This window comes from Mesoplodon mirus (genome assembly GCF_964341445.2).
Source record: "Mesoplodon mirus genome assembly, chromosome: 19".
NCBI lineage: Eukaryota > Metazoa > Chordata > Mammalia > Artiodactyla > Ziphiidae > Mesoplodon > Mesoplodon mirus.
The window spans coordinates 58,334,772-58,458,765 of record NC_138995.1 but is presented as its reverse complement, the minus strand read 5'-3'; the positions used below and the strand labels follow the sequence as shown (position 1 = coordinate 58,458,765).

Here is a 123,994-nt window from a genome sequence, read left to right as displayed (position 1 = left end):
CACTGTGCCATCAGGGAAGTCTGCAGCTGACTTTTGTATGTTGATTTTGTATCCTGCAACTTTACTGAATTCATTTGTTAGTCAGGTTTTTGGTGTGTCTTTAGGGTTTTCTACATAAGATCACGTTGTCTGCAAACAGATAATTTTCTTCCTCTTGATTTGGATAAGTTTTATTTCTTTTTCTTGCCTAATTGTTGTGGCTAGGACTTCCAGTACTATGTTGAATAGAAATGATGAGAGTAGGCATTTTTGTATTGTTCCTGATCTTAGAGGAAAGGCTTTTAACTTTTCACCATTGAGTGTGATGTTAGCTGTGAGCTTGTCATATAGGGCCTTCATTATGTGGAGGTACATTCCTTCTATACCTAATTTGTTGAGAATTTTTATCATGAAAGGATGTTGAATTTTGTCAAGTGCTTTTCTGCATCTAATGAAGTGATCATATGCTTTTTATCCTTCATTCTGTTAATGTGGCATATCACATGTGTTGACTGCCATGTGTTGAACCATGCTTGCATCCCAGGGATACATCCCACTAAATCATGGTGTATGATCCTTGTGATGTGCTGTTGAATTCAATTTGCTAGTATTTTATTGAGGATTTTTTTTTTGCATCTACGTTCATCAAGGATATTGGCCTATAATATTCTTTTCTTGCAGTGTCCTTGTCTGGCTTTGATATTACGGTAATGCTGGTCTCATAAAATGAGTTTGGAAGTGTTCCTTCCTCCTCAACTTTTGGGAAGAGTCTGAGAATGATTGGTATTGATTCTTCTTTAAATGTTTTATAGAATTCACCCATAAAGTTATCTGGTCCTGGGCTTCTATTTGTTGGGAGAATTTTGATTATTGACCCAATCTCCTTGCTCATTATTGGTCTGTTCAGATTTACTTTATGGTTCAGTCTTGGTAAGTTGTATGTTTCTAGTAATTTATTCATTTTTTCTAAATTATCTAATCTGTTGGTGTATAATTGCTCATAGTAGTCTCTTATGATCCTTTGTATTTCTGTAGTATCATTTGTTATGTCTCCTCTTTCATTTATAATTTTATTAATTGAGCCATTTATCTTTTTTCTTAGTCTGGCTAAAGGTTTTTCAATTTTTGCTCATCTTGTCAAAAACCCCACTCTTAGTTTCATTCATCTATTTTGTTTCTTTCTAGTCTCTATTTCATTTGTTTCTGGTCTAATCATAATTATTTCCTTCCTTCTGCTACCTGTGGGCTTATTTGTTCTTTTTCTAGTTCCTTGAGGTGTAAGTTTAGAACATAGATGCAACAATCCTCAACAAAATGTAAACAAGCCGAATTCTCTCTTTTCCATTCTTATTTTTTTCTCCTCTGACTGGATAATGTCAAAATATCTGTCTTCAAGTTCACAGATTCTTTATTCCTTGGTGGACCAACCCCTGGGTGATGTCCTCATTTCCTCTCTCCCTCTTTCTCATATGGCCCATCAGTCCCTAAGCCAATCCCTTCTTCCCCCTGATTCTCTACTCTGTCCCCTCCTCTCTGTCCCTTTGGCTCGGGCTGACTCAGGACTTTTGTTCTCCCACCTGGACCCAGACCTCAGGCCCTTCCCTGGCCTTATTCTCTCCCCTCCAGTCGATTCCCTACGTGGCTCCAAAAGAGACTTTTTGAAACTCATACCTAGGTTACACAGCCCTATGTTCAAATCTCAGTTAGGACACTGACTCACCACCCCTTCCCCTGAGTGCCCACTTCTAAACCACCATGAAGTCCTTTATGCTCCACTACTAAAATACATTTCAAATCCATCCACTCGTGTTGAACTCCATGGCTACCATCCTAATCCAGGCTCTTATTATTTTCCACACAAATAATTGTAATTGCCTCTGAAATGATTGTCATGTGTTGAATGGTGACCCCCCCCCAAAAAAAAAGATATGTCCATGGCCTGGAATGTGATCCTATTTGGAAAAGCTTTTTTTTAACAGATGTAGTTAAGTTAAAGATATCAAAATGAGATCAACCTTGATTATTCAGGCCCTAAATCTAATGACAAGTGTCCTATATTATAAGAGATACATAGGAAGACACAGAGAGAAGAGGAGAATGCCAGGTGAAGAGAGAGGCAGAGATTGGAGTTATGTAGCCACAAGCCAAAAAACTCCTGGAGCTATCATAAGTTGGAAGAGGCAATTATCTGATTCTCCCCGAGAGCCTCCAGAGGGAGTGCAGCCTTGTCAACACCTTGACTTTGGACTTTTGGGCTCCAGAATAGTGTGAGAGTAAAATTCTGTTGTTTTAACCTACCAAGTTTGTGATAATTCGTTCTTGCAGTCACAGGAAACGAATACACCAATCTTCCACTTTTCTACCCACTGTTCCCTTCCTCAGAGATGAGTACGCGAGTACCTGGAGATCCAAAGGAAGGTGGCAGAGGTTTGCTAGATGCTCACCAATTTGGTTTCCTCTTTCTTAGGCACACAGGAAGACTACATTTCCCATGCCTCCTTGCAGTGATGTTGAGGCCATGTGACTGGTCTTGGGCCAGTGAAGTGGGTGCAGAGTGATATAGGGCACTTGTGGACCCGGCTATAAAATGTCCTGTACAATTTTTACCTTGTCTCTCTTCATTCATTCATTGGCTGTCTGTAAGCTGAGAATTTATTGGAGGACTTAAGGATGGGAGAGCTGAGAGATAAAAGAGCTTAGGTCCCTGGTTTCTCCTTGGAAGCGAGCCTTTTGGACTTTATGTATGTAAGAATTTATTGCATTAATCTATATAATATTTTATTAGTATATAAAGTTTGTTTGTTAGTATTAGTAAATAGGGTTGTGTGTTAAAGCAACTAGCTTTAATAATCCTGACGGCTACAGGTAAAATACCTGTCACTGCATTTTAGCCAGCATCAAAATTCAGATCTGTGATAAACTCCCATGCTTTCAAATTTTCTTTTAGTAGTTTTGAGTGCATAATGTTATTTTTTTACCTCTTTCTTATGGTGAAGAATGACACATATAATAATGTTCACAAAACACAATGTACAGCTCAATGAACTATCACAATGTTAATACCCATGTAACAAAGATCAACATCATCATCGACCCAGAAACCACTTTCTCCCTTGCAAATCACTATCCCACTCCTCTTGACTTATAATGCTATATTTTGCTTTGGCCTGTTTTTCATGATATAAATGGAATCATACAGTATCTATTCTTTTGTGTTTAACTTAATTTTGTTCAACATTATATTTATGAGATTCATCAATGGAATATGTAGCAATAGTTCTTATATCCTCACCACTTTCAAGTATTTTATTGTCTGAATATCCCACAATTTATTTATGCATTCAACTATTGATGGACATCTCGGTTGTTTCCTGTTTTTTGATTATTACAGATCACACCAGTACAAACATTAAAAAAAAGGATGAAATTAGTTGTTTTTTTTTTTTTTTTTTTGCGGTACGCGGGCCTCTCACTGTTGTGGCCTCTCCCTTTGCGGAGCACAGGCTCCGGACGCACAGGCTCAGCGGCCATGGCTCACGGGCCCAGCCGCTCCGCGGCATGCGGGATCTTCCCGGACCGGGGCACGAACCCGTGTCCCCTGCATCGGCAGGCCGACTCTCAACCACTGCGCCACCAGGGAAGCCCTGAAATTAGTTTTAATAATATATTTTATTTAACCCAACATATCCAAAATATTAGCTTATAATCCGCTCTTCCAAGTCTTCCTTGAATCTACTCCAATAAGGCTTTCATTCTGACTCGTTCACCAAAACCACTTTTGTCAAAGTCACCAATGACACCCATGTGGTCAGTTCTTGGTCCCCATATTACTTGACTTCTCTGCATCACTGGTTGTGGTCCCCACACAGGCAGCATCAGTGTCAGCTGGGAATTTGTTAACCTATTCTAAGTCCTCATCCCAGACCTACTGTAGTAGTCCCCCGAAATATATATCCTTGTCCAAACTGCTGGAGCCTGTGAATGTGACCCTATTTTTTTTTTACCCTATTTGGAAAAAGGGTCTTTGAAGATGTAATTAAGGATTTCAAAATGAGATTATCCTGGATTATCTGAGTGGGACCTAAATCTAAAGACAAATGTTCTTAGAAGAGACACCCAGAGGAAAGGCACTCCTAGAGGAGAAGGAGAAGACAGAGGTGGAGATTGGAGTTATGCAGATACAAGCCAAGGAATGCCTTGAGCCACCGGAAGCTACCCTTAGCCCACACATCCTATTGTCCGCCCAGAAGCCAAAGGGATCCTCCTGTTAAAACATGAGTCACTTCTTGACTCAGAACCCTCTAATAGCTTCTTATCTGACTCAGGAAAAAACCCCAACTTCCCATCATGACCTCTGAGGGCCTCCATACAATACTCTGGCCCCTGCCACTTCTCTCATTCCACCTACTACCACCCTTCCCTCAGTCACTGGGATCCAGCCATACTGGCTTCCTTGCTGTTTCACGAACCTGTCAAGTATACTTCTGCCTCCAGACTTTTGTCATTGCTGTTCTCTCTGCCTGGAATGCTCTTCCTCATGCTGTTCCTAGCTCCTTTCCTCATCTCCTTCAAGGCTCTGCCAAATGTCACTTCCTCAGAGAGGTCTTACTTGACTACTGTCTACAGCTCTCTGCCTTGTCCCCTCATAATACTCTGTTTTGCTTTCTTAACAGCACTCCCAGTCTCGGAAATTCTTACTTGTTTACATGTTTCCTGCTTTTGCATCTAGAATGTAAAATCTTTTTCATACAGTATCCCTAGGGTCTAGGGCAGTGTGGGGCACATATCATTCAATAAATATTTACTGACTGGCATTTTTCCTGGTGTCTTGAGTTCACAGATTTTCCTGCCCCAGGGCTTTGCATAGCCTCAGGGGCTGAGATGTTCATATTCCATTTTTCACCTAGTAAATCAACCTTCAAGTCTCAGTTTCAGTGTTACTTCCTCAGGGAACTCCTCTTGTAACAGAGAAGAACAAGCCTGACTCCATATTGGATCTATTCCCTTAGTTCTAACCCTTGTGCTCTGTTGCCTGTGCTTAGTCATGCTGGCTCTGCATCTTTGTAAAAGAATGTTGCCAAAGCCTGAAACACACATGATAGCCCATTCTCAAGGCTCTGACCTTTAAATGTATAATGCTCTTCCATTCATATAAAGATAAAAAATTGGAAAACAGAAAATACGTTGTCTTTTTGTAGGCCTATAGGAACATTGTGACCAGACCTATAGGTCACATAGGTATAAAAGAAGCCTGTATAAAAGAAGCCTGAATTTTAACTCCGGTAAGATTGTCCTTTTGGACACTAGTCCAGCATCTTCTTGGTATGCTGGCTTTCCAAATAAAGTTGCTATTCCTTGCCCCAGCAAGGATTTATTGGCCTGTTGTGTGATGAGCAGTATGAGCTTGGGCTCAGAAACACTCTCCAAATTAGGTCTCTGTGTTAAGGATTGATTGATTTCCCTAGATTGTAATGTATTCTTGCAGCACCTAGACATTTTCCTTTACATCTGTTTTGCTCAGTCATAATGATCTAAGCCTAGGGACCACTGGTGGTTCTCAAAGTGTGGCCTAGGGACTGCTGGTGGTTCCTGAGACACTTTCAGGGGCTCATGAGGTGAAAATTATTTTCATAATACTATTAGGATGTTATTTGCCTTTTCACTCTCACTTTCTCTTGAGTATACAGTGATGTTTTCCAGAAGCTACAGCACATGAGCTATTTTGACAAACCCTGTGCAGAAGCAGATTTGAGAATCCAATTGTCTTCTAGTAAGCCAGGCGTTAAAAGGGATCTGCAAAAATGTAAAATACTCTTCTCACTAAATTATTTTTGGTGTGGAAATTAGTTATTAAAAATGTTATGCTTGGGCTTCCCTGGTGGCGCAGTGGTTGAGAGTCCGCCTGCCGATGCAGGGGACACGGGTTCATGCCCCGGTCCGGGAACATCCCACATGCCGTGGAGCAGCTGGGCCCGTGAGCCATGGCCGCTGAGCCTGCGCGTCCGGAGCCTGTGCTCCACAACGGGAGAGGCCACAACAGTGAGAGGCCCGCGTACCGAAAAAAAAAAAAAAAAAAAAAAAAAAAAGTTATGCCTACACAATGAGTTTTTGATAATACATATTTCAGAAATTTCTCAGTTTTAATATTGATAGATATAACTCACATAAACACAATGCACATAAATACAACCCACATAAATTACTGGGGTCCTTCATTTTTAAGGGTATAAAAGCAGTCCTGAGACCAAGAACTTCTAGTAAATCTTTAGGTTTTTTATTCTTGTCTGCGAGCCCAGCAGATTTCGGAATTCTCTGAAGGCAAGGCCCCCGTCTGTCTTATTGGACACATACTTAAGGTTTGGCTAGTAGTATGGGGAGACTTAAGTGTTACTGTCAAAGATCTGAAGGCAAAAAGAAATGAATGGGAAGACCAATCCTCCCACCTCATCCTCACCTCCACATTACTCGGGGGACTGGAAGTGAAGCTCATGCTCCAGACGAGGGACTCGGCTTAGAGCCTGGACTGAGCAGTGCCGGGGGATGGAAAGGGAAGGTTGGGCACGTGGTCTAAACTGCACGAGAGGAAAGGAAGGAAGGAGGGACGCATGCGCCTGTGTGCACGTGCGCGCGCGTGTAGGGAGTGAGGTGGGTGTTGGAGGGGGCGGAGCCGCGGAATCTTTCCTTCCGTCAGGAGAGGTGAGCGGAGAGGTGAGCGAAAGGAGCGGCGGCGCATGCGCAGAGGAACGCGGGAAAGTTGGTGCCTGAGGTAGAGCGAGGAGCGTCGCGCGGTAAGGCCTGAGGCTTGAAGGGTCTCGAGGTGGTCGCTAGGCTCCTCAGTTGAGCCTTCTACACCCTTATTTTCGGCTGATTGACCAGACTGAAGGGTCCAGGCCTCGAGGGTGAGGGGAATTGACTCCCACAGGATTCCGGAAACGTTCATAAATCTGGGGTGTGTGAGGTTGGGCGTCACCCCCTGGGGTCACTGGACTTCGCCAAGGGATAACAGGCCACCTGACGGAGTCTCCCAGACCCTGGGTTCTGTGGAGCTGAGAGGTCCAACGGCCCGAGAGGGCCCTCCTTTTTTCTCCCCGAGGACCCGGGAAATTGGCGTCAGCCCCTTCGCTCACCAGATCTGACTTTGAGCCAAGCCCAAGGCCCGACCTTCACGGCGAGCGGCCGTGGGTCCCTGCCCAATTGGGGAAGCCCGTTGGTTCAGGCTCCCAGGCGGCAGAGACCGGGTCTAGCCTCCTCACACGCCTGTTAAGGACGAAGTTATTGCCTGCTCCTTGAGGAAGCTGGACGCCAGCTCCCTCCTTTCATCTTTGGGGTTTATAGTTCCAGGGGAGGAGGTAAAGGGAGAGGACCGGGCATTTCCGGGAGGCCCGAGCGCTCTCCGGAAGGCATGGGCCTAGGAGGGCAGTTGCCGGGAAGGGTGATGTAGAGCCTCACACGTTGGGCCACCATCAGGGCCTCTCCAGGCTGCGAGGAAGGGTTTGCCAGGGAACCAAGGGGCTTTCTAGGTGTCACAGTGGCCGGTTTGCAGAATCTGTTTGCTGAAACGTAGTTCTCTCAGGAAGTCAAATTTACCAATTTACCAGAAAACTTGTAAATTCTGGTAAATGTACCAATTTACCAGAATACACTTTCTGAATGTGTTCAAGAAAGGTGGATATATTTTTCATGGATACAGTTTTCCTTTGTTTAGTGGAACTCAGTGTCAGGGTCAGTGTTAACGTGCATTATGGGAATCAGAAGTACTCCTTGTAATTTTGAGTTATGGTTCATTTCAGCTGCTGGCAAACCATCTAGGGAGTGAGGTGGGTGTTGGAGGGAGGGGGAAACTGGGGTCACCAGATTGGATACTCAGTTTGCCAACATCCCTGGCAAACTGAGTATCCAATCTGGTGACCCCAGTTTCCCCCTGCCTTTGAGACCCCTCCATGTCCTGGAGCTGAGCCAAACTGCCGGGGGACTTTGCAGCAATCAGTATCACGCAATCTAGAAAGTGTGTTAATCCCTAAAGCTAACTTGGTAATCGGTGACCATACTAAATCTATCTCATAACTCATCTCACTACTCCTACCAGGAGGGTAGCTCGCCTAGAACATTTAGGTCCTCACTAGCTGGCTGTTATGCTTCGTTCTTACTTGGGATAAGGTCCCTCACCCACTTGGGCCCTGGGAAGTAGGTCACCTGGTTTCCGTGGGCTCAGGACCAGGGAGTCGTGGAGGACTTGGACCTTTTTAGGGTTGTCTGTGGGAATAGGTAACACCACCCTGCTTATCTGAATGTCAAATGGAGTTAAGGGAACTCAGGGGGTAGAGAACTGAGGCCCCTTCTAGAAGCCACACCCCTTAGTGACTTCCTGGGCAAAAACCTTTCTCTCCCATTGCCTACTCCCAAAGGTCATGACCTTGAGAATCAAAGCTAGCTTCCATTACCACCCACTCTGGTTCCCAATCACTTCTCAAATCTTCACCTGCTCTTTCACACCTTTTAGTTACCGCAAATGTCTCTAAACATCTTTTATCACACTCCCCTATCAGTGACAGCTTTTTGAAAAAATATCCCCAACCTATGTAGAAAATTTACGTGTGAATTCCTGTCATTCTGTCAATACATACTTGATATCAGTAAAGTTTCATTTGTTTTGCTCATTGATTTTTAAAAAATAGATGTGAGTAGAAATCCTAAATTTTTCTTCCTGCATTCCCAATGTAATGGCTTCTCCTTCCCAATTTGGAGAGCCCTGGAAAGGTCAGAGGCAGAGGCCCCCGGGCCCTTCCAGCCCCTGAGATTCATCTCGGGGCCTCCTGCCTCCTCCGTTGCTCTCCATGCACCCTGGGTCTGGGATGACCCAGCTCCTGGAGCTGGAGGTGAGTGGAGTGGGCCTGATCCCCCTTCCTCCACCCTCACCCTCACCTCTGTGTCTCTCCTCCCCTCTCAGAGTCAGGGTGGGCCACCATGAGCCATTACTGCCAAGTGTCTGGTGGGGTAAGAGAAAGGCCAGTGTAGACGATGAGTCCTGCAATTGGAGTGGTAGTGGTAAGCTTGCTTTTTGTGAGGTTGTGGGGTGAGAAGTCCTGGCATGGAGGACAACTTCCCAGGTGCTGTGAGAAGCCCCGCGCCCTTGTTAATACCTGGACAGTGTATTAACGGACAGGCCCTTGGCTGGTCTCCCTCTCCACCTCTCCTTTCATGAAGTGGATATTGCAGGAGGCTCAGAGAAGAGAAAGGACAGTCCTGCAGTCAAACACCCAGTCAGTGACAGGTGGAGAGAGAATCAAGGTTTTCTGGCTCCTAGTCTGGGATCCTTTCGTTTTTCATTTCCCCACCAGGTTAAATGCTTCTTGACCCTTGCGGCTGGGGTACCAGCATGCAACCTACATTCCCAAGTCTGAGGTGCTCCCACAAGCTTGGAGGGAGAATCGAGGACGTGTGAGGTGGCCTCTGCCTAAGGGGAGATTGGTGGTCTTGGTGAATGTTGGGTGGAAGCCTCCGGCCCCTCTGCAATGGGCTGCGGAGGAAGAGGTACCTCGGCTAGGACAGTCTTGCAGCGTGGGTGGGTGAGTTTTGTTCTTAACCGTGATTTAGATGACCATGACATTGGCTGGGGGAAGCCACATGAGGAGCTTTAGCAAGTAGTTGCAGCTAAGACAGGAGTCTGCAAACTTTTCCTACAAAGGGCCAGATGATGTTTTTGGCTTTTCAGGACGTGGTCTCTCTGGCATACAGTTGTCCCTCAGGATTGCTTCCAGGACCCCCCACAGATACCAAAATCTTCAGATCCTCAAGCTCCTTATATAAAATGATGTAGTATTTGCATATAACCTACACACATCCTCCTGTATACTTTAAATCATCTCTAGATTACTTAATACAATGTAAATGCTATGTAAAAAACAGCCAGTGTGGCAAATTCAAGTTTTGCTTCCTGAAATTATTTTTGGAATATTTTCGATCCACATTTGGTTGAATCCATGGATGTGGAACATGTGCCTACAAAGGGGGCTGACTGTGCAACTAGAACTGTGATCAGAAAGAAATTTTGTACTTTTGTATAACTTGATTGCCCTTTTATATAACAGGTCCTGTTTTACAAATAAATTTTGATTTACTAGAAACAAAAACAAAGGGGGCTGACTGTATTCTCTTTGTTGTTTGATTTTTACAACTCTTTAAAAATGTAAAAACCATTCTTAGCTCACAGGCCAGATTTATCCCACACACAACACCCATAGTTTGCCAACCCCTGGTCTAGGGCTATGTGATACCTACAAGAGAATGCTGGTGACTAAACCAGGATTTACTTTGAACTCCCTAGTTGGCCCACTTTGTGCCAGGCAGCCACCCAGAGGGTATAACCATCAGGCTGTCCAGCAGAAAGGAAGGTGACCCAAGAGTGGTCAGGGGGGCAGAATCCTAAATTTTCAAAATGGTCTATATAACTCCCCTTAGATCTCAAGAGATTGATCATCCAGGAGGCAGCCAAGAAGAGACGAAGCCTCTCTGGGAGCACCCACATTCAGTGACCAAACTGCCCGACTAAGCTGTGTGGACCAGGAGGAGAGGAAGAAGGTAAAGTCAGAAATCTTTCTGAGCTGATTTTTTAGGAGATGGGTCCAACAACCATTAATACCAGATACATGTGGATGGGAGGGAAAATAGTCCTACCCAATACCTTAACCTTGACTGCAGTCTGTCTTCCAAGGTGGGCTCTGGGGTTGGATGGATGGACACCACCAGCTTTTAACTCAGCCCAACCAGCAGTGAACCAGGCCTAGTCACTTACAAGGATCTGTGTAAATCGAGGGCCCCACTGAGCCAGCAGCTTTGCTTCAGGCGGTAGACGGTGGGGGGGGTGGGGTGGATAAAGTTTTCTCCAAAGGGGAAGCTGCTACTTTTCCACTGCAAAACTGAGATGACCAAGGACCAGCCCAGCTGTGCCCTTGAACATACCATTTACATTTAACCATTTCAGACCTTACTAGTTGTCAAGTTCAAGTTGACCTACCCTAAAATGGAGGAGTCAAGCCAGGAAGTCACAAGGCCTCTGTGGGTTAGTGGGTCCCTTTCAACAGCACTTAATAGCAATTAATAGAGGCCTTTCCTAAAAGGGGTGTATGTAGTGGCTCTGTCGGCAGGTGGCGCTGTTGTACCGGGAAATGACTTCTGAGTACCTCCACAGCCATTAGGTCATTAAAGCTATGATTTCCCTTTCTTCCGGGGTTCTACGTTGTTTCTTCTGTAGTCGGCCATGGAGAGGACCACACATGCTACAGTCCCTGGATGGGAGAATCCCCGGACACTTATGGGACAATCACAGTATGAACACATAAAACATCAATACCAATTATATATTAAATAGGGGAAGCCACGACAGCACACTGAATTGGCCCAAATGCCCCTACCCTGCAAGGTCACTTGAGCTTCCCTGTCCCCATAATGAGCCTTATCAGTTGCATTCAGGTGCTTTTTCCTCCTCGAGGAACATGAATGAGTCAGGGACTACAGCATCAGCTTTACTGAAATTTCTACCTGTGGGATATACTGTCTCCAAAATCCACAAAGGCTGATCCTTGTTGAACATCCTTTGTAGCAGGACCAACAGTTTGTCTTTTCTAAGCTATGAAATGTCTGTCTGAGCCTAGATAGTCCTCAAGATGATGACTTGGATAGCAGGGTCTTCTCTTTCGTTTGTTCATTTGTTTGTTTAATATTTATTTATTTTGGTTGTGCTGGGTCTTAGTTGCGGCACACAGGATCTTCATTGCAGCATGTGGGATCTTTTAGTTGCAGCACGCGGACTTCTTAGTTGAGGCATGCATACGGGATCTAGTTCCCACCAGGGATCGAACCCAGACGCCCTGCATTGGGAGCATGGAGTCTTACCCACTGGACCACCAGGGAAGTCCCAGGGCCTTCGTTTTTGTCTTCTTTCAAGATCCATCCATCCTTAGTTAACTGTGATTGGGTGGCAGGCAATGCAATACAAGCAGTGAAGGTCATTACTAAAAAACCATTCCTTCCAAAGATGTACAAATGGCCAAAAGCACATGAAAAGAAGTTCAGTGTCGTTAGTCATTAGGGAAATGCAAATCAAACTCACCATGAGACACCACTTCATACCCACCAGGATATCTATAACCAAAAAAAAAAAAAAGGAAAATAACAAGTGTTGGTATGTATTTGAAGAATTTGGAACCTCATACACTGCTGGTGGGAATGTGAAATGGTGTGACGACTGTGAAAATCAGTCTGTCGGGTCCTCAAAAAGTTAAATGTAGAATCACCAGCAATTCCACTCCTAGTTATTTACCAAAAAAACTGAAAACAGGTGTTCAAACAAAAACTTGTACCTGAACATTCATAGCAGCATCAGTCACAATAGCTAAAAAGTAGAAACAACCCAAATGTCCATCAATGGATGAATGGATTTTAAAAAGTTATATATCCATACTGTGGTTATTACTCAACTATGGAAAGGAATGAAGTTATAATATAACATCAATGAACCACTGTGATAAGTGAAAGAGGTCAGGCACAGAAGGCCACATATGTTGTTATTCCACTTCTATGAAATATCCAGAATAGGCAAATCCATATAGATAGAGAGCAGATTGTTGGTTGCCAGGGGCTGGGAACAGAGGAGAATAAGAAGTGAGTTCTTAATGGATACAAGGTTACTGTATGGGGTGATGAAAACTTCTGGAACTAGACAGTGGTAATGATTGTACAACATTGTGAATATTCTAAATGCCACTGAAGTGTGACTTAAAAAGGGTTAAAATAGTAAATTTTATATTATGTGTATTTTACTACCACCACCACAACAACAAAAATACAAACTGAAAAGAATGAAATAAAATTGCCTCTATTTACAGACAATATGACATAGAAAATCCTAAACAATCTGCAAAAATAATACTAGAACTAGTAAAGTGAGTTTATCAAAGTCATAGAATACAAGGTTAATATACAAAAAATCAGCAGTATTTCTGTATACTAGCAATAAGCAATTGGAAATTCTAAAAAATTTGAACAGTATCATATACAATATCATATTGTATAAGAATACATCTAACAAAATATGTGAAAGGTTTGTATGCTGAAAACCACAAATACTCATGATAGAAATCAAAGAAGACCTAACCAAATTAAGAGACATATAATGTTCATGGATCAGAAACTACAGTACCATTAATATGTCAATCACCTTGAACTGACCTGTAGATTCAACACAATCCCAAACAAAATCCCAACAGGTTGCTTAGAGAAATTGACAACCAGATTCCAAAGTTTATATCACAAATCAAAGGAATTAGGATAACTAAAACAATTTTGAAAAGGGAAAGCAAAGTTAGAGGACTCACACTACCTGATTTCAAGATTCAATACAAAGCTACAGTTATCAAAACAGTATGGTATTGGTGAAAAGACTGACATATAGATGTACTGATCAAAATAGAGAGCTCAGAAATAGACCCACACATATATGGTCAATTGATTTTCAACAAAGGTGCCACGATAATTCAATGGAGAAAGAAAGAGTCTTTTCAACCAATGATGCTGAGCAATTAAATTACACATCTGCAAAAATAAATAAATAACCTTGACTATAAAATTACCCTATGTATAAGAATGAACCCAAAATAGATTGCAGGGAGTTCCCTGGTGTCCAATTGTAAGGACCCTGAGGGCATGGGTTCAATCCCTGGCCAGGGAACTAAGGCCCCACAAGCTATGTGGCCCAGCCAAAAAAAAAAAAAAAAAAAAGATTACAGACCTAAATGTAAAGCCTAAAACTATAAAACTTCAAAGAGAAAATCTTTGTGACTTGAGTTAGTCAAAGATTTCTCAGATAGGACAAAAAAGCATCAAACATAAAAGAAAATGTTGATAAAATTTCATCGTTAATTTAAAAATTCTGCCCTCCAAAAGACACCACTAAGAAAGTGAAGGGGACTTCCCTGGTGGTCCAGTAGTTAAGACTTTGCCTTCCAGTGCAGGGGGTGGGGGTTCAATCCCTGGTCGGGGAGCTAAGATCCCAAATGCTTCACAGACAAAAAACCAAAACATAAAACAGATGCAATATTGTAACAAATTCAATAAAAGACTTTAAAAATGGTCCACATCAAAAAAAAAAAACTTAAAAGAAAAAGTAAGCTCGATACATACTGAGGGAAAATATTTGCAAAATACATATCTGATATAGGAGTATCCAGAATACATTAAATTTTACAATTCAGTGATACAAAAACAACCCATTTTTTAAGTGGGTAAAAGATTTGAACTGACACTTCACCAAAAAAGCTATACAGGGCTTCCCTGGTGGCACAGGGAAGAATCCGCCTGCCAATGCAGGGGACATGGGTTCGAGCCCTGGTCTGGGAAGATCCCACATGCCGTGAAGCAACTAAGCCCATGTGCCACAACTACTGAGCCTACGCTATAGAGCACACGAGCCACAACTACTGAGCCCGCGTGCCACAGCTATTGAAGCCCTCACTCCTAGAGCCCGTGCTCTGCAATAAGAGAAGCCTCCACAATGAGAAGCCCGCGCACTGCAACGAAGAGTAGCCCCCTCTCACCGCACCTAGAGAAAGCCCATGCACAGCAATGAAGACCCAACACAGCCAAAAGTAAATAAAATAAATAAATTTATAAATAAATAAATAAAATCTTTTAAGATTTTTAAAAATTTTATAAAAACACAGTGAGACACCACTACAAACCTCTTAGAATGGCTAATTAAAAACACTGATACTAGCAAGTGCTAGTGAGGATGCAGGGCAACTGAAATTCTCACAACGTTGCTGATGGAAATGTAAAACGTGCAACCACTTAGGAAAGGAGTTAAGTAGCCTCAGAGAAAGTTATACAGGGGAATTCCCTGGCAGTCCAGTGGTTAGGACTCGGTGCTTTCACGGCTGGGGCCCGGGTTCAATCCCTGGTTGGGGAACTAAGATCCTGCTTATTATACAACCCAGACACCCCAATCTTAGGTATTTACCCAAGAGAAACAAAAACATATCAGATACCCAGTTTTCTCTAATTCAGTCTAGGTTTGTGTATCAGCCCCTTGGCTCGTCTAAGTAGGCTTCAGAGGAGCTACCAAATCCATTCCAGTTTTTGGCGGCAGCTTTCAGCAGCCTGTACAGCTGTCTTCTCAAGCCCCACTTGTCCCTTTACTGTGGCAGGCCCTCAGCCTTCACCCAGCACATGCGTTCTTGAGTCCTCACTCCACCCCGCTGCCTCCTTTTCTCTGACGACCTGCAGCCTCTTCATCTGGAGTTTTCGTTTCTGTATAAAATACACCTCTTTCAGATGACCTATGTGTTTAGAGTTTAGTGGCTTACATAGTCTACTGACAGTCACTCCCTTTCCACATCTGAGACTGGAGCAGATATCTTACGGGTTCTTTTGGATCCCAGGCTAGTGAATGCCACAGCTGTTCCATGCCCTCAGCAACCCCTCCGGAGGACCCTAGAGTAGCAGATCATGGCTATGCTGCTCACTCTTGGTTAATGGACACCCAGTCACTTACTGGCCTTGCTGGTGACCTGCAAGAGGTCCTCCTCACTCCTAAAAGGAACTATCTTCCACCTTTGTAATGGCCCAGTTAAACTCTGTGTGGCTTCCAAAAACACAGCACCAAGACAAGTGGAGACATTTGTGGTCACCAATTGTCATTTTAAGGGGCCAGGATTCCCACTGCACTAGGGCTGTGCAACAGAGAAGTGAAATAGGTTCACTGCGGGAAAATATACAAGTAAGAAAGATTTAAATATAAATTTTAGCAGTATTTTGTAATTCCTCAAGGGCGCCTAGCCTCCTCTTCAATTACAGGACTTTTGGTTTCCAAACTGATTTATGTGTGGAAATGAAGTGGAGGTTGTATCTCTCCATTATGATGACTCATGTCAGGTTTCTACCTGCCAGACCTGGAGTTTTCCTGTTATACAGATACTTCAACAGAAATAAATTAATACAAGGGTCTCAGATATATTAAACGGGTCTCAGAAAACTGGGAAAGAAATATAAAGAAGCAGAGTTAGCACAGAAATAGTAAACTGCACGAAGCAAATATCACCCCCAGGACTGGAGAGAAAAATGGAAGAGAACAGAGTTATCAGAACCTAAACTCTTGGAGACGTGCCCCTGGGAGCTGAAACTCAGGCTAGAAAAAGGGGCTGCCTGGATGGAGCGGGTGTGACTGAGGGAATAAACGGAACTTGTTGTGGGAGTGCTGGGGCGGGGGAAGCTGAAAGCTGCAACCAGAGAAAGCAATGCTCTGGGGCTACGCTCAGGAACAGGAAGCAGCAAATCCCCTCTTCCTCCTCCAGTCACCGTTCTCCCTCTAGCGCCCCCTCTAGGCACAGTCTAATAGGAACCCAGCTGGCAAAGCAAACGTGGCTCGCAGAGGCCCAGCCCCAGCATCACAGAGCTGAGTATACAGAAGGGCAGATTTGGAGCTGAGAGACAACAGCTTAATAACGCAGCATGCCCACTGAGTGAACTCCTAGGGCTTTGTAGCATTTAACATTTCTAAATATAAATTAGTGCTTTACAAAGGCTCTGGATCCAGATGGCCCAGATTCCTATTCCACCTCGGCCACTTTCTAGCTGTGAGACCTTGTGTGAGTCACTTAACTTTTATCTGTGCCTCAGTTTTCTTATCTGCAAATGGAGACATTAGTAGCTACGTAATATATGGTTGTCATGAGAATTCCTTGATTTAGCACCTGTGAAGAACTTAAACACAGTGCCAGACACACAGCACTCGTGTTAGCTGTTGTTCTTGCCACCATCATCATTACTGTTATTATTACTACTTGGGTTAGTGAGAACCGATACAGCATCTTCCAGAGAAATCTGGTTGCCACAAAACACTTGGCAATATTGCAAAGCTACTCTGCATCCAAAGTGGCAGACAGTTGGAATTCCTCCAATTTGGAAAAAGGATGTTTTGGTTTGCATTTATGGATGTGTTGGTTGTTGGTGGCTTTTTTGCTATTTTACTAATAATTGCTGTCAGTTCAACCTTGTCATTACCAGTTTAGTTTGTTATGGGTTGTTTAGTTAAACGGCATGTATAATGATGCGTATTTGCCTCAATTCCGTGCGTGCGTGGCCTGCAATTTTCCACTTATTAGACTTTTTAAAGACACATATGCAGTTATCTACTCAAATTTGCATCATCTGTACCCCTATTGCCAAAGCAGATGTACACAGCACCCACCCACCCCCACTCCAGGAAATACTCTCCTTTTTATCTCTGAGTTCTTTCATTGGTAGGCAGGAATGGGGTGGGTACAGATGGTTGGGGTTCTTGTCCCACTAAAGTGAGAGTCATCAAAATAGTGCAGACAAGAGGTGCTGGGCCTGAGTCACACAGGAATAGTGGGGCTGAGAGGAAGAAACAGCCGGGGGATACCTGAAATAAAGCAGCAAAGGAACCAAGGACCCCAAACACACCCCCAGCTTCAGCCCCCATCCCCAAAGGATCTAGACACCCACCAGTTCCCCAAGAATCAAGCATCCAGACGCTACTCCTCTCAAATGGCTTTATTTCCCCAGTGTGGGGAGCTGTGAGTGGGCTCTGGTCCTTGTACCTCAAGGACCCTGCAGCCTTCTCCAGCCCAGCAGGCTGTGGTACAGCCTTGAAAGGCAATGCCGGGGCTCCAGAGACTCATGCTCCCAGAGTAGGGCTGGTTCTGGGAGGATCCAAGCCTGCTGTAGTTTGCATGGATGACCCTCCCTGCAGTGATCGTGACAGCAGCCGAGGTGGTAGGCCATGGGCATGAGGTTCACTTCAAGGACAAGGTCGCCAGGTGCAGGGGTCAAGGACCTGCTAGGCCTTACTCTCGGAGCAAAACTCCCTATGGCAGCTACTCTTTGAAGTCCACCAGCGGGCTCAGTCTGGGGGAAGAGAGAAGAGGTGGTGGGCATAGAGACGAAGACAGAAAAAACTAAGAGACTGGCAAAAAGAAAGATGTACAAAAAGCCCAAAGGAGACCGAGAGTGAACCAGGGACTAAGGAAAGCCAGTAAAAGAGAAAAACACTCAGAGATAGGGGAAGAGAGACCTGGAAAGCAGGGACACAGACGTAGGTAGTGACAGACGCCAAAGATACACACAGGTACACCACACACACTGACCTTTAGGCCCAGGTGAGGCTGGGGGCGGCGGCCCCCCTGGGGGAAGTAATGCAGAGCGGCTCAGGGCCTCGGCTACCCAGCCCAGGACACGGCTACAGTACTGGACCTGGGGAGCAGGGAGGACATCAGGGCATCAGACTGGAACCCTACTGCCCCTCACCCCAGCCATACTCCCCCAGCCTGGCCCGGGGTCCTCACCTCCTGTTCCAGTCCTTCCAGACGCTGCTCGTACTCGCGGATCTGTCTCAGCTGCCGCAATGCTGTGTCCACCCTGGGGATTCAGGGTTTCAGGTCGGAGCCAGCAGCCTACCAGCCCCGCCCACCTTCGAAGACCCGCCCTCAGTCTTTCAGCTTTCCTCCCAAGCATTCCAGGACCCTGTCCCCACAGGCTCCGCCTCTAGCCTGGGTCTTTGCAGGACCTAAATCATGGGCTCGGTTCCTGAAGCCAAAAGCCCCGCCCAGAGCCAGGCCCCGCCCTCACTTCTGCGATGTGCGCTTCAGAGTTTCAGAGTCGCTCTCCCGCTTGTCCCGAGCTCGCTCCATCAGGAAATTCTCCTTTTGCACTGACTCCCACGTCAACAGCCTCCGCTCCGCTTCCTTCGAGAGGTGGACCCCTGGACAGTGGGGTCAGCAGAGAGTCAAAGGGCTCGCCCATCCTCGGGCCACGCCTGCTCCTAGACCCAGCTTCCCCACCCAAAACCGTGAGCTTTGGTGATCTCCCAGACCACGCCCCCTCGCCGTTCTAGGCCTCCCACTAATATCCCACGCCCAGCTCCCTGACAGACTAAGCCCTGCCCACTAATGCTCCTGGGCGTCCTCCTCCAGCCTCTCCTTTTCTCCAGGTTCCGCCCCCTAGGTTTCTCTCTTTTGGGCCAAGCCGGCCTCTCACGAAAATGCTCGACGGCTGCGGAAGGTGGCAAGCTGGCCCGGAGCCTGCGCAATCGACGGATGAGGGAGCACACGTGCGAGATGACGATGAGAGGCGGGGCCAGTGAAGGCCGAGAGTGAAATTCCCGGATGAGGCTGTAGCGCTGCGCCTTCCAGTAGAGGTCGCTGTTGGCCTGTACTTTGCCGAAGGTATAGCTGTGGGGACCAGAGATCAAGGGTAACTGGAGGTCAACGACCCTTCAGGAAGAGAGGATGAAGATTAGCTGTCGGGCAATATCTGTTTGAAGCCCAAGGCAGCAGGCAGATGTCAAGATCAATAAAGTTGGAGGTTATTACAGGACGCAGTTAGTAGCTGGGTTAGGAGTGTCCAGGGTCAGATGTCATAGGTCAAGTTGGGAAAGCTATCATGAATTAAGTAGAGATTGGAGTCAGGTTCAAAAGTCAGCCTGGACACAAACAATAAAATAGGAAATGAAAATGGGGACATTACTATCAACCTTATAGAAATAAAAAGGATTATAAGAGAATGCTATTAATAATTGTACATCAACATATTAGATAACCTAGGTGAAATGGACAAATTACTAGAAACACACAAATTACCTAAACTGACTCAAGAAGAAACAGGACAATCTCAAAAGACCTATAACAAGTAAAGAGATTGAATCACTAATTAAAAATGTCTCAACAAAAAAAGCCCAGGACCAGATGGTTTGGTGAATTCTACCAAACATTTTAAAAAGATTTAACACCAATCCTTCTCAAACTCTTCCAAAAATTGAAGAGGAGAGAACACTTCCCAATTCATTCTGAGGCCAGCATTACCATGATGATATCAAAGTCAGATAAAGATATTACGAGAAAACTACAGACCAATATCCTTTATGAATATACATTCAAAAATCCTCAACAAAATACTAGAAACCTAATTCAACAGCATATTGAAAGGATTATAAGTGGGATATATGCAAGGAATGCAAGGGTGGTTCAACATACAAAAATCAATCAATGTAATATACCATCTTAATAAAACAAAGGAAAAAACCACGTGATCATCTCAATTGACATGGAGACACAGAAAACGAATTTGACGAAATCCAACACCCTTTCATGGTTCAAACAAACAAACAGAACAAAACAAAAACTCAGAAAAGTAGAAACAGAAGGAAACTTCTTCAACATGATAAAAGGTAATTATGAAAAACCCACAGCTAACATCAGACTCAATGAAAAAAGACAGAAAACTTTCCCCAAAGATCAAGAACAAGAGAAGAATGCCCACTTTCGGGACTTTCCTGGTTGCCCAGTGGTAAAGAATCTGCCTTCCAATGCAGGGGACGTGGGTTCGATCCCTGGTCGGGGAACTAAGATGCCACAGGGCAACTAAGCCCGCACACCACAACTACTGAGCTCCTGCACCTCATCGAGAGATCCCTTGTGCCGCAAACTACAGAGCCCACACACTCTGGAACCTGTGCACCACAACTAGAGAGAGAAAAACCCGCGTGCCACAACAAAGAGCCCTCATGCCGCAACTAAGACCCGACGCAGCCCCAAAAATAAAGAAAATAAAGAAATATTAAAAAAAAAAAAGAATGCCCAATTTCACCACTTCTATTCATTATACTGGAAGGTCTAGCCACAGCAAGCAAGAAAAAGAACTAAAAGGCATCCAAATTGGAAAGGAAGAAGTAAAACTGTCTCCATTGACAGATGATATAGCCTACATATAGAAACAGAAAATCCCAGGGACTTCCCTGGTGGTCCAGTGGTTAAGAATCCACCTTGCAATGCAGGGGATGCTGGTTCGATCCCTAGTCAGGGAGCTAAGATCTCGCAAGCTTTGTGGCACAGACAAATAAATAAATAAACTTAAGGATCAAAGGATATTATCAAGAAAAGGAAAAGACAACCAACAGAATGGGAGAAAATATTTGCAAATTATATATGTGATAGGAGTTTAATATCCAGAATAAAGAACTGCTACAACTCAACACTAAAATACAAACAACTCAATTTAAAAAATGGGCAACGGGGGCTTCCCTGGTGGCGCAGTGGTTAAGAATCCTCCTGCCAATGCAGGGGACACGGGTTTGAGCCCTGGTCCAGGAAGATCCCACATGTCGCGGAGCAACTAAGCCCGCGAGCCACAACTGCTGAGCCCGCGTGCTGCAACTGCTGAAGCCTGCACACCTAGAGGCCGTGCTCCACCACAATGAGGAGCCTGCGCACCACAACGAAGAGTAGCCCCTGCTCACTGCAACTAGAGAAAGCCTGCGCGCAGCAACGAAGACCCAACACAGCCAAAAATAAAAATAAATAAAATAAATAAATTTATTTTTAAAAATGGGCAAAGGACTTGAACAGACATTTCTTTAAAGATGTGCAAATGGGCAATAAACCCATGGAAAGATGCTCAATGTCACCAGTCATTAGGAAAATACAAATCAAAACCACAATGAAATAACCAGTTCATGCCCACTAGGATGGCTAGAACCTCTTAATAAGGAAAATAACAACTGTTAGTAAGGATGTGGAAAGGCTAAACATAGAATTACCATATGACCCAGCATTCTATTCTAGAAATATATCCAAAAGAAATAAAAAACGGAGACTCAAACAGCAATTGTGAACAGCAATGTTCATTGCAGCATTATCCACAATAGCCAAAAGATGGAACCAACCCAAGTTTCCAACATCAGATGAATGGATCAACAAAATGTCTTATATCAATTCATCAGTATTATTCAGCCATAAAAAGGAATGGAGTGGTGGTACATGCTACAACATGATTGCACAATGAAAACATTATGCCGGACACAAAAGGACAACTATTGTATGATTTCACTTACATGAATCACCTCCAAGAGGCAGATTCATAGCACAGAAAGTAAATTAGAGGTTACCAGGAACTGGGTGGGGGGTGGGGGGAAATGAGGAGTTACCCTTGCTTAATGGGTACACACTTTCTGTTTGGAGTGATGAAAATGTTTTGGAAATAGATAGTGGTGATGGTTGTGCAACATTATAAATGTAATTAATGTCACTGCATTGTACACTTAAAAATGGTGACGATGGCAAATTTTGTTATATATATTTTGCCACAATAAAAATTTTTTTAAATCTTCAGCCTGGGCTCACAGAGTAGATCAGATTCCAAAGTCCAGGTCAGGAGCAGACTCTTGACTGGGTTTGGGGACAAGCCAGCAATTACATTCGAATCAGAGTTCAGAGACTAAAACTAGAATTGCTTAGACTGGGATCAAGAATCACGCCGGGGTCAAGGGTCATGCTGGGTGAGGTCACCCAGATGAGGTCAGATCATCAGAGAGCAGTGGGGACTCACCTGAACATCGCGATGAGCAAATTGACCAGCAGGATGTTGGCCACGAGCAGGAAGATGATGAGGAGGACCACCACCAGCCAGTTGGCATAAATCGAGACGCAGGAGCCTGCCTGGGTCCCTGAGGGGCGCGCCCATAAGCCCTTCTCCGATGAACAGTTGTCGGGTTTCATGAAGCCCACTGTGAAGGGAGATAGAGATGGAGCCAGAGAGACAGAGAACTAAGGAAGACAGAAATCCAGACGGGCATGGGAGAGCAGAGAGAGAGACAGAATCCCAGAAAGAGGGGGGAACAGAGATGCAAAGAGAAAGAGGAGGGGTCAGAGACCCAGAGATAGAGGAGGGGGGGCGGGATTCAGAGGGAGGGTGTCAGGCCCTCTCATCCCTCCTTACCGTCTATGTCGTCCTGGGGGATCTGCCCAAAGATCTGCAGGTAGGGCCGGTAGAAGACCCGGCGCAGGATACCCGAGAGGTTACGGTCCTGGGGCCTAAGGAGCCCCTCCGTGGCCACCCCGTAGGCAACCAGCCACACGCCAAGGAAGAAGAGGAAGAAGAACACGTCCTTCATCTGCAGAAGAGGAAGATGAGACCAATCCGGGCCCTTCCCTTCCCTACTCTGGCCCCGCCCCTGCATCCAAAGCCCCGCCTCCTTCCCTGACATTGCGTTCGAGTCTACTACACCTTCCCTGGCTCCGCCCCCTTCCTCCTCTGCCCCCGCCCACACCAGCCCTACCCCACCCCTCACCATCTTGTTCACGATGACGATCTTGGGCCCCAGATGTTTGTTGACCGTGAAGATGTGCAGCAGCCTCAGCGTGAAGATCATGAAGTCGAGGCAGAGGACAGTACGGCCCAGGTCATACAGTCCTGCGGTCAGCCTGGGGTATGGCAGATGCGGCAGGGGTCACTCAAGGGTTACAGGGTGCAAAGGAAAACCCCGAGTCCTCCCAACACCAGGCTGAAGGTGAGGATGTGGCCTCCCCAGGGCCAGACCTGGGACCACCCCCCCACCCCCATTCGCCCGGGATTTACTCAGATTTAAAATTTGGCACCCGTGACAGTGCCAAGCTGGGCCACGCAGGGCGCTGGTACCCATTAAATAATGGCTGCATGAACAACGGCCTTAGCAAAAAGCTGGGAGGTCCCTGTAACAATCAAGTTGTGAAAACTGCAGGAATATTTGTCCAACCTATACAAGGCAAAATATAGAGAGTTCCAGCAAACCAATAAGCAGAAGACAAACGACCTAACAGGAAATCGGATAAAGGATAACAACACACAATTCACAGAGGAAGGTCAAATGGTGAATAACATCAGCAATCCCTATGGGGAAAATAAAAATTATATCTCTATTTTGCATCATGTACTTTAACTTTGAAGGGATTAAAAACCTAGAGTAAAAGGCAAAACATCAAAATCTTAGTAAGAAAATATAGAATTTCTTCATAAGCTTGACATAAGATAAATGTCATATGAGAAAAAGTCTTACATACAAGGCACAAAATAATAATAAAGGAAAAGACTGAATATTTAACTACTTTGAAATATAAAACTCGTGTATTAAAAGATAACATAAATATGATGGACAGAGAAAGGCAAAATTTTCTGCCAAAAATACATAGCCTAAATTTGATCAGGAGGGAATACCAGACAAACTTAAACAGAGGCAAATTCTACAAAATAAGTGGTCTGGACTGTTCAAAAGTGTTAAGATCATAAAAGCCAAAGATGGACTGAAAAACTGTGCCATATTAGAGACAATTAAGGAGACATGACAGCTAAAGGCAACATGGAATCCTGGATTGGCTCCTGATCCAGAAAAAGAACATCAGTGGACAACTGATGAAATTTAAATAAAATTTCCTGGTTCTGATAATATAAGATGTTAACATTTGGGGGATCTGGATGAATGGTGTATGGGAATTCTTTGTGCTGTTTTTGCAAAAATTTTTTATGTCTAGGGGTTTTTCGAAATGAAAAGTTAAAGAATAAAAGAATGTTTAAAGAACATACAAAAGTGAAAAGACAAGCTGCAGACTGTAAGAAGATACTTAGAACAAAACCACCAAGGATTGGGATCCAGAGTATAAGGAGAGCAACTACCAAAAAATATATACATGCAAGAGATCGATGAACACAATAAATTAAAAACTGGGGCGAAGGATATGAAAAGACAGTTGACAGAGTACATGTGCCATTTAGATATGAAAGATGCCCAACTTACCCAACTAGGAGTCAGGGATGCATAAATTAAAACAAGAAGAGGTCATTTTCCCCATCAGATTGGCAAAACATATAAAGGTTAAATTGAGAGCTACAAAATTTTAAAGATTGAAAATATCAGGTATCATCAAGCATGAGGACTCAAGGGGGCAGTGTCTTACCCAGATGGTGGGTGTGTAGCCGGAAGAAGCTATTTTACAAGGAAAGCATTCCACATCAAGAATACACATACCCTTTGACCCACAAAGTGTACGTCTCAGATGTAAACTGTTATTACTTTGGAATAATAAAAAATTAGAAACAACTGAAATGTCCTTCTGGAAGGGATTGGCAAAATAAAACGATTCATCCATTCAATTCTGGAGAACACAGGAAATTTCTCCCGTGTAAAATGAGATTTTTTGGAATTTTTTTTCCTGTCCAATAATTCTTCCCCCCACCTAAAAAACGATGAGCTTGACAAAAATGTCTAAAATATCACTGGTATTCCTAAAGGGTGGTAGCAAATGGTCCTAGCCCTTTCCTCTCAGAAGATACTTTATACAAAATAAAAGGAATAAACAGAAGCACAGTGTTGTACAAAACTTTCTTATCTTGCTGTTTTAATAAATTATTCATGTCGAATTACTTTGTACCATTTTTAACACAGCATAGAGGAAGCATACCTCTCAGTGTGTCAACTGAGAAAAGAGTAGGGGGTCATTGCTGTCAACCATCCAGATTATAAAAGGGGGTGTCAGGACACTTCATCCCCTGTAACTTGTCACTAAGTTGTGACCACAAAGTTCTTTGTCTGCTCTCTTCAAAAGCAGTGGTGTCCTAACAGGTAGGACTTTATTTAAAAACAAAACCCAAAAAAATAACTCACCATCAGAGTACTGGACCCAGAGCAGCTAATATCTGATTATAACTTCATATTATCTCAAGTAGAAAATGAAAGACGCTTTGTAGAGAAATGTTGGGCCTAATTCTCTCTCTTGAAGTTCAGAATTTTTGTCCCACTGCCTCATGAAAGGAATTCATTCATTTATTAAATCTGGCAAGAAGAAGTCTGTCTTGTCTGCTTTAGCCAGCAAAGACTAAAACCCCTTCTTCAGGAGTCTGATGCAACATTTTTAAAGAATAAGGAATATTTGCAAATACTGACATGGAAAGAATGTCAGGACGTTTTACAGAGGAAAAGAAGAGGTTGCAAAAGAATAATAAAACATAGTATCATCTGTGTATAAAAGAAGTAGGTAAATGCATAGAAAAAGAACAGGCAGGATGTGCACCAAACTGTTGATGGAGGTAACTGCTGAGAAAAGGAGGAAGCTTGAAATGGCTGAGGAAGATAATCCGTTTCTGTTCTATGCTCTTCTTCATTTGAATATAATCTTGTTCAATAAGGACGCACTTCTGCATTTCTTTGGGCATAGACTATATTCAAAGATGTTTTAAGTTGCTGGGAGACAAGATAGATGTGGCTTGAGGAGCTTATAATCTTGTGTGAGGAGAGAGACAGCAAAAGCCATGGTCAAAGCACTACTGGGGGGACTCTCAGGATGTTAGAGGAACATAAAGAAGAGACCCAGAGTCTGGGTAGGAGAAAGGAAGACCTCCAGAGGCAGAGACAGCAAAGCTGAGGCTGAGAGGAAGTGTAGGAGTTGGCTTGGCCAAGGAGAGGAGGGAAAAGTGTTTCAGGAAGGGGGAACAGCATGTGCCAAGACCCAAAGACAACAAAATTTATTCCCAAGGACATTTTGATTTGCCCTTTGCCTCTCTCTGGCACCACACAATACAATCTAGAAACTATGGAAGAAATGAACTAACATTATATAGCCCAGTCTGGGCAACAGAAAATATTTGAGGGTAATTCCGCACAGTTAGTTTTTTTTGTAAATTAGCTAAGAAATAAGCAGAAACAGTCAAGATTTTTATGGAGTAAAAAGTTGACAAAGCATTGAGGCCTCCCTGATGAAATTTAAAATTATGAAATTTGACCCAGGAAAACCGGACATGCAAGAAATAAAAGCCACAAAGTAAAATTCACAAACACAGACCCTAGATTTTGGCAAAATTTGATAGGACAAAAACACAAACGTTGAACCAAATATTTGTTGTAAAACTTAACCCAAACAATAATTAATCAAGTTGAAATAATTTCAGAAACTGAAAAAGAAAATAATTGAAACTACTTTCACTGCCCTGCAATGTAAAATCAATCAAGGCAGTTTAAAGTAACTAGAAAATAGTTCCTTGGTAAGAATCCGTCAGTACTGGTAAAATTCTGATTGCAATTTTATAATTACGCAGATTCAAAATACCAAGGATCATGGTCAAAGCCACGGGCCTTGTGAAGAAGGAACTGCAAGTCACTCTCAGACGAGTCGGAGTGTAAATGAAGAAAAGAGAAAGAAATCAGGGAGGCAGCCCTGGCAGAGAAGGGCAGGGGCCGAGACTCTGTCTACGGGCACTGGCGAGCCCCAAGAAGCAGGGAGAGACAGGCTAGCTCTGGGTGTAGAAAGACCCTTGTGGGCCCTGTGGAGGATGGACTGGAGGGAAGAGAGGCTGGGGCGAGGGTCCAGGTGGGAGAGGCAGGCGTGGAGATAAACAGGGGGATGAGACAGAGAAAGTCAGGTGCCAGGAGGACGGGGCCTGGGACCCAGGGCTGTAGAGGAAGAGGAGGGAGGAGGTGAGGGTGGCACTCGGTGTGTGGCCTGATGTCTGGGGTCCAGGACAGGGGTGCAGCTGCAGGGCCATGTTGAGGACTAGAGAAACATCCTGTAAAGTCCAGATCTAGAATGAAGAGCAGTGGGATTCTCATTTTATCCTTTCAGCCCTAAAGCCAGATATCCACATGTCAGCAAACGGCTTACAGAACATCTTTAGGCAGTACTTTCAATCAAGATGGGATTTTTTTTTTTTTTTTAAACGAATAAGCAGAGGCTTCCCTGGTGGCGGAGTGGTTAAGAATCTGCCTGCCAATGCAGGGGATTCAAGCCCTGGTCCGGGAAGATCCCACATGCCGCAGAGCAAGTAAGCCAGTGCATCACGACTACTGAGCCTGAGCTCTAGAGTCCGCGAGCCACAACTACTGAAGTCTTCGTGCCTAGAGCCCGTGCTCCGCAACAAGAGAAGCCGCCGCAATGAGAAGCCCACGCACCGCAACGAGGACCCAATGCAGCCAAATTAATTAATTAATTTTAAAAAAAAAGAATAAGGAGAGTTATTTTAAAATTGTGAATCACTATATGTATACCTGCAACTTATATAATATTGTACATCAACTATACTTCAATGAAAAAAAGAAAAGAATAAGTGGAGTTGGATTTAGCCTCTGCCTGCCGCAGGGAAGCCAAGAGTTGAGACCCCCAACCCCACCCCTCACCCCCATCCCCACTCCCACGCCCCCACCCCCAGGAAGGAAGGGTCAGAGGTCGCCATGGGCCAGGAGTGTAAGGTCACAGGGCACTCACCGGCAGCCCACGCCCAGGAGGAAGCAGGTGAGGGCCACTATGTCGCACTGGTTCCAGGCGTCTGAGAGGTAGAGGTGCAGGCGGCGGCGCAGTGGGGCCTGGTGGGTGTCTTTCCTGGGGGCCCCCATGGCCAGGCTGCCCAAGCTGTCACCCAGCCCCTGGCGGAACTCCTCACAGAGCAGGGTGAAGGCCCAGAAGTAGAGCAGCAGCTCCAGGGCGCTGGGTGTCTCGGGCTGGAAGTCGATGAGCAGCACGTGGGTGAAGAGCAGCAGGAAGAGGAGGTAGCTGACCACGTAGCCCATGAAGGAAGTCACCGGCGCTCCCCAGAACTGGGGCCAGTGGCGCAGGCGCCGGGGGCACCCCCCACAGCAGCTCCTGCGGCTGGGCGGCCTCAACACCCCCAAGGGCGTCTTCTCAGGAGGGTCTGTGGACCTGGGGGAGAGAGGGAGAGAAGGGAGAAGGGCTCAATCTGACTTCTGCACCTGACTGTCACCATTATCAGGACCTCTAAACTTTCATATCCTCCTCATCCTCCTTTCCAGACATTCCCCACCTTCACGACTTCTGACCCTGCCTGACCTGAAACTAAGTCTGATGTCCGCCATCACCTTGACTTTTGACCCCTGTATCTAATTTCTGACCTCTGAAATCTCCTACCATCAAGACTGCTGAGCTTGCACCTGACTTTTTCCACCTTTCTGACCTCTGGCCTCTGGGCTGACCCCTGACTCTTGTCTGGCTTTTGTCTCCAAGTCCCTCTTCTTTCACCTTTACAACCTCTGACTCTCTGTCTGACCTTGGACCATCTATCTGACCTCTGGACCTCAAATGGGACCTCTGACCCCCTCGCTTTCATGGCCTTGGTTCCCCAGGTTTGACAACTCCATCCCTGAATATTAACTTCTAACTCATAGATTCTGATATCAGATTATCCAGCACAGTTTTCTCTGATAACTCTTCCTTCCCTCTATCTGATCTCTGACTGTACAGCCATATCTAACTTCTAAGCTTCTAGGTCCACATATCTCTGACCCTCCTCACCTGAGTTCTGATCCTCTATCCCAGTTTCATCCTAACTCTTAATTCTGACCTCAAATCAGAAACAGAAAAATGAATAATACAAACAATAATAAATTCAGAAAGCTAACAGGAAAAATAAACTGGCTTGGAAAGGCATCCTCTTTATAAACCAAGTGGAAAGAAAACCCCAAAGTGGAAACAACCCAAATGTCCATCAGCTGATGAATAGATAAATAAAATGTGGTAGATTCAAACAATGGAATATTATTCAACAATAAAAAGGAATGAAGCACTGACACATGCTACAAAGTGGATCAATCTTGAAAACATGATGTTAAGTTAATGAGGCCAGTCATAAAAGACCACCTGGTGTATGACTCCATTTATATGGAATGTCCAGAACAGGCAAATCCGTAGGGACAGAAAGTAAATTAGTGGTTGCCTGGGACTGGGAGAAGGGAGGAGTGGGGAGTGAGACTGTTAATGGGTACAAGATTTCTTGCTACAGTGATGAAAATGTTTTCAAATTAATTTTGTGATGATTTTACAACTCTGTGAATATACTGAAAACGACTGAAAATTGTACACCTTAAATGGGTGAACTGAATGGTATGTGAACTATGTCTCAATAGGGCTGTTCTTTTTTTGTTTTTTTCAGGCTGTTCTAAAGAGAATAAGCAGGGGCTTCCCTGGTGGCGCAGTGGTTGAGAGTTTGCCTGCCGATGCAAAGGACGTGGGTTCGTGCCCCTGTCCGGGAGGATCCCACATGCCGCAGAGCGGCTGAGCCCGTGAGCCACGGCCGCTGAGCCTGCGCATCCGGAGCCTGTGCTCCACAACGGGAGAGGCCACAACAGTGAGAGGCCCATGTACCGCAAAAAAAAAAAAAAAAAAAAAAAGAGAATAAGCAGAAAGAACAGTAAAAGCTAAAGAAAGTGAGATGCAGAGACGAGAACTAGCTCCCCAATAATAAGAGAAAACAGACCTGGTAACAAAAATATGTGGTGGGTCAGAATGCTCCCCAAAGTCTGCCATCTTGAATCACCTCCAGGCAGGAGACACACAGAATCCTGGATGCTTCCCTGGAGGAGAAGCATCCAGGAATCTGTCCTACAAAGCTCCTCAGGGAGGTGGCTTTCTACAGTGACTAAAAGCACAGATTCAGGAACAAGAAGATCTGGTTTCAAATCCCAGCTCCACCACTGACCAATCACATGATCTGAGGTGGGTGACTTAATGCCTCAGTTATGTCTTCTGTAAAATGGGGATAATAATGGACCCTATGGCATAGGGTTGTTGAGAGAATTAAATGAACTGATTTTCAAAACAATTTAGCACACTGGCTGCCCACTGTAAGTGTTCTATAACCTCAGCTATTGTCATCATCATATGGTACAAATGTTGGGAACTCACCAGACAAGGATACCCCTATGGATCCTGACATGGGGACCCTCTGTCTAATTTTTTTCAGTGGTCCAAATTTTTTTCTTAGTATTCTCTTCTACCTTGACAAATATTTCATATTCTTTGTGCAGTCTCAGAAAAAAATATGTATATACATAATACATTTAAATTTGATTTGTTTCACAGCAGTTGGTAGGTTTTACAGACTTCTGGCAGTCTGATTATGTTTCTAACAGTTACCAGAAACACTTTTTCTTCTGGAATATTGGGGCTGAGGTTCCTCCCTGTTCCCATTCAGATGATTAAAGTAGAGATGGAGGGTGCAAAGATGGGGCCTCTTCCTCTGTTTCTCTATTACCATAGATTTAGACCCTTATACCTACACACACACACACACCATTCAACAAAAGAAATAAGTGTATCAATAATAGCAGTAGTGGGCTTCCCTGGTGGCGCAGTGGTTGAGAGTCCGCCTGCCGATGCAGGGGACACGGGTTCGTGCCCCGGTCTGGGAAGATCCCACGTGCCGCAGAGCGGCTGGGCCCGTGAGCCATGGCCGCTGAGCCTGCACGTCCGGAGCCTGTGCTCCGCAACGGGAGAGGCCACAACAGTGAGAGGCCCGTGTACCGCAAAAAAAAAAAAATAATAATAATAATAATAATAGCAGTAGTAATGCTAGTCCCCATTAACTGAGCACTTACTTTGTGCGAGGCACTACAATATGCACATTTAATACACATTATCTCCATGAATCCTCCCAACTGTTCCATCAGGCATTGTGGTATATTGTATTACTGTGGACCAAATATTTTGGTTTCCTCCCAGTGGGAGAATTAAGAGCTAAGAAATTATCATATGACTAGTTTTCGCCAATGAAATGTGGGCAAAAGTGACATGTGTCACTTCCAAGTGGAGGCTTTAAGGTCCAGAACCTGATTTGCCATGTCTCTTTTCCCTCTACTATGAGACCAGCAACATCTCAGCTAGGAGGTGTTTGCTTATCCCAAAGTGGAGACCACGTGGAACAGAGCCACAGACAACCCAAAAATGGAGCGTGAATGACAATTAAATCCTCACTGTTGCCAGCCCACTGAGAGTTTGGAATGCTTTGTCATTGCAGCATTACTCAACCTAACCTTCTCTTTACAGCAAAGAAAGCTGAGGTCAGGGGTGAAGCCACTTATAAAGGCAAAGTCGGGATTTGAACCCCGCTCTGCTTGACTCAGAGCCAAGTCCTCCAGCACCTCTGCTCTGCAGAATTAACAGAAGATTAATAAATATTCAATTTCATTTGCTTAGGACTGATTTTTATTTATTTATCATTATATTTTTTTTTAATTTTTTTTTTTTTTTTTTTTTTGTGGTACGCAGGCCTCTCACTGTTGTGGCCTCTCCCGTTGTGGAGCACAGGATCCGGATGCGCAGGCTCAGCGGCCATGGCTCACGGGCCCAGCTGTTCCACGGCATGTGGGATCTTCCCGGACCGGGGCACGAACCCATGTCCCCTGCATCAGCAGGCGGACTCTCAACCACTGTGCCACCAGGGAAGCCCAGGACTGATTTTGAAAACACCTTCATGGGTACCACAGCGCAGAGATTAAGAGCAAAGGCCCTGGAGTCAGAAAGAAAAAAATTGGCAAAAGATCCCTAAAATGAACCAAATCCACCCAATTCCACCTGCTTTATCAAGACAGAAATACATGTATCATGAAGCAAATTGATTTTCAGTGAGGAACTCCTTGGTGGCAGAACCAAAGTTGAACCAAGCCTTGAGCCTGGCATTTGGGAAACTTCCCCAGTATTTTCAGTGGCTTCATGAAACCATCATCTCCTGAAGCCCCACTTCTCCCCTCTGGTCTTGCTCCCATTACCTGGTGCTCCTGAAGCTGCCTAGGGTGCCCCCTACCCCCGCCCAGTGCTGGTGCTTCACTCACTTGCCAGGCCCTTCCCCACTGACGCCCCTGTCCGTGTCAAATGCCAGGTCCTTCTGCATGGGCTCCTCATCTGGCTTCCTGGCATGGAGGGACACACAGAGTGAGAAATAGGGGGAGGGTAGGTGGGAGAGGAATTCTCCAAGCCAAACTCAGTCACTCAGAGACATTGCAGGGAATGAGAGGTATCATCCCAATGTGACCTTCCCCCCAGAGCTATGGCCAGAGGGCAGAGGAATTGCCCCTAGAGATACTGCAGAAACCCACCCCCAAAGCTTGCTTCCCACAACATGCTCCCAGTCTGGGGGAGGGAAAGAGAATGAACAAGGGTGGGGGAAGCACTGGACAGACCAAATAGAAAGGCAGCCAGAATTCAGCAGGAAGTAGAGACTGATCTCCCCTCTCCCCCTCCTCCTGCCAATCTAACCCCAGGGGACTGACCTGAAGGTGATGAGGTTGGTGTAGATGAGTGGGGGGCAAAAGAAGGCGAGAACCAGGGCCCAGATGGGTGTGGTGCTGTCCATCTCCCCCCACCACTTCTGTGTCAGCAGAGACTGTGGGGTGTGGGGAGGATTAGGAGCCTGAATCTCCCCACAGCCCTCTCCAAAGACCCCAGACAAGGATCAAGCCACACTCCAGAGCACAGGGCAAATGCTCTCTGTGAGGGCCATAACTACTGGGGGTGGGGGGAAAGGAGTCAAAGGCAAGGAACACCTGTTCCAGATTTTAGTAGAGTTAAACAGCCAACATTTGTTAACACGATATACCAGATACTGGGCTAAGCACTTTACTTAGATTAGCTCACTTAACCCTCACCACACCTCCAGGAGGACAGGTACTAATATTTTCTCCTTTTTCACAGATGGAGCACAGGAAGGTTACAGAAGAGGCAAAAGCTGCAATCCATGAGTTTAACCACCATTCAAAACAAAGGACTCTGGGAAAGTATTTGAAGTGCCAACAAACCATTCCAAGAAGTGAAATGGGACTTCCTGCTGGGTAAGCAAAACTTCTTGTATTGTACTGAGGATGGGACTCTCTTTGCCCCTGTCCGATTTAGATTAAGGAGACCGAGAGTGTTTTCAGAATGTCAGGATTAGCAGGATGGGAGCAACTATGGGGGCACACAGGTCTTCCCAAAGGAAGGGTAGGATTTCCTAAACCAGAGTTTGTCTATATCCAAAGCACTAAGTAATTGTCCAGTGATGCCATTGTAATTGTTGAAGCCTAGCAGTGGACACCTCTTAAGGAAATGGGAAGGACTTCTTGTGTGAGAGGTGAGACTTCTTACTAAAGTCCCGGATATTCCTATATCTGGAATAGAACTTTTTTTAGTTCCCTAACCAGGGATTGAACCTGGGCCATGGAAGTGAAAGCACCACATCCTAAGCACTGGACTGCCAGGGGATTCCCGGAATAGAACTTTTTAGGAGGGTGGGCTTTGCTGTGGGAAGGTTGGCTTTCCTGTGGCAGGGTGTGAGGCTTCTTTTGGGAAGAGCAACCCTTCCAGGAGAAGGCTGAGACTTTCTGGAGAGGGGTTGTCTCCAGGGGGAGAGGCTGGTCAAGACCATGGACTGCCCACCGTGGCAGGGGCTTATCCTCCTGACTTCCCACAGTCCAGCTGAGAACTGTTTGGGATGTTGGTGTATCAGATGCTCACCTGTACCCCATCCTGGGCAAAGAAGGCACGAGCATCAGCCTGCATGGCAAGGTGGAGGCAGGTGGCATCCCCCCAGAGTGGGCAGCGCCAAAGGAGCAGGTGAGCAGCCCGTTTCTCGCTGCTGCGGTAGCATTTTCCAAAGAGGTCTGGGTGGAGGAGATGTATGTGAGAGGGAGGAAAAGTAGTAGGAAGACGGTGTGAGGGAAGAGATGAGGGGATGGAAGGGGAAGAGGCGGAGTGACGAGAGGAGGAATGGGGAGTTTTACCCCCTTCACGGCAGCTCCCTGTCCCTGCCCCGCCAGGCACCCATGCCCCACGCACCAACACCCAGCCCCTCAAACTTGGCTGCCAGGTCCTTCCTCCGTGCTGCCTCCTCAGCCTCAGTCTCCAGGCGCCCCAGCACTCGCAGCAACAAACAGGCCCCAAGAGCTGAGGCCACGGAATTGGAACCCTGGAGAGACAGAGACAGGCCTCAAGTAGCTGAGGCAAGCAATAGATACTCTGAACAGCTTAGGAGAGAAGAGGGAAGCAGCTGGGGAAGGAGATGCTTGTGGGAGTAAGGGGTTTTAAAAGCTCCTATGGGGAATTCCCTGGTGGTCCAGTGGTTAGGACTCTGAGCTTCCACTGCAGGAAGCACGGGTTCGATCCCTGGTGGCGGAGCTAACATCCCGCATGCCACGCAGCACAGCCAAATAAATAAAGAAGTAAAAATAAAGCAACAAAATAAAAAGCTCCTACATGTACCAGGAAATCTAGAAGGCTACAAACATGACCAAGACTGGATGCATGCTCAGAAAAGACTGTGGAAAGCCCTAAGCTTTCACCTCTGGCTGACCTTTAGGCTCAGCAAAAGCAGGCAGTGAAGGCTAAAGCCAAATTGTAAACAGCCTGCCTAAGTGTTGAAAGACAGCTCCACAAAGAGCTAACCTGCAAAGTGGAAGAGCTTTATTCCCCCACCCCTGTGCATTTAAGGGAATCTCTGTCAAGTCACTAGCTGACCACTAAGCTAACAGAATGGGATTTCAGTGGCCGTACATGACGAAGAATACAGACTTTACAAAAATAGCTTAGGAAAGTCACTAAACAAACAACAACCACCCACAACAAGCAGCAACAACAACCCCTGAAGGAAGGAGTTAAGCTGATTTCCAAAGTTGCCATATTATAATATTCAAAATGTCCTGTTTTCAACAACAACAAAAAAAATTATGAGGCATGCAAAGAAACAAAAAAGTATGACCCATTCACAGGACAAAAGAAATTAGGAAACTTAGCCACTGGATTTACTAGAGAAAGACTTTAAATCAACTGTCTTAAATATGCTCAAAAAGCTAAAGGAAATTATGAACAAAGAGCTAAAGGAAGCCAGGAGAATGATGTGTCAGCAAATAGAGAATAGAAATAAAGATATAGAAATTATAAAAAGGAACGAGGGACTTCCTTGGTGGTGCAGTGGTTAAGAATCCGCCTTCTAATGCAAGGGACATGGGTTTGAGCCCTGGTCCAGGAAGATCCCACATGCCACGAAGCAACTAAGCCCATGTGCCACAACTACTGAGCCTGTGCTCCAGAGCCCATGAGTCACAACTACTGAGCCCGTGTGCCACAACTACTGAAGCCCACACCCCTAGAACCTGTGCTCTGCAACAAGAGAAGCTACCGCAATGAGAAGCCCGTGCACTGCAATGAAGAGTAGCCTCCGCTGGCCACTAGAGAAAGCCTTCACGCAGCAACAAAGACCCAATGCAGCCATAAATAAATAAATAAATAAATAAATAAATAAAAGGAACCAAATAGAAATTCTGGAGCTGAAAAGTGCAATAACAGAAATGAAAAATTCATTTAAAGGGCTTAAGAGCAGCTTTGAGGAGACAGAAGAAAGAATTTGTAAACTTGAAGATAGGTCAATTGCGATTATCCAGTTTGAGGTGCAGAAAGGAAAAAGAATGAAGAAAAATAAACAGACCCTAAGAGATCTGTGGGACACCATCAACCATACCAACATATGCATAATGGGAGTCCCAAAAGGAGAGGACAAAGAGAAAGGGACAGAAAGAATATTTGAGGATATAACATACTAAAACTTCCCCAATCTGATGAAATACATGAATCTGTACGTCCAAAAAGATGAAGAAACTCCAAGTAGGATAAATTCAAAGAGATCCACACTACAAAACATTATAATCAAATTACTGAAAGCCAAAAACAAAGAAAGAATTTTAAAATCAGCAAGACAGAAGTGACTCATCATATTAAGGAATCTCAATAAGATTAACATGTAGGGTTAAATAATTATATATATAATAGTTATAAAACTATAAAACTCTTAGAAGGAAACATAGGGATAAAACTTCATGATCTTGGATTTGGCAATGGTTACTTAGATATGACACCAAAAGCACAAGAAAACAAAGGAAAAAAAAAGACCAATGGGACTTCATCAAAATGTAATACTTTTGTGCATCAAAGGGCATTATCAACAAAAGGAAAAGACAGTCCACAGAGAGAGAGAATGTATTTGCAAATCATCTATCTAATAAGGGATTAATACCCAGAACATATAAAGGATTCTTTAAACTCATTAACAAAAAAGACCAAAGAGTCAATTAAAAAATGGGCAAAGACTTGAATAGACATTTCTCTTAAGAAAGATAGATGGCCGATAAGCACATGAAAAGATTCTCAACCTCACTAATCATTAAGAAAATGAAAATCAATACCAAGTGAGAGGGCTTCCCTGGTGGCGCAATGGTTAAGAATCTGCCTACCAATGCAGGGGACACGGGTTCGAGCCCTGGTCCGGGAAGATCCCACATGCCGCGGAGCAACTAAGCCCGTGCGCCACAACTACCGAGCCTGCAAGCCACAACTACTGAGCTCACGCACCACAACTACCGAAGCCCGTGCTCTGCAACAAGAGAAGCCACTGCAATGAGAAGCCCGCGCACTGCAACGAAGAGTAGCCCCTGCTCGCCACAACTAGAGAAAGCCCATGCACAGCAACGAAGACCCAACGCAGCCAAAAATAATAAACAAATAAAATAAATAAATAAAAATAAAACTTAAAAAAGAAAAGTGAGAGGGACTTCCCTGGTGGTCCAGTGGTTAAGACTCCAAGCTCCCAATGCAGGGGGCCTGGGTTTGATCCCTGGTCAGGGAACTAGATTCTGAATGCCACAACCAAGAGCCTGCATGCCACAACCAAGATCCCACGTGCCGCAACTAAGACCTGGTGCAGCCAAGTATATATATAAAAAAAAAAAAAAAAAAAAAACCCAAGGTGAGATCACACACATTAGGATGGCAATTATAAAAAAGAAAGAAAGAGAGAGAGAGGAAGGAAAAGAGAAAAATAAAGAACAAGTGTTGGTGAAAATGTGGAGAAATTGGAACACTTGTGCATTGCTGGTGGAAATTTAAGTAGTACCACTACTGTGGAAAATAGTATGGCAGTTCCTCAAACAATTAAACCTAGAATTACCATATGGTCCAGCAATTCCACTCTTAGATATGTCCTCAAAACAATTGAAAGCAGGGACTCAAACAGATATTTGTACACTAATCATAGCAGGTATTATTCACAATAGCCAAAAGGTCAAAACAACCCACATGTCCATCAACAGATGAATGGATAAAGAAAATGTAGTATATCCATACAATGGAATATAATTCAACCTTAAAAAGGAAGGATGTTCTAATACATGCTACAACACTGATGAGTATTTATCTCAATTAAAAAAAATCTAGTTATTTTTAACCAATGACTGAATGGGCTGAAAATAACCCAGGGCTGAAGAACTCCTGTCAAGATATTTCTTTGACATAAAGATAGGGTCTATTTTTGATCCTATTCGAATACCATGACTTTTTTTTTAAACTTCTCTAATGTGTCCCAACACCTATGTCTCACCAGCTTTAATTCAGGCCCCCATCTTGGCTGCCTGAAGCTTTACCTTCCTACCTGGCATCCTTGCCTCTAGTCTTGTCCCCTTCTGTATTGCAACTACAACAATGCATCTAAACTGCAAGCACAATTATGATGAAATGAATCCCCATCAGCTACAGATAACGTCTAACTTCCTCATACAAGCAACCACTTTGAAAGGATGAGATTGATGCATATGTATGAGCAAGGGTAAGTGCCTAATATATATTGTTAATGGAGAAAGCAAGTTACAAGAAATGCATGATATGGGGCGGGGAGGAAGAAACAGCACTCGGGGTCATATATCAAGAATGGAGTGGGGTGGGGGACGGGTGATATCCTAGGTCAGGGAATCTTATTGCTCAAGCATTGGAGTTCGGTAGAAATAAAGGACAGGAATGTAGGAGCGAGTAGAATCAGAGATCAAGTCAGCACTCACCATCTCCCAGAAGTACACGGCCATCTGAGCCCTGTTGAGCAGCAGTGCCCAGAGGAACAGGTCACTCCAGGGTGCCTGCCCGGGGACGGCTTCCAGCAGAAATTCTGAGGTAGCCTTGTCCCACAGCAGATACGACTGGAGGCGAGGAAGGCATGGTGAGCGTTGTCTGCGCCCCAGACCTTTCCTGACTCCGCCCCAACCATCAGCCCCACACCCCGTTCAGTCACACACACCGTGCTCTGACCACGCCCCATCCTGGCATAGCCCCGCCCCCAGACCCTTTTGTGCTTCCCCCACCCACCCCGTTCCTTACATTCTCCCTGCTGCCATCGCCCTGATGGGTGCCCCTGGTAGGGAACGTCGGCGCGCACGTCTTCCCCAGCAGCATCCGCAGCACCTGCCCCACCTTAGGGGGTTGTGGCTCTGCAGAGGGTTCAGAGACTGGGCCTTTGTTGCCTGTGCCGTGGGACACCTGGTCCAAAAGGCTGTGGATAAGTGAGTTGGGGGGCGCTGCGTTGTAGAGCTGGGCCAGGCGCGTAGGGGTCAGGAAGTGGCCCAGGCTAAGGCCATGGGAGATGAGCAAGCGCACGAACTCTGGCCGGTCATTCAGAAGGGCGTCCATGAGGGAGGCTTCCAGGTGGAAAGACTGGTGGGGGTGGAATCAATGGGGGAAGAGTTGAGCACAGAGACAGGCAGAAGGCCAGGTGAGGTCAGAGATTAAGGACAAGAGGTGGGGGTACAGAGCTATGAGTGACAGATGGATGGATGGACAGTCAGGGTGATGGATGGGTGGAGGGATGGATGAGAGGATGGATGGGTGGGCAAGTAGATGGATGGATGGATGGGGAGAGAGGGAACAAGATGGGGACAGATGGACAACCAGAGATGGATGGACAATTAAGAGAAGGCTGGACAGGCCATAAAGGAAGATAGAGCCAGATGTCAAAGGAGTCAGGGAGTGGGGGAAATGCATCCCTTTTGTCAGAATCCCCAATCGCCAGGCCCCAACCCCTCACCCGCCATTGGATATCCCCCCGGAAGAGTTCACTCTGGGCAATGTCCACGCGGTTCCAAGCCACAGCCAAACGCAACTCATCCAGGTAAGCTGAGGCTTCAGAGCTCCCACAGGCTGAAAGGGTGAGAAGGAGAGGGGGCAAGAAGTCAGGGGAGGTTGGGAAGATCTGATGAATGTCTGTATTGCTTCTACTTGAGATGCCTGACATTTAAACTCTGTATAAAGGCAATGTTGTTGGGCAGAGTCTGGGGTCTTAAGAAGTCAGGCTATTACAAGCATAAGGTCATTCAACCGAGGGGCAGAGTTGAATGTAAAACTCTTCAGACCAGTGGTTGAGAGGCTCCAAGAAAAAGAAGGGGAATCATTTATTCATTTAACATTTACTGAGGTAGGCTACGGGCCAGGCAGTAAGAGGGATGGAGAGAGATTGGATACAGTCCCTGCACTGAAGGAGCTCATTCCCGGGAAATATGTCCCAGAACCACATAACTGCCCTTAGAGTGACCGGTGCCCTTGGAGGAGGGCATAGAATGTGATTAGGACCCAGGGGAGGCTACAATCACAGAGGTATGGAGAGACCCAAGGGAGCCTCCTAGGGGATGCACATTGAGGTAGGGCTTTTGAAAGACTAGTAGGATTTGGAAGTGTGCACCTAAGATGAGAAAAGAATCATCAAGGCAGCAGGAGCAGCCTGAGCAAAAGCCTCGGTGCAGGAAAGCACAGGCTATGATGGCAAATGTGAGTCACTCTGGTTTCCTGCCACTTGGGAGTATTTGTGAGACAAAAAGTAGCAGAAAAAATGTAAACATTAGCCGGACTTCGGAAGACCTTGGAGGTCATTAAATAGAACAAGGAAGAACAAGTGGCCTTTAAAAATTTGATCGGATAATTTAATGGATCCAAAAGTGTGCAGTCAACCTCGTGTGACCTTGGGCAAGTCACTTTCCCCCTCTCTGAACCTCAGTTTCTTCATCTGCAAACTGGGGAGACAGTCCTTACAGGAAGGGTTAGAGGTTCAGGGGCAATAATGTGTGCCAGCTGCTCAGCACAGTGCCTGGCTGTTCCGAGACTCTTAGGGAGCATTCATCCCCTTCCCCCTTCCTTCCTCACCTGCTGAAACCCCATCCCTTCAACTCTGCCAACACTGAGACTGTCCAGCCATCTCCAGTTTCCCCAGCAGAGTGTGATCACTTGTACTTCTGCAGGCAACAGACTTAAAACACCACCCCCTCAAACCACATCTTAGAGAGCCGCTGTGTTTTCTGCCAGGAGGCTGATGAGTTAACTTCTGTAAAGTAAATCAGATTTGCCCACTGACTGTCATCCTCTATTATAGGATGTGTCCCCACAAGAAATGGAATCATATTAAGAAGAGTTCCCGTTTATTAGGCTCCCCCTGGGGACCAGGCACTGCCCATAATCTGCCTCTGAGGCTCACAACACTCCTGCCAGGTATTATCTCAATTTTTCAGAGAGAGAAACTAAGGCTCAGAGAGGGAAAGTCTCTTTCTCAAAGTCACACAGCAGAGAGGGGGCCAAGCTGATACTCAAATTTTAGTTTTATCTGATTCCAAAGTCAAAAATAACTACCACACCACAGAACATGGTAGATGAAATTGGGGTGGGGACCTGGAACTCAGAACGCATTACAAATTGACACTATGCCTCTTGGGAGTTTTTATCTAAGTGGGTGTTTTCCCTGTAAAACTCTTCTGACACCAAAAGTGACCCTCCCCTCCCACATCCCCACAGAGCCCTGGGGATCCCCCTTATCACTTATTTATCCCACCTCCATATCTTACTAACTCCAAATTCTACTGGCTCTTCAAGGCCGCCCAGTTTAAATACCACCTCCCCATTTTTCTCCCCTTTCTGACAGCATCTCCTCTCCCATGCTTTTGTCTTGAATTTTACTTAAGGTTGTGTCCAAACAACCCTGGTAGGATCTGCTTTTATCTCTGAGCCTAATCTTTGTTAAATGAATAATGAGCTCCATCCTCAGCCTCTACCAAGCAGCCATTATGCTCCCTACCTTGGTTTTCATCATTCATTCCTCTAGTGAAATATCAGGAGTTCCTTGCTGGGAGACAGCACTCTGGTTTTTCTCTGACTCCACCACCCCTCAGGACTTAAAACATATTGGAGGCATATAGGAAAAGTAGAAAGGGTGAGTGGGTGGATAGATGGAAGGATGGATGGATGGATAGATGAAAGATGAATGGATGGAAGAACGATGAGTGGATGGAATTGTTACTAGATGTGTGAATAAACTGGTAGAAGGATGGGTGGATGGCAAGATGGATGGATGATTGGATGGATGGAAGAATGAAGGATGAATGGAATAATGGGTAGATGGAAAGATCAATGTACATATGGCTGGCTGGATGGATAAAGGATGAAAGGATGGGTGGACGGATACAACAGAAGGAAAGCAACTTTGGAACATAATGAAAGTATCTTGGGAAAATTGTCCAAATAGCACCATGCAAAGCCCCAAAAGGCAATGATAAAAGGAAAAAGATAAAAAGGGGGCACAATTTAGATTAGAGAGGATGGATAAAGTACCGAGGCCAAGAGAGGTTTCCAAAGTTGAGCTGACAATGGAGGAAGTTTGGGACTCCAAGCCTTACCCTTGACAAGGGCCTTCAAAACAATGGTCTCAAATTCCTCAGGGCCATCATCAGTTGAATAGACTGTCAGCAGCTCCTGCCGAGTCATGATCCTCTCCACCTGCAGAATACCAAATTTTGCAACCCACACCCAACTCCCTGGCCCTGTCCACAGAGATATAGGAGAACATTCCCCTGCAGGACCCAGTAGTCTAGGTGCCTAGCACCCTCTACTCCCAGAACCTAGGGGGGATCCAGGTCCCCAGGCCTCTCCTCCCTTAGACCCAGGAGTCCAGGCTCCCAGCCTTTCCTCCCTCATATCCATGAGGCTGGGCCCCCATTCCCCTTCCCTTGGATCCAGGACTCCAAATCCTCAGCATCCTCACCTCTCAAGACCCAGGAACCCAGGTTCCCAGCTCCCTCCCATCTCAGGTTCCAGAGTTGGGCCCCCAATATCATACCTGGGCCTGTAGGACCTCAGGGTCCCCTTTGGGGAAGAAACGTTTAATCACATCTTGGGCTTCACATCGCCTGCCTCCTGCACTCCCTGGAGCCAGAGTGTGGATCTCTGCCAGGCAGTCTGCAGCTCCCCCAGACCCGGCCACCAGGAGGCAGGGGAGCTGAGCCTGGGTGGCGTTCTCTATCCGCTACAGGACAAAACGGGGAGTCAGGTTAGGGAAGGAAAGTATTCACACCTCCTGGAGTCTAGATTCCCAGCCCCCTCCTCCCCTAGGACCCAGGAGTACAGCCCCCGGCTACTGCCCCCCCCCCCTTAGACCCAGGCACCTGGGCCCTTATACCTTCAACATCTTTTCATCACCATCAATCAAGAGAAGGAGGACAGGGATGTCAATTCCAGTCCCTGAGGAGAGAAGAGAGCACAGGGCTTGGTCACCTCCCATCAGCCTCTGTCAGCGATGGGAGAGAACCACATTTCCCAGGAGTCCCCAGGGCAAACGCTGGCTTCTGCCTAATCCTCTGTCCCGAGGCTCATGAGAACTGTCATGCCTTTGAGGATGTTGGGAGGGGCCAGATCTTGAAGACAGTAATGTTCAGCTTCTCAAGGGAGGAGAGGGCTGGGAGCCTGGACTCCTGGGTTCCCGAATGAGGCATGAGTCAATCCTATAACTGATTAACCATCCAGCAGCCAGGAGAGGATGAAAGTGCAAATAGAAAATAAAGGAAATAAGGAATAGAAAGGACTATCCAAATACAATAAAGATATTTACCAAAGCCCAATAGCAAACTCATATAAGTTTTTTACGAACTCTATTCCCAATAAAATAAGAACTGAAACAACATTACTACTATTCACACTTATCTGGGAGTTTTGAGCTAATGTAACAATGCAAGAAAATGAAGTAATTGGAATGAAAACTTGTATATATGTTTTTTAAGCTGGAAGAGACAAAGGTATCTATTTGAAGGAAAGATGATTTATATTCTCAGAAAATCGGAGAGACTCCACTCAAAATAACTAAATATTAATAAGAGAATTTGGTTAAGAGGATTAATACAAGAAAAATACACAAAAATAAAAAACTTTTCTACAACTATTATAATATGTATCTTATCCATGTTTTCACAGAATGATAAAATACCTGGGAATTAATTCATACAGAAAGGTATAATATTTTTATAAGGAAATTGATAAACCTTATATAAGGACAAGGCCTGAATAAATGGAAAAACAAATACCATGTTAACCTGTCACAAAGTAACACATAAATTCAATGCAGTTTGGAGAAAGAGGGAGGTAGGAGGAGGTTGGCAGTGTTTTCCTGTGTTTTTCTTAATGGAACAAAATAATTTTAAAATTCATATGAAAGAATTAATATCAGAGGAGTTAAGAAATTTTTGAGAAATGACAGTAGGGAGAAACTTTCCCTAATATATATTCAAACGTCTTTAAACTGCTGTAAACAACAACAACAGGAACAATATATATATATATATATATATATATATATATATATATATATGTATATAATTTTTTTTTTTTTGGCCGCACTGCACAGCATGTCGGATCTTAGTTCCCTGACCAGGGATTGAAGCTGCACCCCCTGCACTGGACACGCAGAGTCTTAACCACTGGACCACCAGGGAAGTCCCAAACAAAATATATTTTTGGCACAGGAATAAATAGAGAGGTAGAAGAGGAAAATGTTCAGAAATAGTTCAACATATAAAGGAACTGAATATACAACTTAAGTGGCATTTCAATTTAGCTGGAAAAAGATGGTTTATTTATTAAATGGACATGAAGAAAACGTGGCTTCCCATTTGGAAGAAAAAAATGTAGACTCCCTATCTCAAAACACCTAAAACTCATTTCCAGATGGATTAAAAGTGTAAACATAAAAATATAAGATATTAAAAAATAAGACTTAGAATATTTGTATAGCATTGGAATGAAATGGACCCTCCTAAAAAACCAAGGGAAACCAAGGGGCTATAAAAGGAACAACAAATATATCTAACCACATAAAAATGATAGAATTTTTATGGAAGTAGACACCATAATTAAAGTATCTTTTAAAAATTTTACATCTAACAGTCAAAACGTTACTAAGGACAGGATACAAAGAATTCTTACAAAAAGACAAGAAAGAAATAACCCAATTCAAAAATGTGCAAAGAATATGAATAGACAATTCATAATTGAGGAAATCTGATTGGCCAACAAAATATATGTTTATATCTTTTAATATCTTTTAATATATCTTTTAATCTTTTTAAATTAAAAAATCAAATGAAAAGTGGCATGTCACTTTTTACCCATCAAATTTGCAAAAAAAAAAAAAAAATTTAAACCAAGAGTATCCAGAGCTGGTTAAGACTGGACAGAAAAGGAAACTCACACATTTTCGATGAGAGTGAAAACTGCTACACACTTTTAGAAAGTTATCTAGTACATCTTATTAGTATACACACAGAGCAATCTCACTTGGGGGATCTACTGTATAGAATTTAAAACACCTGGATGGAATTATGGATGTTCATACAAAGATATTTATTTATCATTGTTTGTAATGCCAAACGCTGATAGCACTTTAAGTATCCACCAATTGAGAAAAATTTAAATAACAGATGGTACAACCATTACCAACGAATATCATGCAACTATTAAAAGGAGATACAAGATAGAGAAGTTTGTATCTAAAAGGGATGGTTATAAGAAAGTGATATGTATATGTATAGTACAAAAGAGAGAAAGGAACACCACTGAGCATAGGATTTTATAAGCATAGACAAAGATATAAAAGGATTAACTCCAAACCATATAACACAGATTACTCCAATAGAAGGGATCGGAGCTGGGAAGGGAATTTGCTAATGTCTTTTTTTTTTTTTTTTTTTCTTCTTTGACCAGTGGGTTATTTACAAACTACAATTCAGGCAATGATATGAATTTCCTTATATACCTTCGCATGGTTTGATTAGTTCCAATAAACACATATTAAAGCTGCCATAAAATATTATGTTGAGTGAAAGAAGCCAGTCTCAAAAGGTCATGTATTATATTATTCCATGTATTTATCTTCTGGAAAAGAGAAGACTAGAGTGATGGAAAACAAATCAGTGGCTGCCAGGGGCTGGGTACAAAAGGAATGCCTTCACGGTAACAGGTCTATGTCCTGACTGTGGACATGAAGCTCTACATATGCCTAAACGCACAGAATTATACACCCCAAAAAAGTCAGTTTACACCCCAAAAAGATAATTTTAAAAATAAGATTAAAGTTGCTGAAAAGCTAAGTAAAGTTTAAGAATTAAATGGGGGACTTCTCTGGTGGTGCAGTGGTGAAGAAACAGGTTCGATCACTGGTCCGGGAAGATCCCACATGCCGTGGAGCAACTAAGCCGGTGCGCCACACTACTGAGCCTGCACTCTAGAGTCCACAAGCCACAACTACTGAGCCCTCATGCCGCAATTACTGAAGCCCACGCACCTAGAGCCCGTGCTCCGCAACAAGAGAAGCCACCGCGATGAGAAGCCCGCACACCTCAAAGAAGCGTAGCCCCTGCTCGCCACAGCTAGAGAAAGCCCACACACAGCAACGAAGACCCAACGCAGCCAAAAATAAATAAATACTTAAAAAAAAAAAGAATTAAATGGCCACTATTTTTTTTTTTTTTTGCGGTACACAGGCCTCTCACTGTTGTGGCCACTCCCGTTGCGGAGCACAGGCTCCGGACGCGCAGGCTCAGTGGCCATAGCTCACGGGCCCAGCCACTCCGCGGCACGTGGGATCTTCCCGGACAGGGGCACAAACCCGTGTCCCCTGCATCGGCAGGCGGACTCTCAACCGCTGCGCCACCAGGGAAGCCCCAATGGCCACTTTTTAAAATACAGGAAATGTTTATAAAGAAGCAGGTTCCTGTTTAGTTGACTTTCTACATTGGCCATTTCTTTCTGTTTTAGTGATTTCTGCCCTGTCTTTATTATATCCTTGCTTCTACTTTCTCTAGATTTGATTTGCTCTTCTGTTTCTAGGATTTTTTATAATTGGAGACTTAAATCATTGATCGTTTTAGATAAGCCTTTAAGGCTACAGGTTTCCCTCTGACGACTGCATTGGCTGCATCCCCACAGTGTAGGTATGTCATACCATCAGTATCATTCAGTTCAAAATATTTTCTAGCTTTTTGTTTCCTTCTTTGATCCATGGGTTATTTACAAACTACAGTTCATGCAGTGATATGGATGAATAATGTCGAATATGAGAAGGCAGAATTTAAAACATGGGGTTGGTGTGACTGTATTCATATGAAACACGGTCAGAATTACTCTATGCTGTGACAAGCAGGATAGGGTGGCTCTTGGGTGTGGGCAGAAGGCTTCTGGGGGCTGGTATTATTCTGTTTCTTGATCTGGGTGCTGGCTGCATAAGAGGGTTCAGTTTGTTAAAAATTCATCAAGCTGTCCACCTTTCGGCATTGTAGATTTCAAGATAATGATTTTTTCAAACACAGCAAATGATGGGAGAAGGCACTTGACCACAGGAAACTCCCCCGGCCGCAACCCCCAAATTCCTACCAGATCTGACCACTGGGATCCTGAGCCTTGGGCTGTGAATCCCCAGTGGAAGGAGCCACTCACCTCCCACGCCCGTCTTCTGTTGGGCAAGGTAGGACTCGAAGCCCAAGCGGAAGCGGTTCTCGCCGCCCAGGCGGCCGTGGGTGCCGTCGTCCACCAGGAGGAAGGCCGAATAGTTGTAGTCAAGAGGAAACTGGACCCCATCCTCGGGGTCACCGTGCCACCTGTACCTCGCAGGAAATGAGCCCTGGGGGACAAGTGGCCAGACCAGGGAGTCTTTCCATCAGGGCCAAGAGGACAGACACCAGTTGTTCCTCTCTCAGACCCAGGACTACAGGTCCCCAGCCCCTCCTCCCTCATACCCAGGAGTCCAGGCCCCCCACCCCTCCCCCCTCAGACCCCAGACTCCTGGCCCCCAGCCCCCTCCTTGTCCAAGACCCTGGGTCCCACCTTGGGGTTGATGAGGGTGTCTCTGTTCCGAACCACACCCCAGGGGGCCACGCCCATGGCCACCACCTTGTTGCCACCAGTCCTGGCCGTCTGGTGGTCCCGCACAGCCACACCCACATGCCGTCCAATGCCCTTGTGCAGCCCTCCGGTGACAATCCAGGCCCCTACACAGCGACACAGACTGGTGGTGAGGTCCAGAGACACACAGGCGTGCAGAGACAGAGAGAGAGAGACTAGAGAGTGAGACAAAACCCCCCACACAAAGACGGGAGTGGGGAAAGACAGAATTCCAGGGAAGTGGGGGAGATGGGGGGGGCAGTCGGCCCCGGCCCAGGAGGCAGATGCCCACCCTCAGTCACCTGTGTTCTGGGCAGCCCTCACCAGCCCGCGTCGCAGCAGGTCCTGCAGCCAAGTCTGGAGGGTGGGGCCCCCCGATCCCCCCAGCACTGACACCACCAGGTTCGGGGCCTGGAAGCCCCATAAGTTTGTGACCAGATTATAAACTGTAGCTGGATCCGTGCGGTCAGAGAGCCGGAGGAACTGTGGACACACAAGAGGAAGGGACACAGGGAGGGGGACAGAGACAGAGAGAAAGGGACAGAGATGCAGAGAGAGGAGCACAGAGATGGGGGGAGGGGGGACGGGGACAGAGACCCAGAGGGGAGGGATGGAGACCCAGAGAGAGGAGGACAGAGACTCAGAGAGAGGGGGACAGGCTTAGAAAAGACAGACAGGGGTGGAGGGGACAGGGATCCAGGAGAGGTGAAGATAGGGATGGGCAAATGGGGAGACACAGCGTTCAGCTGGGACACCCCCAGACCCTGGCTCCGGGAGCCCCTGAGGCATGCAGCCCCACTGGTCAACCCTGGCCCTGCCCAGACATGCAAGCCTCACATTGCTGGCCTTGCGGCCGGCACCCAGGAAGTCCAGGTCTCCGAAGGCATCTGTGGGCTTCTCCGTGGTGTGCAAGTCACTGTCCCATACGGTCACCACGGCTGCCCCGAATGCATCCTCCACAGCCACTGATGGGTGGGCACACCGGGGTTGCCCACACTGGCACAAGGTCCCCCTGAGGGGGGAGGGGAAGGAGAAGGATGAAGCCCAGAGGTGTCCGCACCGACCCCAAGCATCCTGTAGAAATGTCCATATTTCTGCATCTCCCTCCAGAGGAGTTCACCGTCCATACTGACCCTGGCACTGGCCCTCCATGGTTCTGACCAGCCTGAGGGAGAGACCGGGGCAGAACAACCACAGTCACCTCACCCACCAGCAGGAAGCCACAGTGGCTCAAGAGCACCTGAGCAGGGAGGTCTACCTACCAGACCCTACACTCACTGTTGCCTTCAGGGCCTGAAGTGGAAAAGTGCAGGGGGCCATCGGGGATGTCCTTGCTGCCCCCAGTTCAAACAGATGATATTCACATGAAAAGGAAAATCGAGAGAGTGATCACAGAGCACGCATGCAGTAGAGGCCAAGGCAGCTGTGTGACTTTGAGCAAGTAGCTTCATCTCTCTGAGCCTAAATTTCCACCTCAAATGGAAAGACAATGATAGCACAGCCTACGTCATAGAACTACGAGGGGCCAATGAAATAACACATTTCCTAAAATGGGGGCCGCATACCAGATCCAGTCTCCGTGAACTCCACACAGAGCTTTAAATAACCTTGAACAACACAGTGAGAAAGTCGTTCCTTTTTGAGCTCTCCTGATTACTGTCAAGGAGAGAGGATCAGCTGGGTGCTAGAATATTTTTAATGCCTAACTCTTTACTTTTTCTTTTTAACAGAGAAAAGCTGGCCTCAGGCTCAGAAAACTGGGCTGGCAACAGCATCCATTTAGACGGTAAGTACTTTTTATTTGGTTTTCATTGTGATTGTCTTTTATGGCTTGTTTCTTTCTCTTTGTGGCAAATGGAACAGATTTTGCATTTATGGTGATCACATGTGAAACTTTTTTCCCCCTAAATAAATACGCAAGTATCCCTTGTTACCTAATGGGATTGGCACCTGAGTTTAAAAACAGCAAGCAACATGGGTTTGGGAGATGAGGGATTTATTTGAAAATGTATCTAAATCTCTTTGGTCCCTGATTCCAGAAGGGATTCAAATATCGGGGGAGACCTGCATTTATGTAAACAGAGTGAGCCATGATTTAAGGAATAATTTTATGGAAAGAATAGCACAGGTGGTCCATGGATTTGACAAGAGTTGTAAAGTCACTAAAAGAATGGCCAACAAATCCAAACAGAATACACCAGCTCCTGGCACAGTGAGAACTATAGGATACACCCCTCTCTCTTCCTGAGTCTACCTCCAAGGTCCTGGCATGCCTCAGTTTACCCACTTGATCCTTTCACCCATCTCAACCCTGTCCCTGGATGCCCCTCATTCCTGTCCATCTACTTCCCACGAGCCCTTCCCGGCAAAATTTCTTCATGGAATGTTCCAGAACCTGAACTGTCCAGTACAGTAGCCTCTAGCCACACCGTGCTCCTTATATTCAAATAAATTAAAATTAAATACAACTAAAAATTCAGTTGCTCTGGCCACATTTCAAGTGATCAGGAGCCACATATGGCCAGTGGCTGCCATATTGGATGTGGATATAGAACATTTTCACCATTGCAGAAAATTCTGGTAGACAGCACTGGCAGACTCCCTCTCTGTCCGTCTCATCTCCTAGCCCCCTTTCTCTGTGTGGCCACTGAAACCGAAATTGTTCCCGATAAAATCAGCAATTACCTGCACATCCCCGAATACAATGGCTTTCATTCAGGTCTCATCTGACTCAGACAAAGTAGCACTGGTCATAGCTAAACGGCTGATTCTAGAAAACCTTTTCCTTGGCAGAGCACACCCGTTCCCCTGGCTGCTCTGTCTCTGCCTCATCTGTGGCTTTCTCTTCCTCTGTGCCTCCCTTGAGTGTAGGTGTTCCCCAGAGCCAGGACCACGTGCCTTCCCTACATGGCTCTCAAACTCAATGCCTCCAAGGGCCAGGCAGGTAACGTAAGAGCAAGAAGCATCAGGTGGAAAATTATAAGTGGATGTGCCGGAGGCTGTGCTGACTTGAGGCAGCATGTCTGTCTTGAAGCATTCAGAGACAAGTTTTTAGCAATCCTCTTCCGTGGAAGAAAAAAAAGAAAACATCGGCCATAGAATTGCCAGTTTGCAATCTCCTCTGATTTTACACTTTCTTCCCCCCATCCTACTTCCACGGTTTCCATTACCACCTACAGCTAGGACTTCTCAAATCTTGGATGGAAGTCACAGACTTTTCCTGAGTCCCTGAGCCAGGTTTGCAACGCTCCTGGCTCCCCCAGGCCCTTCCCACACATGAAATCCCACTCTGAGTTGGGCGACATTTCCCAAACGTACTCATGCACCTGGGTTCCCATCTCGGGAACAAGCTCACTGTTTACCAGGTCCCAGACCAGATGTCTGGGCCCATCCTCCCCTCTCCCCTCTCACTCTGCAAATCCATCGGTCCCCAAGCTCCTGCCCCTGAATCTTTGCCCCGTCCCCACCTCTCTGTGTCCCCTCAGCCCTGGCCTGCCTCAGGCCTGTTCTCCTCCCACCTGCCCCTTGCCCAGCCTCTTCCCCAGCTTCCTGAACTCCCATTCATCCTCACGTGGCCCTCAAAGCATCTTTCCACACCCAGAGCTGACCCTGCCCCTCCCATGGCTCCCCAGAACACCAAGACACGGTCCCAACCCCTCGGGGTGACATTTGAGGCTGTGTGACTTCTGGCCCTGCCTTCCGGTTTGATATCCTCTGTCAGATGCTCCCTGCACCTTGAACTCTGCCCCCATTTGCAAGCCACATCGTCAATAGGGGCAATTTATACTTGCTGTTCCCACTCCTGGAATCCAACCCACCTTCAAGTGTCAAACTCCAACTTTATCACTTTCCAATGTCACCTCATTAGCCCCTCCTCCTACAGAAGCCATTGGTGACACCCTGTATCCCCTCCCCGGACTTAACCAGATGCCTCCTCTTGGCTCCCACTGGGCCCAGTGGCTTGTCCTTTGCAGCTCCCATCTCCTTGCCCTAGAATCATCTTCCTCCCACCAGACCAGAGGTTCCTAAACTTCCTTGACCGCCCTTTCCATCAGTAAAAATTTTTGAGCACTCACCCCCAAATAATATATGTTTATTTATACATAATTCAATCCATCCTGCACTAATATAGTCATAATAAAACACACACTAAATTAGGAACGTTGACATTTCCCATACCCCAAAGATTGCCTTGAGGACACTAGAAAGCCAGAACCCACTTGAGAGACCATCACTGAAGGCCAGGAGTCCCTAAGGGTGGCCACTCCCCACCCCCCAGCCACCCAGCACAAGCACAGGCCTTACACATGCTAGTAATTGCTACCTTCCGGTGATTCCTATGGACATATTTTCCAGTGATTACTATGTCCTGGGCACTGTTTCAGAAATATCACAAGCAGTAACTTGTTTAATTCTCACATTATCCGCAGGAAATAGAGCCTGTTTTTAAGCCCAGATGATAGATGAGGCCCAGAGAAGTGAAATGATTTGCCCGAAGCCACACAGCATGTGTCCCAGCTGAAATCTGAACCCTGGCAGGGCCTTTGCTCTTGAAAATCATGCCCCCTTGGAAGTGCTGAGTGAGAGTTTCTTGGAGGAATGAACAAGTGAATGAATGAAACAGAGACAGCCAAGAAAGAAAGACAGAGAAAGTGACACCAGGAGGCAGAGACACACAGAAGGGACACGGGGAGGGAAAAAAACAGAACCCAGCCCCGGGGCTTGAACACTGAACCTGAGCGGGAGGATGGGAAATTGGAAGTGTTTGCAGACTGACCCAAGCCCTCCCCGAGGTAGAGAGCCACCAGGGAACGCCCTTGGGAGTATCGGCTCTGACGAGACTGGGGAAGGGAAGGAACCGAAAGGCGGGGTCCGCGGTGGGCGGGGTCAGCGGACCCGGGACACTCTGGGGTCTGTCCCCGGGGCGAACTCCTCACCCCGCATCTGTGGGGTCAACGATGAAAGTCGTGCACGTCTTCTTCTTGAAGATCTTGGGGATCCAGCTCTGGAGACAGGAGCAAGGAGTGGTGGGGTGGATCCAGTTCGGTCTTAAGTCACGGAGTGACCCACCCGCGCCCTAGCAGGAGACCCAGGAGTCCGGGACCCCAGTGCCCTCCTCTCCCAGACTCAGGAGACTCGACCCCCCCCCAACCCCCTCACCAATCCGTCCCCAAGGACCCTGGAGTCCGGGCCCCCAGCAACCCCTTCCTTTGTCTGACCCAAGAATCTGGGTCTCAAGCACCCTCCTCTCCGGAAACCAGGAGGCCAGGCCCGAGCTCCCTGTTCCCTCAGGCCCGGGTCCGGTCGCTGTACCTGCTCCTTCTCTGCACCCACCATGCTGCCGCAGCCACCGCAACCTATCCGACTCCCGGCATTCGATCCACAAACCCGGGTTCTAGATGCGCCCTGGACAAACCGGATCCGCCACTTCCCAGCCCAGACTGGGGCGGGGCCAGGTCTGGGGGGCGGGGAGTTTCGGAGAAGCGTAGAGCGGGAGGCGGGGCAAAGGGTTGGACAGGACCCAGAGAGAGGCGGGCAGGGACCCAGGGGGAGGGGGACAGGAACCCAGGGAGAGGGGGACAGAGACGCAAAGAGGAAATGCCAGCGATGAGAGAGAGGGCACACTGACCCAGGTCGGGGGATAGGGGGCGGGAAACACAAAGACTTAGGTGGGGGCAGAGAATCAGAAAGGGGGAACAGAGATTGGCGGGGGCGCTACATTGACCCAAAGAGGGAGAGAGAGAGAAAGGTTTGAATGGGCGGCAGACACTCAGAGTGAGAGGGAGAAGGGGACAGAATCCTCAGGAGGGGGGCAACAGGGACCCTGAGAGAGAGAGCTGGTGAAGAAACAATGACAGAGAGAGGGAGACCCATAAAGAAGGATGGGAACCCAAAGAGAGAGGGCGACGGTGACAGGATGAGGAGTGGGAGGTATTGATATGCAGACAGGCAGGGCCACATGTCTCCTGCCAGCTCTCTGACAGGGACAGCTGTGGCCTCCTGGGTAACCTGAGCCCCTTGCCCCCCCTCGCTGTATTTATAGCCCCGGCCTGGCGCCATCCCCTGCCCCCAGATCTGAGTTCCAGGGACAGGAGGTCATGGGTACGTTTGCTGGAGCAAAATTCCTTTCACGCCATTCCAGGGCTTCCATATTGGCATCCACCTTCTCAGCAAAGTAGCCCATTCTGGCCAGAAACTCCCCATAATCTAACCCCCAGTCCCTCCTTGGCAGGGGTTTCTCCCCTCAGATACATCCCTCCTGCTACCCACCCCCATGGCCCAGGCTCCCCCCAAATTGGCCTACTAAAAATCTAGCCATTGTCTTTGCAGCTGCCAAACATGAACTTGTTGGCAACACAAAGTCAAATCCCTTGGTTCCCCTCTCCTGGCCAAGGAGAGACCCCTTCATCCACCCCCTCCCCAGCTGGGAGGAGGAGGAGCAGGAGGGGAGGGGCAGGTGGGGACTGACCCAGAATAACTCAGGGCTGAGAGTAAATTTAGCCACAGAGAGGGGAGGGGAGAGACCCTATTGGCTGGGAAGTGGGAGGGAGGGCCGGAGAGGAGGGTAAGGGGCTCTGGAGACTGCCTCAGAGGGCCTGGCTGTGAGGGCCAGAGGGCAGAGGCCGAGAGAGACACAGCAAAGGAACAACACAGGGAGAAAGAAGCAGAAGGAGCCCAACATTCATCCACATAGCCATAGCCACAGTGGGAGCCAGCCCTGGGAGAGGCTCTGCTGCCTGTCTGTCCCCATGGGCCACTGTGGGTCATGGCTGCACACTTCTCTCCTCTGGGCTGCAGTGGCCAGCCTGCTTCTCCCCACCGCCGTGACCCAGCAGCTGAGAGGGGCTGGTCCGGGGCCCAGCAACTGGAACAACAATGCAGGAGCTTCGGAGCCCTCAGAGGACGCGTCGGGCAAGTTTGGCCACTCCCTGCACAGCCATAGAGGCCACGGAGATGAGAACAAGGATGTTTCCACGGAGAGTGGGCATCATTTCTGGGGCCACGGAGACCACAGAGAAGAGGATGAAGATGTCTCCAGAGAATCCCAAGACCATAGGTACCAAGGCCACAAGGTGGGAGATGAAAACATCTCTGGTGAAGAGGAATATACAGAGCATGCTCAGCAGGCCCGTGGGCACAGAAGCCATGGGAATGAAGAGGCGGATGATTCAGCTGAGCACGGGCACCCCTTCCCCAGCCCCAGGAGCCATGGCCATGAAGATGAGGACGAAGACGAAGTTGTGTCCAGTGGGCATCACCATCATATCGTCAGGCATGTACACCGAGGCCATGGAGAAGAGGAGGATGAAGAAGAGGAAGAGGAAGATGTCTCCACTGAGTATGGACACCAGGTTCACAGACAGCGAGACCATGGGAAGGAAAAGGATGAAGATGTCTCAGATGAACACCACCATCATGGCCCCAGCCACAGACACCGAGGCCATGAAGAAGAAGAAGATGATGATGATGATGATGATGTCTCCACTGAGTACATACACCAGACCCATAGGAGTCAAGGCCATGGGAAGGAAGACAATGAAGATGTCTTAGATGAACACCACCATCATATCCCTAGCCACAGACATCAAGGCCACAGAGACAAGGAAGATGAGGATGAGGATGTGTCCACTGAACACTGGCACCAGGTTCCCAGACATACCCACCATGGCCTTGGAGACGACGAGGAGGAGGACGAGGAGGAGAATGTGTCCGCTGAACACTGGCACCAGGTTCCCAGACATACCCACCATGGCCTTGGAGACGACGAGGAGGAGGACGAGGAGGAGATCACAGTCAAGTTCAGCCACCATGTTGCAAGCCACCAACCCCAAGGCCACAAGAGTGCTAAGGAGGAGGACTTCCCAGAGGAATATGAAAGAGCAGTCCCTGGCCATCACCACCACGGAGTCCCCAAGGAGGAAGATGAGGACACCTCTGCCAAGCTTGGCCACCAGGCTCCCAGCCACAGGCAGCAAAGCCACAGAGATAAAGGGACTGGCCACAGAGGGTCCATCAAAGAGGAGACTAGCTACCAGTCCCCAGAACACATGGGAGTAAAGGATAGAAGCCATTTAAGGGAGAGTGATTCTGAGGAGGAAGAGGAAGAGAAAGAAGAGGATCACAGCTCCCATGAAGAAGATGATGAAGGTTCAGAGGAGGGAGGAGAAGGTACCCACCATGGCAGCCTGGACCAGGAGGATGAGGAAGACAAGGAGGGAGGTCATGGCCTCAGCCTGAGCCAGAAGGAGGAGGAAGAAGAGGAGGAAGAGGAGGAGGAAGAAGAGAAGGAGGAGAGGAGGGAAGAGAGAGCTGAGGTTTGGGTCCCACTGAGCCAAGACCACCAGGAGGAAGAAGATGAGGAGGAGGGGCTGGAGGAGGATGAGCTCCCCTTCACCATCATCCCCAACCCGCTGGCCAGGAGGGAGGTGTCTGGAGGTGCCTCCAGTGAAGAAGAGAGTGGTGAGGACATGGGTAAGTCATCTGACTGGATGATAGGGGTGGGGAGGAGCGGAGTCAACCTGGGTCACTGTTGCCCTCTTGTCCCCACAGATCATCAGGATGCCCAGGAGTACGGGAACTACCAGCCAGGGTCCCTGTGTGGCTACTGCTCCTTCTGCAATGTATGTCCGCAACCCAGCTCCATCCACCAAGCTGTTCCTAGAGTTCGTTCCTGGGCTCTGGTGTGCCTTGGGAGGGCCCTGAGCATCGGGCCTGAGTAAACAAAGACACTTCTGGGGCCAAGTGGGGGACAGACTGGAGGCCAGGAGGCTGGGGAGGAGCCTGGGATAGTGGTCCAGGAAAGAGAGGGTGAGGCCTGAGCTGCACTTGCAGATGTGGGGACAGGGAGGAGGGTTCAAGGCAGAGCCGAGGGAGGTGGGACAGGACTGGAGACTGACAGGCTATGGGGAGAATAGGAAGAGAGGGGGTGAAGAGAGTACCCAAGGGTCCAGCCCACAGTGACAAGGGGACGTCGGGGGCGCCTTGCAATAGGGAAATGAGGGGGTGGGAAGCAGGTTAAGCAGGTTGGAGGATGATACTGAGCTCAGTGTCAGAAGTAATGAGGCTGAGAAGTTGGGGATATGTCCAGCGGGTAGGGTGGAGGAAAACGTCCCTGCCTAACCAGGCTCCTCTGGTCCCCAGCGATGCACGGAATGTGAGAACTGTCACTGTGATGAGGAGAACATGGGAGAGCACTGCGACCAGTGCCAGGTGAGACTTCTTCCAGACTGAAGGATCCACCAGGTTTCCGGATGGCCCGGGACCATCTGAGCACCCCCAGCCCCAAATCCTCTGCCCTCAAACTGACCTAACCCCTTACCCCTGATGCAGCCTTGACTCCAAACCCGATCCTGCCTCTGACCTTAACCTCCACCTAGCTAGCCTCCTGCCCAAGTACGGCCCACGCCCCATCCTAACTCCGCCCCTGACCGCCTCGTACCGCTGATTCTCTGTCCCCACCCCCGCCCCCAGCACTGCCAGTTCTGCTACCTCTGCCCGCTGGTCTGCGAAACTGTCTGCACTCCCGGTAAGCATGGGTGGGGCCCAGAAGAAACCTGATGAAGGGGCGGGGCCTAGTGGGTGGAGCCGACCTGAGGAGCGGGCTGGAAGGTTGTGGGGCGTGGCTATGTGCGGAGGCGTGGCCAAGGCTGGGACTCTGACGAGCGGGAGGAGCACGGAGGGGCGGGGCCGGGCAGAGGGAAGGTTGGGGATAGGTGCCAAAACCTAAGAGGTTCGGATTGAGGGGTGAGCCTAGAACCAAGAGGTTGGGGCCAAAGCAAGTGGAATTCGAAGGACGCGGCGGGGGGTGGGGCTATTGGAGAATGGGAGTACTTAGAACACTTAGAGCCAGGAGGAAGGAAGGAGTCGCTGTAGAAGGAATTAGTTTGGGGGAAGGAATCCAGAAAAGGGGGCGGAGCTAGTCCTGGTCCTGGACTGAGTGAAAAGTGGCCCCCAATTTCACCCGTGGTGTACCCCTCAAGCCTCTTCTCTCCCACAGGAAGCTACGTCGACTATCTCTCCTCGTCCCTGTACCAGTAAGTGTCTGGAGGGGGGATGTTTAAGGGCCCCGTTTAGAAAGGTGCTGTCCCGCTATGAATTATTTGGACAACCCTGAGCCTCTAGTCCCCCCTTGGTGAAATGGGCAGGTTAACCATCTCTAAGCGCCCTGGTGTGAGCTTTGGACACTTCGGCTGTCCAACCTCTGCGTCCTTCTCTCCAGAACCCTGGCAGACATGCTGGAAACTCCGAAACCCTAACCCAGACACACGGCTGCGGCGCAGATACATCTCCCTGGCTCTCCAACCCCTTTCCACGGGCCATATTTATTTCTCTGAATAAACGTACTCCCCGAAACCTCATTGTCAGTCCTGGGGTCTGGATCCTCTGGGCACCGGGGAACGCGGGTGGGGTCTGAGGGAGAAAGGGCCGCGACTCCTCGAGGTGGTTGGTTGCTAGGTCCTGATAAATAAATCAGTCAACACGGGAGCTTTTTGAAACAGTTCTCTTTACCCGTGATCACTGAGTGACGCCTGGGGCAGGGAGGCCGACCAAGAGTCGGGGGCGAGGGCTCCCCACCGTCTTTCCTCTCCCCACGCCACGTCGCCCAGCGGCATCGTGGAAAGAGGATTCTCCCATGCAAACCCCGGAGCTGGAGCGGAACGGGGAGCGCAGTTCTGCACCCCCTACCCCCCCCCGGGGCACGGACACGGCCACAGCACGGGGGGCGGAGGGGCCTCGGGGACACGAGACACTGGGGAGAGGGAGCCCCGCCCGCGGCTGACCCCAGGCACCGGCGACCGGACGCCGCGGGGCAGGGCTGAGTGGCACAAAGGGCGAGGCTTTTAGCAGCGAGTCCCCCCTCCCCTCCTTTCGGACGAAGAAGGACGACTTGGGCCCCGCGACTGGGAAGAAAGGGGAGGGGGCAGCCTCTCCCCGCATGCGGCCCGGGAGGGAAGCCCCGCCCCCTTCCCGCGGGGAAAGGGCATCCATCTCCCATCGGAAACTGATCAATAAATTACAAAGTAGAGGAAAGGGAGGCGGAAGTTTGGGGCGGGATTTCTTCCTGCCTTCTTCTTCCCCCCTCTCAGTCCAGTGCATGTGGTTTGGTCCAGGCCCAGTCCATCTGCGAGGCAGGGACCAGCATTCCCCGCTTGTCTGTACAGATGGTCCAGTCCGCGGCGTGAGCTCCCCAGCAAGCTCTCCCCGGCGAGACCATACTCTGGGCAGGAGGGGAAACAACCCAGCCTCTGAAAGGTTCTTCCGTCCGAGTGAGGTCACCTGCATTGACGCCAGGCAGTGCGTGCAGCTGTGAAGATCCATTGTGCCGCCCAGAACCCCAAGAGCGCCCAGTACAGTCCTCACCTGGAGGCGTACACTAGCAGGAATAGGTCCGGACAGAAACGCCGTCTGCCCGGGAACTCCCAGAAGTCTGGCCTGGAGGGAGAGTGAGCAGCGGTTCAGCCTGGAAAGCGCGCACGCACACACACACACACACACACACACACACACGCCCACTTCCTCCCTCAGTATTTCTCCGATCCTCAACCCCAAGCGTCCTCCCTTGGATTTCTCCTCCCGAGATGACAACGACCGCCTATCTCCAAGCCGGTTTCCCCCCCTTTCCCATAGCCTTGGATTCCTTTAAAGTATCCCACTGGACGAGTTCATTTCCCACCCTGGAAAGGGGGTGTGGTGGGGTTGAGGAGGTTGGCTTATAGGAGCGGTCCATTTGTCATGGTTGGGGGAGAAAGGACTAGGCCATTTCAGAACATGAAGAGGGAGGTTCCTACCGCCGAGGAAAGGGAGGAGAGGAGAGGCTGTCGCGTTTGGGATCCGCCTACCTTCCGGCTGCAGCTTGCGGAGAGGGAGCCCCGGCGAGCCCAGGGCCCCTGCTGCGGCCGAACGAAAGTTGGGGGGCAGCATCTCAGCCGAGTCAGGGGTCACTCCTCGGAGGTCCTTCTCTCGGAACATCTTGCGCCAGGATGGGGAGCGGCTGAAGGACTTGGCACTGTCCTAGGTATAGGGGCCCGGCAGCCAGTGAGGGACTAGGGCCGCGTTCCGACTCCGCCCCTTCATTTGACTCCACCCCTCTCCGGGTCCTTCCCTCCTTTAACCCCGCCCCCTTTCTGACACCTCCTCCAACCACGACTCGCTGGCAAAGTCAAGCCCCACCCCTTCAGCTCCCAGCCCTGAGGTGCCGCTGGGAGTGGAGTCTCTTATGCTGCTGCTGCGCCCACCTCATCCAGCCGCCTGTCTGTGCCCAAGGAGATGAGGTTGCTGAATTCCTTCTCCAAGAGCTGCCGGGCCTGGGGAGGAGAGGTGGGAGAGGGGTTGCAGCGTGCAGTCTGTGAGGTGGGGATGCCCAGTATGCCCAGGGCCTAGCGGCAGCTCACCTGTGCATTCTGTGTGGGGATCTGCAGGAGCAAGGCCAGGTCAGAGTAGTCGAAGGTCTCGTCCAGGGCGAGCAGCGCCCCGTGCACCCCGCTCTCCGTGAGGTTCGTGGCGAATTCCTTCAGGCCCAGCCCGGACACCCAACCCATGACCCGCTCATTGGACCACACCATCACGTCTGGGGACAGAAGGGACCCTCAGCTGCTCCCCTCCTGGGGCCAGGCCCTTCCAATTTATCCCATATCTCCACTCCCACTTCCTGGCCACGCCCCTATGCTGGCCCCACCCCCTCTTCCCTGGCCTCCCTCCCCTCCCCTATTTATGCCTCCTCCAGCACTGCTCCAAACCCCTCCAACTTGGCTCCCAGCTGGACGTTTACACTTTTCTACTCACCTCGGATCTGGGTCTGACTCTCTTCCCGCCTCCGCTCCAAGTCCTTCCGGTCATAGTTGAGCCGTTTCAGGCACATGATCCCGTAATGCAGACTCACCCTGAGTAGCAGAGATAGTGGAGTTACAGATGAGCCCTCATACCCCAATGACTGTTACTCCTATTGGGCTTTCCCCGTCGTCTGTGGTCTTCCGGCAGAGGTTGGGGAATTGCTCCATTGGATCTGTTCTTCTGATTGCTGACCTTCCCAGGAGTTGCCATATTTTCAAAAAGCAGTTCCTATTAGCCAACCTGTAAGGGGTATGGGGTCAACTAGCTAAGCTGTCTCAGGACTTGGGCTTTTCCTAGTGGGCCTTCTTATAGGTGGAAGGGGCACAGGAGTCTGGATTGCCTGACAATCAGGGCTAGAGGACCAAAGATAGTCCAAGGAATTCCCCATCACCGGTCCTATTTGCCAAAGACTCTCTGGAAGTGGGGCTTCCCCCCTTGGACTGCCACCGTGGGCCAGGCGACCCCCACCTGTGGAAGCTGTCCACCATCTTGAGTTGGCCCCGGAGCTCCTTCTTGTTAAGATGATCTAACATCCGGGCATCCACCAGCGACTCCATGAAGTAGCTGCGGTACTGGGGCAGCCCCAGGCTGGGCAGCCAGTCGTTCCCCACCCATTCATGGTTCATGTCGCCATATGCCAGGATCTGGGGCCATGGGCAGGTGGGGGAGGAGTCAGGCCCTCTGACCCCTTCCCATGTATGTATGAAAGGGTATAGTCCAACCCCCCTCCCCCAGATCCGAGGTTGTTCTTTCTCCATCCCATAGCAGGACAATGGCCAGTCTCTGCTCAGGACAATGGAAAACCCAAAATTGTCTCCCTTTCCTTCATTATGACAGCATAGACCCTTGTCTACTCAAAGTGTGGTCCTTGGACCCACAGCATTATCATCACTTGTGAACTTGCTGGAATTGCAGAATCTCAGACCCTAGGCTACTGAATCAAAATTTGCATTCTCACAAGATTCTCAGGTGATCTGAACTGTACATTAAAGTTTAAGAAGCTCTAGTCTAAAGTTGTCCCAACTCAGAACAACGGATCAGTCCAACATCACTACTCCCCCAAGTCAGCACAACGGATTCTTCCAATGTAGCTCTCTCCCCAACAAAGGATAATGGATCTATCCACCACTCTTGCACTGTCCCCCAAATACTGGTCTAGCTATATCTGGCCCAGGACAATATTCTGGATCAACCCCAAATCCTTCACTCCTCTTAGCATAAGGAAATAATCCATACCTTCCCCCTTGCTGGGGAACAAAGACCCAGCATAGCTCCTCTGTCTCAGGTGAGGTCATCCCGCTCCCCTCTTGAGAACAAAATGTAGCTCCTTCTCCCCAACTTCTCACCCTGACCTGCCGCCCCCCGCCCCAGATGCTTTCCCTTTTCACCCCAGTACAGTGGAACAATCCCACTTCCCTCTTTTCTAGGGAAAAGAGCTGCTCAGCACCTCCCTCTAGTTAGAGCAATGAAACAGCCCCTGGAGCCCCCGCAACCCAGCATAATGGAATGATCCGTGCACCACTAACAGTGGAATAGCCGGGCTTCTACGCCGACCCCCACCAAGAGCTGAGCTCCGCGCAGCGCCCCCCTCCGGCGGTGAGGATGGAATGCTCCGGCGAGGGGAGGGACGGGGCTCGGAGAAGGAGGGGCGTCCATGCAGCGTGCACAGCCTGTTCATGCGCCCACGGCCCGCCCCGCGCCCCCTACCTGCTCCCAGCTGATCTCCTTGGTCTCCTGACCAGTTAATGGGAAGAGGGGAGAGAAGGGGTGGGTTAAGGGGCAGGCGGAGGAGGGCGGGAGGGACGAACAGACGGACAGACAGCCACAGATTCATCTGCCACCCCCTCCTCCCGAGGGAAATTTAGTGCCACCCCAAGGCCACCGGCAGGGGGCACTCACAGGCTTGGTCGTCGCGGTAAGGGACTCCATCTCTTCATGTGTCATCCACACGTTTCCTGTGGACTGAGGGGCGAGGGGTGTTACAGAGGTTGAGAGAGGGCCTCTGAACAGGGGAGGGGAAGGGGGTCGTGTTCCTGGAGGAGCCGAATTAGGCATGGGAACACATAATTTTCTGTATGGAACAAAATGATAAAATTTTAGAAGTCAGTATGTGCTATGGGGAAAAAAATAGGTGTTCATGTGTTGGGGTGATGGGGCCGGTACTAGTTTAGCTGTTGAGTTAGGGAGGCTTCTTGGAGGTGGTGACATTTGAGCTGAGACTTCAAGGATGAGCAGGAGCCAGCCTTGGGGGAAAAAGAGGGAGGGGTGCTCCTAGGAAAGGGAGCAGCAAGGGCCAAGAAGCAGAGTAGAAAAGGGGGGGGGGTAGGGGCCCCTCATCAAGGGCCCTGAAGAGAACCGTATGAATTTGGCTTTTTCTCCGGGATGGGATCCCTCTGGCTGCAGTGTGTAAAACAGCCTGAGGGGAGGCAGAGGGACCTGAAGGGAGACCCCACTCTCAAGAGATAATCCAGGTGAGAAACTGTGGGGAGCAGGGTGTATCAGACAGAGCTGGAGTGAGCGGGCCCAGGATTGGCTACTCTGAGGACACTAGGCGGGGCCTTGAGACAGCAAGGGCTGGGATTGGCCCCTGGACACTCACAGTGCGGGAGGAGGCAGGAGCAGAGGGTGAGGTGAGTGAGACCATCTCCTGGATAGCCAGGCGCAGCTTGAGCCGGTGCAGTGGGTTGCTGATGCCGATCTCGCGCTGGATCTCCGTGTCTGACAAGTTGGCCATGATGGCACCACTCTTGACATTGGCCCGGCAGGCGGCCACATACCACGCAGGCATGCCTACCCACAGCTGGGCCAGAGGGAGGAAGGGAGAAATGGGGAAAAAATGAGACAGAGAGACAGAGACATACAGGAGGAGAAACGGGAGAAATGGGAGAGGGAGAGAAAGAAAGGAAGAGAGGGAGACAGAGAGATGGGGAAAGGCAAATGGGGGAGAAACAGAAAGACATGAGAAAGCAGTGAGAGGAGGGCAAGGCAAAGAGATGCGAGGGTCAGAGGGAGACACAGGAAAACAAAGGAGGAGAGTCAGAGAAGCGTAATACCAGAGTCAGAGGGGAAAGAGAGAGATGGGGAGAGACACACAGAGATGAGAGGCAGAGATGGGGAGAGAAAGGAGCAAAAGACATAGACATGGGAAGAAATACGGGGAATGACAAAAGCACAGAGATGGGGAGAGAGGCAGGAAAATAGAGACACAGAGAGAGAGAGAGACAACAGGACCAAGGTGGGCATGGCCAGAAGGACAGGGGTGAGGGGAAAAGGAAAAAGAGCAACAGGAAGATCTGCAAGAAGCCTGACCCCTCCCAGGGCCTCCCCCCACCCAACTCCTCTCCACCGCCACCTCTGAGTTAGGAGGATGGTACTAGGTGGACCCGGCCAGCCCTAAGGGTGGGGTTCTCAGATCAGTTGGGGATAAAGAGTCAGGACGTTTCTGGGCCCCAGTACCTCTAGCCAGGAGACCACAGTGGGCCCATCCCAGGCAGCAAAAGGCAGGCCCTGACGGCAGGCCTCTTCCAGAAGTTCATGCCTGGGGAGAAGGGGCCAGGGCAGGAGATCTCAGGGGCAGAGACACCTAGTCCTCTTGCATGGCCCCCTTCACCAACCGCATCCCCCCACCAAAGCAATTTTTATGAATGTAAAAAACATGACAGAAGGCTAAAAAAAATACATGCGAGTCTTTGTAATCCACCTTCCCTCCCCCCAACACATCCACACTAATCAAGAGAAAAGGGGAAAAAAAAGAAAAGAAAAACTCTAGGGGTTCCCAAGTTCCCAGGCAAGCAAGTTCAGGATCTTGGACACCCCCTCCCAGAATTTTCTTCTCACTTATGACCAACCCTCCCCACCTCCACACCACACACCCACACTCACTTCCTCTTGTTCCTTCGGTCCTTGTCTCCTGGGCCTGTCAGCTTGGCTAGCCCCAGAGGGTCAGTGGCCAATGTCTCGTCTGAGGGTGTTCCAGCTGGAGGCAGGGAGGGGCCAAAATTTGGAGAGTCTCAAAGGGGAGGCAGAATCTTTGATGCTGGGGGGTTGAGAAGGATGCCAGGAAAGCAGAGGCCCAGAGGGATTAGTAAATGCGGCCACACAGAGGGAGTGATAAAACCAGACGGGGACCAATGTCACCTCCTAGGCAAGGAATTGGAGAAATCCCCAAAATAGGGCTGGATTCACTGGGCTGGCCTTGGTAAGCTGGCAGTGGTGTGCTGGTAAATATTTAACAACTGGCTCCCTGGGGAAGGAGAAGGTATTTCCTGATTTGTAGCATATGCCAATTTCCATGGTGTAAATAATCCCACCAATTTCAAACTACCAATGTGATGTCAAAGCAGCTCATAAAATTCCTGAAAATTTAACTAACTTGGATTTCACAAACCAGACAAGCAGGCTCCAGCCCATCAGATGCCCTGCCTTTAGGATGCTCCTCCCTCTTTCTCTATTTAAAAAATAGGTTTATTTTTTAAAATATTTCTCTATTTAAAAAATAACATAACAGATTCATTTGCCCACCAGTCACTCAGGCAGGCCTCAGAGTGCCCTCTCCTTGTCCCTTCTCCTCCCCTCTACCTCTGCCAAGGTTCCAGTGTTCTAAATGAATTACCAAATGAATGAAGACAGGATTGTACGTCAAATGAATATGTAAAGAAGAAGGAAGGAGGAAAGGAAGGGAGAGAGGGAATCAGGGGACTCACCCAGAGAAGAGCTGTCCCGACCTGGTGGTCCCATTCGCCCCTTCTCCTTCTTGCCAAAGAGACGGCCTATGGATGACTTGATGCTCTTCTTCTTGGGAGCTTTGTGCAGGGAATCTGGGGTGCCCTCACTGGGTAAGCAGGACAGATAGATCCCATCTGGGATGCCTCCTCTCATCCCAAGTCTTTGTCCACTCCCACCGCCTCCTCCCAAGCAAGTCCCTCCCTATCCCATCCCTTATTCTTACTGACCTTCCCCGTGAGGGCCCTCCATCTTCCAGGGATCCCGCCTGCAGTGCCAAGGCCTGGGTCATTCTCTCAAGGCGGGCAGAACGAGGAGTGGGAGGTGGGGTGTCTCCTGGGATTGCTGGTCCCTCCATTCGTGGAGCCCCAGCTTCCTCCTTGGGGGCGTGATTCTGGAGACAGAGAGGCAGAGATGCTATATTGAATCGGAGGGATCATGTTGGGGGCTTATTAGTTGGGATGTCTACAAGGTGTCTGGGATACCCCTGATTTGGGGAACCACTTCTAAAGATAGCCTAGATTAAGTGCGGGTGAGTTGCAGAGATATAAAGGCAATAACTGCAGTCGCCCTGGAGCTTGATAAGCCCATATTTATACTGTCTTAGCTTCTGGTGTCAGGAGTGGGATCTGCTCAGCCTCAAGGAAAGCTAATGAGTTAGTTACAGGTTCTGAAGGTAGGAAATCTGAGTTTAAGGCAATAAAATAGGGCATATAGATATCGTGCCTCCCTCAAAGGTCAATTCTGAGGACCTATTGGTAGTTCTCAAATGTATATTTGGTCACAGAGACATTTTTCTAAAAATCCTATGCAGTGGGAATTCCCTGGCCATCCAGTAGTTAGGACTTGGTGCTCTCACTGACAGGGCCCAGGGTTCGATCCCTGGTGGGGGAAATAAAATCCCTCAAGCTGCATGGCATGGCCAAAAAAATAAAAAACAATAAAAATCCTATGTGGAAACTTAATGCATAAAACAGGTAAAAGTAGATCAGATCTGACTAAAGTACAAGTTAGGGTTCAGGAACCCAGTGCCCTCCCATTTGCCCTTTGAGTTGGAACTTTTAGGGAAAGCTAAGGTTGCTTTTGAAAATCACTGGTGTGTTGGTCATTGTTGCTTTTTGTTAGGGAGCCCTGTTTATGACCTCCCACCACCACCACCAAGCTGAGGAGACTTAAGAATACTCACAGCTTTGTCGGTGCCCTCACGGGCAGGGCTAGGGGGTGCCAGACGGGGTGTTGAGTGGCCAGAGCTGGGAGGGGAGGGGCTGGCAAGGGTAGAGGTGGTGAGGGAGGGGGGCAGTGAGCAGCTACTGCGGTAGCGGCCCAGTGAGTCCAGGCCCGAGCCAGACACCCGGCTCTCCAGCTCTTCTGCCCTCTGTTCTGTTGTCTCCTTCTCCTCTTGGATTAACCTGAGGAGGAAAAGGGGGAGATGGGGTGAGAGGACTCAGGCAGACAATAGTAGAGGGAGATGGGGGATCCCAATGGGCCAGGAAGGCTTGGCGGAGCAAAAATAACTCTGAGGAAGGGACAATGAGATTAGAGGGTCTTGGTGGATCCCTGACGGCCTCACAGGTTCAAGGGGAGTCAAGGGATCATGATAGGCTCAGGAGGTCATGGAGAGATTAGGGATGACAGGATGATCAGGATCTGCATCAGGACTACTGATGATAAACAAGTGGTTATGGAAAGGCATAAATGGATTACTATGGGCAAGAGGTCAAGTTCCAAGGAGGACAGCAAGAGCAAGCTCATAATAAGAGCAGAGTGAGATCAGGGACTCTGAGGTCAACCTAGGATCTGGGAAGGTCATAGAGACATTTGGTGAGAGTCACTGTCTCAAGTCACAACAAGTTTGAATGGAAGATGATGGTCATGTTGATACGTTTGCTGGGGCCCATGGAAAGTGTTTTAGTTTTATTAGAGAATTGTTAAATAGGGCAATTTCTGAGGAATCAGGGTAGACTTTATGTGATGGGGTTTCTTAATAAATTGAGGATCGTTGTTATATTAGGTAGAAATTCTTGTTATCTAGAGTTGAGGTTCTCAAGGTGTTTTGGACTGGGGGACCTTGTGTTGTGTTGAGATTCGTAGGGTACTGGGAGTCTCTGGGTAACTGTTGCGTGAAGCCATGAAAGCCATGATGTAATGGAGGATTCTTGATGGATTGGATTGTGAATTTTGGCATTTGGGGATGCAGTCTTGTGTATATTGGGAAATTGTGAGTACCGGCCGGGGTGTGTGTAATGTATGTATAGCACATAGGAGACTTCTTGGTATTTCCTCAGGGATTCCTGGATAGTGTTGGGCTGGAAGAATTCCTTGAGGGTGTTTAGGAAAGGACTTGGGCTTAGGTGTGCAGATCAGTCTCCAGAGCCAGAGGGGCCTTGGGCTAAGCTCAGGCAGGGCGGGGAAGAACTGGGCCAGTGCTCACTTGATCTCTTTGTTGATGGCCTCCAGCTGCTCCTGAAGCATGATGGCCAGTGTCTGCACATCAGCCTGCCCACTGGGAGATAGCAACTCAGCTCCAAACATCCCCTCCGCCTCCTCCTCATCTGAGCCATCCAGCTCCCCAGGGAATGGAGGTGGCACGGACCCCGCAGGGGCAGACCGCTCCCACTCCTATCTCTGTGTGGAGACAGAGAGATGCCAGGTGGACAAGGGCCGAGGTAGGTGCTGGGTCTTCCCTCACCTATCCTGACCTTGCCTACCCTCTATAACCCTGCCCATGTCCCCTGACACTGACTGCCCTCACCATGTGACCCAGCCCCCCCCACTTTTCCCAGCCCAGCTTTCTCTCTTGGTGGGTCCTTCTTCTTGACCACCCATGACTCTGCCCTCTCCCCTGATTCCACTGTTTCCTTTGACCCAGCCCACTTCCTTTCTTCACTTGGCTCCATCCATTCTAGGATTCTACACCCTGCATACCATCCCCCCAAACCCACCCCTCTTCCCACCTCATCGTTCCTCTAAAGTTCTCACCAGGCAGCAGGACATCCACGTGAAGAGCCATCGGGGCAAGTGGGGATGACGGAAGAAGAAGAGAAGACAGTGTGGGTCCAGAAGACCTTGCTTCTCAACTCAGTCCCCTCCCAGAGCCCTGCATGTTGGGCTCCACCTCCTACTGCTGCCCTCCCAAGCCCTGATCAGTCCAGGCCCCAGAAGTGGCTGCTGACCTTAGAGGGCTCATCTTTGACCCCTGACCAGCGACCCCTCTTGCTTGCCCGGCCACTGCCAGCCCCATAGGGGTCCAGGTGGGCACCAGAAGGTAACGTGGGTGCCTGGGAGTAACGGAGCTCCAGGGCGCTGCCAGGGAGAGATCTGTGGGCATAGAGAGGGCAGCCAGAGACCAAGCGGTCAGGAAAAGGAAACAGAGGTGAGTGGTCATGGGGAAGGGCTTGGGGTCAGAGGATTGGGAGATGGATCTGAAGTCAAAGGTCAGGAAAAAGGGTCTGGGGTCAGAGGTCATGAAGTCAGGGGTCAAAAATAAAAGGAACCAGTGGAAGTCTCAGGAGGACAGGAAGTGGGGTGAGGGAGACTTCGTATCAGAAGGGATGTGCTTGGCCAAGGGGGCTCCATGGGCAGAGGTGGGACAGGAAGATTACTGTCACCTGGAGTAGGAGGATGGTGGCCTCCCCCGCAGCTGGTCAATCTCCATCTGCATCCGCTCCATCTCTGCCAAGAGCTGCTCCTGGGGGGAGGAGGTTGGAGATGTCAGGTCAGAATCTGCCCCCTCCCCCCCACTGAGTATCAGCCCCTCCCAGCCAGGCTGATTCCAACCCCAGCAATGCCTGCTCCATTTCCCTGGCCCTCACCCCCAAGGCCCACCCCCCCCAGCCCCCTCCCTACCTTGTTGAGCAGCAGCTCATCCTGAAGCTTCTTCATGTTGGCGATCTCCTCGCTTAGTGAGTTCTGTGGGGGGCAGGGGGGCAGTGAGGGGGCGGAATCTGGAAGCAGCCTCCAGTGTGCAGAGACAGGCCTGAGGGGACCCCAGGGGGAATGAGGTGGGCTTGAATGGTGAGCTGCATGGGGAGAGGGTTGTGGAGCCGAAGATGCTGCTAAGGCAGGGAGTCCCTGGGAGCCCAAAATGCAGTGTCCTGTGAGATTTCCATGGATTTAGAGTTTGAGGGTCCATAGGATTAGAGGCTTGGGCAAAAGCCAAGAATTCAGGCTGTGGGTGCCCCAGAATTCAGCTCTAGGGTGTTTAAACTAGGTGAAAGTGTGGTGGTCCCAGCAACCGAGTAGTCTTCAATTTCAAATTCAGGATGCCCAGATTTGGGGAGATCTCAGATAACTGTTTGGGGAAAGGTCTGGGGCCCCAAGATTCCAGCTTATTGGAATCCTAGGTTGGGGCCCACCTTCTCCTCCAGCGCCCCCATGCGCTCCTTGAGATGAAGCTGCAACCGTTCGTTGGACTCACTCAGCAGCTTATCCACTGTCTCGGACAGCCGCTTATTGTGGTCGTCGTTCATCTTCTCCCGCTGCCGGGCCTGCCCAGAGGAGAACAGAGCAGAGGTGCTCAAGCCCCAAGCGCTGTCCCTGCTCTGAGCTCCCGCGCCCCGGCACAGCCCCCTCACCCAGGCGTATCCCCCAAGCCTCAAAGCCTCCTCACCCGCTGCAGCTCCTGGTTCTTCTCCTCCAACTGGGCCTCCAGCTGCCGAAGCCTCTCCTCAAAATTCCCATGACGTTCCTCAGCCTAGAGGATGGAACCCATGGCATCTGACTTTGTCCCACTAGGATGCAGTCAGCCTCCAGGCCCCACCTCCTCCAAGGCTGGCTTCCAGGCCCCACCTCCTCCAAGGCTGGCTTCCAGGCCCCAGGATGATCCCCCACGGGACTCCAGACCCTGCACTTGTGATTCAAGCCCTGCCCTCTCCTCTAGTCTCCAGGCCCTGTCCCCTTCTCAGTTCTTGTTCTCCCCATCTGTTCAGTCCCAACTAGAGAGCACCACCCCCCACCAAGCCTCCAGGCCCTTCAACCATCCCAAGTCACGTCCCTTCCCTAGACCCCAGGCCCTACCCTTTTCAGCAGAATTCGGGCTGTGGGTCTCCTACCCCTCCAGACTCAGGCCCTGCCTCCTCCAAGCCCTGCCCCTTTGCCCCAGAGACTCAAGGCGCCGCCCCAGGGCACCCTTCACCTTGTTGAGCGCTGCCACTCGCTGGGCCAGCTGGGCCTCTATCTCCGGCAAGGTCTCCGCCTTCTGCAGCGTCTGCTGCAGCTTCTGCTTAGCGTCGTCCAGCCACTCGGCCAGCTGACGGCTCTTCTCTTCACTCTGGGGGACACAGACAGGGAGAAGGGAGGAGCTAGGTCAAACTGGCCACGGCCTCGCCCCCACCGCCCCTCCTCGGCCGTGCTCCCACCTGCCGGTACAGCGACTCCTTGCTGGCCAGCTCGTTTTCCAACTTGTCATTGGCGTCGTGCAGAGACGTGGCCTCTCGCTGGGCACTCAGGTAGCGCTTCTCTAGCGTTGTGATCCGCTCCTCCATATCCTCCCGCTGCGCCAGCGCCTGCAGAGGTGACAGAGGGCCGCGTGGACTACAGCTCCCAGAAGGCTGTGGGGGTAGCCTAGGCTTAGAACCCCAGTTCAGGCACCCCAGGGTATCCTGGGAAATGAAGTCCCCTGCCCTCCGGGTGTCAGAATGATGGAACCACACCTGCCGAGAGCTCCCAGGCATAGCCGACATTAGATCCCCTGCCACCTGATAGTTAAAATGGCGGTACAGCACCTCCCATAAACTTCTGGGGCAGTACTGGCTTACACCCTCCTCATATGGATGACCTAAGATCCATGAGATGGAATGTCTCCACTCTTCTTAGCCCACTAGCCTCAAAAATCCAAGCCTTAGATTTTTCAGCAACTTCTGACACAGCTCAGGTTTAGAATCACAGAGCGAGTGCCCTAGGGTCTCATAGGAAACAAAAGTCCCTTCCACCTGGGAGGCAGCATCTCCCAAGAGCCCCTGGGGTAGCGCATGCTTAGAAAACCAGAGAAGGTGCTCCAGGGTCTCATGGGGGAAGGACTCCGGCCTGGGAGCCGGTGTGGTGGGACCACACTTCCCAATAAGCCCTGGGGCCATCCACAATTGAAATCCGAGGTAAAAGCCCGGTGGATGATGAAAACTCAAGTGCTCTCTCTTCTCTCTCATTCAGCGCTTTCAAGAATCCATGCCCTACATTTCACAGCAGTCCCCGCAGCGTGGGAGTTAAGGTCAAGGAACCTCAGCCAGGATGGGGTGAAATGCAGACAAAGGAGTTCAGTTAAGAGGTGCAAGAGAATTTCCCAATGACAACATAATAACTACAACCAGATACTGGGTGACTACCAAGTATGTGCCATATGTGCCAACTCTCTGACAAGGGTCATAAATACCATCAGGTGAGGAAACTGAGACTCAGAGAGGAGAAGAGTCCACACAGCTTGTGGACTGAAGCCAGATTCGTGAGTTCTGTGACTATGGGCAAAGGGGGACAGGAAGGGTGGAGGGGAGGGCAGGGACAGAGGGCAGCCCACCAGGGGCTCCGGCCTCACCTCCTTGAGGTCGCGCTGGAGCTTGGCGTTAGCTTCCTCGGCCTTACCCAGCTCGCGGTGGGCCGTGCCCAGCTCCTCCTCCAGCTGGCTCATCTGGCGGCACAACACCGCCAGGCGCTCCCGCAGCTGGCACACCTCCGCCCGCTGCCGCTCCAGGGCCTCCTCCAGCTCTGCCGTGCGCCGGTTCGAATCCCCGCCAGGACCCAGGCCGTTGGCAAGAGTCTGGAATGGGGACAGTGAGGGAGGAAGGGATCGAACTCAGAGTGGGGAACACAGAGATAGAGAATGCAAGGAGGAAACTGATGGGGGTGAAGGGGGATCAAAGATCAGTAAGGGCCATGGAGGTCACGAAAGTTAGCTAGCTGACTTGAATCAGAGGTCAAAGGTCAGTAAGGGTCTGAGGCGTTCAGATGTCCTAGGGTCAGTGAGAATTGTGCCAAACATTAAAAGGACCATCACAGGGCTTCCCTGGTGGCGCAGTGGTTGGGAGTCTGCCTGCTAATGCAGGGGACACGGGTTCGAGCCCTGGTCTGGGAGGATCCCACATGCCGCGGAGCAACTGGGCCCGTGAGCCACGACTGCTGAGCCTGTGCGTCTGGAGCCTGTGCTCCGCAACAAGAGGCCGCGATAGTGAGAGGCCCGCGCACCGCGATGAAGAGTGGCCCCCGCTTGCCACAACTAGAGAAAGCCCTCACACAGAAATGAAGACGCAACACAGCAAAAATAAATTAATTAATTAATAAAAACTCCTACCCCCAACATCTTCTTTAAAAAAAAAAAAAAAAAAAAGCGCTCATAAGCCTTTATAGGAATGCTGCTTTCAATAAAAAAAAAGGACCATCACAAAGTCGGGGGGCTGAGTGGGATCACAGTGAGGAGGACCAATGAAGAGCAAGGGGAAGGAAAGACTTCCACCTCTTACCTGCCCATCCCCATCCTTGCCGGGCTCCTCTAGCCCTGACCGGCGCCTAGACAGCTGCTCTCGAAGGCTCAGAGTCTGGCAATGGGAAAGGGAGATCAGGGCAAAGGAGGTCCTAGAAACCCCGTTTCTACTTCCCACTGGCACTGGTCCTGCTGAGGCCACCCTTATCCCATAGTCTACCCTTAGACCCTGTGCCGTCATTATATGTCTCCTTAGCCCCCCCACCAGAGAGGAAGTCCACCCTTATTCTTAATATTAGCTTCCTTGTGGAGGTGTCCTGACTTTCCCCACCCAACCATTTCCTCCATAGTCAGTTCTTTCCCTTAGCCCCAGCCCTGGTTCTCACCTTAGTCTCACTGTCACAGGGCGGTACTCCCCTTAGTCCTGCCCAATGAGTTTCTCCTTAGGAGCCTCACTGGTTTTCTCCATAGTCCCACCCCATTGGTCTTCTGCCCTAGTCCTGCTCCCAACAGATTCTAGGACCCACCCAATCAGTTCCACCCCATTGGTAGTTCATTAGTCCCTCTCCTTCTTGGTCACGCCCCCACCTCCTGATTGCTCAGCTCCAACTCTTCCTCTAGCACTGCCACCCGCTCCAGCGCCATTCGCAGCCGCTCGCGGACCTGGGGTTGGGGGCAAGACAGTGTGAGATGGAGATCAGACCTGATCGAGGACAGTTGATGCAGAACACCTTTGGGATGGACTTGATAGGGCGACATTAGCATTCCTCTATTTACAGTATGTGTGCATCCCCAACTAGCTACCAAGGCAGCCTCACCCGCTGGTATCCCCCATCCTATTACATTTTTCTATTATCAGCCACTCAGGTCCCAGTCTGCATAGCCTGTCTCAGTCAATTACAGTCAACATTCTTCCCACTTGGGCCATCCCCAACCAATCACAGCCAGAATTTCTGCCGTTCAACACAGCCCCAGCCAACCACGAGTTTCTGTTCTACAACCAGGCTCTTCCAATTCTCATACCTTCTCATCCAGGGCCTTGTGGTGCTCGAAGAGGGATTTTAGAGCCTTGAGTACCTCCACCTCGGAAGAGACCCCTCCCGGGGACTGGGCCTGGCGCTTTACCACAGTCATACGCAGTGACCTCTCGTGCCTGGACACCAGGCACTCCAGGTGTTCTAGGAGAAGCTACAGAGATAGGGCACCGGGCCAAGGAAAAGTGTCAAGGGAAGAGAGGCAGAGTGAAGGAAGAGGATTCAGACAGGTGGGGCGGACACATGGAAGAGGTGGAGCCCAGCAAAGTGGTATGGAGAGAGACAGGTCAGGAAAAGAGAGGGATGACAGAGGTGGGGTCAGGTCAGGGAAGGAGTGGTGCAGGAAACGAGAACAGTTATGGAGATAGGGGAGGGGACATGAAGGAAGGAGGGGACCAGAGGAGAGCCGCCAAGTTGTAGGAGCAGGGAGAAGAAAGGAAGGCGAAATAGAGGGGAAAAAATGGGTCAGGCTGCAACACCCAAGGCCCCGCCCACCTCACTTAGGTCCCGCCCCAAGACCCCTCACCCGAGTATTGTTCCGCTCTGCCTTCAGCTCCGCAATTTCTTCCTCCCGTTCCAGTAGCTGCTCCCGACACAAGTTCAGCTCCTTCGTCAGAGCCGCAAACTCCTATCCAGATGTAGGCAGGATCGGACAATCAGATCAATCCTTTTCCCCATCTCCCTCATTCCATAGGACTGGGAGGTTTGGAGGCTCCACCCCTCTCTGCCAAGTCCCGCCCCTTCAAGCGGCTCAGGCCCCGCCCATCACCGGCAAGCCACTCCCTCTTCCAAGTGCCAAGTCCCGCCCCTTCCGGACCGCCCTCCCTGTGCCTTCGCGAGTCCAGGCCCCGCCTCCCTCAGGCCCCGCCCCGGCCCCGCCCAGACCTGGGGCAGCGCGATGCTGAGCTGGCGCTGCAGCGAGTCCTTTTCGTGGCCCAGCTCGCGCAGCCGCAACTGCGCCGTAGCCAGTCCGTCCTGCGCCTCGCGCAGCGTCTCGAGCAGGCGCTCGCGCTCCGTGAGCATCGTGACCATGAGGCGCTCCAGTTCGCCGCCCGCCTCGTCCGGGCCCAGCGCCGAACCCCGCCGGCCATCCTCGCTGATGGTGGGCATCACCTCGCACATCATGGCGGCGGTGCTGGCCTGCGGGTACGGGGAGGGGGCAGGGAACCGAGAGGGGCTTCGTCAAAGCACAGGCAGCGAAACTGAGGCACGGTCACTGGGGTACTACATAGTGAAAACTGAGGCAGGACAACCCAAGCACTGCACAGAAGAAACTGAGGCCCATCCATTCCGATCATGGCACACGATAAACGGAAACCCATTGCTCCCAGGAAACCAGGCCTGGCTACCTGGGTGAAAGCATTTGGAGAAACAGGTCAGACTCCATCAGACACTGGCAGCAAATCTAGGCCCAGCCTAGTCAGAGAAACCGAAGCCGGGTGCCCCACTGCCTGAGTGAATGTGGAAAGTTTGCAGGTCCCTCCCCTCCGGCCCAAGCCCCGCCCCTTCAAGCGACTCAGGCCCCGCCCATCACTGTCTATTCTGGCCCTGCTGAGAATCCCCTTCAACCTACTGCATGAGCTAGAAAACTCAGGCCCAGGCGAAGGAGACCATGTCTTCAGGAGGCCACAAAACGGGTCACAGAATTAGGTCACTGGTACATAGTCACCTGTATAATGTCACAGGGATGGTCCTCACCTGCTATTCAGCCCACCTCCTGCCTCCTTCAACTTCCCAGATATCTAGATATCTAGCTCCAGGAGAATCTAAAGACCCACTCCAGTCGGGAAAAACAAAAATGGTGAGGACAATGCTAGCCATCTCCCACTACGCAGGAGTCCAAGATCCAGCTACCTCTTCTCTCAGGTCACAGGAAATCTAGGTCCGCTATCCCTCCCTTCCCCCAGACCGAGGAGTCTGAGCCTCCAGCCTTCTCCTCCCCAGTCCCAGGAATCAGAGACCACATCCCCTTCCTCCCAGGACACAAGAGTCTGGGCTTTCAACCTCCAACCGTAGACCCAGAAATCTCAGCCTTCAGACTTCTCCCCCCTCAGAACTCAGAAGTCAAGGCCCCCAGGACCCAGGAGCCCAGGTGCATGAACTGCGGGTGGAGATGAAGGGAGGTCTCCTGAGCCACTCCCTCCACACACATCAGGTCAGACGGGTCCATCTAGCTGAGCCGAAAGCAGGAGGGACTTTTACTCCTTCCCTCCTTTCTTTCTTTCTCTTCAGGCAGAGGCATAACCGGTTCTCAGAGTGGATAATTTCCAGCTCCACCCAATATTCTGACTGTGTCTGAAGCCTGGGACTGGGGCCTTGGACTCCTGGGAGGACAGGAGGGGACTGGGGGCCCTGGGACCTGGGAGAGGAGGCAGCTGGGTGCCTGTAAACTTGGGTCTTTGAAGAGGTACATCTGGGAACCTAGACACCTGAATCCCAACACTCAGAGGTCAGATTCAAGAAAATGTTTATAAGAGGGCAGGCCAGACTTAGACCAAAACCCAACATGGTATCTAAAACCCATAATCTACTCATGAGATGCAACTAGGGATGTTTTAGGGAGGCTGCTCTAGAACTTCAAATTCCCTGAGAAGGAAACAAAATTCAGCTAGGCTGGGTGTAGAATCTAGAAGGCCACGTGCAAGAAGACACAGTACAGAGTGCAGAAAGGACATACACTTCCACATTTACAATGTGCTTGGGGTAGGATCCACACATGGGGCCAAATAGAAGGGCATATTCTAGAACCCAGGTCTGGAACTTTGAACAAGCCAAGAGCAATCCAATAACTTAAAAGAGTGTCTGGGTCACCCCAGAACCCCAAACACAGAGGGGAGGGTAATGATATCTAAGAACAGACCTAATGCAGCACATAACAAACCTAAGTCAGGAGACATAATCTAGACATAATCTAGAACTCAGAACCTACCAGGGATGAAGGTATAAAGGTATATTTTATCTTTACAGAATAAAGCAGAGATTGCATGCTTGGTTTTTTCATGCATCTAGATAATGTTAGAACTCAGAGGGCAGAATATATGCTCTAGAATTCAGAACATGCCCTGGAGGCAAAGGAAAACCTAGAAAATAGCAAGGAGTTTGCCTGGAACTTAGAATCGCCTGGGGGAAGATGCAGAAAGATGCATTCTGGCAATTGAGAATTTCCTGGCATAAGGACTGAGCTGGCAAAGGGGGTGGGGATGGGGGTGGTGTGTTCTAGAAATGAGGACATTTCTAGGCTGAAGACTCCAAAAGAGGAGAGAGCCTAGAGCATGTTTAGAATGCTGAAGTGGCAGATGGAGGAAGCCCCCAATCCACCAGGGGACAAGTTCTAAGCCAAGGTCACACCAGGGAAAAGATGGACAGAGAAGGTGGGAATGGATGAGCCGAGAACATAGAACCTGAGGAAGGAAGATGCAATACAACACTTCAGTGGGAATCCTCGAGATTTAAGACTGTAGAATTGGATGGAATCTAAAATAGGGAAGTGCAGGGACTTCCCTGGCAGTCCAGTGGTTAAGACTTGGCACTTCCACTGCAGGGGATGTGGGTTCGATCCCTGGTCACGGAACTAAGATCCTGCATGCCACACAGTGCAGCCAAAATAAATAAATAAATAATTTAAATATAATAAAATAGGAAGTGCATTCTAGAATGGATAGCACAGTTTGGAGAAAGGCTAGAGCACATAAATGGAACACACATATTCTAGCACTTAGAATGCCCCGGGGAAGAGAATGGAATCTAGAACAATGCCAAGGATGTGGCTAGAACCTAGAACACACCCAAAATGAAATTTTAGAAGAAAGTAAGCAAGGACTGGCTTCTTAAAAATTGGAACATGTCGGGAATTCTCTGGTGGTCCAGTGATTAGGACTCTGTGCTTTCACTGCTGAGGGCCTGGGTTCAATCCCAAGTCGGGGATCCAGCAAGCAGCATGGTGCAGCCAAAAAAAAAAGGAACTTGTCGAAGGGGAGGAGGGTGAGATCAGAATTTGGCTTGGGAGCATTAGCTAGATATTTGAATTTACCTGGGGAAAGTCATGCCTCGAATTTAGCATCTAGCCTAGACTTCAGAACAGTACCTTGGGTGAAAAAGGAACAAAGACATTGACTGGGAGTGTTCTAGGATTTAGGAAGAATCTAGAACACGAAGCATTGCCAGGGCGCATGTTTAGGTGGAAATGTGGAAGACAATTCTAGATCACAGAATGAACCTAGGCCATAGAACACATCTGGAGGAAGGGATGTATGTTTGGCTCACCAGTCTGAGAGTGTACTCGAAGGATGTGACATCATGATATGAAAAAATCGTGAGCTGGAAACATCTCAAGAAGCTGGGTCTCAGGGGAGAACGTTGGAAACTCCAGGGAGCCCAGAGCCTGAGATGATACGGAGGTGAAGCAGGGGTTTTTCAAGGCCACCAGAGATGTCAAGTTGATGGGCAATTGTGAGGCTGTAGGGACTTGGGTTCAAAAGAGTAACAGCTGAGTGGCTAGATACTTGGGGTGGTGGGTGGCAGAGCTGGGGAACTGCACACCTGAATCGTTGTGGAGGCCAAAGCCAGGAGATGGAAGTTTGGAGCCTGAGTTCTTGTTGGATGGAGGGCCGGGGTAGATGGCTTTGGTGAGCAGAAGAGAAGGTGGGGTCTGAACTCCTGGGTCCCTGAGGGGAGGCAGGATCAGGAACAAGGCATCTAGGTCTCCAGGGGGCAGCGTGGGTAGAAGCCAGAGAATTGCATTAAGAATTGCATTCCGAGTCCCGGAAAGGAAGAGAGTCATGGCGCCTGAATCCCTAAGGGGGCAGATGCTGGGGTGCCAGGTGGATGGGTATATTTGTCTGAGGGGCACAGGGGCTGTTGAACTGTCTCTGAAGGGAGCAAAAGCTGGAAAACTGGATTCCTAGATCTTGAGGGGGTGAGGGCTACCAGCTGGGGACTTTAGCCAGAGGAAGTGAGGACTGACAGGGCTCCCAGAGCCCGGTGGGATCTGGGTCCCCAGATGCCAAGATCCCTAAGGTGCACCAGACAGGAACATTCAGAAGCCCTGACTCCTCAAGTAGAAGCTGGGGTCTCCGAAACCTGGGTTGTTGAGGGTGGAGCTGAGAGCCTGGACAGCGGAACCCTGAGGCCCGGGCGCCCAGGTCGGGGAGGGCCTGGGTATCCCCAGGTCAAAGGCGCGGCGGGGGAGATCCCCGCGCCGCCGGCGCCGCCTCCCCGGCGGCAGCAGCAGGAGATGGGGGACGCGAGGCTACCGAGAACGGTGACCATGGACAGCTCCAGAGCGGGCCTGTGTCCAGGGCGGCCGCCGAGCCGTCCGGGACTGAGGGACTCGGCCGGCTGTTCAAGCCGGCGGACCAGAGATGGGCAGACTGGGTGCGCGAATAGGGGACTATGCGGACGCGACGCGGGGGGCGGCCGGCCCTAGCTGGGGGAGTCTGACACAGCTGCGGCCGGTGTCTGGAGCTCCCAGGACTGGGCCGAGGAGGAGGATCTAGGTCCAGAGGGGCTTCCTGGGGCTGACCTGGGAAATCCAGGCTCCTGGGCCCCGGAGGAGGCGCAAGGCGGCAGTACGCCTGGGATTCCAGGGTTCGGTTGGGGACTCTGAGAGCCGGGAGGGGCACGCCTGAGTCTCTGGGGTCGGGCTGTGAAATCTGGGCTCTGAGGTCCCGGGGGATGAAGAAGGGAATCCAGGATCTAAGGGAGGCGGGGGAAGCTCGGCGACGGGTCCCCGGGATGGGCGCTGCCAGGCGGGCCGGGCTGGGCTCTTACCTACCTGGTCCGCGGCGGCTGCGGGCGGAGCTGGGCTGCAGGAGGGACGTGGGGTGGGGTGGGGGGACCGGGCGGGGCCCCTGGCGGCGGCCGGGGCCCGGATCTGTGGCTCCGGAGCCCTGTCTCCGCCGCTCGCGCGGGCTCCGCGTCTCTTGCTCCGGCTTGGGCGCTGGGGACCCCCCCTCCCCTTGACGGTCTCACAGCCCTCTACTCCCTAAAATAGCCCCCTGCCCCTTTCACCGTTCAGCCTCCCCCCGCGAGGCCGCAGCCGCCAGATCCAGGGGTGCTCACCAGCGCCCCCCAAATCCCACCTTCCCCCGCCAAAAAATTCCTCCTCCCTCCTCCGCCCCCCGCAAACCAGCTCCGGGGCGGTCGTGGCCCCTTTAACAGGAGACTGACAGACGGGGCCGCATGGCCAATGGGAGGTGGTGTCTGCGCCGGCCGGCGGCTAAACCCCGCCTCCGCACTGCCTGGGAGGGGTCTCACGGGCGGAGAGCGGGAGGCGGGGCTCAAGGTGAGACTGCCAATAGGCAAGCGGCGTGCGGCGGCTGGGGCGGGAGGCGGAGCCCGGCAGGGGGATGATGTCACCTGGAGCGAGTGGCGCGCGGCGTGGAACGCGAGTCGCGACCCCGGATTCCGGCGGTGGCGCGCGCCGCACGGGACAGGAGAGTGGGAGTAAAGAATGGATTTTAAGGCGGGGGCAGTTCCCGTAGACACGCGCTCGGGTTGGAAGGTGGGGTGAATGCCGGGTCGGCTAGCGCACCTTATTCTGCACCCCTTGCGCCCGCCTCAGGAACTGCACGTGGCACCTCCACCCCCGCCTCCCACTCAGACGATTACGCGGCCGGGAGGGCTCCCCCGGCGGGCTAGGCTAATGGTTCGCTCCGCCCCGCCCACACAGAGGCCGCCCACTGACTTTTGCGCGTTTCAGGCCTCCTCTGTCAGACCAGATACAGAGGAAGGGGGCTTGGCCTCCGCCCTCAGAATCTCTGAAAGGTAGGGGGATTTGTCTTCAGTTCTGACCCAGCGCTCAGACCCAGACCGGGTCCCAGCCTCCAGCCTGGACTTGCCGCTAGGAAGCCGGCCAGCTTCTGCCTTCGGACCTGGGGAAGAGTCTCAAGCTCCGCTCTCAGACTCTGGTCTGAGAAAAGGGTCTGGTCGTGACCTCAGCTTCTCTCCTTCTCCCACATCTCCACACATTCTAACCCCCGGATGCAGAACAGACACAGACACTCAATGAGGGTCAAAGATCTTTAAATAAGGAGCTGGTGACAATAAATACTGTACAGGGGAGGGGGTGAGGGTGAGGGTCCAGATCTGTGGTTTCAGCCTCGAGACTCCAAGGACCTAAAAGCAGGGTGAAGAGAGGGGAGCCAAGCTCAGGGGAGGGGACCGGGGGAGGCATGGGAGAGATCCAGGACTGGGGTTCCAGAGCCAAGAGCCCAGGGAAGTGGGCTGAGGGTTCCAGAGGGAGTAGGTTCCCGATCTCGGGATGGGAGTGAGCTAGGAGTCCCTAAGGTATTTAGTCAGAACGGCTTGGAGTGAGAGCCTGGGTCAAGGGTCAGAATCCCAGGGAAAGGAGCCAGGGCTGGAGGTGGCAATCAGGGCCTCAGAAATCATTGGCCTGGTTTGGGAGTCGGGGGATACCGGAGGCAGTGGAGGCCCCAGGGGTGTGGTGGCAAAGGGCTCACGAGTAGCTCTGATGTTGCTGGCGCCGCCGGGCAGAGCGCATCTTCTCAAAGCGGGCCTCCATCTCCTCCAGCACTCGAGGTGTATAGCGCACCACCAGCTTCACCGAGCCCTGGGCAGCCTTCAGCAACTCCACTGCCTTCTCATGCTGCTCACCCTCAACGCTCTGCAGGGGCGGTGCAGACAGCTGGGCCTGGGGCCCACCACCCTCACCCTGCCCCCACCCTGATACCAACCCCAAGATGCCAAGGCCTCATGTCCTCACGAGAGAGTCACTCTTGGCTCAGAGTCCTCCCCCGAAACCTTCCAAGTTCCCCATGTCAGGGACAAGCCCCATATGCCCTCAGTCACCGAGCTAGACCTCCAGACTCATCTTTATCCCCTCCCTCCCAGCAGCCCGATGATCTCCAGCCCCATCCCTCCTGCCCTGACTCCCTCTTCTTTGTCCCCACCACCAGGCCCCAGCTCAGACCTCATCCTCTCCCCACTGGACCTCACCCTAGCCTCCTCCTTGGCCTTCTGGCCTCCAGTCTCTTCCCTCAGTCTATCCCCCGCAGAGTCCCAAAGGGGTCTTTCTATGTCTCCAGGCCGAGCCTATCCTTCTCCTACTCACAGCCCTCCCATGGGTCCCCAGGAGGCTTGAGACAAAGTCCCAGCTTCTCAGGCGGGCACTCAGTCCCTGCATGACTGGCCCCAACCACCTACCTAGTCGTGCCTCCATCTACTCTAAGCACAGTGATTTTCATCACTGGCACGCCCCAGTCCTTCATCAGAACCAAGCCATTTCTCTTCACCTCGTAGGAGTGCAGAGTCACAGACCCTACCCGCAACACCCTCTGCCAGTAACACCCTTCTCCACCAGCTCCTACTCATCCTTCAAAACCCAACTCAAATATTCCTTCATCTGCAAAAACTCCCTCATCTACACTGGTCTGCTGCCACATCTGGGCTCTCACAGTGCTTTGTGCTTCCTCATTATCTCCTTGGTTTAGGACTGTTTCAGTCAGGCTCTATCTCCCTCACCAGAGAGGGACTCCTTGAATGTAGAAGCAGTGGCCAATTATTCTCAGGGTCTGCAGCAAAGCCCAGCACAGGGCCGGACACAGAGGCAGTGCTCAGTGTGTGTTGAGTGAATGTGAAAAACAGCGACTGTGCTACCTTGGGTAGGCTGTGACCGCAGCCAGCCCTGCCCCAGCTCCCCACTCACCACGCCATTCACTGACAGCAGCTGATCCCCACGCTTGAGGCCTCCGTGGCGGTCAGCCACACCTCCAGGTATGACACGGGAGATGTAGATGGGCGAATTCTGCTCCTTGCCCCCCATGATGTTGAAGCCCAGGCCCTCATCCGTCTTGGGCAGTTCCACTACCCTGGGATGTGCATGGCCCTCACTGGCTGTGAAGGCGGCCACCGTGGCCTGGGAGAGAGAAAGCCTCAGGAGGTGAGGGCCCCTCCACGATGCGTATGCGGACTAGGGTGGAGGATCTGCGTCAGGGAGAGGGATTTAGGCCAGAGAGCTTCCCTCAAGCACGGGGCATCTGCCACAGAACTCAACACAAGATCACTCCGTAGTGACAGTACATCCCTTTTAGTCACTTTGGACACTTCAGACTGTCAAAGAGAAGGTCTCCATTTGGTGTGCATGCGTTTTGAATACTCAACACTTGTCAATATCGTTTTTTAACAGAGGGAAACAAGGCCTGGACAGAGCTGAGAGCCTCCAGCAAGCAGCAAGAAATAGCATCTAACTGTAGTTTAATAAGATTACAGTGTTGAACGCTAGTTCCCTGTTTTCATTGGTTATCTTCTAGTCAGGCATTCGGTACTAGTTTCCATTTGTAGTTGCTAAAAATGTCTTTTTTTTTTCCCTAAAGATGTCTTTATATGACACAAACTAAAAATGTGAGATTATTTAAAATACATTATAAATAAATCATAGCAAGTGTGGTACATAGATATGGCAAAAATCACGAAGCAGGAAACAGGAATGAATGACATTAGGTAGATATTGAGCTAGCCCATGCGATTCAGTGGATACCATGAGCAGCGGGCTGGGGGGCGCCTACCTTGGCTGTGGCGTGGGCCCGGATCTCAGCACTGCCGGTGATGTCCAGCGTGTCATAGAGTTGCTCATACACCTGGTGAGGACGCAGCAGCATCAGGGAGCCGCCAGACCCCTCCTCCTTTCAACTCAGGAGTCCAGGCCCCCAGACCCTCCCACCCAAGGATCCGCCCCTCCCCCGCGACCCGGAGGCCACGGAAACTACAGCTCCCAAAGAACCCCTGAGCTGAAGCGCGGGCACCCCATGGAGGGCCGCCCCGGTAGCTGCTGGGAGGCGTAGTCCCCGGGCTCGGGGCGACCAGGAGGAGGACCACGGCCGCCCGCTTGTGCTCGGCGCCGCGTTGCTCTCACCTCCCGGATGGCAGAGCAGAAGCGGCTCTGCAGGACTCGCTGGAGGGCCTGCAACTTCTGCGGGGGCAGCTCCCCGCTGCGCTGGAGCCGCTCGAGGAGCTCTACCGCCCGGGACACGTCTGCGGGGCGGGGGCGGGGCGCACAGACACACAAGAGTCAGAGACGTGAAGACGCAGAGAAGGACGGAGAGATGCGGCCAGAGACCAAGTAAGGGCGAGCGCAGATCCCGGGAAGGACAGCAGAGTCCCAGTCGGACACCCGCAGAGTCGCCCGTGGCAGAGACTGCGGCTAGTCGGGCGCCCTGCGTCCCCAGGATCCCCATACACACTCAGGCAGGGGTGGGTGTGCAGCGGGCGCCCCCTCTCTGGCCCACTAGCCCACGGACCCTCCCACACCCACCGACTGTCTGACTCTCGGCGCCCCGCCCCGCCCACCCCCGCCGGGCCCGCCCACCCGCCCGGGCCTTGCAGGGGGAGGGGCAGGGGACCGGGCTCCGGGACTCAGGCCGGGGCGGGGTGGGCAGGGGCCCCTGGCGCACTTACCCCGCTCCAGCCCCAGCGGCTCCACCAGAGCAGCCATGTCGGCGCCGCCGCTGCGAGGCACCCGCCTGGCGGTCGCCGGCGAGGAGGGCGGGGCTGCTCGAGGCCACGCCCCTGAGACGAGCGCCCCCTGCGGAGGCGAGGCCCAGCGAGCGCACCGTCCCATCTGCTACTGCTCGGGTCTCGCTGCCCTGCCCTCAGACCCCATCGGTCTGTTGGTTGGGTTTGTGACCCCTCCTACTGCAGCCTCTGTCTGCACCGCCTGCCATCTCATCTGTCCTGCCCGCCACACCTGTCTGTCTCCTCTCTGTCCCTTTTTCCCACATTCATTGGACGAACTATGTTAAACATCTGGGCCCAAGATCATGGACACTATGGTGAGCAGGGCAGATAAGCCCACTGCCCTCCCGGAGCTTAGTCTATGGGTGGGCGGGGGGGCAGGGTAGACAAGCAACTATGGCTGTGATCAGAATTGGGAGGGGGGAGGTGACGATCTACGAAGGGCACTGACATAGAGCCCTTGGAGGTAAGATCATCAAGAGGTGGGGCGTGGGTCACTTTCCAGACAGAAAGAGCCCACGTGGCTGGATAACAGCGTAAGGATTGGAGTGGTTTATGATGAAGATGAAAAGTTGGCAGGATACAGCTGATGCACAGCCTTGTGCGTTGGCATACTCACGCTAAGGATTTTGGACTTCATGGTAACTCCTAAGAGTAAAATGTGATATTCAAATGTGTATTTTAAGATTACTGTGGACACTGTTTGGAGACTGGATTGGATGCGAGCAAGAGCGGAAGCAGGGGGCAGATCAGGAGGCTATCCCAGTAATCCCGTGATGGCTTAGACCAGGGCAGAGGCATGGAGGATAAGTGGACAGATTTGGAAATGTTTGGACGTGTCTTAACTGTATATGAGGATTGGGAGGTGGAGGAGAAGGGGATATTAAGGTGCTTGTGAGGGCTTTTGCTATGATGGTCTATGCTGGAGGAGGGATAGTGGATATTCTGACTTTGAGGAGCCCGTGCAGTATCCAAGGCCTGCAAGCAGTTTTGAGAATTTGGGCGAAGGTGGTAAATAAAGCCATAAGCATGGACAAGAAAGCTGGAGGCAAGAGAATATAGAATGAAGAGGACCTAGAACTGAGTCCTCAAATCTCGTAACATTTAAAATTCAGGAAGAAGGGCTTCCCTGGTGGCGCAGTGGTTGAGAGTCCGCCTGCCGATGCAGGGGACACAGGTTCATGCCCCGGTCCGGGAAGATCTCACATGCCGCGGAGCGGCTAGGCCCGTGAGCCATGGCCGCTGAGCCTGCGCGTCCGGAGCCCGTGCTCCGCAACGGGAGAGGCCACAACAGTGAGAGGCCCGCGTACCGAAAAAAAAAAAAAAAAATTCAGGAAGAAGACAAAGAATGGCCAGAAATGTAGGAGGAAACCCTAGGTGGGAGAAACCATAAGAATTTTAAAACATATTTTATTTATTTTATTTATTTATTCATTTCTGGCTGCCTCGGGTCTTAGTTGCATGCGGGCTCTTCGTTGCGGTGCGCGGGCTTCTCTCTAATTGTGGCGTGTGGGCTCCAGAGTTTGTGGGCTCTGTAGTTTGGGGCGCACAGGCTCTCTAGTTGAGGTGCACGAGCCCAGTAGTTGACATGTGTGGGCTTAGTTGCCCCGTGGCATGTGGGATCTTAGTTCCCTGACCAGGGATCGAACCCACGTCCCCTGCACTGGAAGGTGGATTCTTTACCACTGGACCACGAGGGAAGTCCTGAGAAGAGAGTGTTTCTGAAAAAAGAAGTAGGCAGTGGTATCAGATGCTCTAAAGAAATGTGGATGTAGACAAGGCTGGAGGAGTCTGGTTGTTGCTTTATACCACCAGCGGGACGGGTAAAGGATATCCTCAGTTAACTTCACCATTAGTGGGATGGAGTCCAGAAAAGGGCTTTTGCAAAGTGAGAGGACTAGAGTAGGTTTGTCTATCCCTCTCTCCTTCCTAGTATATTTCTCTTATTTTAACAAAAAAATAACGTAGTTACAGAGTTAAAAACAAAATCAAATAATACAGAAGGACGAATAATGAAAAGCACCAGCCCCTGTCCCTGTCCTAACTCTCCCCACTGCAAGAGGCAACAAGGTGTAGATGTTTCATCAGCTAGTTGCTTCTGCAGCTAAGTAACATACTGTTTCTCAATTTTTCAACTTTAGATGTTAGCAATATATTACACATTGATTTTCTGCTCTTACAACCTTTCCCCTCTCTCCCCATGGTAGCTTTATGGTACCAGTTCTTAGGTCAATCAATAAAGCGCTCACCTTATGTCTAAGTACTCACTGTTCGCTGTAGAGATCAAATGTTGTCCTGTGATTAAATTTCCTTTCTTGAACAGCTTCTGTTTTTTTCTGTAATGTCTATCTACTTTTGTTTCCTTCATCGCATTTTTAAAAAATTAGTTTATTTAATTTATTTAGTTTCGGCTGTGTTGGGTCTTGTTGCTGCACGCAGGCTTTCTCTAGTTGCGGCGAGCGAGAGCTACTCTTCGTTGAGGTGCACGGGCTTCTCATTGCAGTGGCTTCTCTTGTTGCAGAGCACAGGTTCTAGAGCACAGGCTTAGTAGTTGTGGCACATGGGCTTCATTGCTCCGTGGCATGTGGGATCTTCCCAGACCAGGGCTCAAACCCGTGTCCCCTGCAATGGCAGGTGGATTCTTAACCACTGCACCACCAGGGAAGCCCTGGATCTGTTTCTCTTGTCTGCTGTTTTTCTGTTTGAATAGATGCTCATACGCATCAGAACTAAAAACCATGGAGGCTTTGAACCTCAACCTGTCTCCCGTAGGACTGCGTGGCTGCTCAGCTCTCTCCTCAGGAACTTAGCCTCCGTTATTGCTTTCCGATGAGACCACTGGGGGTCTCGTCACAACGAGCAGCTTAGGAGTTGGCAGATGCCTGGAGGGAAGATTGCATGTGCATTCTGGGTCTCAGTGCCCCACCTGGGAATTTCACCCTCAAGTCCCAAGTGTCTGGTCCAACCTCCGTGAACTCAGCCCAGTCGAAGACTGCCACTTTCTGAGTTTATTCCACCACTGAGAGTTTTCTACCACTTTCTGAGTCTATTCTGCCACATTAAACTGGCAAATGTCCTGAAAGAAAAAGCAAGAGTAAATATGAAGTTCACCTTTGTATGCTTTCCTTTCCCGTCAAGTCTGGCCTACATTGGTTGTTCCCCAAAGCCTTTCACAAGTTACTTGTATGTGTTTTGTCCAGTCTTTTTTTTTTTTTTTTTTTTTTTTTTTTTTGCGGTACGCGGACCTCTCACTGTTGTGGCCTCTCCCGTTGCGGAGCACAGGCTCCGGACACGCAGGCCCAGCGGCCACGGCTCACGGGCCCACCCGCTCCGCGGCCGCGCCACCAGGGAAGCCCAGTCTTTATATAACTGGCCTGTGCCAGGCTAGTCCAAAATGGGATGTTCTTCATAGCCAAGCCCAGAAGTCTGGTTTCAACATCTGGGATATCTATGAAAATACACTAGAAGTATTAAGTTCTTTTATTCCCTAAATTGTTTCCTCCCGGACCAGTTTCTCTATTTATCTTGTGGTCCCTTTTGGCAGAATGTTTTCAAAGGTCTGGGATCTTTGCTTATATGCTTATAAAAACTGAGGCAGTTAAAAAGCATGCGAGAGGACTTCCCTGGTTGCGCAGTGGTTAAGAATCCGCCTGCCAATGTGGGGGACACGGGTTCGAGCCCTAGTCCGGGAGAATCCCACATGCCGCGGAGCAACTGGGCCCGTGGGCCACAACTACTAAGCCTGCGCTCTAGAGCCCGTGAGCCATGGTTGCCGAAGCCCGCGTGGCTAGAGCCCGTGCTCTGCAGCAAGAGAAGCCAACGCAATGAGAAGCCCGCGCACCGCAGCGAAGAGTGGCCCCCGCTCTCGGCAACTTGAGAAAGCCCGTGTGCAGCAACAAAGACCCAACGCAGCCAAAAATAAATAAATAAATAAAAAATTTAAAAGCATGCTATAATCCTGATGTATGTCAGTCAGATTACATGACAGACTGCCTCTGGTTTATCAGACCAAGTTTGCCTTGAGGCTGAGAAACTTATAAAAGACAAAAAAGTAAGTCTTATATTTGCTTAGGCAGCAAATGCCCAGCTCCTAGGCATCCTGACTGCTTAAACAGAGGGCGATTTTTCTGTGTACAAATCCTACTCGAGTCTTCTACCCTTGTTATTACCTGGAGTTGTAATCTTGAGCCTCTGTAGGGTTCTGCAAGGCTGATGGATGGCTTCCTTCTCAAGTGGTCAGCAGACTGAAGTGTTCTCACCATCGTCCTGTCTCATCTTTAGTCCAGAAATGTGTTGACATCTCCACTGCTCATGGAATCTCTCGTTTTGTTACTCCTCTACTATCATTATGAAGCATGGAGTAAAAACGCAGACGGTGAACCTGCCATCATGAACCGTAATGCTGTTTTCTGTCCTGACCCTGCGAGGACTTTCTGCTCTACCCAGTCTTCTTGCATCTTTTCTTTAAATTGAAGTATAGTTGATTACAATGTTTCAGATGTGCAGCAAAGTGATTCAGTTGTACATATATATGTATACTTTTTCAGATTCTTTTCCATTATAGGTTTTTTTCTTTTTTTGGCTGCGTTGGGTCTTTGTTGCTGCACGCGGGCTTTCTCTAGTTGTGGCGAGCAGGGGCTACACTTCGTTGTGGTGCGTGGGCTTCTCATTGTGGTGGCCTCTCTTGCTGCAGAGCATGGGCTCTAGGCACGCGGGCTTCGGTAGTTGTGGCACGCCAGCTCAGTAGTTGTGGCTCGCAGGCTCTAGAGCACAGGCTCAGTAGTTGTGGCGCACGGGCTTAGCTGCTCCGCGGCATGTGGGATCTTCCCGGACCAGGGCTCGAACCCATGTCCCCTGCATTGGCGGGCGGATTCTTAACCACTGCGCCACCGGGGAAGTCCCTCCATTATAGGTTATTACAAGATACTGAATATAGTTCCCTGAGTTATGCAGTAGGTCCTTGTTGGTTATTTTCTGTATAGTAGTGTGTATCTGTTAATCCCGTATTCCTAATTTATCCCTCCCCCTTTCCCCGTTGATAACTGTTAAGTTTGTTCTCTATGTCTGAGTCTATTTCCGTTTTGTACATAAGTTCATTTGTATCATTTTTTTAAATCCCACATATAAGCGTTATCATAATGTTATCTATCTTCCTCTTTCTGGTTTACTTCACTTAGTATGATAATCTCTAGGTCCATCCGCGTTGCTGCAAAGGGCATTATTTCATTCCTTTTTTATGGCTGAGTAATAATATTTCATGGAATATATAGACATCTTTTTTTTTTTTTTGACATGGACCATTTTTAAAGTCTTAATTGGTGTTTTTGGCCCCAAGGCTTGTGTGATCTTAGCTCCCTGACACGCAGCAAGCAGGATCTCCCCAACCAGGGATCAAACCCATGCTCCCTGCAGTGGAAGCGCAGAGTCCCAACCACTGGACCGCCAAGGAATTCCCTCAGCTATTGTAAATAGTCCTGCTATGAACATTGGGGTACATGTGTCTTTTCAAGTTCGAGTTTTCTCCAGATATATGCCCAGGGATTGCTGGATCATGTGGTGACTCTATTTTTAGTTTTTTAAGGAACCTCCATACTGTTCTCCATAGTGGCTTCACCAATTTACATTCCCACCAACAGTGTGGGAGGCTTCCCCTTGCTCCACACCCTCTCCAGCATTTGTCTGTAGACTTTTGGTGATGGCCATTCTGCCTGGTGTGAGGTGATCTCTCATTGTGGTTGATTTGCATTTCTCTAAATTAGCAATGTGATGCTGAGCATCTTTTCATGTGCCTGTTGGCCATCTCTGTCTTCTTTGGAGAAATGTCTATTTTGATCTACTGCCCATTTTTGACTGGGTTGTTTGTATTTTTTATATTGAGCTGTTTGTATATTTTGGAAATTAATCCCTTGTCGGTCACATCATTTGCAAATATTTTCTCCCATTCTATAGGTTGTCTTTTCATTTTGTTTCTTTCCTTTGCTGTGTAAAAGCTTTTCATTAGGTTCCAACTGTTTCTTTTTGCTTTTGTTTCTATTACTCTAGGAGTCAGAACCAAAAAAATTTCAATGCGATTTATGGCCAAGTGTGTTCTATGTTTTCCTCTAGGAGTTTTATAGTATCCGGTCTTACCTTTAGGTCTTTAGTCCATTTTGAGTTTATTTCTGTATGTGGTATTACAGAATGTTTTGTCTTTTATATGTTGCTCTCATGTTTCACTTCCTCACCCTTCTTCCTGCTCTCCAACTCAGACTAACAGCTTCCCTTTCACACAAAGCTGTAGCTTCCACTGAGTATTCTAATGCCGAAGCCCCATCCCCGCACCAAGATAGGGGTATGAACAGCCGCACAAGGAATGTGTGGGAGAGACGTAAAAAAGGAAAGAAAGATACAAAGGGATCAAGGACCCTTAGGGAGGGCTTCCTTATCCCATCTGAAACAGCTCTGGTGTACTGGGTGGGGCTAGCCCCAGCCTTAGGTCATAAAGCTCAAGTCAAAACCAACCAAAGTAGGGCTATCAAAAGGCAGAAGGTGACCCTCTTCTGGGGAAGAAAGTAAGAGCAGTGAAAAAACCAAATGCCCATTATCAACAAGAAATTAATTTTATTTTTAAATCCAAGAGACCAGAATAAGGAGACTCCTACCCTTGGCTGGCAAACTTAAGTGGTGACCAAGAAGGTTTGGGGAGAGGACGACAGCAACAGGGAGGGTAGGAACACGTCCAAGCAACCGGTGGGAGGCCCTCTTCACTCTGGCGCAGCCTCCATCAAATACCCGTTCTCTGGAGCAAGGTACCCGTCGCCTCCCTCGGACTCCATGTACATGTCTCGGCCGTCGCCGCCCAGGCCCTCCAGCCCGTTGTCCTGGCCACCACCGCCCGCCCCACCTCGGGCCTCCTCCCTGCCCCGCTCCCCACCCCGCTCCCCCCGCTTGTGCTCCCGATCGCGCTCGCGATCGCGGTCCCGGCGCCGCTCCCGCTCGCTCCGGTGGCTCCGACGCCGCTCCCGATCCCGATCCCGGCCCTTCTCCTCCGGGCCATCGGGGCCGTCGGGACCCAGCTCCCCGGGAGGCCCGTCATCAGGAGGCGCGTCGCCGGCCTCGGAGGGCTCCGCCATGTCGCCGCCACCTCCGCCGCTTCGCAGCTCCTCCTTGCGTTCCCGCTCCCGCCGCGCCCGCTCACGGCTCCGGCTGCTGCGCCGCTTCCGGTCCCGGTCCTTGTCCTTGCTCCGCTCCCTGGAGCGCCGCCGCTCCTCCTTGTCGCGACTCCGCGAGCGCCGCCGCCGGTCCCGAGAGCGGGAGCGTCGTCGTTCTCGCTCCTTGTCTCGCTCGCGGCTCCGCTCCCTGCGCTCCCGCTCGCGGTCCCGGTCCCGGTCCCTGTGGGGAAGCGGGGAGGGGCCGGGCCTGGATGAGGTGGGCAGAGGGTTGCGGCAGGGTTCCCCCGCTGACCGCCCCGTCCCAGGACACCGGCTGCCCAATCTCACCTCTCATCGTAGCGGGAGGTGTCGTCCCGGCCGGAGTGCCGGATGTTGACGTCGGCGCCACCTCTGCGGGTTCCGCCTAGGCCACCTCCTGGGGGCGGGGGGCAGACCGCAGCGGGTCAGTCGGGCGGGGCCCACAGCAGGGCGAGCGAGGGGCAGCAAAGGGCGCGGCGAAGGCCACCGAGCACCTCTGTTGGCGCCCACGGGGCCAGGTGCCGTGAGGACCTTCCGCCGCACTTCTCTACCACGACGCGCACGCTCTACACAGACCAGAGGACCTCCTTCCACAGCGCGAGCTGGGAGCGCCGGTAACTGACTCCAAAGCTCATCATCTTCACCACTACAGACGCGCACAGCCTCCCGGCAAACCCTCTCCTCCAGTCATCCTCACGCCCACGCGAAGCACGGCGACGGTCTTTCTAACTGAAAGCGTGATCTGCTCCAAAGCCACCAAGGGCTCCCCACAGCCTAAAGCAACGTCCGTCACATGGCTGGCTCCTTCCTGTCTTTAGAGCAAGGCGCCCTGGCTCTCCACGTCCTAGGCGTTTTCCAATCTCCTCATGGTCTCCATTTCCTTCCTGCCCCAGTTACTGGGATCATTCACCCCTTTCCCTGGAACCTCATTTCCCTTGTCTAGTTAACTGCTACTTACCCTTCACACATTAACCCGAACAACGCTTCCTCAGTAAGCCTGCCCTGACCTACCAGATGAAGCCGTTCTCCGCGACTCACATACATTTCCTTCTCAGAACTTCAGGTGGAGTTTCCGATTTTACATGTACATGTGTGAGTTAACAGCTGCCTCTCCCACCAGCCTGTAACGCACCATCAAAGTCTGGATGATGTCTGGCTCTGCCCGCTCTAACTGTACGTGGTACAGCATCCAGGATATAAAATCGTATGTGCAGCGAGCAGTCAAAATGACTGAACAGCTGTAAGGAGTAGTGGACGGTCTCCTTCTTCAGATGGGGAAACAATCTCGGATAAAGCCACCTGCCCGGGGTGACTCTGCAAGGAAGGGCAGAGCTGAGACCCAGGAAGCTGCCCTCTCACGCACGCTTCTGCCCCACACTGCCTGGAAGGAAGCTTCGGCGAGGTGGGCTGGGATTCCACATAAGGAATGACTTTCAGCAACGAGGGTGAAAAAGGAAAAGAGGCGGCCTGGATATCAAAGACATTCAAATAAGGACAAGCAACCGACCGGGCTTCTGGAATGTCACAGGTATGGGGCAGAAGAGACTAGTGTTTTCAATTTTCAGGTCACAACCCAGCAATGGATCACATCATTAAATGTGATTGGTTGCAACCAATATATTTTAAAAAATAATAATAAAGCAACAGAATATAAAATACTAGTATACACTGCCTATAGAAAAGATAATTAGTTTCATAAAACTTGTTTGGGTTAAATGTATTTTTTTGCACGTAGCAATGCACTGGGTCAAGATGCACCAGGTATCACCATCAGAAAGTCAGAAACAGCAGACTCTGAAGGACTCACTCCAACCCAGAGAAACCAGACAGATAAGAACCCATCTGGTAAGTTCAGAGACTCAGCAGAGTGAGTGTGTGGTCTACTCAGCAAAGGCAAGTCAAGCATCACAACAGTGGGCTGGGAGGCAGACATAAGAGCAGAGGGTACTGGAGCCACCTGGGGTGTCTGCACAGGGAAGGTCATTTTCTCTGACAACTGTGTCACTCACCCTCATAAGAGTTGGTCCTCAATAGCCATGTTTGGATGGCAGGACCTCAGCCCCAGATCCAGGTCCAATGCTGAGCCACTTAGATCCACCCGCCCCGAAACGTAGAGAGACTCATCCAGGACTGGGCTGTGGAATGCCACACTGGGCCAGTGCGGAGAGACACAGAAGAGAACAGTCCACACGAACAGCAAACAAGGCAGGAGCAAGCTGCAGAAATGCCAAAGGTGGCTCTTGACCGTTCAGGTTCAGCTTCCAGGTCCTCTTGAGGCCCAAAAGCATCGCCTGTCCCTGGGCTCCAAGACACTGGGGTCCTGTATCAACAAGGCCCCTTTATGCTTGAGGAAGCTCAAATGTACTTCTGGTGCTTGCTACCAAACTGACCTTGACTGAGATGGCGACTGACAAATTAGAGACAGAGAGTGGGGGGGACTGAATGCAGGAGGCTCCGAGGGCAGAGACTATGTATGTCTTGCTCTTGACTAGAAGCCTGGTACACAGCTGGTGATCAAACTGGCGTTTGCTGAATCAATGAATGAATGAACGAATGAGCAGGAGCAAAGTGTAAGTGGATGAGAGAGTGACTCTCACAAGCCCGACCGTACGCCGCTATCTGAGATGCTGAGCTCACTAACTCCTGCCGTTACTCCCACTTTCCAGGATGAGGAAAATGAGGCAGGAGGAAGGGAAAATCCCCCAGCCAGGAAGTCCGTAGGCTGGAATCTGATCCCAGACTGGCTTCTCAACGACAGTACTCTAGCTCCTAACTAGTAACCCAGAGTAAGAAACCAGACCAGGAGAAAGATGGTGACGAGAAAGGCTGAGCTAGAGAGGGAGAGAGCATGTGAGCAGCTGGGAGAGGAAGAGAAGACAGAAAGCAGCAGAGGGTGCAGAAAAGAGAGGGGAGAAAGCAGCCAGCAGGACGCCGAGCCTGGGCCGGGCAGGATGCGCTCACCTAGCCGCCGGGGCCTCCAGCCCTTCACGGTGCGGCCCCTCTCCACGTCCACGAGGACCCTCCTGCCGTCAATCTTCTTGCCGTCTGCGTGCTTGTAAGCGGCTGCAACAGATGCGGGGAGGGGGAGGGGAGGAGTCCCCAGAGGGTCCTCTAGTCAGGCTAAGGCCCAGCTCTGTGGCATCCCCACCCCCCGGCCGTGTCCCCATTCACACACTTACACACGCGCACACACAGACACACACGCCCACCAGACAGCCAGGCAACTGACAGCCAGACCAACCCTCTCCCAAACCAGGAGGGGCCTGCTCCATCTCAGCACCTGCTTCCTTACCAACCCCCAATCACTATTGGGGGGGTGAGACCACTCCCAGGCACCATCCTGACCCTAACCACCCCCCTGGGCTCCCAGGCCATTCCTACTCCCACTCGACAGAGCAGCCCCCTCCCGCCAAGGTGGCCAAAGTCGCTGCAAAGAAACTGGAGGTTAACTCAAGGCTGGACTCTGCTGTGGGGGAGGGTTCCTCCACAACCCCAGGCATGCACCCTAAAACATCATGCTGGGGGAGGGGGCCCGGCTGGGCCGCTCTGCACCCCAGTTCACACCGGTTTCCTTTTTCTGTGATTTTTTTTTTGGGGGGAGGGTGAGCGTGGGGGGAACAGACATCAGAACAGAAAATGAACCAGAAGGGGGTGGGAGGAATCTTTAGGAGCTGGCAGGGAGCAGAAGGGCGGGTTATGGTGCTCCCGGGGGCCTGGAGGGGCCCCTACAGCAGGCGGGGGAGAGGACACATGGAGGGAGGCACGGGGGATGTGCGGTGCTACTGAAAACTCCTGCCTTACCTGAGATGACTGCCACCCAACCCCAGCCCCTGTCCCATCTCGCTCCACACCCCCAGCTCAACAAACGCTGGGAGGCCAAGCCCAGGCTGAGCCTCTCGGGAAGGGTGAGGAGTACAGGGGGACACGCGGGGAGAGGCACATCCTGCTCGCAGGCAGGGCACAGCAGAGGACAGGCCTGACCCCCGGCCTGTCTCACGTGGGGCTGTCGGGAAGGCCAAAAAAGTCCCTATTTCCCACCCCCAGCCCTGGCCTAGGGGGTTGTCCTCAACCAGCCACAATACCCGGCCCCGCCCCAGCCCTCTCCCCCCCAAATAACAACCAGAGGAAGAGAAAAAGGTGCCATTTACCGATGCCGGCCTTGCGGGTGTCCAAACCGAGCGGGATGGGGGGGGCTCGGCAACTCCTGGGGGCCTGGCGAGGAGGCGGGCTTCCCGGGGGGGGGACACGGGACCGCTTACCTGGAGCCCCCAAGCTTACCTGAGTACGCGCACAGACCCCACACCCACCACCACAGGGTCAGCTAAAGCTACAGGGAAGGGATTCTAGGGAGCCATGGAGGGGAGAGGAACCACATCTCCTGCACCACCTGGAGACAGGCAGAGGAAGTGGTGGACCCCAAAGAAACCTCACGGAGGCCTTGAAAGAGGGGGAGACAAGGGTTAACATCAAGTCTGGGAGCTGGAAAGCCGTGGGACTATCTTGTTTGATTTTAAAAAGAAGGCTAGGGAGGCCTTAGCAAACCTGTCCACCTTCACCTTTCCCCAATAAAGTCCATGCTGAACTAGGCACACGCCCACCCCCTCTCAGCACGTGGAATGACTTCTCCACCTCGAACTCCACACTCCCTCCCACCACCTGCTTCAGCCCAAAGGCTGGCACCCAAGGGGACAGCCTTGGGGGTCCAGGAGATGGAGTGCTGCCCCTGATCCGAGGGGGAGGGGCCGCTTGGCCCCTGAACCCAGAGGAGGGTGGTAAGGGAAGGAAGTTAAGGACTGGGAACACCATCAAGCGAAGGAACCCTGCTCTGGTTGTGTCCCAAACCCCAGAATAGGCCCAACCCGGGAATAACAGCAGAGAAAACATGTGACATGTGTGTTTCTAGGCTTCACTCTCTCTCCCTCTCTTAGGTCTCTAGACAGTGGGAGGGTCTTCAGGAAAATCTACACCGCCTTCTGCTGCTTACGGCCTGTCACTCAAACCCTCCCGCACCCCAGTCCCCAATCCCATGCACTCTGGAGAGCGGCTGGGCCGCTGGGCTCCACGGCCTCCCAGGAAGCCTCAACCGTGATACGGCCGACAGGACGGGGGCAGAGTACCCCGGATCCAGCGAGCGACACGAGTCCCCAAGGCCACCTCAGTGACGGCCCCGCGAAGGCGCGGGCAGGGAGCGGAGGGCTGCAGGGCTCCACACGGAGCCCTGGTCCCCGTGCATCCCATCTTCAGTATTCCCGCCACCTTGCCACTGACGTCATGAAGCCAGGTAAGTCAGGGGGCTGGGTCGAGCCCCACTGGAGAGGCCGGCTGCCGTTCCTGTCGGGGTTCATCTCTCCCCTCCTGGTATCAGCAGGATTACTGGAGAGCAGATGGATGAGGGGCAGATGGGACCAAGGGCACCCAAACGAGGAGAGGGTTCTGGGTGCGGGGAGGCTGAGGGGGCGACTGGGGATGGGAGGAGGGATGCCTCGCTGCTCCTGAGCTGCCTGGCTAAGCTGGGCTGGTGTGCGGTGCTGAATGATCTTACCCATGATACAAACCCTTATACCAACCATACACTGAGGTGTTGTAAGGGGAGCGTAAGCATCAGCTGCAAGCCAGCTGCGTGGTGGCTGCAGTGACAATAAGAACAGTCAATTAATACGGCGGCCCCTGGACACGCCGCAGCCCTGCCCGCCCCCACCCACCCATCCCTGCCCACGTGGACGCCGCCGCGGCCTCAAAGGGGGCTCTGGAGATGTGGGGGCAGGCGCTGAACACGCCAACCGGCCCACTGCCCGCTGAGCAGGGCGGGGGCCGGGGTGGGGAGGCGGAGGGTCGGGTGGCCCAGCCCCAGCTCAGCTGGGGGAAGAGAGGGCAGGTTCAAAGGCCAGTCCTCGTTCTAACCTGGCCGCCCCCAACTCCGGCGGGGGGGGGAAACGGGGAGAGGCTCCCCGAAACTCCGACCCTCCCCCCACCTCCCGCTAGCCCCAGCCACCGCCCGGCTCCCTCCTTGCCCCTGAGGTTCAACGTGTGACACTTACCTCCCCGGGTTCACACACACACACACGTTGTGGGGGATTTTGGTTTTTGTTTTTAAAAAAACACGTATATAAAAAAAAAAAGATATATCAGAAACAGAGGGAGGAGGAGAGAGACATTGCTAATGTCAGGTTTGGCAGGGAGGGGGGCAGGGACAGACGACGGGAAGGGGCTGGGGCAGCAGAGAAGAGAGAGGGTCAGAGGGCAGGGCACAGGCGGGAGGTACTCACAATGCATGTCTCGCTCGTGTTCGTACTCGATGAAGGCATAGCCTCGAGGCTTTCCTGACCGCTTACTGTAGACCATATGTATCTGGGGGGCAGAGGTCAGCTCTGACACAGGGAAATCCCACCCTGTCAATCACACAGCCCGTATGCCAGGCCCTGGGCTGGGTGATGCCAGCGACAGACACCTCAGACCCTCTCTCCGTCCCTTCAAGGACCCAGAGTGACTGCTGCTCTAATGGCCCTGGGCTTCGCAGTTTATGTGCACGATGACCTCAAGCCCTTGCTACAGCCCGGAGCATTTAAGTGACTTTTAAATTAAATGAAGAAATGTCAGTTAAACATGAAGCCTTGTTCTAAAACAAGAATCAACATACATTTTCTATAAAGGTATAGAGAAGACAGCAGGTATTTCCAGCTCTGAGGGCCATACGGTCTCTTTCGCAACTGCCCGACCGACTCTGCCTTACGGCAATAGCAACCGCAACAACAGCAAACAAATGGGCCTGGCTGGTGACCAACAAAACTTTACTTACAAAAACCAACTTTGTAGTTAGCTGACCTGTGCTCTAAATCAGCAGCAAGTAGTCACTACCTCTTTGCTGTCCTGCTGCTGTCCCAAGCCTACCGCATGGAAGTGCAGTCGGGATAGAAACCCAGGCCATGGACTCCGAAGCCAGAAATGAGGCAATGCATCCTCAGGGCTGGGAGCCAGCCTCCTCCCTCCCTCCACACACGTCCAACTCAAACTCCCCGCGCCCCGGTCCACTCACTCTTTTGATGGGTCCGTACACCTCAAACTCTCTCCGGAGCTTGGATTCTGTCGTGTCATAGTTCTACAAGGAGACAGAAATGAAGTTAAGTGGGAGAAGCTCTCAGAACATCCCCGGGACCTAGTCTACTGCCCACACCCAAGCTCTCAGCAGTCCAGGGTTCCAGACTCCTCTGGGGCTCCAGGGACTGGGAGCTGGGGACTCACCACTCTAGCCACAAAGAGAGTCTTGAAGGCATCACCCTGAGCATTGGGATCATTGTGCGGGTCCCCTGTGCAGGAAAAAAAGAATTTCTAAGTAGAAGGTGCCAACAGTATCGTAGAGCAAGACAGAAACAGACCGACGGGCAGAGACCCAGAACTCTTAGTCTCCTGGCCACCTTGGGCGTGCCCCTCTGAGCCCTGGTTTCCCCAAAGCACAGCAGCCTTCATCTAAGTGGTTGATTTAGGCTGACGAAGGGAGGGGGTAAGACTGACTTCAAGCTGACAGGACGGGGGCCAGCCTAAGTGCCATTTCAGACGAATGTATCCTGAGGCCCAGGTCCCTCCCAGGCGTAACCAGCCCAAAGAGGCAGCTCTGGAGAAGCAGCCTGATCCCTCCGGGCACTGCGCTTCCTCTCTCACCTGCAGGGCCACAGTGCCGCCCACAGGCAGGGCCTGCAACTGCAGCCCCATGGGAAACCTGAGATCAAGCAAGCCTAAGACTGGGAGTGGAAGCCCAGCAGAGGCCAAGCCCTGCTTTCTGCCCTATGCCCTGTGGCCTCAGGGAGGAACCCACGGCTGGCGCTGGAGCTCACAAGAGGCGGGTCAGATTCTTACTCCCAGCCTTACTACCGCCAGACCACTGAGGAATAATCATCTCCACAGACAGAAACCAGACTCTTATTACAAAACCAACGCCAGAGGTGATTCTGATGGGTCAGGCCTGGGAAGAAAGAAGTCTTTTTCACCAAGTATGGCGGCCCCAGCACACACAATGGCTCTTGACTCCTGCCAGGGCCCCAAAGGCACCCTGCCCATTGCCAGTGGAGGCGGTTCTTCTACAATACAGTGCTACTTTCTGAAGAACTTGCCATATTCTATGAGAATGTGAGAAAAGGAATAACATCAATAATTTACTGAACACATAATTCGGCTCAGACGCTGCTGGAGGCTGAGACTTATTTACCATCATTTTGCAAATGGAAATACAACCAACTCCTGAGGCATGGAAGAGAAGTGTCAGACGGCAGAGAGGCCAAGCTCAGCTTTCCATCCCAGCCTGACCTCACAGCCCAGGCCCCAGGCTGAACCCCCGCATGTTAGCTTCTCAGAGAAGCCAGAGAATTAAAGGTCACAGATCTGTTTCCCATGAGAGAGGTTGGCTGCAGACATAAACTAAGTTCAGGACGACTTTCGGGAATTTCTTGGAAAACAGAAGACTGAACCCAAATTTAAAGGAATGACTACCTAGAAACTGATGGTAGCCTTTGCAAACAAGTCCATCTTTGTGCCTGTCCCTCACTTCCTCACCAAACCTCATCCCTTTGGGTTGTAATTTTCTGTGCCCAAATGTCTCAATCTGCATCCATTCACCCAACAGATATCTATTAAGCACTTTGTGCCTGAAACTCCCACAGGTGCTGGGGATTCAACAAAGACAAAAAAGATGCCTGCCTTCTTGGAGCTCATCTGTTACTGGAGGGAGGCTGAAGGTAAACAAGGTAAATAAGGCAACCATCTAGTTCCATCCGGTAATAGCAGAGAGATGGGGAGAAGAATTTTAATGGGAAGGTCAGGAAAGGCCTCACTGAGATAACATTTGACCTGAAACTGTATTGAACAGGAAATAAACCTCACAACACCAGGCAGCAGGTGTTCTAACACGCAGAGCAGGAGCAGTGCAGTGGGATCCCACCACTGCCTGGGCGCGTGGACGGAGGCCAGACCGCAGAGCGCTGAGCTCCCTGATGGGCAGCCCGGAGGAGCCCGGCAGACGAAAGGGGAAACCACCCCGGGCACACCACACGAGTCTCTATAGCTTCTCCTTAACCAAGAGGCCCAGGAGTGTGACCAAAGGTAAACTCTAGTGCAGCTGAGCCGACAGTGCCCACGTATCTGGGCTAAGAGGGTGACAGTGAAATGAAGTTGGTGAGCGGTTCACCAGTCAACATGCACACACCCTCACTCCACTCCACCCCGCTGGCAACCCTGCCCTCGGGAAATCCTTGGTTAAAAGGGATTATGTAGGTAGCAGCCCAGAGCAGGGGCTCAAAGGACTAGATTGTGGAGCTGAGAAAACTCATTAGGCTTTTAGACGGTGAAGGAAGTATCTCAGAACTCCTGCTTTCGCTAACATACCCGGCCTCCACAAACAGCCACCTTCTGTCTTAAAAGCGGGAGTAATAACCCCTGCTGCACTTGGAAGCTCTAAGTCAAAATCATGACATATTCAATACGTCAGGTGTTCAGCAAGGAGCAAGGTCCCCTTGAATGGTAGCTGTTAACTGTGACAAGACACAGCAAGTTTCTGTACTTGGGGATGGAGGCTCTCAGGGGCAGGGAAACCCTACTATACTTGACCCATCCTTTCCTTTTCCTTTTCCTTCACGGGGAAGTTCAAACACTTAAGGAAATAGAGAACAGTGTAACGAACCCCTCTGAACCAGCTTCCACTATCACCACATGGCTACACTTGTTACATCTCTAACCCCACCAGGATTTTAAGTCAAACCCCGGATATACCACTGTAGTTGCTAATAAAGACTAAAAAAAAAAAAAAAGAAAAAGAAAAGTAACAACGGTACTGCTATTACGACTTAAAAAGTTAACATTAATTCCTGAACTTCACTAAGACCCAGTGTTCAAATGTCCTTGACGGTTTCAAAACTGGATTTTTACAGTTGGCTCATTTAAATCAGGATCCAAACAAGCTCCACACTTACCATTTGGCTGAGGTGCCTTTTGACTGTTTAATCCATTTGGTTCACTCCCTGCCCCCTGCCACCCTTTTAACATTTGTTAAAGAAACTGGATCACATGTTTGTCCTATACAATTTCCCACATTCTAAATTTGACTTGACTGCATCCTCAGTATTGTTTAACATGCCAGGATCCCAGTTTTAAAGTATGAAAAACAATTTCCAACAGGAGAAGTGACTTATCCAAGGCCACACAGCTGTAAGTGGCAGAGGTGGGGTTAAAACTCATGTGGGTCAGAGATGAATGGATAAAGAAGACGTGGCACATATATACAATGGAATATTACTCAGCCATAACAAGGAACAAAATTGAGTTGTTTGTAATGAGGTGGATGGACCTAGAGCCTGTCACACAAAGTGAAGTAAGTCAGAAAGAGAAAAACAAACAGCGTATGCTAACGCACATATACGGAATCTAAAAAAAAACGGTACGGATGAACCTAGCGGCAGGGCAGGAATAAAGATGCAGACGTAGAGAACGGACTTGAGGACACGGGCCGGTGGCGCGGGGAAGGGGCAGCTGGGACAGAGTAGCACTGACACGTGTACACGACCACATGTAAAATGGGTGGCTAGTGGGAAGCTGCTGCACAGCACAGGGAGATCAGTTCGATGCTCCGTGACCACCTAGAGGGGTGGGACAGGGAGGATGGGAGGGAAGCTCAAGAGGGAGAGGATATGGGGATATATGTGTACTTGTAATTGATTCACTTTGTTCTACAACAGAAACTAATACAACATTGTAAAGCAATTATACTCCAATAAAGATGAAAGCAAACAGACAACTCATGTGGGTCAGACTACAAGGTCTGTGCCCCAGCAGCAGAGCTGAAAGGTTCCCCAAGTTACCTGCTGCCAACGGTTCTGTGAGCCAGGTCCTACAGGAGCCGGGGCCACAATGGTGAGCAAATTCCATCCAAACCCTGCCTTCCTGGAGCAACTATGAACCAATGTAAGATAGATATTCACCAGTGAATCCTTCCTGCAGACTGAAGTGACCAACCTGCAGCAGGACTCAGGGCTTTCGGTGTACACGGGGACTCGGACCAGAGCAAGAAAGTCCCGAAGGGCTTCCTTGAGGAGTGACGCTGACAGAGATACGAAGAGCAGCTCCATGTAAACCAAATATCACGTGAGACTGAGGGAAGAGCCCAGGCAAAGACCCAGTGACAGGAGAGCATCTGGGAAGGAAGAGGCATGAGAAGAGGCCCGTGCTGGCTGGAGCAGGAGGGGAGCATGGGCAGAATGCATCCCCAGTGGGCAGGGAAGGGACTCGTCTTTTTGCTGAAAGCAAAAGGAGGCTGTGTGTGGGAATTCCCTGGCGGTCCAGCGGTTAGGACTCTGCGCTTTCACTGCCGAGGGCTGGGGTTCAATCCCTGGTTAGGGAACTAGGATTCTGCAGGCTGCGTGGTGTGCCCTCCCCCGCCAAAAGGGTGTTAGCAAAGAAAGGTACAATCAGAGTTCTATTTTCAAAAGCCCCACAGAAGGAACTTCCCTGGCGGTCCAGTGGTTAAGACTTTGCACGTCCAGTGCAGAGGGTGTGAGTTTGATCCCTGGTCGGGGAGCTGAGATCCCACAGGCCGTGCAGCACAGATTAAAGAAAGACCAAAAAAAGCCCTCCAGAACCTGGTGGGGACAGAGATGCAGGTAAACCCCGTTAGACATTAGACTGTGTGTCCAGGCTAGAGGGGCCCTGGGTGGTGGACACAGAAAGAGGGCTCAGATTTGTGACAGGGATAGGTTTTGGTGACAAGCTGGGGAAATAGCAAGAAAAAGTCGTTAAAAGCAAACTGGGGCCTCCCTGGTGGCGCAGTGGTTGAGAGTCCGCCTGCCGATGCAGGGGACACGGGTTCGTACCCCGGTCTGGGAAGATCCCACATGCCGCGGAGCGGCTGGCCCGTGAGCCATGGCCGCTGAGCCTGCGTGTCCGGAGCCTGTGCTCCGCAAGGGAGAGGCCACAACAGTGAGAGGCCCGCGTACCGCAAAAAAAAAAAAAAAAAAAGCAAACTGGGTGGTCATGACTGAGGTCATGATTTGCAAAGCTGGATGACCATGTTCCAGCAAAGGAAACATCCAAAGACCAGGTTGCTGGGGAGAGGAAATCCTGATTATGGTCTGGACACTGAGTTTGAGATGCCTTTGAGGCGTCCAAGAAAAGACAGGAAGGCAGTGAGAGTCAGGGCTCAGATAGCTCTCATTTAGATGCCCAGGTATTCAGTTGTGAAGCATTTGCATAAGCTCCCTGAGGAATGGGCCACACCAGGGAATAAGGTTCTGAGTGAAGTGATTCACCATACACGCACAAGTATAGGAGGAAAACCCAAGTCCTAACTACAAAGCCCTCGCCCTAACAAGAAAGGGCCACTGGAGATGGCTATGTGACCCTCTTGTGAAGTCTGGTCAATGGCTACAAGGTCCCTATCCCAAACTCCAATTCCTCCTGTACCTGGAAGGAATGAAACATCCGCAGTCCAATGATCAGGGAGCTGAGGTGGAGCCAGAACTGCCTCACTAGCCGGGACCTCCCTGCCTTGCCCTGTGAGACCTGGCTGGGCTGTGGGAGCCCCTCCAAGTGCAGGCCCCGACAGGAGGCAGCCCAAGGTGCCAGGCTCCTTTCCTGCCCACCCTTACTCCACACTCCCCTGCTTAAATGCCTAAACCAAATACAATGCATGGCAAATGGTGGGGTTAAAAGAGTGAACTGACAACCCGCTTTCCCGAATTAAAGTCCTGGGGTGGACTGGCAGAGAGAAGCACAGGAGTACGCGAACGAGAGGTGACAGGAGGAAGGAGGGACTTACACATTTTCAGCTCTGTCTCGACTTCCTGCTGTCGCCGCTCAATCTTTTCCCGTCTCTGTCAGGAGAAAGGTAGACAACTGAATACAGACAGAAGTGCCCTGATGTCAGGGAACATCCTGAAGAAAGAGGCAAAAAAGGATGTGGGGCCAGAAGACAGACACTACATACCTTCCTCTCCATGCGCTCCTCCCGAGTTTCTGCTCGAGTTGGAGGAGGGGCATCTCGAGGGTCCTGGGAACAAGAAGAGGTGACAGGGTGGGAGGAACAGGGGAAAACAGCAAGAGACACCTAGCCAGGAAATAATAAATATCTTGGCCACGCTCCCCTGCGTGTTTACACACACGCGTGCACCAACAAACATGGACAGTTCCAGGGCGCAGAACAAAGCGCAGTCCATGGACCAATGCTATCTGTGAAATGTTACTGGTCTGTGACAAGAGGGGTAGAGAAGCCAGGGATTGGTATTCAGAAACTTCTACAGCGATCTGACAGAGGAGTTTTATGCCCACCGAACTTAATAAAAAATTTTGATTTTTTACTTTGTAGTCTTTCTCTAAAAATACTAGAGGGCTTCCCTGGTGGCGCAGTGGTTGAGAGTCCGCCTGCCAATGCAGGGGACACGGGTTCGTGCCCCGGTCCGGGAGGATCCCACATGCCGCGGAGCGGCTGGGCCCATGAGCCATGGCCGCTGAGCCTGAGCGTCCGGAGCCTGTGCTCCGCAACGGGAGAGGCCACGACAGTGAGAGGCCCGCGTACTGCAAAATAAATAAATAAATAAATAAATAAAAATACTAGAAAAATGAAAGAAACTCTCTTGTATTTATCAAGAACATCAACCTGCAGCATATTTGTCCTCAATCATAAACAGGAATCGGGACCAGGCCTGAAGCAAAAGGAGCTGACAGCGTAGTGCTCAGAGGTAAACACCTGAACACCCTCCGACGGCCAGAGCAGCTCCTGAAGGCCTCAGCAGGCGCTCATCAAATAGTAACTGGCACATAACCCATGTCTGCCACTGACCTGTAGCCATTAACTTAGTGTAACTGGCGAACATTTTCCAAGTACCAGTTCAATGAGGGCGGCAAATCCCACTAAAGAGCCGATCTTCTGTCACCTCGCTACTAACTTCTGCTCTGCAACTTCCTCCATGTCCCCTTTCCCACTCGGTGCCAGAACTTTCTTCTTCTGACTTCTGGCAGCATTTCTCAGGTGTTCTCTGATACACCTTAAGAGGTGGAAGTTGTTATCCCAATTTCACAAATGAAAAAACTGAGGCCCAAGAGCCCAAGTCGTTTATTCATGTTTATCCTGAAATTCTCAAGCCCACGGTCTTAAGCAGCCCATCACCTGGTGCTAACCCTTTACAAACATCACCCTGTGACAAAAATGGTAAATATAATGATAAATACTGACATTTGCTGACTGTTTAGTATCAAGCCCCGTGACATAAAATTTCCAGTTAATTCTCCGTCAATATTACAGCGAAGATACTAATATCCCCTTGCTATAGCTGAAGCGATCAAAGCACCAAAAGGATGCACCACTTGCCCAAGGTCACACAGCTAATAAATGGTGTGCCAAGGTCTACCTAACTCGAGAGCCGGAATCCTCAACTGGTAGTTACGGAACTTCCACAAAAACCAACAAGGGATGCATTATCAACCCCAATCAAGACAGGGAAACTGAGCATAAAAGTCACCTGCCTAAATCACACAGCTGGAAAATTGGCCAGAGACTGGACTCCCCAATCCAGCCCCACGGCCCCCAGAACCCAACCCAGTCCACGTCTGCTCAGTGAACTCACCTCAAACTCTCGGATGTATGGCGCAATGCCACAGTAAGGTTGATTGTGGTGTTTTTCATGTGGCAGTTTCTCCAGGGGTGGCAGGTACGGGATGGGGTCACGGGGAGCAAAGAGAGCCAGAAGGTTGGGTGGCAGGAACTGGGTCATCTTGCCAAGTCTGAGAGCAGAAGCAGGACCACATTATATGAGGGTGGGCTGGGAGAGATGAGGCCCCTATAATCCCTCGACTTCCAAGAAAAGAGGGAAATAGGGGCAAAATCTCAGTATCAGAACAAGTTCTGTAGGGGCACAGAGTGCTCCTAAGCCACAAGGGAAAGGAATAAATCTGAATGAGAAAGCAGGTTTTGGAGGGAGGGCTGTGTGAAGGTGGGGCGAAGCCGATAAGGGAAACAAAGACTGAAAAAGCGTTTCTGAGTAGTGAAGTCTCAGAGTCCTGAGCAAGGAACTGCGGGGCTGAGGGTCCCTGGGGGCTTGCGGGGCATCAAGGATCCTGAGAAAGGAGGGCCAAGGCAGTGGCGGCTGGTGGTCCCATATCTTGGATAACAGGTTATGGAGCGAGGGTCGCAGGAAGTCTCCGATCAAGGAAGGGGATCAAAAGTAGCAAACCTCAAGCCAGGGAGTTGTGGGTAATAGATCTGGGCCCCACAGGCGAAATGAATTATGGGTAAGGGTCGGTGGAGGCAAGGAAAAAAAGGCAACACATCGCAAGGGCCTGTGGGTAACTGACCGCTGAAGAGGAGGGGGACTATGGGAAGAGGGCCTAAGTGACCAGAGAACTCTGGATAAAGGGTGCAAAAAGGTGCTATGACAGTGGCGCGGGAAGGGGACCCAGCCGCGGGGAAGGGACTGGGGCACACCGCAGGGGCTTGTGGGTAGCGGCCCCACAGCCGGTAAGGCCACTAAGTCACACTCACCCGCCGCGCGGCGCCCTCCTCGGCCTAGCGACGGTTCGGGGGCTCGCGGCGGCCCCTCAGCAGCAGATACTCCTGCTCTGGCTTCGACTCTGGCGGCGTCCGCGCCCCTCAGTCTCTGTCGCTCGCTTACCGCGCGCACCAGGCCGCTGCTCACGAGCCCGCGCGGATTCGGCTCGCGACAGGGCAAGGGGTGGAACCAGCCTCAAATCCCTCCGCCGTTCGCACTGCGCACGCGCTGCGTGAGTCCATCACAACTCACACACGGGGAGCCTAGGGCCGCCGCGGGCACTGCGCACGCGCAAGACCAGTACCCCCGCCTTCCGGCACCTTAAACACCTTTGCCGCGGCAAGCTGGAGGTCACAGTGCGCAGGCGCGCTTCGCCCCAAGCCGTCTACTTCCACCTCGCGCTCTGGGATCCGACCGCCTCTGTCCGCGAGACTCCTCACTTTGCTCCACCCCTTTCCCCCAGCACACTTCCCGGATCTTGTGCGCATGCGTGTCTCGTCATGTAGTGCGCTTTACCCTTCCGCCGCTCGGCAAAGAATCCCTCTGTGAACGGTGTGATTGCCTAACCTATTAAATCAGTAACTATTAATCGAGTGACCAATGTGTGCTCGGCATTGTTTGGACTCTGGGATATAGCACGTGACTAAAGCAAAGTCTTTTCCTTTTTGGAGCTTGCATTGTACTGAGGGAGACAATAAAGGCATTAAAAAAATAAATTTAATTTCGTATAGTGGCCAGCACAATAAAGAAAAATAGGAGAGAGTAGGGTGTTGGGCAGTGAAAGAGGAACTATTTTAGAAAGGATGACAATGGAAGGCTCTTCTGAAGAGGTGACATTTGAACAAAGGCCCGATGGAAAGGAGATTGGGGCGGGATTAACAGCAAGTGCAAAGGCCCTGACTTAGGATGGATAGCAGGAATCCCAGGTGGTTGGCCAAGAGAGCAGAGAACTGGTGGCCATGTTATTTAGGGCCCTGTAGACCTGTAAGAAGTAAATATTTTAAGTTTTTTTGATAGATGCAATTGGCTGTTTAATAATACAGAAATTATTACAACATTTAAATGACTAACATGTTTAAAATATTTTGACATTTGCTTTATGTATGTATATGGGAACTCTCTGAACTATTTTTTTGACGTTTTCCATAATACTAAAATTATTTCAAAATAAAAAGTCTAAAGAAAATACAGCTAAACCTGCCTTAATAATGTTTTGTTTTGTTTTTTTCTGTACCACTGGAAAGTAAATTGCTGCGGCACTGCACCTCTAAATATTTCACCATGCATCTCCTAAGAAAAAGGCATTCTTCTACATAACCACAGAACTAGTTTCACCTCTTAGAAAGTTTATCCAGTCCCTATTCAGATTTTCCCAATTGACCCAGTAGTATTTTGTTTTAATCTGAACCAGGAGCCATTCAAGTTTCATGCATTGTATTTGGTTGTCATGGCTCTTTATTCTCTTTTAATATAGAATACAGACACACACACTTTTTTTCCCCATATGTTCTTGGTTCTTCTCCAGAGTTCAGACCAGTTTCCCGTAGAATGTCCCACATTCTGGATTTGTCTGATTGTTTCCTCATGGTGTTTAGTGTGTTCCACAACCTCTGTTTTGCCTATAAAATGGAAATTGAGTCTGAGGTTTGAATAGACTAACGTTGAGCATTTTTGGCAAGAATGTTTCACTGGTGATACTGCAGACTTCATATTGCATCACCTCTGGAGGCGCAATAATGTCAGATAGCCCCACTATTATAATGCTGAGTTTGACCACCTGATCAAGGGGCTAACTCATAGATCTCTCCTTGTAAAAGTACATTTTCCCCTTGGTAATCTAAGCAGAGAGACTTTGCCACTGTTCCCCGACCACCTCATCTCTCACCTCATGGTTGTAGCAGCCATTGCTGATCTTTGCCTGAATAAAGTGTTACATGGGGGAGAGGGCAGATTTTTTCTGAAAAGAAATAGGAAGTCACTAAAGGGTTTTGATCAGGAGATGGACAGAACATAATTTGCATTCTTAAAAAATCACGTCAATGGCTGTGGACAGAAAAATTGAAGGGAGGAGGCTGAAGGGGAACAGGCAGATGCTTAGGAGGCTACAATTCCCAGGGAAGAGATGGTGGCTTGGACTAAGATGGTAGTGTTACCAAACTCAGGTTCAGCTACTCGCTGCTGGGAAGTCAATACTCCAGCGACAAGTGTTGGTAGGAAAGGAAAGGTTGCTTTATTCAGGAGGCCAACAACCTGGGGAGAAGGTGGACTCATGTCCCAAGGAACCAACTCACCACTGCCTGTCAGGGCACAAGAGATTTTATTTTATTATTTTATTTTATTTTATTTATTTTAGCTGCACCACATGGCATGGGATCAAACCCATGCCCCCTGCAGTGGAAGAGCAGAGCCTTAACCACTGGACCACAAGGGTAGTCCCACAAGAGCTTTTATTTTTTTTAATTAATTAATTAATTTTTGTCTGCTTTGGTTCTTCATTGCTGTGTACGGGCTTTCTTTAATTGTGGAGAGTGGGGGCTACTTTTTTTTTTTTTTGAGGTACATGGGCCTCTCACTGTTGTGGCCTCTCCCATTGCAGAGCACAGGCTCTGAACGCGCAGGCTCAGCGGCCATGGCTCACGGGCCCAGCCGCTCTGTGGCATGTGGGATCTTCCTGTACTGGGGCATGAACCCGCGTCCCCTGCATCGGCAGGCAGACTCTCAACCACTGTGCCACCAGGGAAGCCCGGGGCTACTCTTCATTGCATGGCTACAGTCTGGTTATCATGTAGTTAACTTCTTCCACCTGGTGGGGGTTTTGGTATCTGCAAAACACCTCAAAGGAGATGACTCAAAATATTATCAAGAGCCCTTGAGGAGGAACTAAATGTCCTTAACTTTGTTTAATGACTAAAGAATTATTATTTTGTCCTGTTTGACTGCTTTTCTTTGCTTCTGCATTTTTTTTTCATTTTTCTGATGAAATTTATTCTTTGGCTAAAGTTTTTTACAGACAGAAGGCAGGCAGAGGACATGGAGAGGGGGTCTCTTCTGGGAAGACCCCATAGGGTCCTGCCCCGTTACAGTAACAGTGAGGTGGAAAGGAGTGGTAACATTCAGGATCTATTGTGAAGGTAGGTCTCACTTGGTTACTATAGAAGTGGAATTAGAGTGTATGGAAAAGAGGGACGTTAAAAATAATTCCTAGAGGAAATTAAGGAGACAGCTAAATGCAATGTGGGATCCTGGGTTAGATTCTAAACCGGAAAAAGAACATTAGTGGAAAATTGTTGAGATTCAAATGAGGTCTGTACCACTGGTTAATGGTATTATACCCTTGTTAATTTCCTGACAAATAATTGTACTATGGTTATGTAAGTTGACGTTGGTGAAAACTGGGTGAAGGATATATGGGAACTCTGTACTATTCTTTGCATCTTTTCTGTAAGTCTGAAACGATTTAAAAATTACAAGTTTAAAGAAAAAATTTTAATGAAGCTAATCTTCCCTTAATAGTAATAAAGGGTTAGATTTTCATACTAAGCGAGGTAAGCCAGACAGAGAAAGACAAATATCATATGATATCACTTATATGTGGAATCTAAAAAAATGATACAAATGAACCTATTTACAAAGCAGGAATAGACCCACAGATATAGAAAAACAAATGTACAGTTACTGAAGGGGAAAGGGGGGGGAGGGTTAAATTAGGAGCTTGGGATTAACATATACACACTACTATATATAAAATAGATAACCAGCAAGGACCTACTGTGTAACATAGGGAAGTATACTCAATATTTTGTAATAACCTGTAAGGAAAAAGAATCTGAAAAAGAATCTCTCTATATATGTATACATGTGTAACGGAATCACTTTGCTATACACTGAAACTAACACAAAATTGTAAGTCAACTATACCTAAATAAAAAATAATAATAATCCTCACTCCTAGATTTGTAGACTAAGCAACTGGGTAATTGGTGGTGCCACTGATTTACAGAGGGAAGACGTGGGGAAGAGTGGGATTGTTGAGGAGGACTTCTGGGTTTGGACACATCAAAGATGTCTCTTTGACACTCAAGTGGAGCTGTGGAGTTGAAAGTTGGAAGATATGGCAATCACGGAAGAGTTTGGGCCTGGAAACCTAAATTTGGGAGTCATTGGAGTAGACGTAGTATTTGAAACCATGTGACTGAATGAACTCAGTTAGGAGAGGAGAGAAGATGGAGAAGGGAAGACATCTGAGGACCAAGTCCCAAGGCCCTCCATCAGAATTCAGAAAAAGCAAGAAGACCCAGCAAAGGAGACTGAGTAGGAATGATCACAAATGTAGGAGAAAAACCAGGAGAGTTGGGTGTCCAGGAAGCCAAGAAGGAAAGTGCTTCAAGAAGGAGCCAGTGTTGGGCTTCCCTGGTGGTGCAGTGGTTAAGAATCCACCTGCCAATGCAGGGGACACAGGTTCAATCCCTGGTCCTGGAAGATCCCACATGCTGCGGAGCAACTAAGCCTGTGAGCCACAACTACTGAGCCCGCGTGCTGCAACTACTGAAGCACACGCGCCTAGAGCCAGGGCTCCGCAACAAGAGAAGCCACAGCAATAAGAAGTCCACGCACTGCAACGAAGACCCAACGCAGCCAAAAAAAATCATTAAATAAAAAAAAATTTAAAAAAAGGAGGCAGTGTCAAGATATGGAAGCAATCTACGTGTCCATCAGCAGATGAATGGATAAAGAAGATGTGGTGTATATATACAACAGAATACTACTCAGCCATAAAAGAATGAAATTTTGCCATTTGCTGCAACCTGGATGAACTTGGAGGGCATTATGCTAAGTGAAATAAGTCAGACAAAGACAAATACTGTATGATATCACTTACATGTGGAGTCTGAAAAATACAACAAACTAGCTAATATAATAAAAAAGAAGCAGATTCACAGATATAGAGAACAAACTAGTGGCTACCAGTGGGGAGAGGGAGGGGGGCAGGGGCATGATAGGGGTAGGGGGAATAAAGGGTCATTATAGGACTATATGAAATCACTTGTGTAAAACTTTTGAAAATTGTAAAGCACTATAGAATTTAAAGAATCTTTCATTCAATAAAAAAAAGAAAGGAGGAGGAGGATGGACCTAGAGATTATCAATACTAAGTGAAGCAAGTCAGACAGAGAAAGACAAATATCATATGATATCACTCATACGTGGAATCTAATTTTTAAGAAATGATACAAATGAACTTACTTACAAAACAGAAACAGACTCACAGATTTTGAAAACAAATTTATGGTTACCAAAAGGAAAACATGGGGAGGAGGGATAAATTAGGAGCTTGGGATTAACATACACACACTACTGTATATAAAATAGATAACCAACAAGGACCTACTGTATAGCACAGGGAACTCTACTCAGTATTCTGCAACAAACTATATGGGGAAAGAATCTGAAAAAGAATGAATATATGTGTATGTATAACTGAATCACTAAGCTGTATACCTGAAACTAACACATTGTAAATCAACTATACTCCAATAAAAAATTTTTTAAAAAGAACACAGGAAAAAAAAAAAGGAGGAAGAAGAGGCAGTGTTCAGAGTGTCTAATGCTGCTGAGAAATGCAGAAACATAAGGACTGAGGTTTGGCTACCACAGATGACCTTGACTAAACAATAGGAGATGAAACAGAGACCTCAGGTAGGGAAAAATCTTTAGAGAAGTTTTACTACAAAGGGAGCAGAGAGAGGTGATAATAGCAGGAGAGGGAAGTGGAGTCAAGGAAGGTTAGGTTTGGGGTGTTTGGGGTTTTTTGGCCAGGCTACACGGCTTGTGGGATCTTAGTTCCATGACCAGGGATCAAACCCATGCCCCCTGCATTGGAAGCGTGGAGTCCTAACCACTGGACCGGCAGGGAATTCCCCCTTTTATTTTTTTAGGATAGAAAAGATGTTAAGATAGAAGGTCTTATAGCAGAATTGTCTGCTGATGGCAAAAAAAATAAATTAAGCATATACTTATCACATAACCCAGCAAGTTCACTCTTAGCTACTTATTCAGGAGACCTGAAAACTTATGTTCACACAAAAACATGTACATGATTTTTATAGCAGCTTTCTCCATAATTGCCAAAAACTAAATGAAACTCAAACGTCCTTCATATAGGGAATGGAAAAACACATGGGCACACATGCCTTGGAATGGTACTGAATGTTAAGAAGGAAAAAGAGTCAACTCTACTTCAATAAGAAATAAAATGTAGGGACTTCCCTGGTGGCACAGTGGTTAAGAATCCGCCTGTCAGTGCAGGGGACACGGGTTCAAGCCCTGGTCTGGGAAGATTCCACATACTGCGGAACAACTAAGCCCGTGCACCACAACTACTGAGCCTGCACACCTAGAGGCCGTGCTCCGCAACAAGAGAAGCCACTGCAGTGAGAAGCCTGCGCACCACAACGAAGATTAGACCCCGCTCTCCACAACTAGAGAAAGCCTGCGCACAGCAATGAAGACCCAACGCAGACAAAAAAATGAATGAATTAATTAATTTTTAAGAAAACCGTAAAGGAAAGAGCTACTGATACACACAACAGGAATGAATCTTCCATGCATTATGCTGAGTGTAAGAAGCCATATTGAAAAGGCTACATATCCTATGATTTCATTTACACTTGACCCTTGAACAACACGGGTTTGAACTGCGCAGGTCCACTTATACGTGGATTTTTTTTCAGTAGTCAATACTGCAGCACTAAACGATCCGGTTGGTTGAATTCCTGGATGCAGAACCATAGATAACAGTAGATAACCATAGATAACCATAGATAACAGAGGAACCACAGTACTCAGATTTTTCAATTGCGTGGACTGTCAGCACCCCTATCCGACCTGGAGCATTGCTCAAGCGTCAACTATATTTGACATTCTTGAAAAGGCAAAACTACAAGAACAGAGGGAGAGAAAACAGAGCAGTTGTTTCCAAGAGCTGGAAGTGGGGGAGGCAGCTGACTACAAAGGGAAGGAGGGAACTTGGGGGGAAGGATGGAAGGTTCTATATTTTTACTATAGTGGCAGTTACATATCTATCTGTTTGCCAAAATTCATAGAAGTGTACGTGTAAAGGGTCAATTTTATTGTATGAGAATTAAATCTCAATAAACTCGACCAAACAAAAAAACTGGCTTCCCCAAATTATTCATTAATGACAAAGGGAAAAAATAATAACTTTATAATGGAGAAATCCAGCAGACACTAGCCTAACCAAGTGATCAAAATTAATGTCACCAGTGATAAGATATAGCAACATCATGTGTCCCCAGTATGATGTGATGAGAAGGGAACTTCAACTGTGTGGCATCCTCCCTCCCCGCAAAAAACTATAATCTCAATCTTATCAAGACAAGACACCACATAAATGCAAATTGAGGGTCAGTCTGCAAACTAACTGACCAGTATTCTTCAAAAGTGTTGAGGTCATTAAAGACAAGGAAAAAGTAAGAAACGATTGCAGAATTGCAGGAGGCTAAGGGGACATGACAGCTAAATGCAACGTGGTACCCTGGGTTGGATCCTAGAAGAGAGAAAGGAACTTAGTGGGGAAATGGAGGCAATTGGAACGTCATTCAGTCAACAGCATTGTACCAGTGTCAATTTCTCCGTTTTAACAAATGAACCTTGGCAATGTAAGACGCTAACATTAGGGGAAACTGGGTGAAGGATATCACGAATTCTCTGTGCTATCTTTGCCACACTTTTGTAAGTCTGAAAATATTTCAAAATTAAAAGTAAAGCAAAGAAAAAAGATCTTATTATAACCCAGGAATGACAACCTGATACCGAGGAATAGGAGAAACTGACATTGAAATTGACATAACACGTCTGTGTTAGTTTCCTATTGGCTGCTGTAACAAATTACCACAAAGTTAGTGGCTTAAAACAATACACATTTATTACCCTACAGTTCTGGAGGTTGGAATTGTAAAATGGGTCCACCGGGCTGTGTTCCTTCTGGAGGCTCTAGGACAGAAGTCATTTCCTTGTTTGCTTTCTCCAGCTTCTAGAGGCTGCCTATATTCCCTGGTTCATGGCCCTTCCCTCCAGCTTCACAGTCAGCAAAGTAGCATCTCTCTCCTCTCTGACTTCTACTTTTTTTGTTTTTTCATTTTTAATTATTATTATTTTTTGTCTTTTATCTTCTTTTCCCCCAGCACCATGCACAGCATGCAGGATCTTAGCTCCCCGACCAGGGATCAAACTCATGCCCCCTGCAGTGGAAGCATGGAGTCTTAACCACCTGGCCACCAGGGAAGTCCCCATTTTAAAGTATTTTCCATTTTATTTTAATTTCTTACCTGTACGTCTATCCTCACATCATCTGAGAATCTGACCTTCCTACCTCCTTCTTGTAAAGACCCTTGTGATTACCTTGGGGCCACCGAGGTCATCTGGGATAATCTCCCCAACTCAAGAGCCTTAATTTAATCACACCCACAAATTTTGTCATATAGTATTGGGTTGGCCAAAAGGTTCATTCGTTTTTTTCCATAAGATGGCTCTAGTAGCACTTAGTTGTCTTTAACCTCATTTGAAACAATTTTGTTAGATTGTATGTGACAGCTTGTCATATCAGCGTGCATTTAAAAAAAGACGTATCAAAACTGGTGAATTTTTGTGTAGCCATTTTAATATTGAAGATGGAAGAAAAAAAGCAACATTTTTGGCATGTTATGCTTTATTATTTCAAGAAAGGTAAAAATGCAACTGAAATGCAAAAAAAAAAAGATTTGTGCAGTGTATGGAGAGGGTGCTGTGACTGACTGAACATGTCAAAAGTGGTTTGTTAAGTTTCATCCTGGAGATTTCTCACTGGATGATGCTCCACAGTCCGGTAGACCAGTTGAAGTTGATAGAGATCAAATCGAGACATTAATTGAGTACAATCAACATTATACCACGCAGGGCTTCCCTGGTGGCACAGTGGTTAAGAATCCACCTGCCAATGCAAGGGACACGGGTTTGAGCCCTGGTTCAGGAAGATCCCACGTGCTGCGGAGCAACTAAGCCCGTGCACCACAACTACTGAGCCCATGTGCCACAGCTACTGAAGCCCGTGTGCTCTAGAGCCCGTGCTCTGCAACAAGAGAAGCCACCGCAACGAGAAGCCCACGCACCGCAACAAAGAGTAGCTCCTACTCGCCACAACTAGAGAAAGCCCGTGCACAGCAACGAAGACCCAATGCAGCCAAAACAAGCAAACAAATAAATAAATAAAAATTTAAAAATAAAGCAAAACAAAACATTATACCACACGGGAGATAGCTGACACTCAAAATATCCAAATCAAGCGCTGAAAATCATTTGCACCAGCTTGGTTATGTTCATCCCTTTGATGTTTGGGTTCCACATAAGTTAAGCGAAAAAAACTTGCTTGACTGTATTTCTGCATGTGATTCTCCACTTAAACGTAACGAAAACGTTCCGTTTTTAAAACAAATTGTGACGGGCAATGAAAAGTGGTTACTGTACAATCATGTGGAACGGAAGAGATCATGGAGCAAGTGAAATGTACCACTGCCAACCACACCAGGGGCTGGTCTTCATCCAAAGAAGGTGATGTTGTGTATATGATGGGACTGGAAAGGAGTCCTCTATTATGAGTTCCTTCTGGAAAACCAAATAATTAATTCCAACAAGTACTGCTCCCAATTAGACCAAATGAAAGCAGCAGCACTCGATGAAAAGCGTCCAGAATTAGTCAACAGAAAACGCATAATCGTCCATCAGGATAACGCAAGACTGAATGTTTCTTTGATGACCAGGCAAAAACGGTTACAGCTTGGCTGGGAAGTTCTGATTCATCCACCATATTCATATTCACCAGTCATTGCACCTTCGGATTTCCATTTATTTCCGTCTTTACAAAATTCTCTTAATGGAAAAAACTTCAGTTCCCTGGAAGACTGTAAAAGGCACCTGGAACAGTTCTTTGCTCAAAAAGGTTAAGAAGGGGCTTCCCTGGTGGCGCAGTGGTTGAGAGTCCGCCTGCCGATGCAGGGGACACAGGTTCGTGCCCTGGTCCGGGAAGATCCCACATGCCGCGGAGCGGCTGGGCCCGTGAGCCATGGCCGCTGAGCCTGTGCGTCCGGAACCTGTGCTCCGCAGCGGGAGAGGCCGCAACAGTGAGAGGCCCGCGTACCTCAAAAAAAAAAAAAGAAAAAAAAAAAAGGTTAAGAAGTTTGGGGAATATGGAATTTTGAAGTTGCCTGAAAAATGGCAGAAGGTAGTGGAACAAAAAGGTGAATACGTTGTTCAATAAAGTTCTTGGTGAAAATGAAAAATGTGTCTTTAAAAACCAAAGGCACTTTTTGGCCAGCCCAACATATTCAAAGGTTCTGGGAATTAGAACGTGGACATCTTCCGGGGGTGTGGGGAGGGGACATCATTCTGCCTCGCATATTAATGATACAAGAGAATTAGGAGTGATGACAGGAGCTGAGTCTGCAGGCGGGACAGAGAGATGGGACCTAGGACACAAGGCAAGATGTTGGTCTTGGATTGGGAGGTACAGATGAAAAGCAGAGCATCTGGGCAGCTGATAGAATGGGCTGTGGGAAGATGAAGTGTCTGGTAGCCTCTACGCTTTCAGAAGAATGACGAGCGAGGGGATCAGCTGACTTGAAGGTGAGGAGGACGAGGGTGCGGTGGGGATTTGAGGAGAATGAAGATGGGGAATGGCCATCTTGTGGGGGGGCGGGTGCTGAGCGTACCTTGATGAAGGACACAGAGCAGGGTCACAGGAGGGCTGGGATTTGGGATCCAGCCCCCCTCAGAGCCCCCTGGGAAGGCAGAGTGGGTGAGAGGATTTACTAGGGTTAGGGTTTCACCCCAGCAGTGCCCTGGAGGGGATCATAGGCAAAGAAGGGAAAGACATCCGAAGGAGAGTGACTTTATGGGGGACCGTGGAACGGTGGAAGCGGGGGGAAGAGGGAAGGGAGGACAAGATGGGGGGAGTCAAAGATAATGAGAATCTAATGGGGTCAATGCATTGTACCTGCTGGTGGGCTTGAAATTTGGCTTTATTTTTATTTATTTATTTTTTTGCTGCACCCCCTCACAGCTTGCAGAATCTCAGTTCCCCGACCAGGGATTGAACCCCAGGCCATGGCAGTGAAAGACAAGAATCCTAACCACTAAGCCACCAGGGAACTCCCTTGAAAGTTTTTTTTTTTTTTTTTTAATTTGGTTGGTGGGAAAAGGGAGCGCATGGACAGAGAATGGGATGATAAAAATACAGTTTGCCTACTGTGTAGCACAGGGAACTATATTCAGTATCCTGTGATGAATCAAAATGGAAAAGAAGAGGAAAAAGTATATTTATGTATAACTTTATCACTATGCTGTGCAGCAGAAATTGACATTGTAAATCAACTATACTTGAATAATTTTTTTAAAAAAGAAGAGGAAATCAACTAAACTCCCATAAAAAACAAAAACAAACAAAAAAGAGGAAGAAAAAAATAGAGTTTGGGGAGTTCCCTGGCGGTCCAGTGGTTAGGACTTGGCACTTTCACTGCTGTGGCCCAGGTTTAGTCCTTAGTCAGGGAACTAAGATCCCGCAAGCCGTGCTGTATGGCCAAAAAAAAAAAAAAAAAAGTTTTAAGGGCGTGTACTGATAATGACAAGGACAAGGGTATGACCAAGAAAGTGGGTGGCACAATCAAGGGGGACAGATAGATATGGGTGTAGAGTTTCTTTGGGAGGAAAACAAAAATTGCCTAAAATTGACTGCAGTGATGCATGCAAAACTATTATGAATATAGGAAGAAACATTGTGTTGTATACTTTATTTTTTAAAATTATTTTATTTTAAATTTATTTTATTTTTAAAAATTTTTGGCTGCGTTGGGTCTTCATTGCTGTGCGTGGGCTTTCTCTAGTTGTGGCGAGTGGGGGCTGCTCTTCCCTGTGGTGCGCGGGCTTCTCATTGCAGTGGTGTCTAAGCGCGTGGGCTTCAGTAGTTGCAGCATGCAGGCTCAGTAGCTGTGGCTCGAGGGCTCAGTTGCTCTGAGGCATGTGAGATCTTCCCAGACCAGGGATTGAACCCGTCCGTGTCCCCTGCATCGGCAGGCGGATTCTTAACCACTGCACCATCAGGGAAGTCCCATGTCGTATACTTTAAATGAGTGAACTGTATGGTATGTGAATTGTAGCTCAATAAAACTGTAAAAAAGGAAGGAAGGGAGGGAGGGAGCTGGGGTAGATCAGAGGGCAAGATGGATGGAAATGATGGGTTCAGAGTACCAAGAGGCCACGTGTGGATTATCTAGTATCATGGTGTGTGTTAACAAACCACCCAAAAAGACTGTATGACTGAAAACAATAAAGATCATTTATCTCACTCACAAGTCTGCAAGCTGGGCAGGGCCTCAGGGAGATGGGTCCAGCGGGTAGCCTGGCTGGGGCAGGAGGATGTGCTTCTAAGATGGCTCACTCATGTGGCTGCAGGCTGGTGCTGGGGATCAGCTGTGAGTTTAGTAGCCTAGGGTCCTCTCCACATGGGCCTTGTCATCTAGCCTGCACAAGTGTCCCAAGGAAAAGAGTGGGGTGGAACGTTGCCTTTTATGATCCAACCTCGGAAATCACACTGCGTCTCTTCCAAGGTGGTCTGTTAGTTGAGGGTCTCACCAAAAGCTGGAGAATGGACTCCACAAGATAGGGTGTGACATGGCTCAGACAAAAAATATGGTCCTTTTTGGAAAAGACAACCAGGTACAGGCCAGGTTTTAGCAGAATCATCTATATGGGGATATTGAAATTATTAAGAATTATGAAAAACAAAGGAATTATGACAGTCGTTTTAGAGTGATGGATATAGAGCCAGGATTGAAAATCTTCCCTGAAAGAGTGGGAGTGGGCAGAAGGGAAAGGGATGAGTTCTTTAGGGAAGGCTGGGAAGAGGTGTCCATGGATAACTTGAGCTTCAAAGGAGCTGAGGGAGGGAGAATTGTCTGGAAGTGGCAAGAAGGAGCGCCCACCTCCAGGCTCAGTGGTAGGAGGGTGTTAAGAGATAGGGCTGCAGGCAGGAGGAGAGACCGGTGCACACAGAGCATTCAGAAACCCACAAAGAGGGATCTCTGTGGGCTTTGAGAATGAGAAAAAAAAAAGAGACCAGAAAGAAGGGAAAAGCCCACAGAGAGATGGGGAGACAGAGACCCAGACACGGGTAGGGCCAAAGACCATGAAAGAAAGGGACATAGACACAGAGAAAGGGAAACAGAAATCCAGATGGATGGTGACATAGCATCCCAGAAAGAAATTGTAGACAGGCAGAGAAAGAGGGCCAGAATTCCTAGGGGGTTAAAACCTTTAGTGTCTCTCTCTACTCCCCCAGCAGAGGGCGCCCGGGGCCTCATTCCCTGGAGTCCGGGTGTCCAATCCCCACGATTTCCCGCCAAGCACATCAGATGGGGCTATTTTTACCCCGTGTCATAGGACACCGGTGGCTGGAAGGCCATCGTCTATCTGTCCTTTGGTCCCTTCGAGTGACCCTGCGGCATTTCCCCAGCCCGCCCCTGACCTGTTCCTAGCAGGCCTGGCCTCCTTTTGCACTATTCAGGGCTGCAGCTCAGGCTTTGCTGGGTCTAAGAAAGTCTGGCAGAGAATCCAGGTGGAGAACCTGGGGGTGGGGGTAGGGGCAACCCGAGCGAGGGCACCCCGTGTGGGGGACACATGCTCAGGGTTTAGAGCTGCTGGAGCATCCCCAGGATGGGGAAACCACCAGGACAATGGCAGAGACAACCTAGGGTGAATGTCAGAGAGAGATTCAGAGATATGACTCGGGAGAGGCTCGGTCCTCCAGAGGCCCTGAGACAGAGACTTGCAGTAATTCAGAGAAACAGGGAAAGAAAGATACCCAAAGGGGAGACCCAGAGAATCCCAGGGACAGAGACACAGTGGGCTGAGAGGTAATGAGAGAGAAGAGACCCACAGAGACAAGAAGCAGAGAGTCCCAGACAGAGGGGAAAGACAGAGACCAAGAGAGACAAGAAATAAACAGAGATAGAGATACAAGAATCAAAAGGAAGACGGAGATTCGGAGAGACCAAGACACAGAGACTGACGGGAATCCCCAGACACAGATGACCCTAGAACGGCAAAGCTCAGAGATAAATGACCCATAGAGACACTCAGAGATACAACCCCGAGATCAGAGATACAGAGAGACTCAAAGTGAAGACATAGCCAGACACAGAGACATACAAAAGAACGAGAGAGAGAGAGAGAGAGAGAGAGAGAGAGAGAGAGAGACAAAGAGATGGAAATTTGTGACTCCAACAGAGCGGCTCAGATACTCATAAAAACATAGACGAGAGACATACACGGAAACCCGGAGAGACGCAGGACAGAGATCTCAGGCGATGGAGAGACAGAGGGAAAGGAACCCCGAAGGCCAGGTGGAGCCGGAGAAAGCGCAGCGCCGCGTCGCCTGGGGGTAAAGGGAGGGCGCCCCGGCAGAGGGCGCCCGGCCCTCTGCCCCGCCGGGGTCACGGCGCCCCCTCCCCCGCGTCCTGGCCGCACGGCCGGGCTATTTTTACGCGTGGACACCGGACACCAGGCTGGGGCGGTGGCGGCGGCGGCGGCCGAGGCGGGGCCGGGCCGGGTCGGGCGTCGGGGCCACACGTCCGTCCGCGGGTCGCCGGGGCTGCGCGCGCCATGGAACCCGGGTGCCCGCCGCCGTGCGCCTGCTGCGAGCGAGTGGTGCTCAACGTGGCTGGGCTGCGCTTCGAGACCCGGGCGCGCACGCTGGGCCGCTTCCCGGACACGCTGCTCGGGGACCCGGTGCGCCGCAGACGTTTCTACGACGGCGCGCGCCGCGAGTACTTCTTCGACCGGCACCGGCCCAGCTTCGACGCGGTACTCTATTACTACCAGTCGGGCGGGCGCCTGCGGCGGCCGGCGCACGTGCCGCTCGACGTCTTCCTGGAAGAGGTGGCCTTCTATGGGCTGGGTGCCGCGGCGCTAGCGCGCCTGCGCGAGGAGGAGGGCTGCCCCTTGCCATCGGAGCGCCCCCTGCCCCGCCGCGCCTTCGCGCGCCAGCTCTGGCTGCTCTTCGAGTTCCCCGAGAGCTCGCAGGCCGCGCGCGTGCTCGCCGTTGTCTCAGTGCTCGTCATCCTCGTCTCCATCGTCGTCTTCTGCCTCGAGACGCTGCCTGACTTCCGCGAAGACCGCGACAGCCCGGGGCTCGCCGGGGTGGCTGCAGCTGGCCCGGTGAGGGGGCGGGGCCTGCGTGTGGAGAGGCGGGATTTGGGAGGAGCTGGACGAGGTCCACGGGGTCCTGGCCAATCACAAAGTGGGGTAAGGGGCACTGGTAGGTGGGGCCTCTCAGGACGGTGGGTCCTGGCTGTGGATGGGCAAGGCATTGGGGGCCTGGTTGGAAGACCTGACCAGTCAAAGGTGGGCAAAGGCCTGTGAGAGGTGGGCAAGCCAGGGACGGCGCCAGACCAGGGGACTCTACATTAAATCCTGGGCTGGGGGCGGGAAAGGTGTAGCTTAATGGGGCGGGGCCTGAGGATCTAAATAGGAGAACCTGCCTTTTCAGAAGGCGTGCGCTGAGGTAGGTGAGAAACCCAACTTTTGGAGGGCAGGAGCACAGGAGGACAGGTGTATTAAGAAATCAAAACTGAGGAATAAGGAGAGACTGAAAAATCGGGGGTCTATACGGCTGGCAGTAACCAATGGGAAGGATGGGCTGGAGGTAGTGAGATCTGGGACCTGAAGAAAGCCACCGAGGGAGCTGCAGATCGAGGGGTGGGGCCTGAGGATTGGGGCAAAAGGAATCCATCATAAAGAAAGTTGAGCTGAGGGCCGTGAGGGGAGGGGCCCGGGTTCTGGCATAAAGATAAGGTCTTTAACCATTATGGTCCAGGCTGGGTTTGGGGAGGGCAGGGCACAAGGGAGTGGGGCTAGGATGGGGACCGTCCCCATCTGGAAATTCAACTCTGGGGGCGGGATTTTGGGAGGGAAGAGATTGAGCCCTACTCAAGCATTATTTCAGGAGGCCCTGCCAATGAAGGATCAGGGACCCTAAAGTCAGCCTTCCCTGGGGGTCCCGAGAAGGAGTGTCCTACAGCTAGGTCACCGGGGTTCTGGGGGCAGCAGCTATTGACCAATTTGTAAAGAAGTAGTTGAATATTTAAACAGGAAATATGGCCATTCCAGTGCGTCCCAGCCCTGGCATGGTCCTCCCTGAACCCCTTCCTCTCTGCAGTTTCTGGCTCGGCTGAACGGCTCCAGCCCAGTGCCTGGACCCCCACCTCGCTTGCCCTTCGATGACCCATTCTTTGTGGTGGAGACATTGTGCATCTGTTGGTTCTCCTTTGAGCTGCTGGTGCGCCTGGCGGCCTGCCCAAGCAAGACAGCCTTCTTCAAGAATGTGATGAACCTCATTGATTTCGTGGCCATCCTGCCTTACTTTGTGGCACTGGGTACCGAGCTGGCCCAGCAGCGGGGGGTGGGCCAGCCAGCCATGTCACTGGCCATCCTGCGAGTCATCCGACTGGTACGCGTCTTCCGCATCTTCAAGCTGTCCCGGCACTCAAAGGGCCTGCAGATCTTGGGCCAGACCTTAAGAGCCTCCATGCGAGAGCTGGGCCTCCTCATCTTCTTCCTTTTCATTGGTGTGGTCCTCTTCTCCAGCGCAGTCTACTTTGCTGAGGCCGAGCGGGCAGACTCCCATTTCACCAGCATCCCTGAGTCCTTCTGGTGGGCGGTGGTCACTATGACCACAGTTGGCTATGGAGACATGGCGCCCGTCACTGTGGGCGGCAAGATAGTGGGCTCTCTGTGTGCCATTGCCGGCGTGCTGACCATTTCCCTACCTGTGCCAGTCATCGTCTCCAACTTCAGCTACTTTTACCACCGGGAGACAGATGACGAAGAGGCTGGGATGTACAGCCATGTGGACACACAGCCCTGTTGCCCACTGGAGGGCAAGGTCAATGGGGGGTTTGTGGATCAAGAGGTTCCTGAGCTCCCACCTCCACTCCTCTGGGCTCCCCCTGGGAAACACATGGTCACCGAAGTGTGAGGGACAGTTGAGGTCTGCAGAACCTCACATTTCCTTGGAGGGAGGGAGGGAGGGAAGGGAGGAAGGAAAGTTGGGGGGAGGGTGTTGGGTTTAGGAAGAACTAAGTTAAGTGGTAATGAGTTGGGCAATACTAAGTCTTATTGGGTCTTGAGTTGTGGA

General features: G+C 49.9%; 6 protein-coding genes across 9 annotated transcripts; 2 read left to right on the top strand and 4 right to left on the bottom strand.

Annotated features, from left to right (window-relative positions):
• Positions 1-17,532: 17,532 nt before the first annotated feature.
• TRPM4 (transient receptor potential cation channel subfamily M member 4) lies at positions 17,533-53,043 on the bottom strand. 2 transcript variants are annotated; one of them, XM_082605725.1, is made up of 25 exons: positions 52,914-53,043; positions 52,538-52,605; positions 48,438-48,612; positions 47,903-48,083; positions 47,544-47,707; positions 47,157-47,340; positions 42,853-42,914; positions 42,514-42,699; positions 42,074-42,173; positions 39,445-39,557; positions 38,742-39,074; positions 38,429-38,563; positions 34,386-34,515; positions 34,065-34,210; positions 32,846-32,958; positions 32,408-32,485; positions 28,053-28,484; positions 23,117-23,249; positions 22,765-22,939; positions 22,375-22,552; positions 19,030-19,223; positions 18,622-18,754; positions 18,339-18,411; positions 18,141-18,246; positions 17,533-17,901 (listed from the first exon to the last, which is right to left on the bottom strand). In XM_082605725.1, the coding sequence occupies exons 1-25, from the start codon at positions 52,935-52,937 to the stop codon at positions 17,897-17,899; spliced, it is 3,621 nt and encodes a 1,206-aa protein (XP_082461851.1). In that variant the 5' UTR covers positions 52,938-53,043; the 3' UTR covers positions 17,533-17,896. The 2 variants fall into 2 exon arrangements, with proteins under 2 accessions (XP_082461851.1, XP_082461852.1); XM_082605726.1 differs by having other exon boundaries at positions 52,935-53,042.
• Positions 53,044-54,182: 1,139 nt separating this feature from the next.
• Positions 54,183-57,958, top strand: HRC (histidine rich calcium binding protein). The gene is made up of 6 exons (XM_082605729.1): positions 54,183-56,072; positions 56,151-56,221; positions 56,742-56,810; positions 57,072-57,126; positions 57,598-57,634; positions 57,820-57,958. Exons 1-6 carry the CDS (start codon positions 54,350-54,352, stop codon positions 57,854-57,856), a joined length of 1,992 nt encoding a protein of 663 aa, XP_082461855.1. The 5' UTR covers positions 54,183-54,349; the 3' UTR covers positions 57,857-57,958.
• Positions 57,959-58,798: 840 nt separating this feature from the next.
• Positions 58,799-74,725, bottom strand: PPFIA3 (PTPRF interacting protein alpha 3). 2 transcript variants are annotated; one of them, XM_082605728.1, is made up of 28 exons: positions 74,481-74,725; positions 74,122-74,223; positions 73,585-73,749; positions 73,150-73,224; positions 72,602-72,676; positions 71,680-71,901; positions 70,511-70,657; positions 70,288-70,422; positions 69,763-69,846; positions 69,509-69,640; positions 69,000-69,062; positions 68,762-68,841; positions 68,327-68,471; positions 67,585-67,772; positions 66,340-66,562; positions 65,384-65,547; positions 65,135-65,262; positions 64,314-64,407; positions 63,888-63,969; positions 63,031-63,231; positions 62,331-62,393; positions 60,900-61,075; positions 60,384-60,481; positions 59,993-60,168; positions 59,837-59,905; positions 59,441-59,612; positions 58,962-59,033; positions 58,799-58,877 (listed from the first exon to the last, which is right to left on the bottom strand). In XM_082605728.1, exons 1-27 carry the CDS (start codon positions 74,718-74,720, stop codon positions 58,975-58,977), a joined length of 3,558 nt encoding a protein of 1,185 aa, XP_082461854.1. In that variant the 5' UTR covers positions 74,721-74,725; the 3' UTR covers positions 58,799-58,877; positions 58,962-58,974. The 2 variants fall into 2 exon arrangements, with proteins under 2 accessions (XP_082461854.1, XP_082461853.1); XM_082605727.1 differs by having other exon boundaries at positions 58,865-59,033.
• A 5,876-nt stretch (positions 74,726-80,601) lies between these two features.
• Positions 80,602-84,087, bottom strand: LIN7B (lin-7 homolog B, crumbs cell polarity complex component). Its single transcript, XM_082605779.1, has 6 exons — positions 84,009-84,087; positions 83,467-83,585; positions 83,120-83,191; positions 82,261-82,470; positions 81,056-81,219; positions 80,602-80,711 (listed from the first exon to the last, which is right to left on the bottom strand). Exons 1-6 carry the CDS (start codon positions 84,043-84,045, stop codon positions 80,690-80,692), a joined length of 624 nt encoding a protein of 207 aa, XP_082461905.1. The 5' UTR covers positions 84,046-84,087; the 3' UTR covers positions 80,602-80,689.
• A 6,558-nt stretch (positions 84,088-90,645) lies between these two features.
• SNRNP70 (small nuclear ribonucleoprotein U1 subunit 70) lies at positions 90,646-106,957 on the bottom strand. Of its 2 annotated transcripts, none has more exons than XM_082606015.1 (10): positions 106,746-106,957; positions 105,832-105,988; positions 104,196-104,258; positions 104,028-104,082; positions 98,474-98,538; positions 98,268-98,330; positions 97,501-97,582; positions 94,196-94,297; positions 91,544-91,631; positions 90,646-91,436 (listed from the first exon to the last, which is right to left on the bottom strand). In XM_082606015.1, exons 2-10 carry the CDS (start codon positions 105,976-105,978, stop codon positions 90,809-90,811), a joined length of 1,293 nt encoding a protein of 430 aa, XP_082462141.1. In that variant the 5' UTR covers positions 105,979-105,988; positions 106,746-106,957; the 3' UTR covers positions 90,646-90,808. The 2 variants fall into 2 exon arrangements, with proteins under 2 accessions (XP_082462141.1, XP_082462140.1); XM_082606014.1 differs by having other exon boundaries at positions 90,646-91,463; positions 106,746-106,956.
• Positions 106,958-121,446: 14,489 nt separating this feature from the next.
• On the top strand, positions 121,447-123,835 carry KCNA7 (potassium voltage-gated channel subfamily A member 7; the record flags this gene model as incomplete). The annotated part of the gene is made up of 2 exons (XM_082606935.1): positions 121,447-122,016; positions 123,017-123,835. The coding sequence occupies exons 1-2, from the start codon at positions 121,462-121,464 to the stop codon at positions 123,833-123,835; spliced, it is 1,374 nt and encodes a 457-aa protein (XP_082463061.1). The 5' UTR covers positions 121,447-121,461.
• Positions 123,836-123,994: the final 159 nt, after the last annotated feature.

Coding starts and splice junctions, on each gene's coding strand:
- TRPM4 (XM_082605725.1), bottom strand. CDS start 52,937: ATGGTGGGTGCAGAGAAGGAGCAG. Junction 34,516..38,428: donor CCGTGTACTTCTGGGAGATG/GTGAGTGCTGAC, acceptor CTGTCTCTCCAG/GGTTCCAATTCCGTGGCCTC. Junction 22,940..23,116: donor TCGTCATCGTGAACAAGATG/GTGAGGGGTGGG, acceptor CCTCTTCTGCAG/ATGAAGGACGTGTTCTTCTT.
- HRC (XM_082605729.1), top strand. CDS start 54,350: ATGGGCCACTGTGGGTCATGGCTGCACACTTCTCTCCTCTGGGCTGCA. Junction 56,073..56,150: donor AGAGAGTGGTGAGGACATGG/GTAAGTCATCTG, acceptor TTGTCCCCACAG/ATCATCAGGATGCCCAGGAG. Junction 57,127..57,597: donor CGAAACTGTCTGCACTCCCG/GTAAGCATGGGT, acceptor TCTCTCCCACAG/GAAGCTACGTCGACTATCTC.
- PPFIA3 (XM_082605728.1), bottom strand. CDS start 74,720: ATGATGTGCGAGGTGATGCCCACCATCAGCGAGGATGGCCGGCGGGGT. Junction 66,563..67,584: donor GCCATCAACAAAGAGATCAA/GTGAGCACTGGC, acceptor TTTCCTCCTCAG/GTTAATCCAAGAGGAGAAGG. Junction 65,548..66,339: donor GTGAGGGCACCGACAAAGCT/GTGAGTATTCTT, acceptor CTCTGTCTCCAG/AATCACGCCCCCAAGGAGGA.
- LIN7B (XM_082605779.1), bottom strand. CDS start 84,045: ATGGCTGCTCTGGTGGAGCCGCTGGGGCTGGAGCGGG. Junction 83,586..84,008: donor GCCGCTGGGGCTGGAGCGGG/GTAAGTGCGCCA, acceptor CCCGCCCCGCAG/ACGTGTCCCGGGCGGTAGAG. Junction 81,220..82,260: donor TGCTGTCAGTGAATGGCGTG/GTGAGTGGGGAG, acceptor CCGCCCCTGCAG/AGCGTTGAGGGTGAGCAGCA.
- SNRNP70 (XM_082606014.1), bottom strand. CDS start 105,978: ATGACCCAGTTCCTGCCACCCAACCTTCTGGCTCTCTTTGCTCCCCGT. Junction 97,583..98,267: donor TGTACGGACCCATCAAAAGA/GTGAGTGGACCG, acceptor TCTGCCCCCCAG/ATACATATGGTCTACAGTAA. Junction 94,298..97,500: donor ACACGAGCGAGACATGCATT/GTGAGTACCTCC, acceptor CATCTGTTGCAG/CCGCTTACAAGCACGCAGAC.